Genomic DNA, 144,179 nt, shown 5'->3' with positions numbered 1-144,179 from the left:
TCAAGCAGAGAGAGTCAATTATCATATGGTTTCACTTATCTGTTGAGCATAACAAATTGCAAGGAGGACAAGGGGAGATGGAGAGGAGAAGGGAGTGGAGGGAAATTGGAAGGGGAGGAGAACCATAAGAGACTATGGACTCTGAAAAAGAAACTGAGGGCTTTGAATGAGGGGGTGGTGGGAGGTTGGTGGAATCGAGTGGTGTGTATTAGAGAGGGTATGGATTGCATGGAGCACTGGGTGTGGTGGAAAAACAATGAATACTGTTACACTGAAAAGAAATTTTTAAAAAAGTTGTATGCCAATAAGTTAAGCAACCTAGGTGAAATGGATTTTTTCCCAGAAAACTATAAAATCCCAAAATTGAACCAAGAAGCAATGTACAACTTGAATAGACCTTTATCCAATAACAAGATTGAGGCAGTGATCAAAAAACTCCCAAAACACAAGAGCACAGAACCTAACAGCTTCCCTGGGGGATGCTACAAAACTTTCAGAGAAGAAATAACACCTATTCTCCTGAAGATCTTTCCAAAAATTGAAACAGAAGGAAAACTTCCAGACTCTTTCTATGAAGCCAGCATTACCCTGATCCACAAACCAGGCAAAGACCTCACCAAAAAGGAGAATTTGAGACCAATATCACTGATGAATATGGATACTAAGATTCTCAACATAATCCTAGCTCATAGGATCCAGCAGTACATTAAAAAGATGATCCACCATGACCCCGGGGGGATCTATCCCTCTGTTGCAAGGATGGTTCAACATTTGCAAATCAATCGATGTCATAAACAAATTAATAAGCAAAGACAGAAGAACCACATGGTCCTTTCAATTGGTGAAAAAAAAAAAACGCATTTGGCAAAATCCAGCATCCATTCCTGATTAAAACACTTAAAAGTAGGGATAGAGGAAACTTTCTTCAACTTCCTAATGTGTATCTATGAAAAACCCACAGTGAATATCATCCTCAATGGGTAAAAGCTGACAGCTGTCCCTTAGAGATCAGGATCATGACAAGGATGCGTACCCTCTCCATTCTTGTTCAACATAGTATTTGAAGTCCTAGGAAAAGCAATCAGACAACAAAGAGAATTAAAAGGTATCCAAATTGCCAATGAAGTAGTCAAACTCTCTTCACAGATGACATACTTTATATGGAAAACCCAAAAGATTCCACCCCCAAACTACTAGAACTCATACAGCATTTCAATAATACGGGAGGATACAAAATCTTTGTACAGAAATCAGTGGATTTCTTATTCATTAACAATGAAAATACAGAACGGGAAATTAGAGAGTCCATTCCATTTACTAACAGCTCCAAAACCATAAGATACCTGGGAATAAACCAAACCAAAGAGGTAATGATCTGTACTCGAGGAACTACAGAACACTCATGAAAGAAATGGAAGAAAACAACAAAGACGGAAGACCATTCCATGCTCATGGATCAGAAGAATAAGCAGTGTTAAAATGTCTATACAGCCTAGAGCAATCTATCCTTTTAATGCCATTCTGATCAAAATTCCACCAGTATCGTTCAAAGAGCTGGAGCAAACACAAGCCTAAAATTGGTGTGGAATCAGAAGAGACCCTGTATTGCTAAGGAAATGTCGAAAAGAAAAACAAAACTGGGAGCATCATGTTGCCTGATTTCAAGGGTTACTTCAAAGCTGTGATCACCAAGACAGCATGGGACTGGCCTAAAAAGAGACCCATAGGCCAGTGGAACAGAGTAGAGAGCTCAGATATGGACCATCAACTCTACAGTCAAATAGTTTTCAACAAAGCAGGAAAAAATATACAGAGGAAAAAAGACAGTCTCTTCAATAAATTGTGCTGGGAAATTTGGGACAGCTCTGTGTAGATGAATGAAACTTGACCATTCTCTGACACCATACACAAAGAGAAACTCAAAATGGATAAAAGTCCTCAATGTGAGGCAGGAATCCATCAGAATCTTGGAGGAGAATATAGGCAGTAACCTCTTCAACATTGGCCATAGCAATTTCATTCAAGATATGTCTCCAAAGGCAAAGGAAACAAAATCAAAGATGAACTTTGGGGACTTCATCAAGATCCAAAGCTTCTGCACAGCAAAGGAAACAGTCAACAAAACAAAGAGGCAACCCATGGAATTCAAGTAGATATTTGCAAATGACAGGACAGACAAAAGGTTGATATCCAGGATCTATGAAGAACTCCTCAAACTCAACACACACAAAACAGACAGTCATATAAAAACTGTGCAGAAGATATGAGCAGACCCTTCTCCAATGAAGACATACAAATTGCTATCAGACACATGAAAAAATTTTCATCATCACTATCCATTAGGGAGATGAAATTAAAACTACATTGAGATACCACCTTACAGCAGTTAGAATTGCCAAAATTAGCAAGAGAGGAAAGAACATGTGTTGGAGAGGATGTGGAGAAAGGGAAACCCATCTCTCAACTCTGCTCCTGGAATGCTCCTCTGCATGGTGCCCCCAGGTGAGTCGTGTCATCTCTCACATTTTCCGGGTGTCCACGACATGCATCGAACAAGAAAGGGCCCATGGCCACGGGGAGTAGGGCGATCTGCAGGGCTGCCCAATGCCGGCCAATTCTCAGGAGCATTGTGCCTAAACCAATCTCAGTTTGGGCAGAACGATCCTGAGAATTGGCCATACAATGCCCAGTGAAATTGCTTCTGGTGCCTCAGGTCTGCATGACCGTCTCCTGGGCATGGCCCAGTATTGTGATCGATCATGTCCGAACCCTACCAGAATGCCCTCCGGGAGTCAGGTCCCATCGAATCCAAGGCCTCCTGCCCCTCGGCCTCTGGTGGTCCCTTCCCTGGCGCTGTCCCATGCAGCCGGTAGTGCCCCGAGGCCCGGGCACAAACCCTCATCTTCTTCCTCAACTCAGGACCTGGTAACGGGTCCTCAATTCTTCTTCCTCAACTTCCTTCCTCAAGGGTCCTGTCCCTTAGGGCCTCCAACTGGGGAACAGAGTCCTCCCACCCCGGAGCACACAGTGACTTTCGTTGTTTCGGACAAGCCTCCGGGCGACAGAAACCTTTGTGCCCCTACTGAAGTCAGCCCCACCCTTGGGCGCTCAGACGCCCGAAAAGTTGGAGGCAGACACATGACCACAACCCATCCCTCAACTCTGCTCTGGGAACACTCCTCTGTGCCCGTGCCCCCGGGTGGGTTGCTTCATCTCTCGCATTTTCTGGGTGGCCACGACATGCCCCGGGTGAGAAAGGGCCCTGGGCCACGGGGAGCAGGGCGGTCCGCAGGGCTGCCCAAACCCAGCCAATTCTCACGAGCATTCTGCCCAAACTGATTCCAGTTTGGGCAGAATGCCCACGAGAATTAGCTGGAAAATGCCCAGCGAAATCGCTCTGGGTGTCCCATGTCTGCAGGGCCGCCCTCTAGGCATGGCAACGCGAGCAGTTGCCTCCGAACCCTGCCAGAAAGCCCACCAGGAGACAGGCTCCAGCGAGGCCTATGCCTCCTCCTCCTCAGCCTCTGAGGGTCCCCTCCCTGGTACTGTCCGATGGGGCCAGGGATGCACCGAGGCCCAGGCATGAACCCTCACCTGCTTCCCCAGCCTTCCGCTTCCAGAGTCCTGTCCTTCAGGGCCTCTAACTGCGAAAACCTGAGTCCCGTGCCACTCCTCCCCCTCCAACCCCAGCGCCAACAGTGCCAATGGTCAGCCCCATTCTTGGGCACCCCAGCCGCCCGAAAAGTCGGAGGCGGCCACCCGGCCTCCACCTGTCCCTCAACTCTGCTCCGGGAATGCCCGGGACACCCGGGTGAGAAACGTCATATCCGCGTGTTTTCCAGGTGGCCCCGACATGCCCCCAGCGAGAAAGGGCCCTGGGACAAGGGGTCCCCTCCCTGGTGCTGTCCAATGGGGCCGGGCGTGACCCGAGGCCCAGGCACGAACCCTAGCCTGCTTCCACAGCTATCTGCTTCCCGGGTCTTGTCCCTTGGGGCCTCCAACTGGGGAACCCTGAGTCCCGCGCCAGGCTCCCCCTCCCACCCCGGCGCCAGCAGTGCCTTACGGTGCTTAGGACAAGCCTAGGAGTGAGAGAAACCTGTGTGCCCCCACTGAGATCAGCCCCAACATTGGATGCCCCAGCCACCCGAAAAGTTGGAGGCGACCGCCGGGCCGCCCCCGTCCCTCAACTCTGATCCCAGAACGCCCCCATGCGCCAGGGCCCCCAGGTGGGCCGCGTCGTCCAGGCGCTTTATCCAGATGGCCGCGATATGCCTGGGCGAGAAAGGGCCCTGGGCCACGGGGAGCAGGGCTGTCTGCAGGGCTGTCCAATGCCGGCTAATTCTCACGAGCGTTCTGCCCCAACTGAACCTGGTTTGGGAAGAACGCTCGTGAGAATTGGCCGCAAAACGCCGGCCGAACTCGCTTCGGGCTCTGCACATCTGCAGGGCTGCCCCCTGGGCCTGGTCAGGAATCATGAGCGCTCGCATCCGAACCCCACCAGAAAGCCCTCCGTGAGGCAGACTGCGGCAAGGCCGACCCCTCCTGCTCCTCAGCCTCCGTGGGTCCCCTTCCTGGTGCTGGCCCATGGGGCCGGGCCTGCCCGGAGGCCCGGGCTCGAACCCTCGCCTGCTTCCCCAGCCTTCCGCTTCCAGGGTCCTGTCCTTTGGGGGCCTCCAACTGGGGATCTCTGAGTCCGCACCTCTAATTCCGCTTCCAACCAGGTGGAATTGGTTCCTTTGGGCACTGAGGAAAAGCCTCGGATCGCGAGGACCTTTCCTGACTACACTGAGGGCAACCTATTCTCGTGTACCCCAGCGACCCGTACAGTCTGTGTTAGATGCCTGGCCACAACCCCTCCTTCAAATGTGCTCCTGCCCCTTCATATTGGCGCGTTTTCCTTGTGGACGCCACATGCCCGGATTTTGTAAGCGACCTCGGCCATGAGGGACAGGGCCGTCCTCAGAGCCACCCAATTCAGGCCAATTCCTACCAGCGTCCTCTCCATGTTGATCCTGATTTTGGCGCGGAAGCAGCCTGGTCTTTCTTGTAAACCACCCCCACCCTCATTGTTCTCCCTGCCCAGAAACCCAGAGTCTGCCGCATTGCAGGACCCATTTCCTGAAGTCAATCCGGACAGGAGCCCTCCCGGAGCTGGCAGATCGGAGCAGCCATTCCCCAAGTCCATCACCCTAACCCTAAGTTGTGTTTTTAGGCTTCTTTCTACAGGGGCCTGTCCCGCAAACTCTCTGGCTTGGGAACCCTGAAGTCACACCTCCTCGCGGATCCAACCTCCAGATCATCAGTTCGGGCATGCCACACCCCTACCTCAGCTCTCTTCAGGGACCCAGGTCAGCTCTAAGCAGACCTGGAGCTCCCCTGCCTGCCAAAAAGCTCTACGATCCCTTCTCCTTCTTCTCGATGGACATCGGCCCAAGGCTTCCTTGACAAAGGGGGAAGGCTACCTCTTGACTGCTTCACACCTCCTTTCCTCTTCTTCCTTATTTCTCTCCACTTACCTTTGTACCTGGGCAAACTGCAAGGAACAATTCCATGGAACATGGACATGCTCTGACAGCTGAATCTTCCTGGCAGCTTTCTGAGGGCACCTTATGCAAACAGAATCTAGTGGATCGTAACACAGTATGTTTGTTAATGATCATCAAGACAACAAGAGAACGAAAATCACTCCATTTTTACCTCCGTCTTCATGAAGTAGAACACGGTCTTCTTCTTTCCTTCCTTCACTTCCATTCCAATTCCTTTCCATGCAGTGTTCATTCCGACGCTTCAGGGGTAGGAGTTCAGGATTCCTCGCCTGCACAGAACACCCAGAGCTCATCACAATGAGTGCCCTCCCTAAGAGCCATCGCCCATTGAATCCTTCCCCTTCACACCCCTGCTCTCTAGCGACCTTTGGTTGCTGCTCTATGTTGGGGTCTCTTTCCTCACTGACCTCTCTTTCTCCCCCCACTATGTTCATCTTTTCTTTCTGAAATTCCATAGATGGCAAATGATAGGCTATTGGTCATTTCTTACTGATATGGCTTAGCTAAATCCACTCTACATCCATCTACATCCTCGCAAATGGTAAGATTTCATTCTTTTTGAACCTGGCTCCTATTCCAGTGAGAATATGTGGGAGATTAGATGTCTACATTCATATATATATATATATATATATATATATATATATATATACCGCGCATCAGTGAATGGACATTGGGACCCCCTCCTTCATTTCGCTATGGTTGATAATGCTGGTGTCCATATCACGGTGCTTATACCCCACTGAATGTGCATTTTTGTGCCCTTGAGGGCAATTCTTAGGAGGGCAGCTGCTGTTTCCTAGGGTTGTTCTGTTTTTAGCATTCAGAGGAACCACCGTGCTCTTTTCCAGAGGGGCTGCAAGAACCCGCATGCCCACCGACAGTGCAGGAGCGTTCCTCCTGATGCAGAACCTTCCCTGCCAGCAATTTCCTAAGGAGGAAACAGAAAACCTAGGGGATAACGTGACTCAGACAGTGTCTGGCAAGCAGCCTCAGAAATTCACCCCAGGGTTCCTGATGCCATGCCCTGGGAAGACATCAGAACGCCTCTATCCAGGGGAATTCCCAAAGACTCTCCTCTGACTTCACCACCCATGTTACTACAGAGAAAGGATGCCATGGCCAACTCTCTAGAGGGTCCACTGAGTGAAAGTAGAAAGTCAAGCTTCCCTTTTCAATCGTCCAAGGCTCCTTGGAAACCTTTGGAATGTTCCCTCTGCCCTCATCAGAACTCTTTGGATAAAAAAGATAAATCCATTAGGATACATCCCCTTGGACAAAGGAGAAGCCATCCTCCAAGCCATCATCCAAGCCTCCATCTGACCACAAACAGCCACCTCACTCTAGATGCCAGCCATTCCACCACAGCCTGGGATCAATGGAATAAACACTGTTTGGTAAGGAACACATTCTAGGTTTCAAACACACACTGAGTCCATCTCATCTTCCCTTTCAAATCCAAGGGATTGCCTAGGAAAGAGATGTTCCAAATACCTCTGTGAGCCAGGAATAAGCAGAGAAAATGAGATCCCCTGCCAGGTGCTCCCTGCAAGGAAACTCAGGAACCCCAGAACCCATGTTCCATGGCTGACAGCTGCATTCATGGGACTTTTGGGCTCCACTGGAAATGACAGAAAACCCAGGATGTTTGGGGTGAAAGAGAAGTTTTACCTCCCATGCTGGCGTGGATGTGCCATTGTTCCCCACAGGCCTTCTGTTTTCTCTGAATGCTGATGTCTGGAGACGAGTGGCATGACAGATTCAGACGCTGATTTCCAAACTTCAGGTCTCGTGGAGTCAGAGCGAAGAAGGGTTTTCAGGTGCGGATATGGAGGCACCTCCCACCTAAAGCCTACACACCTACTCCGATTCCTGGAGAAGGAGAGACACATGCTTGTTTCTTAAGTGGTCTTTCACTTCCTTCTCAAGCCGGCCAATGCCCTTGTCCTTTTTGGAGAAGCAAATAATCTCTTCCAAACAGACACTCAACTCCTCAGTTCCAAAGGCACCATGGGTTGGGTTTGGTTCCCCCCATCTCCAGACCCCCACCGGAAGGACCCTCCTGAACCATCCTGACAGCACATTGCCAGGAAACCTGGGGCAACGGTTCACAATGCTGAGTGGGGGCCCAGCTTCAGCGCTTGTTACCACCACTCTTGAACCTGGGGAAACAGAGTCTTCAGCTCAACACTTGCTGTAAAAACAAGCTGCAGTGCCTCGCGTTTCAGGGTCTCTCACCCAGCACCTCCCCGCTGCCCTCGGAGCCAGCAGACTGCACGGATGCCTCTTCTGGTGTGTTTCCCAAGGCAGCTCGCCACTGCCTCCAGTGGTGGCAAGCAGCATTGCCACGCTTTCAAGCGTCTCACGCCCCACAGCTCACCACGCCCTCCAGTGGCGTGAGTCGGCACTGCTGTGCCTTCCACAGACAATGCAGCTCCCAAACCCTCCACAGGTCTAAAGTCACACTGGCACTGTCCCTCGAGATTGGGACCTCTAGGCCACACCCCACGAGTCCGCCTGCCACCCAGGAGGAAACCTTGCCATTCAAAGCTATGCAGAACCCTAGGAATAGAACAACCCGCATGCCTCCCTGAGGACACCCCCAACCTCAACGCCTGCCCCCCGTCACAACTCACCGCCTGACGTGCTTCCTGACCCCTGTACTCGACTCAGTCCCCCGGGTTCTCGCCTCAGTAGCAGGAGATAGGGCTTGGATACCCCTAAGCCCTAACCCAAACCCTAGTTTGTGTTATCAGGCTTCTGTGTCCAGAGACCTGGCCCACAAGCCCTCCACATTGGGAAGCCCTGAGCCACACCTAAGGACTCTGCCTGCCATCCAAGAGGAAACCCTTCAGTTCAGAGCTGCCCAGAATGCTCAGACTGCAAGAGACCCGCATGCATTCCTGAGGCCACCCTCACTGCAGATGGCCCACACGACAAAAAAAACCCAGAGCTTGAAGTGTCGCTTGACCCCCATTTTTTACTCAGCCCATCAGGAACCCACCTCAGCGCTGGGATATTGTGTCTGCCAAGCCCCTAGGTCCTAACACTAACCCTATGTTGGCTTTCTGGCTTCCATACCCAGAGAACTGGCCCCCCAAATCCTCCAGTTTGGGGACACCTGAGTCATACCCCAGGACTCTGGCTGCCACCCAGAAGGAAACTGTGCCCATCAGAGCTGCGCAAAACCCTCAGAGCATGAGAAACCTGCATGCCCCCCTAAAGCCACCCCAACCATCAGCAGCCCCCAGCCATAAAGCTGGATTCTGCCACAGTGCTGGAGAAATGCCCTCAACTCATCCCTGAGGGGATCCAGCCTCAGCACTGGCAGATTGGGCCTGTAATGTCCCTAGGCCCTAACCCTCACCCTAGGTCAGTTGTACAGGCTTTTGTGCCCAGAGGGCAGGCTCCCAAGCTCACCAGATTGTGGATGCCTGAGACTCACACAGGCACTCCACTGTCCACCTAGGGAGAAATGGTGCCATTTGGAGCTGCACAGAAAGCTCAGAACAGGAGAAACATGCATACCCCTGGAGGGCAATCCCAGCATCTGTGCCCCCACGGACCTAAACCCCCAAGACTCTGACCTGCCGCCTGATGCCAGTCCTCAACTCAGCCCTCAGGGAGCCCTCCTCAGCTCTGAGAGATCAGGCCTGCCATGTCCTAGGCCCTAACCCTTACCCTACCTTGGGTTTTCAGACTTCCATTACCAGAGTCCTGGCTGACAAACCCTCGACATTGGGGACTCTGTAGCGACACCACAGGACTTCTGCCTGCCCTCTTGAAGGAAAAGAAGTCCTAAGAAGCTGCACAAAACCCACAGATTATGAGAAACCTGCACAAACCCTGAGACCACCCTCACCTCTGGAGGCCATCCCTGGATAGTGATACACATTCCTACACTCAGCATGAGACCTCCAGTCAGCCACCCAGGTAGCTGGCCCCAGAGCCAGCAGATCAGACCTGCCATACCCCTATGCCCTAATCCTAACCCTACCTTGGGTTATCATGTAGCTGTCCCTAGAGGCCTGGTCTCAAATCCCTCCATATCGGGGACCCATGAGCCACAAAACAGAACTCCTCCTGCCCCCACAGAAGGAAACCTTTCTATCTGGAGCCGTGTAAAATCCTCAGAGTAGAGGAAACCCACATGGCCCCTGAGGCAACCTTCACATTCAGAGGTCGGCCTGGACACATAACCGCATTGTGACCCTCAGCCTGAGCCCCATTTTCAACTCAGGCCCCTGAACCCTGATTAGCTCGCTACAGAGCCAACAGATCAGGCCTGCATGACCCTAAGCCCTAATCCTAACCCTAGGTTGGATTTTCTGGCATCCATATCCAGAGCCCCGCTCTCAAAACCCACCATATGTGGAATCCATGCCATAAAAGAGCCTGTCACCCAGAATGAAACCTTGCAATTTGGAGCTGTGCAACATCCATAGAGCAGGAGAAACCTCCATGGCCCAGTGAGGCCACCCTCACATTCAACAGCCCTCAGAGACACAACCTGAGCAACCACATGACACTCGCCCTAACTGCACATCCCAGGGAGTTCACATCTTCAGATCATACCTGCCATGCCCTAGGCCCTAACCCTAACCCTAGCTTGGGTTTTCAGACTTCCTTCCCTAGCATCCCGGCCCAAAAGCCCTCTAGACTGGTGACTCCGAAGCTACAACACAGGATTCTGCCTGCCCTCCAGAATGAAACCGTGCCCTATGGATCTGCACTAAATGCCCAGATTAGGAGAGACCTGCATGGCCCCTGAGGCAGCTCTGGACACTAATGCGCAGTCTGACACAGCCTGAGCCCCACCCATGAAATCAATCCCTTTGGAAGCTCACCCCAGAGTCAGCAGATTAGGTCTGCAATGCCCCAAGCCCCAATCCTAAGCCTCAGTTGGGTTTCAGGCATCGATACCCAGAGCCCTGCTCTTAAATCCCTTCATACAGGGGAACCCTGAGCCATAAAACAGGACTCTTCCTGTCCCTAGAAGGAAAGCTTGCTATTTGGAGCTGCGCAGAACCCCCAGAGCAAGAGAGACACCCATGAGGCCAGCCCCACATTCCCTCATGGACCCAAACTCTAGCCTGAGCAACTCCCTGACAATCATCCTAACTTAAGATCCTGGGGAGCTTGCCAAATGTCTGCAGAATGGGCGTGCCATGCCCTAGGCCCTATCCCTCACCCTAGCTTGGATTTTCAGACTTCCGTCCCCAGAGTCCTGGCCCACAAGCCCTCCAAACTGGGGATTCTGGAGCCACACCACAGGACTCTGCCTACCCTCTAGAAGGAAACTGTGCCCTATGGAGCTTCACAAAACCCTAGATTAGAAGAAACCTGCATGACCTCTGAGGCCACGCCCATTTACAGAGGTCGTCACTGGACAGTAAAACACATTCTGACACTCAGCTTGAGACCAGACCTCCAGTCAGCCTCCCAGATAGCTGGCAACAAAGCCAGAAGAAGGGACCTGCCAAGCCCCTAGGCCCTAAACCTAACCCTAATTTGGGTTTTCAGGCCCCTGTCCCTAAAGGCCTTATCTCAAATCCCTCCATATAGGGGACCCCTGAACCACAAAACAGAACTCCTCCTGCCCCCAGAAGGAAAAGTTGTTCTTTACAGCTGTGTAAAAACATCAGAGTAGGAGAAACATCCATGGCCCTTAAGGCCACCCCACTTTCATAGGACGCCGTGGACACAACCCTTCATTATGAACCTCAGCCTGAGCCATTTTTTCAACCTAGCACCTTGAGTAGCTCGCCTCAGAGCCAGAAGATCAGGCCTGCCATGCCCAAGGCCCTAATCCTAAGCCTATGCTGGGTTTTCTGGCATCCATACCCAGAACCCTGCTCTAGAATCCCTCCATATGGGGGACCCCTGAGCCTAAAACAGGACTATTCCTGTCCCCTGAAGGAAACCTTGCTATTTGGAACTGCACAAAACCCCTAGAGGGGGTAAAACATCCATGGCCTCATGAGCCCACTCTCACATTTCATGACCCTATGGACACAAACTCAAGCCTGAGCAACCTCCTAATGTTCACCCTAACTGCAGATCCCAGGGGACTCACCCCAGCATCTGCAGATCGGGCCTGCCATGGCTAGGCCCTATAACTCACCATAGGTTGGGTTTTCAGACTTCCTTCGCCAGAGTCCTGGCCCACCAGCCCTCCAGACTGGGGCCTCTTGAGCCTCATCACAGAACTTGGCCAATCCTCCAGAAGGAAACTGTGCCCTATAGAGCTGCCCAAAACACCCAGATTAAGAGAACCCTGCAGGCTCCCAAAGGACACCCCCATTTACTGAGGCCATCCCTGGACAGTGATACACATTCTGACACTCAGCTTGAGCCCTCACCTCCACTCAGCCTCCCGGGTAGCTGGCCCCAGAGCCAGAAGATCAGACCTGCCATACCCCTAGGCCCTAATCTTAACCCTAGCGTTGGTTTTCAGACATCTATCCATAGAGGCCTGGTCTTGAATCCCTCCATATGGTGGACCCCTGAGCCACAAAACAGAACTTGTCCTGTCTCTTGAAAAGAAAACCTTGCTATTTAGAGCTCTGAAAAACCTCAGAGTAGGAGAACCTGCAAGGCCCCTGAGGCCTCCCCTACTTTCAGAGGTCGCCCTGGACACACACATGCATTGTGACCCTCAGCCTAAACCTGTTTTCAACTCGGGCCCTTGGGGAGCTCACCCCAGAGTCAGCAGCCTGTCAAGTCCCTGCACCCTATTCCTAATCCTAGGTTGGGTTTTCTGGCATCCATACCCAGAGCCCTGTTCTCAAATCCCTCCATATGGGGGACCCCTGAGCCATAAAGTAGGACTCCTCCTGTCCCCCAGAATGAAATCTTGCTATTTGGAGCTGCGCAAATCCCCCAGAGTGGGAGAAACATCCATGGTGCCATGAGGCCAGCCCCACATTTGGCAGACCTAATGGACACGAACTCTAGCCTGAGCAACCGCCAGACACTCACCCTAACTGCAGATCCCAGGGAGTTCATCTCAGAGTCTGCAGATTGGGTCTGTCAGGCCCTAGGCTCTCAACCTAACCCTAGCTTGGGTTTCAGGCTTCTGTCCCCACAGGCCTGGCCCACAAGCCCTCCAGATTGGGGATCTGAAGCCACACCACAGAACTCTACCTGCCCCCCAGAAGGAAACCATGTTCTTTGGACCTGTAAAAAAAAAAAAAAATTAAGGGAAACCTGAAAGCTTCCGATGCCACCCCCATTTAAGAAGGCCATCCCTGGCAGTGATACACATTCTGGTGCTCAGCTTAAGCCCCGATCTCCAGTCAGCCACCCAGGTAACTGGCCCCAGAGCCAGCAGATTAGACCTGCCATGCCACTAGGCCCTAAACCTAACCCAAATTTGGGATCTCAGGCATTTTTCCCTAGAGGCCTAGTCTCAAATCCCTCCATATTGGGGACCCTGACCACAAAATGGAACTCTTCCTGCCCCCCAGAAGGAAACCATGCTATTTTGAGCTGTGTAAAAACCTCAGAGTAGGAGAAACCTGCATGGCCCCTGAGGCCACCCCCACTCCCATAGGCCACCCTGGACACAACCCCACATTTTGGCAGTCAGCCTGATCCCCATTTTCAACTCAGCCCCCTGGGTAGCTCGTCCCAGAGCCAGGAGATCGGGCCTGCCATGCCCCTAGGCCCTAAGCCTAACCCTCAGTTGGGTCTTCAGACATCCATATCCAGAGCCCTGCTCTCAAATCCCTCCATATACGGGACCCGTGAGCCTTAAAACAGGAGTCCTCCTGTCCCCCCAGAAGGAGCGCTTGCTATTTGCAGCTGCGCAAAACCCTCAGAGTGGGAGAAAGCCTCCATGGCCCAATGAGGCCACCTTCACATTCGGCAGTCCTCACAGAAACAAATTTCAGCCTGAGCGACTGCTTGACGCTTGCCCTATTTGAGATCCTGGGACCTCGCCTCAGCTTCTGCAGATTGGTCCAGCAATGCCCTAGGCCCTAATTATAACCCTAGCTTGGGTTTCAGTCTTCCATCCCCAGAGTCCTGACCCACAAACCCTCTAGATGGGGATCTCCAGAGCCACACCACAGGACTCTGCCTGCCCTCCAGAAGGAAACTGCCCTATGGAACTGCAAAAAATCCCCAGATTAGAAGAAACCTGCACAGCTCCCGAGGCCACCCCCATTTAAGGAGGTCATCCCTGGACAGTGATACACACTCTGACACTCACCTTGCACCCCAACCTCCAGTCAGCCACCCAGGTAGCTGGCCCCAGAGCCAGCAGATCAGACCTGCCATGCCCCTATGTGGTAATCCTAACCCTAGCTTGTGTTTTCAGGCATCTGTCCCCAAGGCCTGGTTTCAAACCCCTCCATATGGGTGACCTCTGAGCCACATAAAGAACTAATCAACCCCTCAGAAGTAACCGTTGCTATTTGGAGCTATGTCAAACCCTCAGAGTAGGAGAAACCTGCATGGTCCCTGAGGCCACCCCCACTTTCGGAGGCTGCCTTGGACACAAACCCACATTGTGACCCTCAGCATAAAATCCACTTTCAACTCATCCCCCAGGGTAGCTCACCCCAGAGACAGCAGATCGGGACTGCCATGACCCTAGGCCCTAATGCTACCCCAGGTTGCATTTTCCAGCATCCATACATAGACACTTCCTCTCAAATCCCTCCATATGGGTGACCCCAGAGCCATAAGAGAGTCCCCAGAGACAGGACTCCTCCTGTCCCCCTAAGGAAAGCTTGCTATTTGGAGCTGAGCAAAACCACCAGAGTGGGAGAAACATCCATGGCCCCATGAGGCCAGCAACACATTCAGCGGCCCTCGTGGACACAAACTCCAGCCTGAGCGGCCACCTGACACTTGCCATATCTGCCGATCTCGTGGGGCTCGCTCAGCATCTGCAGATCAGGCTTGCCATCTCCAAGGCCATAATCCTAACCCTTGCTTGGGTGTTCAGACTTCCATCCCCAGAGTCCTAGGCTACAAGCCCTGCAGGTTGGGACTCCATTGCCACATCACAGGATCCTGCCTGCCCTCCAGAAGGAAACTGTACCCTATGGAGCTGAATAAATCCCCAGTTTAGGAGAAACTGCACTACCCTCGATGCCACACCACTTTCATAGGCTGCCCTTAATGCACAGTCTGTCACACAGCCTGAGTCCCAACCTCCAGCCAGCCACCCATGTAGCTGGCCCCAGAGCCAGCAGATATGGCCTGCAATGCCCCTAGGCCTTAATCCTAAACCTAGGTTGGGTATTCAGGCATCCAGACCCAGAGCCCTCCTCTTGAATCCCTCCATATGGGAGACACCTGAACCATAAAACAGGACTCCTCCTGTACATCAGAAGGAATCCTTGCTTTTTGCAGCTGAGCATAAAACCCAGAGTGGGAGAAACCTCCATGGCCCCATGAGGCCACCCACATTCGACACACCTCATAGACACAAACTCCAGCCTAAGCGACCATCTGAAACTCTCCCCTATATCAGATTCCAGGGAGCTCGCCTCAGCATCTGCAGATCAGGCCAGCCATGCCCTAGGCCCTAACTCAAACCCTAGCTTGGGTTTTCAGACTTCCTTCTCCAAAGTCCTGGCCCATAAGCCCTTAAGAATGGAGACTCTGGAGCCACACCACTAGACTCTGCCTGCCCTCCAGAAGGAAACCGTGTCCTTTGGAGCTGCACAAAACCCCCACATTAGGAGAAACCTGCATGGCCCCTCAGGTCGCCCCCAAGTTAGGAGGCCACATTGGACACAAACCCATATTGTGACCCTGAGCCTGAGCCCCATTTTCAACTCAGCCCCCTGGATAGCTTGCAGCAGAGCCAGCGTATCAGGCCTGCCATGCCCCTAGGCCCTAATCCTGCCCCCCAGAAGGATACCTTGCTATTTGCCCCTGCACAAAACCCCCAGAGCAGGAGAAACATCCATGGCCCCATGAGGCCAGCCCCACATTTGGCAACCCTCACGGATACAGATTCCAGCCTGATCGACTGCCTGACATGCTCTCTATCTTCAGATCCAAGGGAGCTCACATCAGAGTCTGCCATGCTCTAGGCCCTAACCCTAACCTTAGCTTGCATTTTCCAACTTCCATCCCCAGAGTCCTGGCCCACAAGCCTTCCAGATTGGGGACACTGGAGCCACACTACAGGAGTCTGCCTGGCCTCCAGAGGAAACCGTGCCCTATGGAGCTGCACAGGTGCACAGATTAGGAGAAACCTACAAGGCTTCTGAGGCCACCCCTATTTATGGAAGCCGGCATTGGATTTAATACTCATTCTGGCACACAGTCTGAGCCCCAACCAATAGTCATCCACCCAGGCAGCTGGCCCCAGAGCCGGCAGATCAGACCTGGCATGTCCCTGGGTCCTAATCCTAATCCAAGTTTAGGTTTTCAGATATCTGTCCCCAGAGGCCTGGTCTAGAATCCCTCCATGTGGGGGACCCATGAGCCACAAAACAGAACTCATCCTTCCCCCGCAGAAGGAAACCTTGCTACTTGGAGCTGTGTAAAACCCTCAGAGTAGGAGAAACCTGTATGACCCCTGAGGTCACCCCCACTTCGGAGTCTGACCTGGACCCGTATTGTGACCCTCAGCCTGAGCCCCATTTTCAACTCTGTATCGTGGGGACTCACCCCAGAGCTTGCAGATCAGGTTTGCATGCCCCTAGGCCCTAATCTTAACCCAAGTTGGGGTTTTCAGTCATCCATACCCAGAGCCCTGCTCTTGAATCCCTCCATATGGGGGACCCCTGCCATAAAATAGGAGTCCTCCAGACCCCAAGAATGAAACTTGCTATTTTGACCTCTGCAAAAACCCTACAGTGGGGGAAAAAACTCCATGGCCCCATGAGGCTACCCCCACATTACTGGCCCCCATGGACATAAACTACAGCCTGAGTGACCATATGACACTCCCCCTAACTTTAGGTACTGGGGAGATCATCTCAACATCTATAGATCAGGCCGGCCATACCCTAGGCCCTAACCCTACCTGGGGTTTTAAGACTTTCGCCCCCAGTGTCCTGTCCCACAAGCCTTCCAGATTGGGGACTCCAATGCCCCACCTCAAGACTCTGCCTGCCCTCCAAAAGAAAACCATGCCCTAAGGATCTGTACAGAAACCCCAGATTAGGAGAAAACTGCACAGCCTCTGAGGCCACCCTCACTTACATGGACCTGCTCTGGAAACTAATACATATTCTGAAACTCAGCCTGAGCTGCGACCTCAATCAGCCACCCACGTAGCAGCCCCAGAGCCAGAAGATCGGGCTTGCCATGTCCCTAGGCCCTAATCCTAACCCTACCTTGGGTTTTCAGGCATCTGTCCCCAGAGGCCTAGTCTTGAATTTCTTCATATATGTATATGGGAGCCCTAAGCCAGAAAACAGAGAACTCCTCTTTCCCCCCAGTTAGAAACCTTGCTATATGGAGCTATATAAAACCGTCAGAGTAGGAGAAACATGCATGGACCCTGAGGCAACCCCCATGTTCGGAGTCCACCCTGAACACAAACCCACATTGTGACTCTCAGCCTGAGCCCTGTTTTCAACTCAGCCTACTGCGCAGCTTGCCCCAGGGACAGTAGATTGGGCCTTCCTTGCACCTAGACCCTAACCCTAAACCTAGGATGGCTTTTCAGTCATCCATACCCAGAGCCCTGGTCTCGAATCCTTCCATATAGGAGATCCCTGAGCCATAGAACAGGATTTCTTCTGTCCCCAGAATGAAACCTTGCTATTTGGAGCTGCACAAAGCCCCCAGAGCTACAGAAACCTTCATGGCCCCATGAGACCACCTGCATATTCAGTGACCCTAATAGACACGAGCTGTAGTCTGAGCAACCGCCTGGCACTTGCCCTAATTTTATATCCCAGGGAGCTCGTCTCAGCATTTGCAGATCAGGCCTACCTGTTCTAGAACCTAACCCTAACCCAACCTTGGGTTTTCCAACTTCTGTCCCCAGTGTCCTGGCCCACAAGCCCAGACTCCGGAGTCACACCACTGGACTCTGCCTGCCCTCCACAAGGAAACCATGCCTTATGGAGCTGTACAAAACCCCCTGATTAGGAGAAACGACCCCAGAGGTCTCTCCACAAACATAGGGCTCCCTGGACACTAATGCTCAGGCTGACACTCAGCTTCAGCCTCAGCCATCAAAAGAAACCCTTGGGTAGCTGGCCCCTGAGGCAAGAGATCCAACCTACCATGCCCCTAGGTCCTAATGCTAACCTAGCGTGGGTTTTCAGGCATCTGTCTCCAGAGGCCTGGTCTCAAATCCATCCATATGAAGGGAGCCCTGAGTCACAAATCAGAACTCCTATGCCCCAGAAGGAAATCTTGCTATTTGGAGCTGTGTAAACCCTCAGAGTAAGAGAAACATGCATGACCCCGAGGCCACCCCCACATTCGGAGGCCACCCTGGACACAAGCCCACACTGTGACCCTCAGCCTGAGCTGAGCGTCCTTGGTAGCTCGCCCCAGAGACAACAGATATGCGTGCCAATCCGTAGGCCCTAATACTAACCCTATGTTGGGTTTTCAGGCAACCATACCCATAGGCCTGGCCTTGAATCCCTCCATACCGGGGACCCCTGATCCATAAAACAAGACTCCTTCTGTCCCCCAGAAGAAAACATTGCTATTTGGAGCTGCGCAAAAACCCCAGAGAGGCAGAAACCTCCATGGACCCTTGAAGTTAACCCCACAATCACTGGCCCTCATGGACACAAACTCAAGACTGAGTGAGCGCCTAACACTTGCCCTAACTTCAGATCCCGGGGAGCTCGCCTCACCATCTGCAGATCAGGTATGCCATGCCCTAGGCCCTAACCCTCACACTAGCTTGGGTTTTCAGACTTCCTTCCCCAGATTCCTGACCCACAAGGCCTCCAGATTGGGGACTCTGGAACCACACCACAGGACTCTGCCTGCCTTCCCAAGGAAACTGTGCCCTATAGAGCTGCACAAAACCCACAGATTAGGAGAAACCTGCAGTCTCCTGAGGACAACCCGACTTCAGAGGCTTGTCCTGGGCTCTAATATGTGTTCTGACCTTCAGCATGAGCTCAGCTCTAAACTCAGCCCACTGGGTACCTTTCCCCAGAGTCACCAGGTTGGGACTGCCATGCCCTATGCCCTAACCATAAGCCTAACTTGGGTTTTCAGACTTCCATACAACTGTTTGGAATCCTGGCCCAAAAACCCTCCAGACTGGGACTCCAGAGGCACACCACAGGACTCTGCCACCCCTTCAGAAGTAAACTGTGCCCTATGGAGCACACAAAACCCCTGGAATAGAAGAAACCTGCATGGCCCCCAATGCCACCCCGTTTCAGAGTTCCACCCTGGGCACTAACCCAATCAGACACAGCCTGAGACCCGCCCTCCACCCAGCAAACCCTGGTACCTTACCCCACAGCGACCAGATCTGGCCGGCAATCTAGGCTCCATTCAAGACTAGCTTGAGTTCTCAGACATCCATCCTCAGAGGCCTGGTCTCATATCCCTCCATATGGGGGACCCCTGAGCCACAAAACAGAACTACTCCAACTCCCCAAGAAGGAAATCTTGCTATTTGGGGCAGTGTAAAACCTTCAGTGTAGGAGAAACCTGAATGGTCCATGCATCCACCACCACATTCGGAGGCCGTCCTGCACACAAACCCGCATCGTGACCCTCAGCTGAGCCCTGTTTTCAACTCGGCCCCACGGGTAGCTCACCCCAGAGCCATCAGATCAGGCCTGCCATACCCCTAGGCCCTATTCCTAACCCTAACTGGGCTTTCAGGCATCCATACACAAAGGCTTACTCTCGAATCCCTCCACATAGGGGACCCCTGAACCATAAAATAGGACTCATCTTGTCCCCCAGAATGAAACCTTGCTATTTGGAGCTGTACAAAAGCCTCAGAGCTGTAGAAATGTTGATGTCCCCCTGACGCCACACCCACATTCAGCGGCCCCCATGCACACAAACTCCAGCCTGAGGCACAGACTGACACTTCCCTAATTTTGTAACCCTGGGAGCTTGCCTCAGTGGCTGCAGATCAGGCCGGCCAGGCCCTAGGCCCTAACCCTAACCCTAGCTTGGGTTTTCAGACTTCCGTCCCCAGAGTCCTGACCCACAAGCCCTCTAGATTGGGGACTCTGGAGCTACATCACAGGACTCTGCCTGCCCTCCATAGAAGGACCATGCCCTATGGAGCTGCACAAAATCCCCATAGTAGGAGAAATCTGCACGGCCATCGATACCACACCTCTTTCGTAGGGCACCCTGGACACTAATGTGCAACCTGACACTGACCTTGAGCCCTCCCTCAACTCAGGCCCCTGGGTAGCTCGCCCCACAGCCAGCAGATTTGGCCTGCCAAGCCCCAAGGCGCTAATCCTAAACTTAGATTGGGTTTTCAGGCATCCGTCCCAGGAAGCCTAGTCTCAAATCCCTAACGGAGGGATTTGAGACCTCTGAGCCACAAAACAGAACTCTTCCTGCCCCAGAAGGAAACTTCCTATTTGTAGCTGTGTAAAACCCTCAGAGTAGGATAAACGTGCATGGCCCCTTAGGCCACTCCCACTTCCAGAGGCTGCCGGGGACAAGAAACTGTATTGTGACCCTCAGCCTGAATCCCGCCTTCCACTCAGCCCACTGGGTAGCTTGCCCCAGAGCCAGCAGATGAGGCCTGCCATGACCCTAGGCCCTGATCCTAACCCTAGCTTGGGTTTTCAGGAATCTATTCCCTACTTGGGGAATATTCCCAAGATAGGGAATAGATTCCCTGGTCTCGAATCCCTCCATATAGGGGCCTCTGAGGAAAAAAAAAAATTTCCTGTGCCCCCAGAAGGAAACCTTGCTGTTTGGAGCTGTGTAGAACCCTCAGAGTGAGAGAAAACTGCATGGCACCTAAGGCCACCACCACTTTTGGAGGCCACCCTAGACACACACCCACATTGTGACCCTCAGACTGAGCCCTGTTCTCAATGCAGCTCCCTGGGCAGATCGCCCCAGAGCCAGCAGGTTGGGCCTAATCTTAGCCCTAGGCTGGGTTTTAAGGCATCCATACCCAGACTGGTCTTGAATCCCTCCATATGGGGGACTCCTGAGCCACAAACAGAAGTCCTGTCCCCCAGAACGAAACCTTGCAATTTAGAGCTGCGTATAACCACCAGAGTGGGAGAAACCTTCATAGAACCTGAGGCCACCGCCACATTCGGCGGCCCCCATGGACACAGTCTCCAGCCTGAACCACAGCCTGACACCTGTCCTAACTTCAGATCCCAGGGAGCTCACATCACCTTCTGCAAGTTGGGCCTGCCATGCCCTAGGCCCTAACCCTAACCCTAACCCTAGCTTGGGTTTTCAGGCTTCCGTCCCCAGAGTCCTGGCCCACAAGCCCTGGAGTTTGGGGACTCTGGAGCCACACCACAAGACTCTGCTTGCCTTCCAGAAGGCTGCGCCATATGGAGTTGCACAAAAGCCACAGATTAAGAGAAACCTGCATGGCCCCCGAGGCCGCCACCACTTTCAGAGGCCCGCCCTGGACACTAATGAGCATTCTGACCCTCAGCATGAGCCCGGCCCTCAACTCAGCCTCCCCAGGTAGCTCACCAGCGGGCCAGCAGGTTTCACCAGCCGTACAACGAGGCCCTAATCCTAACCTTAGCTTGGGTTTTCCGACTTCTGCCCCATGAGTCCATTGGCCACAAGCCCTCCAGATTGGGGACTCCAGAACCACACCACAGGACACTACCTGCCCTCCAGAAGGAAACTGTGCCCTATGGAGTTGCATAAAACCCCAGAGTAGGTGACACCTGCATGGCCCCCAAGGCCACCCCCACTTTCAGAGGCCCGCACTGGACGCTAATGCGTATTCTGACATTCAGCCTGAGCACCGCCCTCCACTCAGCCACGGCCCCACAGCCAGAAGGTCCAGTCTTCCATGCCCCTAGGCCATAATCTTATAACCCTAGCTTGGGTTCTCAGGCATGCATCATCAGAGGCCTGGTCTCGAATCCCTCCATATGGGGACCCCTGAGCTAAAAAACAGGAATTTTCCTGTCTCCCCGAATGAAATCTATTTTGGTTTATGCAAAACCCCTAGACTGGAGAAACCTCCATGGTCCCCTGATGCCACCCCACATTCGGCGGCCCTCATGGACACAAACTCCAGCCTGAGGTACAGCCTAGCACCCGACCTAACTTCAGATCCAAGGGAGCTCAACTCAGCCTCTGCAGATCGGGCCTACTGTTGCCTAGTCCTATCCCTATCCCTATCCCTAGCTTGAGTTTTCACACTTCCGTCCCCAGACTCCCAACCCAAAAGCCCTCCTGATGGGGAACTTAGGAGCTACACCACAGGACTCTGTCTGCCCTCCAGAAGGAAAACGTCCTATGAAGCTGCACGAAACTCCAATATTAGGAGAAACCTGCAAGGCCCCCAAAGCCTCCCCATTGTTATAGGCTCCCCTGGACACTGATGCACAGTCTGACACTCATCCTGAGCCCCGCCCATCAAACAACCCCTTGGGTAGCTTGCCCCAGAGCCACCAGCTCAGGCCTACCATGCCCCTCGATGTATTCCTAACTCTACCTTAGGTTTTCTGGCATCTGTTCCCAGAGACCTGGTCTCAAATCCCTCCATATGGGGGACCCCCCACATAATGGAAATCATCCTGACCCCCATAAGGTAACATTGTTATTTAGAGCTCTGTGAAACCCTCAGAGTAGGAGAAACCTGCACGGCCCCAGAGTGGCCTCCCCACTTTCGGAGGTCTGCCATGGTTACAAACTCGAGCCTGAGCCACAGACTGATAGCCGCCATAAACTCAGACCCCAGGGAGCTTGAATCAGCATTTGAATATCTGGCCTGCCATGCTGTAGGCCCAAACCACAGACCTCCATTCCCAGAGTTTTGGCCTCAAAGTTCTCCATATCAGGGACCTAGGGCCACACAGATTACACGGGTCACTGCATTCTTCCAACACTCCATCCTCAGAACAAAACTGTGAACTGTCTTTGTCAGTCCTATGTGCAGGCTCACAGTGGGTCCTGCAAAAGCTGGACACCTTCTTGAGAGCACTCAGCCTCTCAACCGTCTCCTAGCAGATGGAGGGCGCTGCTCTCCCTGACCGCTGCACCAGCTAGAGAAGACTTGGAACGAGTCTTGCCATACTCCATGCAAATGCATGTTCTTCATCTACAAAATGATGGAAGGTGAAACACCACGCATTCCCTGTACCTTCTGGAACCTAGGTAAGCTGAAGATACAGTTTGGCCAGAGCTATTATCCCCAATGCCCTACACACACACACACCTTTGCCTTGTGTACACCAGACCCATTTCCATCCACTTTGCTCATTCTCAGCCATTGTCTCTGCAGAGAAGTACAGTATCCCCAAGGTGCTGGGACTAAGCTGCTAGGTGCTAAGCCAGCACCTTGGACCCAGTTACTATCAGAAATTAATATTTGCTTTTTTAACAGTTGCTTTCCAGGAGATCTTGCCACCACAGCCAATGGAAAATTCATTACAACAGAGGTCCTAACAACGTGTGTCAATCTCCACGGCTCCACTCCCTGGTCCTGGGGATTGGCTCATCCACAGGCATGTAACCTGGTCCCAGCCGAAGAGGTGGGAGGAGCCTGCAGAGCCAAGCATGGGCTGGGCAACCCAGGCCAGGGGCTTTTCCACTGTGACTGCAGAAGTGGTCTAGGCTATCCCGTGCCAGTGCCAGAGAGGGCCCAGAAAGGCACGTGCTCCACAACATTGCCGAGGGCTGAATCAGACTCATCCTCAGGCCCACACATGCTAGATCCTCTGCTAAGTCAGGAGAACCCTAAATGTGCTCATGGTCTTGGCCTGAACAAGATGACCATCTATGTGGTATATAACCCACCAGATATACCCACCCAGCAATGGGGACTTACTCAGCCAAAGAATACCTACATGAATTCAACCACAGATAAATGTGTTGGGGGAAGCCAGAGGCCTACAGAGTGTTGGGGGGGGGTTCTGAAAGCTTCATTGTTGGCCAATCTCACTATCATCTTTTTGTCCTTTCAAGTGGAGGGGCCGGTGTCAGGCAGGGTAGATCTGAGTGTAATCCCACCCAGCCACTGGAAAGGTGTACTCCCACTCTGCCACTGGAAAAGAAGAGCTCTCTCCCCCATCATCCATCATTGTGCAAATCTGGGGTGTGGGAAGCTACCACCCATGGGTCAAAGGAACCTCCCCCTGTACTCTGTCAATCAAGTGTGACTGGAACATTAGCTATGGATAGTCTGTGGCTGCTCTCAAGCCACAGTGCAAAAGTGGGGTCATTGCCAGAGATACCAGGTGGACTGCAACACCTAACAGAAAATCTTTACAGATGATTCTATACAAAAGTCTGTGCAGATCCCTAGTCCCAAAGACCCTAGGATCATGTCCTTCTTTGAGTAGAACATAGTGCGTTCTGGGTAAAATCTAATTTCTTCATCCCCAGAGGCAAGGACTTCCATCCTTTTAGCCAGAACTCCATCTCCATCCTCCTCTATTTACACCTTGAATGGCACATCTACAAGTCTGCAGCCCAACGGGAATTCCCTGTTGTTTCCATGGTAGTGATGCTTAGAAACGGAGGTGTAAGTGTGAACTTCTGCGGGTGAGCATGTGTTTCCTCCTTAGCCACGGTGTGCAAGGAGAAGACAATACAGCAGCATGCTTTCTGTCCCCCCAGAATGGCCAGCCATGCCATGCGGTTCCATAATGATCTCGGAAGGAAGTCACCTTCACAGAACAAACTTCATCTGGGAGGAGTCCCAAATCCCTTGTCCTGGATACTAGATCCCTCTGAGGCTGGGGGCACACAGAGGAACAGACTCCCCCTGCCCATCTGGGTTTTGAAGGACGCCGGCTGTTCCAGGACAAAAGATCCCGAAACGATTCCTGGGCCTGTCACCCAATCAGGCATCTGGAAGAGAGATCTGCTCCAAGGAGGAGAGACAGACCGAGAGACAACAATCGACAGCCTTGAGTGACATGTGCCATGACAGAGGACACTCAGGAGGACTGGGGGTGTGCAGGATTGGCCAGACCTGGGGTTAGGGAGACCAAAAATGCTCCAGGAGGGGGATCACAGCAAGGTCACGACAGGGAATGCTCGGGAGGACTGGGGGTGTGCAGGGTTGGCCAGAACGGGGGGCAGGGGGACCGGAAGTGCTCCGGGAGGATGTGGTAGCTGTGCCCTTGAGTGGCTACACGTGTCAGTGTGACTGGGCATTGGCCAGACCAGAAATGAGAGTGCAGGCGAGGGGCGGTGTCCCTAAACTGTCTTCTGCAAGGCAAAAGTTCAGGAACGAGATTTTTTTCACTACGATTTCATGTCACATGCATCCGGGAGACCCTAAAGCTGATAGTGTAGAACGTGAAGTATGTAGTTGGCTGTGGCTTTCAAGCCTGAGGTGTGGGGGGCAGGGTGACTGGATATTTCATACTCTGCTTTCAGAATAGGATGACTTTTCCTGCCTTCATCTCCAACACAAGCACAGGGAACAAAGGCAACACAGATCTACACTTCGAATGTCAACAGAACTCTGAAAACCCAAGTTCTCCCAGGAGCTAAAGCTTTAGGACCAGCATGTTGGGCAGGGGAGGCAGAGAGCAAGGAACCAAAGGAACACATCTTGTGCATGTGAGCTGGCCCAATTCCCTACCTGTCGGAAGTAAGTCATGCCTGCCCAGAGGGAGTACCTACCACCTGCGCCCGGTCCCTCTGTTTGCTGCTCCTGAGCAGAGCAGAGGTTGGGCTGAGCTGGGTGTGGGTGTTGGCCAGTTGACCACAGATGCTACCTGCCGAGGACCTGTATAGCACCAGCTCCTGGTCCTCAGCTAAGATGAAACAATATTTATGTTTAGTGACCTACTTCCGGGGACAGGGAAAGTGCTCAGTGCTTTGGTGACTCTATCCTCTCCCAGTGTATTTTTTAAAAACCCCTTAGGCAGCTAAGATTGACCCACAGAAATCTGTCCACACTTAATGTATGCAACTTGACCCTGATCCTAACCCTCATCTCTAGTTAAGATCTACTCACTTTGGAATATTGCTCACAAATTAGAGGATGGTTCTCAGGAGCGAAGGAATTCAGGGACCAACCCTCTTCTGTCTTCTCCCTGGAAGCTGGTACATCGGAATCCATTCGGCCGCGTGCTATCTGGAGAGTGGCCACACGGGGGCAACAGGGAGTCAACAGTGCCCCAAACCCCACTGCCAAGGCCAAGCTTCCTTCCTCCTGTCAAACCTGGTCCATTCAATGTTTACAGATCATGGCAGAGATTAAGAAAAGTGTGACTAGGCTGAAGTTTTTAAAACCAAACGAATTCTTTCAACCTGTTCAGAATAGAAGATGTTTTCTAAAATCTCAGAGTTGGTGAGCAGAGGAAGGCCCAGGGACCTGGGAAAAGGCTATTACTGTAGAATCTCTTCAGGTCTACCTAGGAGACAAGCATGACTTCTACTCCACTTCGTTGCAGGAAGAATGGGTCCACTCACAGCACTGAATCCACACAGAATAGTGCAGCTCAGAGGAAAATAAAGGAGAATCCACAGCCTCCAGAAGCAGAGAAAGAGCCACACCCAGGAACAAAGAAGGCAGACTAGGAAGGCTCTGCACAGGCCAATTTGCATTTCTGGAGAGCCTCTGGAGCTAGACTGCCCCCAGTGCCCCCGGGGGTCATGGGTCAGGGCCAGTGCACACCTGACGCTGCACTGTTGAAACCTTGACAAGCCTCCTGGTCCCTTCCTCCACGAGACACCCCTACCCCTGGACGACCCCAGCCTGCTTCCTGGACCTCCCATTCCCTTTCTGACCCCATTGTTCACTTTTTCCATCGTGGCCATAATACAGAGTACGTTGAACTACCTTCTATTCTGTCATTTAAATGTTTTTTTTGTCATGTTTGTTCTAAAACTAAACCTTGCATCATCTACCCTGATGTAGAATCACTTGTTGCTTTGTATGACATAACTGTGGACTCCAAGTGCCCTCACAGTGTCACGGGGCTAGTGTCCGGGGTGAGGTCCTCACCAAGCCGAACCAGTGGTTGCAGTGAAGGCCTGACCCAGGCACTGCTGTTTTTGTGCAAGTAAGGCAGCACAGCCAAAACCTAGGTTTGGGTTCAGAACGGCTCATGGCCCCTCAGCCACATCGGATGGCATGGGGCATACCCTGAAAACACTTGCTAGACCAGTGTCACTCTGGGGAACTTCCACAGAGTAGCCATTGTGTCAAAAGGGGGAACTCAGTAGAAGTGGGGGCGATGGGAGTCGGAACTCCTGAGATAGAATCTGCCTTGGAGACCGCCCAGAAGTTCCTACAAGTTCATTCCATCGTCTTGCATGAATCGATTCATCTAAAAACACTTCCTTGTTTTAGAAAGCATGAGCCTCAAACTCCGATTAAATGACTCTCCTAGGTCATACTGGACATCAGCGAAACAGCCAGACTGAGCTTGGAGAAGGCCTCCAGCAGGGTCGCCATTGATCTCTCCTGGACTCCCCGACTCTCATGGGACTCTTCATGGGGCCTATTCTGGGAACAAGGGCCATGTCAGGGCCACAGACATGGTTGTAACGAGACTCTGGGATGCCGATGGAGTCCCAAGCCATGGGCCACCTCAGAGTTTGTCTGCCAAGATACGGTTGGTGGGAGACCCACATGCTGACAGAGGGCAGAGGAAGGTGGAAAAGGCTAGGGAAAGGGGGGGTCACGTCACATCTGGCCCACAGTGACACAGTGGTGTCCGGCAAGACAAGCCCTTCGAATGCCTCCACTCTCCACATCCCTGGGGCTCCGCTGATCTCAGACCGCACAAACACCTCTGGGCTGCAAGCCTTCCCTCCAAACACATCTGAGGTGATAGTCAGTCCCTTCTGTGACTGGCTGCCCACCCGACAGGGTCTTGGGCTCGCCCAGAATCCAGGCTCCTGGATTCTCTTAGGGCAGGACCCTGCAGTCTTACTGGCCCCAGCTGGCCAGAGCTACCCACACTCCTCCAGCTTTATCTGTGAGTGTCAAATGGGCACACATGTGTCATCTCAGGCGGGGATAAGGCCGAGGTCTTGAAGCACTATCACGGGGTTTCTCACCCCGCACCCCGGTCCTCTTCAAGGTCCCAGGTTCCACAACCCCAGGGGGCTCACCGATGTGCAGCAGGCACCCCTCTACCCGTTTCTGAGAAGCTCTCGCCATGGAGTCCCAGCCCTCGGGAACCACCTGAATAGGCATCTGTGTCCACTAGGACTGTGAACAATGTGGACTCCAGGTGCCAACAAAGAGCCTCCTCCCACCACCTGGCCTCCTCCTACCACTGTCCTGTTCTTACCCTGAGCTATCCTGCCCTGGGTGGCCTGTGGATGTCCCTCTGGCACCTTGCCAGCCCACGTTGGGCTCCAGGAGACACTCCAGTGTCAACCCCAGTGCCCCTGAAGGCCTCAGGGCGGAGGGAACACGTGCTTGAAGGTCCTTCCGGGCGGGCATCCTGAACATGGTGCACAGCTCCTGATCAGCCTGGAGGCCTCTCCGGCAGAGGCGGCTCGCAGGGGCCCCTCTCTGCAAGGGAAGTGGTGCCGGCACCAGCTCTGCGTCCTGGAGGCATCACCCCGGTGCACGTCCCCTTTCAAGTCGTGGGGGGCGGACGCCACGGCCCTAGCGCTCCACATCCACTACTGTGCGCTGTCACCCAGCATTTCCCCCAGGCCCGCCGGCTTATGGCCCGCTCCCGACAGCCCTGCAAAAGCCCGCGCCCTCCAGACCTCACAGGAGAAGCCAGCCCGTGATGAAGGTTTTCGTTTACTCCATTGCCGGCAGGAGGGAGCCGGCACTGCGCTCGTGAGCGCAGCAGAAGCCGCCCGTCCAGGAGACCAGGTGGAAACTGGCCAGGAGCCGGCCAGGGCCTGGACAACGCCAGCACCGCAGGCCCGTGAGGCAGCGGCAAGAGCGAGGCGGGAGCGCGCGGCAGGTGCGGCAGGTGCGGCAGGTGCGGCAGGTGCAGCAGGAGCGGCAGGAGCGGCAGGTGCGCTCCAGCAGACACAGAGGGGTCCCAGCTTCACGGTTCTACCTTGTGGTTGTTGGAGTGCATTTCTCTTTGTGGGCGGTTCTTCCCAGGTTGGCAACACCCACCAGAATGATTAAAGCAGGCCTCCTGGAATGAGCGTGTATTAATTATATTAATTAGATCTGTTCCTTTTTTTTTTTTTTTTTTAAGATTTTAGAAAGAGCGAGAGTGTGTGTGCACGAGCAGGGGCAGCGGCAGAGGGAGAAGCATGCGGGACCCCATGGTCCAGGGCGGGGCTCCGCCAGGGACTCGGTTTCAGGATCCTGGGGTCATGTCCTGAGCCGCAGGTGGACGCTTCACGACCGGGCCTCCCAGGCGCCCCAGATCTGTTGTTTCCAAGTCAACAACTCGTCTTCTTTTCTGCTACTACTGCTGATAATAGTGCCCGGTATGTTGCAACGAATACAATAGATTTTAAAGATTTTATTCATTTATTTGACAGAGAGAGATCACAAGTAGGCAGAGAGGCAGGCAGAGAGAAAGGAGGAAGCAGGCTCCCTGCTGAGCAGAGAGCCCGATGTGGGGCTCGATCCCAGGACCCTGAGATCATGACCTGAGCCGAAGGCAGAGACTTAACCCACTGAGCCACCCAGGCGCCCCTACAATAGATTTTAAATAAATATATTGGATATGCATTTTTATATCTATCATATATTGTGACAAACCATAAAGATGACTGTGTGAATATAAACGTTCCTCTGCATATTAACAAATCCTGACATGAATACGACATGTTAGTGATTCCTGAAATATAAGGAAACACTAAATTTGACCTTTCCCAATAATTCCGCAGGCTAGGCCATGTTCTGAAGAAGGGAAGGGTAAGTGTCTGGTGGGGAGTCGCCGCCTACCGGAAAGGCTAAGGTAGGCCTCAGTCTGAGGCATGATACTAAGTAAACTGACCTTATTCTGAAATTGTTCTTGAGATGGTATGACAGTGTTTTGATGGACAGTGATTAGGACAAAAATGCGGCCAGTGGAGTTCAAGACTCACTACCGAAGGCCATCCTCAAAGTTTTTTCTAATGACTTAGAAAAACATCGACAAGGTTCCGTTCATGTCCTTGAAGACATGCTGGTCTGTCTGCTTCTACACTCTGTTCCTACTGTGTGTCGGTCTCTGTTCCTACTGTGCGTCGGTGGACAGCGACAAAAGCTGCCGCCTGCAGAGTAGGCGTTATGAACAGAAGAAAGATGAAAACTTTATAGACTGTCTCGTGGTTTTTACTTCGGTATTCTAGATAGCATCATACTTAGGGTATAACTATTAGGAACTGTGGTCTCCTTAGCAGGTGTTAAGTCCCCTTCACATTGAATAAGGTGGCTTTTCGATACATCATTTTCATAAGAGTCTGAAAAAACATGAATCCCTATGATTCACTTACACTGGATACATTGATTATCCATCAAATGGCATAAAACTATCATATAGTCGGTCAGTGTCTCTAGTAATTTTCCTAAATGTACAGTTAAATAACAAGAAGTCAAGTGAGTAAATCTTAAAGACCTAATTGGCTTTGTGAATCAATTCATGCCTCCAGCAGCCTCCCATCTAGCAAGTGGGGGGGGGCTCTAAATGGCTCCCAAGACGAAAGGCTTTTAAAGGTAGAATGGGAGTGGGAAAAAGGAAATCATGAGCAAAGCATCCATGGTTTTAAGCAAGGTTGCCCTGGAAAGGGGAGCAGGAGGAGACCATCAGGTAGTGTCCTAGGCCTGACCGAGGAATTCCCTTGCTGAACCATTCAAGATCACACTCCCGGGACGCCAAACTGCAGATTTGCTGGTGTGAAGTCTCGGTGGCCGATGTGGGGTCTCAGCTAAGTGACACCATTCAGGGCCTCTCATTTTCTTTTTTAACAGTGCAAAAATCCTCTACAAAAACTGGTTCCAAAATAAGAGCTTTTTATAACTTGTGACTCAGTGTGACCATCAAATTCATGCTGGGAAGATGTTTGAAAAAATGTCCCCGGTAACTTTCATGGCTATAACCATAATATATATGGAGTGAAAAAGAAAATTCGAGGAATCATTATAACGATTCAAGGAAACAAATATTTTGTCTTCGTTCCAGCCTTTTCCGAGGGCTCCTGGTGTCCTTCTCACCTCTGCTAGTCCACACAGAGATAAAGACTTTGACTGTGAGCCAAGATTTGGTGCCAGAACAGATGCTCGGATGCATTTTCCGCTTCCCTCTGTTTTAGGGTACCGGGCAGTCCTCCTACCCAAACTGTAAGCTGCTCAGGGAGAAGACTCATGAGACAGGCTCCTGGAGAACAACGCAGAGGCCTGGGCTGAGAATCCATATTCCTTTCTGCTTCTCCAGGGGCTCAGTCTACTCACCCTCCATCCAAGAGTGGAGACTCAGCATACAGAGCCCACCTCCAGCCCCATCAGCAGAGCTGCAGGGACGGCAGGTGTGACTCACAGACCCCACCTGCCCAAGACAATGATGAAGGAAGAGGTCAGGTTGAAGGAGGAGGTTCCCACCTGCTTTTTAGAGTCAGAAAAGGTGCAGTTCATACTTCACCATGGCCCTCGGAGAAACAGCCTTCCCCCACTTTGATGCTGGCAGACTGGGTCCAGGGACCCAGAGGGGGTCCCACAGGATCAGCCAAGAGAGTCCGTGGCTCTGTGAAGGACAGAAATCACACATGAGCCAGCAGGATGTGAAAGCTGAGTTTGTGGAAGATATATACATACAGATGGACTGTCTGGGAGACCCGACAAGGAAAGGAGAGAGTCTCGTCTTGCTCAGGGTCTGGGGTCATCACCGAGGACGGTGACCTGGCAGACCCGTCCTCTCAGGCATCCAGGGACCCGTCGGAACAAAGGCAAGAGCCCAGGTGTCCCTCCCGAGCCGCTCGTTCCCTGAAGCCGGGGTCTTGGCGTGGAGATGTCTAGCTCTGGATGTCTCGCGCTGGCGGTCTGGGCGAGGGTGTGAGAGCTTCGGCGGGTCCTCCTCCCCGGGTCCTTCCTCAGATACTGGCTGTTCCAGAGACTCATTCACTGCGGATCCCTTACAAGGAGGACGAGCTCTGTTAGCTTCCTGAGGCCTGCGGCGGGGCGGGGGGTGCAGGTCCTTGCACGAGCAGAAGCCGGAGAAGGGGCAAAAGTCAGGTTTGCATGGAATCTTTCAGTTTCCCTCAGCCTGACTGGCAGTCCGTCTGGACTGTGCTTCTGTTGACGTTGGTCTGTCTGGTTGGCAAACACCGCCACATGGTCTTTCCAGTTTAAATGTTTGGTCTGATTCCCCCATTTGCATGGTAATGGGAATGACTGCCCGGCTCCCTCCTGGAGCAGTCCCGGGTGGGTAGGGTGGACAGCCAAGCCTGTTCTCACCACATCACAGCCACGGACTTGAGCGTTTCCTTCTGAAGGACTCCGGGCCCCGTATTCACACCCAGCCCCCGGCCGTGCTCACACCGCCTCCACCCTTCACACTCAGCCCGTCTGCTGTCTCTGGGTTTGCTGTGCGGCCTCTCACGCCGCATCTTCTCCGCGCCCACAGCCTCCACCGCTGTCTGTCTCTGCGTTGGGAAGGTGACAGAATGTAGGGTTTTCAGGTATGGCCCGTTTTTCCTCACCTAGTGCGGTTTTCCATCGAGAAAACCGCACTCCAGCCCCGTCTGGGGAGACCACAGGTAAGTGTGAAACCTCTGTTGTGCGGCAGGCCTGGGTTCTGGTTCCGGCTCTGACACGCTCTGTGCAAGTCACGTAGCTTCTGAAGGCTCCAAGTTTTATGGACGGAGCCGAGATCCTGCCGACAGATGAACGGGTAAAGAAGATGTGGTCCATATCCTCAAGGGAACATTCCTCAGCCATCGGAAAGGACGAACACCAACTTTTGCACCAACATGGATGGAACTGGAGGGGATTATGTGGAGTGAAATAAGTCGAGCAGAGAAAGACACTTATCGTATGGTCTCACTTACGTGTGGAAAACAGGAAACAGTGTGGAGAACCACAGGGGAAGGAGGGAAGATCGAAGGGGGAGAAATCAGGGAGGGAGACAAACCGTGAGAGACTCTGGACTCCGGGAACCAAACTGGGGGTCACAGAAGGGAGGGTGTGAGGGCAGGGGTCACCGGGTGACGGGCGGAAGGAGCCGCGTGAAGTGACGAGCACTGGGCGTTACATGCGGCTGATGAATCACTGACCTCTACATCAAAAACTAGTGATGTACTATATTAATTATACTAGTTAATTGCACTTAATTTCAAAAATAAAAAGGCTCCAGTTTTCCCACTTCTAAACTAAGGGTCATAACGGTGGGACCTCAGACCGTTGTCGTTAGCAGAAAGCTAGCTCAAACTTGGTACTTCATGGAACACACCTACCGTGTGCCCCGCACACAGGAGAGGCTCCGTAAACGTTTCTTACAGCTCTGTCCAGTCCCGTTTCTTTCTTCGGTTGCAAGCTCCTCGGGGTCAGACATGCACTTTCCATTCTGTCAGTCCATGGCAAGGTTTCAAGCAGACGGTGGGTTCTAGTGAGTCATCAGCTTTGCCTAGTAAGATCGTCCTGAATCCGTGTTACATCTCGGCTTCTGCACAGAGTAAAGCCGGGCCTGGACGTACAGACACAGGGACTTGGTTTTGTCCAGTGGGAGTCAGTGTGCCGGGAAGCGTGAAGGCGGCTCAGCCCCAACGCAGGACCCGCTGGGTCACAGACATCCCCAGGCTGTCCTCCTTACGGTGCCCCGACCTCCAGAAAGCCCCAGATCCGAGAAGGGAAACGTGACAGAGAGAACAGGTTGTGTCAACACATTTCAACAGAGGAAGCGCTTTATTTTTAAAGGTTACGCAGCCTGCGACTCGATGTGGGACGTACTGCCGAGGTCTTGAGGCTGCGAAGGCTCACGCTTGTGGTGGCGGCTCCGACTGACGCCTTTGACTGAGCTCTTCCTGCAGTTTTTTAAACCTTTCTTAACATGAGGTTGGTCTCTCTTTTCATGTTCCAGTTGAAAGGAAATTGGAAGCAGGACCCACTCGGCGGCACTTTGGGGAGACTCTGACTGCACGTGAGGACCTCATGTTGAAGTCACAGGGCAGCACCCGATGGCGTGTTTTACCCGGAGAGCCGGAGACATGACTGTTCACTTCCCCAAACCTGTATCTCGTCAAGTCAACCCCACCTAAAGACACTGGAGAATCTCGGGATGTTTTCTCGATTCTCTGCCGTCAAACCCACCTGTGGCCCGAGCGCCCCCAGGCACAGAGGCCAGCCCCTTGCTTGGCACAATGCACAAGCTTTGTGTGGACGACGGACTGTTTAATGTGTGGGTAGTGCCTTGGTACTAGACTGGTTTTTAGAACTTCTGATTCCAAAATTGTCATAAAATATCTGAAAGTTCACCTTTTCTCTATTACCAAATAGCTTCTCTATAAACAATACCCGCAAGTACAAAATCACTGAATGTAAAATTTCAAATGTATTCTTGGATCTGGTTACATAAAGCTTTTCTGATTTAAATTAAGCCAAAGTTGGGGTTAACAGACTTTTGCGACCATTTTCTCTCCAGAATGAAGTTAAAAATTTGCATTCAAAGCCTCCTTTACTGATTCTAAAGCAACACTCCCCGTAATGCCCAGCATCCTTTAATGTTGGCGAGTCGGACGTTCATTTGTCTTTCCACTGTGGTAGACGCCGCCTCCCGTCTTCGGTAAGAACAAACCCACCGATGCGGAGTCCCGTGTGGTGTACTTCGGCGGAACGGGAGAATGCACTGAGAGCAACAGGAAGTACTGCTGAGTTGCCTCAATACTTTTTTCCCTTTATACTCGATGCCAAAGGTGGGAATCCCCCTGCAAATAACCTGGATAGAGATGTCTAGCTCTGGATGGCACCGGACTCTGCTATCACTGGGCCGAATCACTGCAGTCATCTGTGACTTTGCTACGTCTCTAATAAAGGGTGCTTATGGGGCCAAAATCTTTCCATCACAGTAAAAACCTAAGATAAAGAGGTTCCAAGGGTCTGTATTAGCCGCAAAAGAAAATGGGACAAGGATTTCATATGCACTAGTGCGTGCACACACGGGCACACGCATGTGCCCCAGACATGCACACACGTGTATGCACACACGTACACACTGGCACACGTACACACATGCACACAGGGACACGCACACTGGCACGCACACACACTGGCGCACGCACACACGCACACTAAACCATGCTCCCAGGCTCAGTAAAGGAAGCACTTTTTCACTGTTAAGTGTAATGTTTCCAGTGAGATGAATCCAAAAGCTCAGGAAGGATTTAATCGCATTTTGCACAGATATTACCAGTCACATTCTGTGGGGGACAAGCAGAGTAGACGATTCAACAGCATTCTCCAAATACCCACAGATCATCCTTCCCCAGGCTTCAGGGCTGGAAGTCACCATCAGGGGACCCATAAAGCAGGCAAGAAGTTACCTGAAGTCACCTTCAGGAGAAATGCTGTACAGGAAGTGTCCCCAAGCAGGCACAACACGGAATCACATCATCACAACAGTTATACCACAGAAAGCAGTTAATATAAACAAACATCAAACACCGGGCACAATTTTCATCATAATCTGCAAACTTCAGCCTGAACAATGAAATTCAATCACCAAAAATATTAAATATTGGGGTTTTAGATAATTGGATGATCCAAGTTATCTTTGGACATTTTCTTGTTTAAAAGGTGTTCACACTGGTACTTAAAAAAATAAATTGGAAAATAATATGGCTTCAAGTGGACAAATAAATATGATTTTTAAAAGGATGCCTTTGCATTATCTATTGCTTTCCTCTTGATTTGGTTCCATTGACAATTTCTCCTCAAGTTTTCTAATAAGTTCTGCTAGGTCTTCTGAATTCTGAGTCTTTTCTTCAAGGAGTTCATAGCGGAGGCTTGAGATGTCCTGCTTAATTTCCTTCAGTTCCCCTTTGAAAAACAAAATGACAGTGGGTTAACTCTAAGTGCTGATACGAAGAAACAAGGTCACTGGGAGAGAAGGAGAGCGGTCCTTCTTCCACAGACATCTGTCGTCCGAATCTTTGCAAAGGGAAAAACTTCCTAATGGGGCAGGTTTCTGTTTTCTCACCTAAGCTTTTGGTTAATGAAAAGACTATCATATGGTTTCACTTCCTTGTGGAGCATAAGGAGTAACACAGAGGACAGGGGGAGATGGAGAGGAGAAGGGAGCTGAGGGAAATCAGAGCGGGAGATGAACCATGAGACACTGTGGACTCTGAGAAACGATCTGAGGGTTTGTGAGGGGAAGGGAGTGAGGGGTTGGGGGAGCCTGGTGGTGGGTATTAAGGAGGGCACATATTGCATGGAGCACTGGGTGTGGTGCATAAACAATGAATCTTGGAACACGGAAAAAATAAAATTAAATTAAACAAAAAAAGACGATAGAGAAAGAATTGTAACAAATGTCCTAAAATAAAAAGGAGGCATTGGTGGCAGGTGTTAGCAGGAGTTGGGGGCAACAGCCTTCTGCTTTTCCCAACCCCTTCCTCCTCCCTCCCAGCACCCCCAGAAGCAGGACTTACTCACGCAGCAAGGGCCATCTGCCCCGACTGCGGAGAACGAGCCCACGCCCCTGTAGTCCGTGCACGGATGATCCGGGGGAGCCATCCTCCTTCCCCCGGAGGCCCTGCCCCCTGCCCAGCCCTTCCCTGCGGCTCCCCTGCGGCTCGGCCTCGGGCCCCGCACCACCACTGGTCCCCGTTCCACTCACCTTCGTTCACTTCGTCACTCTCCTTATCGACCTGGGCTTGTAGCACGTATCTTTTAATGAGCCTCTTCATAATTTTCTAGACCAAGAGAGGAGAAATCCACCTCAGTTTCCTGTTGTGCCACGTCTCTCACTTGGAAGACGTGTCTGAGTCTGTCCTTCCTAAGGACTTCGGGAGGGACGGCCAGCGGAGGCTCAGGTGATCTGTCTGCAGAGAACACACACTGCCACCAGATTGTAAGGGTCTGCCCCTCCCAGAGGAACTTGCTTGTGGACCCTGAATGTAATTGGATGTCTCCACTCAGTCTGCCCCACCCTTACATTCAGGGTCCACAAGCAAGTTCCTCTGGGAGGAGCAGACCCTTACACAGATCACCAGAGCGACTGCCACGTCCCCAGAGGGAGCGACTCCGGTCCCTTCTCGAGGAAACCAGCGCTTCCAAGCACACCTGCTCCTGCACGGGGCTCATCGTGCTTCGGTCGCAAAGCGTCACAGAAACACACGGCCGTTCCGCGGGCGAGGCTCAAGGTGCGGTGAAGGTTGCATGTGGGAACCGGAGATGAAGCAAACACATGCTTGTTCACGTTTTTTGACCTCCCTTACCAAGAAATAGACTCTGTACTTGCTGGTAATCCACGAATGGCTCGTTTCACCGGAACAAGCCTCTCGAGGACGTGGCATGTAGGCTACACGGCTCAGGAAGAGGACCAGGCTCAGGGCTGGGCACACGAGTCCCGGGCGGACACGTGGTAAAGGCAAATCTTACTCTCTAAACCCCAGATTAAATGCTGGGCAGTAAAATACACTTCCAAAAACCCATTCTAGCAGGGTTCTGTTGGCTGGGCCTCTGCCTTCAGCGCGGGTCCTGATCCCGGGGTTCTGGGATCGAGTCCCGCATCGGGCTCCCTGCTCAGTGGGACGCCTGCTTCCTCCTCTCCCTCTGCCCCTCCCCCTGCTCATGATCTCTCTCTCTCTATCTCTCAACTAAATAAAATCTTAAAAGAGAAAAACTTATTCTAAGGATATAATTAGGTGCATGGACAAGAATGTTCATAGTAGTAACACTTTTTTTTTAATCCACTAAAATTAATATGTTTTGTTAAGTGAAAAACTGTCGTTCATTAAGTATTCACTCATTTACATAACGTTACATATACACGTAAATAATACTGAAGTATACGTAAAATTATGCACATACATATAAATCATTTAAGTCAACCGGCAGAAAATCACCAAAAGGCAGTAGCACCCCAGAGTCAGCGGTGGGGTCTGAGCTCCATCCCGCTCTCTTCTGTTTCGTGGGAGCAGACTGTCCGCAGTGGACACGCAGGCTCGGAGCTCTGCAAGCCAAGGCCTCGTCCGTGTTACTTACTTTCGTCTCTCCAGCGCCTGGCGCATATGCGTTAAATTCATGCATTATTTTGATATTGAGAAAAACAACCTAATAGGTCATTTTCACGTAAAGAATCCCATAGCTTGGGATTTCAAATATTACAAATGACTAGTCGTCGTTCTTCAAAAACCATCTTGCTTACCTGATACTGCCTGGGAGGGCTGCTGAAACTGTTCAGCTGGAAATCTTCCGAGCTCCGCACACTTGATTGCTTACTATGCCCAAGCTGCAATTTGAAAAGAATAAGAAATTCCTCTTTTTCTTTTAAACAGATGTGATGGTGTTTATTATATTCGTTACATATGTACATTGTCATTTATTTGGCTTGACAGTCTGTCTTCTGAGACAGGCACGTCTCTGACAGAGGAGAGACCGGGAGGGAAAGTCATGGCAGTGACCTCAGGAGCCCACAGGTCAGGAAGCATCAGACCAGCACAAACCGGCAGAGCACCCACACCCGCAGTGGGCAGGATGGGTGTTCCGGGCTAACACCAGGCTAAGACTTTGTTCAGGTGCCAAGACATAACTAATGAATTTGAATTTGAACTTGAGGATCTGCATAGTATCGCCTGTGGCAGTCCTTTTCAAAAAAAATCCTTTTGCTTCAACAGATAAATAACAAAGATCTAAAGGAATCTGTAATAAAGGCCATGAAGGGCCATATTACCACACGAAAAGACTGATTAAAGAAACTCTTCGTGGCATTTTCTAAAAAGAAAAACTGGTTTTAAAAAGAAATACGTAGGGGAATTGAGCAAAACACAGCAGATCCAAATTGCTTTTTTTGTTTGTTTCCGGGTGCACAACTGTTTTCCAGGAGACAAGAAACTCCAAGACCATCTTCCAAGACAGCCATGATGGACATTCCCAACGACCTCTGAGTTGCACTACGTAACTGAGTTGCCTTACGCGGCCACAGTGAACTCCAACGGCTCACACACATCCACCCACGGAACAAGCGCGCCCTGAGTGTCTGCGTGTAGGTCCTGGGATAGACTCTGGGCATCCATGAAGAACAAAACGGTTATGATCTAGCCGGGTTACAACAAGTGGAAAATGCAATATGCAATTCTGAAAACACTCTGCGGACAGCACGCCTCTCCACGGAGCTGTTCATGCTTCTCTTTCAACCTCTCTGAAAGTGTCAGCAAAACATCCCTATTCTTTTACTTTATAAAACATGAGGATAAAATTATACCATTGGCCAAATTAAGCAAACAGAGGCAGCATGTGTTCTCTGAGAGGTCTCTGGGCACAAAGCTGAAGAGTGCCCTCTGGCTCTGTCCCAGGCTGCTGCGCACTGGCAGGAGATATTCTGGAGCTTTCTGCACTTGCTCTGACAAGGAAGGGAATGGTCCAGGGGACACCCCTGTTCCTCCAAGTCCTACTGGTTGAGGAATTTGGGAAATGAATGCAAACTTCAATTCTATTTTTAGTAATGTTTTCATTTTTAATATTTTATTTATTTTAATATTTTATTTTTAAAATATTTTATTTATTTATTAAAAGATTCTATTTATTTATTTGACAGGGAGAGATCACAAGTAGGCAGAGAGGCAGACAGAGAGAGAGCGGGAAGCAGGCTCCCTGCTGAGCAGAGAGACTAATGTAGGGCTCGATCCCAGGACCCTGAGATCATGACCTGAGCCGAAGGCAGTGGCTCAACCCACTGAGCCACCCAGATGCCCCTAATTTTATTTTTTTAAATGTAGTTGCTCCTTTATTTTTACAATGATACAACTCTTCTGGCCTTCACTATGACTTACGTCGTCAGGGCATCATCACGAGATGTGATGACTAGATTCAAGCCCACTTCCCACCCCCCCCACCCCCCAGTTGTGAGGATGAGGACAGGTTCCTAGAGGAACAGCATCCAGACGGGGCAGTCTTTGTGCATGATGCCTCCGATTTATTTATTTACCATCTATTCATGAACACACAGCTTTATGATTACAAATCATTCCCTCTTTCATTGGAGCCCACTACTACAACCAAAAGGCATTTGCGGAAATAGGAAAGTAAAAAATCATGTTTCTTCGGGATTTTTCCAAAGATGAATGTGTGGACCTTCATACTCAATATGCCCACCATCCCCAGTGCCCGCAGCTCACAGCACTGCAGGCCTGTGGAGATCATCTTTTCTCTGATCGGGCTGGGGGGACGGGGTGGGGGCAGGGATATTTACTTTGTGTTACCGTCACTGAGGCCCTGGGTGTTTGCTGTTCCCAGTTCCTGAAACCCCCTTTGCCCGGCCGGCTGGTTTGTGCTGCCCCACGCGTTGTATTTTAGCTTCAAACATAAGCTACTCGGAGAGGCTTTTCCCGCCCACCCCGAGAAAGAATTCCTGAGCTGCTTCACTCACTGGCTTGTGTACAGCCTGCTCGGCTCTAATGGAAGGAGGGATTTTTGTCTACAGCATCCCAGGGTCCCCAGAGCCGGCACTGCCCGGCAGAGGACAAGGGCTCAGACCAGTGGCTGGTGAAGTGAAGGAAAAGAGCTCCTGGGTCCCCGACGGGTTCACCCACTTTCCGGACCCTTTGCTGTACAAGACGTGTACAATGCAGGTTCACACATCAGGACGGGGCCACTCAGCTACACGTAAGGACACATCGGAAACATGAAGAAGGAATGGAGGGCAGGAGGCAGGGGCCCTGCACCGGCCGCTGTAAGAGGTAACCGGGCCGGCAAGGCCAGAAGGTGGTCTTCTGTCCTCGGGGTACGTGCATGATTATGGACGATCCCGAGCAAAGATGCTGACGTGTCCATAACCACAGGCACGGCACGTTCACGTGGCCCCGGCACAACACAGAACAACCCCCACCCCGCCCCAGAGCATGCACCCCACCGGCCGAGTCCGGACCATCCCACCTGCAACCTTTCTGACCCTCTGGGCTGCATAATTCTTTATTGCAGGGTTTGCTGTGACCTGTAGAACTCTGAGTGGTGTCCCCAGACTCTACCTACTAGATGCCAGGAACAGCTCCCCTGCCTGGCTGCGACAGCCACGTGTCCCCAGCGATTATGAATGCACCCTGAGGCGCTGGTCACAGGGCGTCAGACCACCCCGGCCAGGAGCCTCCAGTGTTGTTCAGACGTCTACCACTGAACGGTTGCAGATGCACGTGGATCGCTTTATGTACTGGCTCTTCTCTAAACCTGAAGTATGAAACTGGACGCAAATACGAAGGAGAGTCTAGTCAGTGTCTAATACAGAGTGGTGTTGAATGAACACACGTGCAGCAATTCTAGGAAAGAAACCGTGCCCCGGAGAGACGCCCTGGAGGTGTGAGGGAGCCGCGGTTCCCCTGCTGGCGAGACGCGGTAATGCGGGCCGGCGTGCACAGCCCAGGGACAGGTGCCAACTCCGCGGGCTCCGGAGGCCACGAGAATGGTCAGAACCCTTAGGGATCTGGGTGTCTGCGGCCAGTCCTCACAGGAACGACGCAGCAGGAGTGGGGACGGAGAGCTCGTGGGTGGAAGCCCTGCTCCCAATACACACGCACACTCCCTCGCTTTTATACCACATTCCCGCCTTCCTCGGGCTTCCTCTCATTCACCTCCCAGTAACTAGCTTGAGGTTAGCATTTAGTCTATGGCCTGGGGCCAGGGAGGAGCCCAGACGGTTTGGACACGCTGTGCCATCAGCAGGGGCACAGAAAGGGCACAGCACCGCGGTCCCTGCTTTCTCAAGCCTCCACACTGGAGTCGGCAGATCTGACCTCGAACCCTGCCTCTGTTGTTGGTCTGAAATGAGACTCTGGGCCAGTCCCTTCAGCCCTATAACTTCACCTTGCTAATGTATAATTAGCATAATTAAGGAAATCATAAACCCTCCCTCCTTGAGGTCATTAAAGACAGAGGCTGTGTAGCATTCAGAGCCTGGTATGTAGTCCGCGCTCTACGAGAATACCAGTCGTCTCTGTCGTACAGAAGGAGAACCATCTCGTGTCCAATACGTGGACTCAGAACTGGATCATGTGCATGTCAATCTAGTCGATCTCTTCTGGGGATGGTCTGCGGACCACTGCTGCCCACAGACGTGTCCCTCACTCAGGATGAAAGGTTCTGTGATTCCCAACCCCGATGGGAGCTTTAATTTTAATTAAAATAAATTTTAATCAGAATATCCACTTCCAAGCTTCACTGCCAGAGATTTTAGATCAATGTACGCAGAAGAGGATTGGGAATTTATATAAAGTCAATGGGAAATGCTGCCCAGGGACAGCAAAGAACCAGAACCACTGTGTCACATAATTATTTCATCCGATGATGGACAAGACACAATCTGACCTAATGAAAAGCCCAAGGACACAGTTCCTGGATATATAACGAACAAACAAGGCCCACATCTCACGCAACCCAGAGCCAAGCGGACGGAAGATGCAGCAGCAACGTCTGTGCCCTGCGTCGGTCCACCACATCAGGCGTGCGAGCCATGCTCACACCGACCAGCTGAGCGAGATCTTTCCTGGAGCTTGCAGAGAGCCCTTGTTTGGGAAGTAATTTGGCACTTTCGCTTTATGCAAGGCATGCTGAACGGCAGAGAACTGACCTTAACTATGCTACCCTTCCAGACTGAATCTGAGACCCTAATGCTCGCAAGGACCCCACTCAGTGCCTCCAGAGCTGCCCTCAGCAAAGATGCAGTGTTGTCACGTGGCTCTTCCTACTGATTCCATGGAGCGTCTGCACGGCTGCAAAGACAGTGTTGGTGCAGCCTGACCTCTTTAATGCTCAAGGGGTCAGAGAGAAGATCCCGGTGGAATGGAAGCCTGACTGTTCTAGATGTAGACTTTAGTGGGAAAGAAAGCAAAGCCACACACACTGAGTAAGGGAGAATGAACCACGAGAGTTTTGCTTAGTACCTACCAGGGCCAAGCCTGTCCCAGCGATCCGTCTCAGCAACAACAGGCAAAAACAGTTAGAAACACAAATGGCTGCTGTAAAAATCGCTCCCCCAGGAGTACAGTTAACGAATCAAGCAAAAGGAGGTGTGCCCAATTTCTGTTCATCGCAAGCTTACACACCCGGGGAAAGTAAAGTACATAGTTGTGTTACTTCAGGCCTCCAGGAATCAAACACCAAGACCAAGTTAGAAGGATGACATGGATCCGGAATACCGCCTCCAAGAGACCACGGGGAGGAGGGGCAGGAGAGGCAGAAACAGCTTCCGAAACCTGAGGCTTAGCTCACCCGTGAAAGGGCGGAGGGCAAGACGACAGAGAAGGGCAGCCAAGCCGACACAGTGCCGAGTGCGGCGACGGCCCCAGGACGGTCCTGCACCCGCTGCAAATGCTGGGCCTGAGAGCGTGGCCCCGGGGGAAGGCACAGGGGCTGTCTGCCGCTCACAGTTTGAAAGAAGGTACGAGCAGCCCATCTCCACGACTGCACAGGGGCCTCTGGACGGTGAAGCTGAATGAGAACGGACACTCTGCTGATTCACACTTAGGATCGGATACCACAGGCTCAGTGTGGCTCGGAGTCTATTCTCATCCAGGGTTAACATAGGTGCTATTGGTAAGTGTGAGGTCATCCAACCCTTCTTGAAAAGATGTAAAATCCGGGGCGCCTGGGTGGCTCCGTCGGTTGGGTGTCCAACTCTTGGTTTTGGCTTGGGTTGTGATCTCGGGATTGTGGGATCGAGCCCTGTGTCTGGCTCCGTGCTCAGCCTGGGATCTGCTTGAATTCTCTCTCTCTCTCCCTCTTCCCACACCCACCCCACCCCTATGTTCGTGCTCTCTCTCTCTCTCTCCCAAATAAATAAATCTTTTTACAAAATGATATAAAGTGCATTTTTAGATGATTAAAATGATTAAAATAAATTTTAATTTCCTACATTTTTGGAGAGATTACAAAGAAATAGTTATTTGATTTCCAAGATACTATGGTTTCTGTCATAAAGGAAAATGGGCATTGTGATTCCATTGACGTTGCCCGTGTTTGTGCGATGACCTGTTCTCACGCAAGCATCACCACTCAGCACAAGTGGGTCTGCTCTCCACAAAGCATTGCCGACTCCTCCCAACAGGCCGGTGAGATGTGTTCAGCCTTGGCCTCCCTGGTTGACAGATGGGGAAACCGAGGCTCGGGGAAGCACCAGGAGCTACTGTGAGGGGCGGGGGTGCGGGGAGGTCCCAATATTCCAGTATTTAGACCGAAGCCAGATCGATACTTTCGGCGTCCCCGCCTTGTCTGGGGAGGTCACAGATTTAGCTTGAAAACAAAGCAATGGCCTTGGTTCTGGGCATTTGTCCCCACGGGGTGGCTCGTGGCACCCTCCTGAGCGCAGGCAGGGGAGCTGTGGCCTGGTCTGCTCCGTGATGCGGACACACGAAGCTGTCACCCTCGCAGGACTGCAGCAAGCCCCGGAGAACCACGCAGCCTCCACCGGACCAGCCCCACAGCCCCTAGGCCTGAGGGGTCTGGAGGGGAAGGGACACGCAGCCGTCTGCTGCCATTCACTACGTACCCTGCCCTTCTCCCAGTGACATCGTCGGCAATGCCCCTCAGTGACAGGCGTGCGTGTGCCCTACTACACAGACGCCAGAAGGAGGAAGCCCGTGTGCTCACGGTCAGGATCTGAGCCACATTAGAGCTCATGCCCCGGCAAGGCACACTGCTCCCCACCAACCGCGTGGAGGACCGCAGGCCCTGAATTCCCCGACCAGCCACGACAGGTGCGTCCTGGACACCTGCGCTGCTTCGGGACCCTCGTGTCCCCCTCGGTCCCCAGTGAGGTCCTCCACCCTCTCCGTCTGCCTCCTTTCCATCACTGCTGCTGTATTTCACTGCCTGCAAGTACTGGAAGTCTACGTCTAATGTCTGCCTTCAATACACCCCGACCACGTTCAGCTCTCGGTAACAGGTTCTTGGAGGCATAATTAAAATAGTTAACTTCTTTCATGACGGCTACCTGTTTCTTGAAACTGCTTCTAAACATGGGTCCTTTTCTCTGAAAATATAAGCCTGAGATGCAGGACTTTGTATTTTCCAATGTGATCTTACCTGTTTTTTGTCCAGTGGTAATTTTGAAAGGTCTTCGTGACTTCCCAAAATCCCAAATTTCTTTTCTTCATTCCTCTTTCAAAAACAGACAGAAAAAAGTAATGAAACTAAGAATAGATAGTAAAATGAACACAACTGCAAATTCTACACGAAGAATTACAGAACCAACTACAGTCTTTATTCCATATTTTCAAAGCCGCCCGGTCTAACTCGACAGCAAAGTTCAGGAAGAGAAACAAGAGAAGCAGAAGATGGGGAGCCCTCGGAGGCTTCGCCTGCACAACAGGTTCACTCGGGCTGCCGTTCTTTTTCTTTTCCTTTTCTTTTCTTTTTTTTTTTTAATTTATACATTTATGGGGGGAGCAGGGGGAGAGAGAGGGAAAGAACCTCAAGCAAGAGTCAGACACCCAGCTGGCCGAGCCCCCAGCGCCCCTCAGGTTGCAGTTCTAATTACGCCTGTGAAGGCCACACTTGAAAGTGAAGCGAGAGACGCTCCTTGCACCGGCTCACTGGGCTCTAGACATTCGACGCTGGAAGATACAGTAAACGGGGTAGTCTTCCAAAAGTTTCACAATAGCATAATAATAAGGACTCTTAAACATGGCTTTAAAATACTCAAAGCCCTTTCATATATTTATTCGATTTTATCTTTATGATGGATATGAATTCCCATAGGACAGATGGAGAAACTGAAGCTCAGAGAGCCTACTGTTTACTTGAGAGCCCCAAGTGGTGAGTAGCAAAACAGAGCAGAAATTAGAATGTTTCTCTTTTCTCAATCATTTGGCTCAACTGCCCACTCACTGTAGGCAGATCTAAAAACTCCTATTAGTGGTCACCCAGCATTTCCTTGCAGCATTGCTTGCAATGACGGGGAACTCACTACCTCACAAGGCAGCCCCCTCTGTTGGATAGATCTTGTTAGGACAAGTTTGTTTTTACATAGAACTAAAATTGAACTATTTGCAAATTTGCCCATTGCCTCTCTTCCTGTTTTTGAAGAGACAAAAAACAAACAAACGACAAAAAAGAAAATATTTGACTAGGTATACAGCCTAGTCAAAATGGGAGACCTTTCGGGAGACCCAAAGACCTTTACCTTGTTCCCCTTCAGTCCTCCTTCTGGGGATGGAACAGCCAGTTCCTTCCATTCCCCATCCTACAACACCTTAGGCACACCTGTCCCCATGTAGGCCCTTCTCCTCTGAACAAATCTCTCTCTCAGTGCTCCTCCTGGGTGTAGACGACTGTCCCCACCCCGTACACACGTCTGTACAACATCCTGCCTGTGCTCAAAACACTTCAACACGCTGTATGTCTTTCACGGCTCCTTGAGATCGCACTGCCCCACAGGACGGCTGCTCCAACGACTACCCTGCGTCTTTCTCTCTTGAACCACTCAGTGCCAAGCCTAGTCTCCCAGACTGCATGCGAGCAGGTGGTGAGCAGGTGGTCTCTGTTCTTCAGTGTAGAAGCTAAGAGTCTGTCAGATTCCCCCAGGTCGTAACGGGCGGCTGCCACTTCCCCATCCTGTGTGAACTGAAGGTGAGGTAGGGCTGAGGTCAGAGCCACGACGCACACCACAGACGACTCATTATTACGGTTACACTTCACGAATTTCTCCCACATTCTTGTAAGTAGGAAATGAGTGCCTGCTGAACAGACACAAGCCAAAAGACCATGCCAGTTGGGGAATGACTGGACGTGCCCTCATGGACCACTTCCTTTTAAAGGAATGGAATACAGCGGTTTGAATGATCACTGCATTTAAAAATGTAATTTTAAATGATCAAATCAAATTACCTTGTTCATCTCCGCATCCTCCTGGAAACCTTTCTTACGGCCCTGGAACCTCTCAGAAATCCATTTTTTAAGTCTCAGTAAGAGATAAAACAGGGACTTTGGACTTGGCACCAGGTTGAAAGGAACAGGTAGAGTTCTTCCCTCCTCAAAGTAGGAAAACCAAAGCTTGGCCCTTGCAAACTTCCATTCCACATCAGCATCGTCCTACACAAACACACACGACAGCTCAGCAACGAGAGGCATAAACAGAATTACCCAGATTCTTCTAACAGCCTGGAGCTCAATGCCTGTACACACTCCCAAACCCCAAAGACCAGTCCAAGACTTGTCTTCAAGGCTAAAGTTCTACTCAGACACTCTTTCCAAAACCTGTCTGAAATTTTACCAGACTTACAGAACAAAGGATCTCAAAATGTGCATGTGTTTATAAGTACCCTGAAAGATATAAATGTATTATTCTACATTCTAAAAGAAGCCATGAAAAATCATTCACTCTTCTGTTCTGCAGTAGCTCATAAATTTGATGAATTTATTCTGCAGGAGATCACAGATTTGACCAAAATTTCTAGAATCAAAATTTATTCTGTCACTCTAAATCCAAGAAGAGGTCAATTTTGAACATCACTATAAAAAAGATTTGGAGACTAGCGGTGTTTGTAAGCAATAATTTTTTTAAATAATTTATTTTTTTTAAATATATAATGTAAGTAATATTTTTTAAAATAAAATATAAATTCAAGCTGACATAGTATTTCTAAGGTGTTTTTTTTTAAAATAGTGAATCACACATTTCTCCATGCAGAGTTAAAATTTTCTAGCTTACTGACAAGTACATAAAACAGGCAAGAAAAAATGAGGAAAAGGAACACGTGCTTCATCACCATTGCTGAGGCAACACCTGGAATAAGTCAAAACAGGTAGTCGCAGAGCGTACAGATGTACAGAAATTATACCTCAATTTCCTGGAATGAACTGTTGATCATTGCAATTAGCATATTGAGCAAAACAATGACCATCGTGACATTATAGACTCCATAGAGAACATAACCGATGTTTTCAATAAACTTGTGATTGTAGTTGATGACCACCGACTTCACTTCAGAAAGTCCAAAGATCGCCCAGAACAGGGTCTTAAAGCTCTCCTCCACTCTGGGGAAAATAAGGAGAGAAAGCAGTACAGTGTGTGAATGACGGTAATCCCATAATAAGAGTGAGTTGATGTAGCGTCTTTGCGAATCTGCAGATATTCATGAGAAAATCCTTTCCTTTTCTGAACCTGTTTTCTGTACAATGGGTACAGTAACTTTCATTTCCCACAGGGCTGCAGGAATGAAGCTCTCAGCTCAAAACCTGGCATATAATAAGCCCTTAAAAATGCTATTAACGTAACCTCATAACCACAGAGAGCAACACTGAAGCAACCCGGAGCCTTGGCAATGGAAGCGTTAAATGTATTATTTGATAAATATCATACAATTTGTTGGAGTCCTATTACATTTCCTGCTTATCTATACTTCTGCTCGTTTCCAATAAATAGGTAATCATAGTGTTTATGTCTTAAGGAAAATATGACAGTATAAACAAAGACACTATTACCAACATCACTGACGAGTCTTGGGGAGGAATGTCAACACTTTATGGGTAAGTATTGGCCACGGTGAAGCCCCTCGGCTTAGCCAAGCTGCTTTCGTTCTCTGGTAAACTGGACTGGAGAAGATTACGACTAACACTGGACTCTGTTTCAGTCAGCGCTTCTCACTGCAACACGGACGACCTAACAGCTCAGTAATCGACTGTAAGCGTGCTTTAGGAAAACACACTTGCGGCCGTGGTAAATCTAAGTCAAAACCCCCGTCATGGGGTGCCTGGGTGGCTCAGTCGGTTAAGCCTCTGCCTTCAGCTCAGGTCATGATCTCAGGATCCTGGGATCGAGCCCCGCATCAGGCTCTCTGCTCAGCGGGGAGCCTGCTTCCCTCTCTCTCTCTCTGCCTGCCTCTCTGCCTGCTTGTGACCTCTGTCTGTCAAATAAATAAATAAAATCTTAAAAAAAAAAAAATGCTCCCGTCACTACGACAAGCTGGATCTCCTCAGTGATAAGGTGGGTGAGGAAGGTGACCGTCTTCCCAGTCCCCAGGCGTCTCTGACCAGTCAGAGCACAGGGTCCATGCACCGGGGCTGGAGGCCAGGACAAGTGCTCAGGTCCCAGCTTTTCTGCAGGCTTGCGGCTCTGCAAGGTGCAGAGAGTTACTAACTTGTCTGAGCTGCCATTTCTTCTTGTTGTGAAGCAGATCCTAAAATGACGTGAGCGAGGTATTTACCACAGTAACTGGGGCTAACAACACTTGCTAATACCACTACGTACTAGGCAGGTACCTATGTTTTCGAATTCTTCCAATTTATTTAAAAATCCTCTTGTTCTGCTAAAGAGAATGAGATGAGATCTCTTCCAGAACATCAGGGACCACCCCGGGGACACCTATGTGCCCTGCCGAGCTAACAGTTAGTTAATCTACAGTCCCCACCACCCGCGCTCCTGAGATCACCTACGTGGTGAAAGCCTCGTTTTGCTTTGCCCCAATGTAGTAGGAGTAGAGGTTGAACATCCCGATCATGAAGGCCACAAACACCATGATGAAGATGACCATGAACTTGAAGATGTCCTTCACTGTTCGCCCCAGCGATATCTGCAGAGGTCCGAAGCTCTCGTTGGCTGGTAAAATATAAGCTATTCTTGAGAAACTCAGAACTACGGCAATTGCATAAAGACCTTCAGATATGATTTGAGGATCAGAAGGGTCCCACTTGATCCTGGCTAGGAAAGAGGAAAGACAAGAGTTATCCTGAGTTTCCGTAAGTTGTTGACTTAGGGAACTTCTTTTCTGTTAAAGAAACAGACCTACATCAGCAATCAAATATCTGATGGAAAGGTGATCTTTAAGGGTCAAGCATATTGAAGCTTCTGAATTATAAGAAGACAATTCTCCTGATTTGCTGGCAATTTTCCATTAAAATATAGCATTGCAGCTGAGAGCTTGAACTAGGGACTTGGTACCTGCAGAAATTCCTGTGTGTGTGTCTGTCTTTGTGTAAAACTGGTCCAGGTTCTTTAACTTCTCTTACTTTCATTTTCCCACCTTTAAAAATGAGATACTCCCACCTTTAAAAATGAGATACTCCCACTTCCCTCTCTCATCTATTTGAAAATTCAATAAACCAACATATATTTGGCGTTCAGAACACACTTGGCACTACAAGGGGTAGTGTTAATTATTTGACTTTAAACTAAAATCCCACTGTAATGTAATCCAGGGCTTGCAAACTACTGGCAGGTACTCAGCCTACTAGAAACAATCTTTATTGGTTGCTCAAATAACTCTATTTTCCCATAAAAATGTAGCCAGTATTCATTTTTTTTCATTTTTCTGGCATTATTATATTAGGTCATTAAACCCAATGAAACCGTTATGAAGAAAACTGCAAAACAACGTGTTAGAAAGAGGAAAAACAGGATGATATTTGCTTATTTGCTGGGAAATGAAATCAAGAAGGGATACAAGAAAATTAGTGAAAGCACTTTCTTGTTTTATAGTAAGTCTATAAGTACAATGTATAAAGAGACAGCTGTCACATTTAAAAATTCTTCATATTGAAAAAGTGTTGACTGTTAAAATAAACATTAGAAAATACGGATAAAGAGATTTCTACATGATACAGCCAAGAAACTCACAGAGATGCCAGCTGAATGTTAACTGATTTCTTACTGGGCATTAGAAATAAGCATTCAAAAGGGATCTATCGTCCCTACCCCAGGGTTCTTCAAGCAGGGACTTCCCCTAAGCACCCCCCAAATCTGTTTCCATCCCTGTCTCCCCTTCCTCCTGGGGGGGAGGGGGAATACTTCCCGTGGTTGCTACCCAGGGAGGTGGTAACTGAGCATACTGAGCTCAGCTCTGTCCTCCTTTCCCGGAGATTCTCGTCCGCTCCTCTGTGAAGGCATCTCACACCATCTCACACCTGCTGCTCTGTCCACCGCTATCTAGAGACCCAAAGATGCATCGGCCTCATTCTGGGGGCTCAGTACTAGCTTGTCCACCCTGAACTTGATCAGCACTAGAGGTTGGGATCTGGCCTTCTAGCTTTCTGTTTGTTTCCCCTCGAGTTGAAAGCCTGGTTGGGGAACAGCCGTGTGACTTACAAGGAGCCATCTGGGGATCCCACTGGTCCCTCGTGGCTGCATAGTTTAGTGCCTTAAATGGAAGGGATACTCACACGTGTGCTGCCTTGGAAAGACACAAAAAAAAACAATCAAAGACATAAGACAGGCATTCGCAATGGCAGTGCACCAACTGGTCCGCGAGAGAACGCGACAGGGTTCTCGGGATCCAGAGGTCTCCAGCCAGGAGGAAGACCACAGGCAGGAGAGAGCACGCTCCTTCAGACACAGACACTTCCGAAGAAGCCAGGAACTCTGTGAGAACTGAGTAGTGACCGAACTCCGACTGACTCGCTTTCATCAGAAATCTGTGCATTTTTATTAACTGACATTGACTGTGCACTCCAAACTCACCCAAATTGTAATATTTCACATTTTCTCCCAATGTGACTTTGGTCAAGTCCTTCAGAGTATCATTTGCATCAATGATGCGCTGGGCTTTAGAAGCATGCCAAAATGCCATGAATCTTGCAATGAACGATGCCGCAAAGATGGCCAACATACCAAAGTCAAGCATGTTCCACAACTCAAACAAGTACTCCTTGGGGCCTTCTGTCCAAATCTCTTTACATTCGGCCCATATCATGCCTGCATTGGAAAGGGTTGAAAATAGATCCAATTCAATTTCAGTCCAGGCTTCGCTCTTCCATAAAACAAAATAAGTTTGAAAGGTCTCAGCCTCCCATTCGAAACCCTCCAAGCCAGGCCACAGGCCACCCATCCAAGCCTGCCTCCCGTGTCCCCACAGGTGTCAGTCCAGCCATCGCAGCGGATGGCTAGAAGACAAGCGGACAGAGCCCGAGAGTGCTCTAACCACAATCTTCACTCCTTTACGACTTGAGTAGCCCCACACCCAGCATGGAGCCCAACTCGGGTGTGAACTCATAACCTTGAGATCAAGACCTAAGCTGACGTCAGCGACGGAGTCACCCAGGCCCCATCAAACGACGATCTTTAATCCATTGATTCTACACATATAAGCGTATTTAAAGATGTTCGGGGGCACCTGCAGGGGAGATACGCTGACTGCCTGCTCAGTGGGAGTCTGCCTCTCCCTCTGCTCCTCCCCCAGCTTGAGCCCACTCAGGCTCTCTCCCTCTCAAATAAATAAATAAAATCTTAAATAAATAAATAAATAAATAAATGAAAATTTAAAACATCTAAGCTGGACACTTTGAGCCACTCAGGCATCCCTGAAAGTAATGTATGACTCTTAAGGAAAAGCTTAATAATCATAATTATCAGGAATGTATTAAACATACATTTCTAGGTGCCAAGCACTGTTAGGGGCCGCGTTTATACCAACACACACACCAAAGCCGGCACGTGGGCCGTTAGCTTGATGACAAACAGGCCGCATCCGAGGGACCGTTCTTATTTTACATAAACGCTCAGTGAAATGTCACACTTGTCCTAGTTGGGTGGTATCCGGTCACTGCCAGGCATATCTCATATCTCAAAAGAACTCGCAGCAGATCAGGCTCTGCTTCCTTCCCTCAGGCGATGTGGTGCCGGGCCTCCCAGTACTTCGTGGCCATCTTCTCCGGAAAACCCCACCCGCGCTCCAAGGGCCCCACAACCGGACCTGCTCCTCAGCTCCCCCCCTCCCGTCCCGCCCCTGGAGCGCAGCCGCCCCCCAGCACTCCCAGGTGCGGTCCACGCAGCCCCTCTGTGCGCAGTGAAGCCCGCGCAGGACCCGAGTCCCCGCCCTCAGCCCACTCGGTGCGGAGGTGGCCGCGGTGCTCTCTCACCTCCGGACTCACCCGCCTCTCAGCTGCTGTGACCTCGCTAAGACGCGCTGGCGTCCCGTCCCCGGCGCTGAAAGCCACGCGGGCCACCTCACCACCCCACCTACCGCCCCCCACTTCCGAGGCACCTGCGCTCCGCTCCACGGAGGCTCCGCCGGACACGCACCTGCGCTCCAGCAGGGGGAGGGGCCGGGGTAGGCACGGAGCTCCGCGGGGAGGGAGGGCACCGCTCTAGACACGCACCTGCGCTCCGGGACTTGGGGGTGCTAGCGCGGGGAGGGTGGGCTGTGAGGGTGGGAGGGCGCCTCCGGGACACACATCTGAGCTCCAGCGGGGCCGCCACCTGACCTTTCAGCTGTGCCAGGGGCCGTCCTAGCTCCACAGCTTCCCATGCAACCTTTCGAGGACTTGTAGTGCCTTTAGTCCCCCAACACTCAGTCTGGTGACACTGCCGTATCTCCAAAGTCTTAGATGGAAGGTACTGTCCAGGGAGGCCTGCTCTGCCCTGCCTACACCCTCCTCACTCAGACCTAGATGCTCCGTCTGTGTATGCTCATGTTCCCCTAACACCACCTCAGGTAGTGGTCACGTGGGTTTCAGCGATAAATTTACATGTCGACCTGACCCCCGTTAACTTCCGTCCTGCAAGGGCGCTCTCTAGTCACCTGGGGACCCTCCTCACCTAACAAAGGAGCCACCTAACTACTGAATTGTTTCATTCACAAACATACGATTGAAATACCTTCTCCTTTGCATTATATTTAACAACAAGTACGATTGATTCCAATAACAAGCAGCACAGGACCTAAGCCTTCTCTCTGCTTCAGTGACCGGGTGGGGGGTCTCAGACAAACACTAGGACACAGACGTCAGTGTCATGTTACAGACTGCAGAACTGTGGGATCTGATGTATGGAAAGTGCTTCCAGCAGGTCTGTACATAATAGCTGTTCAATAAATCCAATTACTGGAGCACCTGGGTGGCTCAGTGGGTTAAGGCCTCTGCCTTCGGCTCAGGTCATGATCCCAGGGTCCTGGGATGGAGCCCCGTATCGGGCTCTCTACTCAGCAGGGAGCCTGCTTCCTCCTCTCTCTCTGCCTGCCTCTCTGTCTACTTGTGATCTCTGTCAAATAAATAAATAAAATCTTAAAATAAATAAATAAATCCTATTACTAAATCTCAACATAAAATCATGTGGCTGTTTTTAAATGCGAAGTCCCAGCTCTCCCAAAATACCAACAGCATTACTTCTTCCCTGGCCAGATTTCTATCCTACTGTTTTCTTCCGGGTTTTTCTTGGAAACTTAAGGAGCCTGTGGTGTGTGAGAAGACTGTGCCCCTGGTAATGACCGCAGGATAACCGCACGCAAACAACACACAGGAAATCCTGGTGTGTGGTGGCCTGTGTCACACGGGGTGCATCTGCGCACCTGACGTGCGAAGGGCTCAGCCTCTGCCAAGGCCACACGCCCACACAGACGATGACCCGTCTTTACCTACGACCCAGGAGATAATAAGCATCTCCATCCACGAGAAGCAGGAGGTCTTCATCCTGAACAGCTGTTTCGCATTATCCGTGCTGGTCTCATTGGGACGGAGTGTGGTGCCTTCGAATCTGTCAGCCGCGTTCATGACGAGCAATCCCAGGAAGATGGTGAAGGAGGCAGCGTGTGCCACGAACTTCATGAACGGTCCCCGCATAATCTTCCCCATCTGCCACAACGCACAGCGAAAGAGAATCTTAGCTTTGTTCCCTTCACTTGGCAAAACACACACGCATACACCTGAGAATCTGTATCTGTGCATCCCAGCGCTCTCCTAAGACAATCGTGTGTATTTATAGAACCGGTGAACGGATAAAAATCCTTTATGCTGTTTGAAAATGTTGGTCCCATCCCTCATCTACGTAGGCTGATGCTTTGGATTTATAATTCAGTGAGTTCACTTTCCTCTTAATGGATACTTAAGTTCTTAAAATACTACCTAACTCTGACAGTATATTTTACAACCAAGGACAGCATAGTGTCATCACTGCTCACGAACACCAGACTCATTCCATGGGCCTGGGGTGTCGAGGAGCAGCAGTGATGGTCAGGAGTGGAATCGGCTCAGCGCTGGCCCATGTCTGTCCTGCCTGCTGTCCTCACGGGCAGCTGTCAGCAGCCCGGGCAGGCGCTGGGGAGGCTGCGGGGCTGGTGTCCTGCTAACCGGAGAAGCAGCCTGAGCACCAGGACCCCAAAGACAGGCAGCTCCCATGAGGTACTCGGAACAAGGTCCCGGAACGAGGCTGGATTTAAAGCCCAACAAGGGAACTTTAGGTCCAGGTTCACTCCCTCATGAGCTAAGTGGCAGCAAGTGAAAGTCCTAAATGATGTGAAAATCAGGCTCTTTGTGGGAAGCACGGAGGCAGCTGGAGCTCCTGGGGTCCCAGCACAGGATGAGTCTGTGTGTGCAATGCACAAATCCTTGGGGCCAGGGGGACGGTTTGGGTCCGGGATGAGTCTCCAGGGCTCTGCATCTCCCCCCCCAATGCTGAACAACTCAGTATGTATGTGTGGTTTTCTGAGGAGACGGCTTATGGTTTTCCACAGATTTTCAATTGAATGTGTTACAACAGAAAAGTGTGTAATTTATAGCACCGCCAACACCTGGTTAGCACGCTTCTGTGCCAGGTATGATCCCAGTGTTGTACTCTGTCCACTCACGTCACCGTGACCACAGTCTGAGGGCAGGTGCCACTAAAACGTGTGTAGACGATGAAGAACCAGAGGATGGGCAGTCCAGAAACCGGCCGAGATGTCACACCGCTCCTGAGCAGTGGGGCTGGAATCCGAAAGCAGGCATTGCTGCTCACAGTTAATGCTTCTATGTGGTTCACAAACAATTGCCTGTTTTTTTCATTAAAGTAGACAGAGGGGCGCCTGGGTGGCTCAGTGGGTTTAAGCCGCTGCCTTATGCTCCGGTCACGATCTCAGGTCCTGAATCAAGTCCCGCATCGGGCTCTCCACCCAGCAGGGAGCCTGCTTCCCCCTCTCTCTCTGCCTGCCTCTCTGCCTGCTTGTGATCTCTGTCAGATAAATAAATAAAATCTTTTTAAAAAATAAATGAAGTTTCTTTGAGGGAAAAAAAGAAAGTGCTTCTCCTATGGGAAAAAAGCTAAATGCTGTGGCAATGTTCTCTGTTCCTACAGACCTTACTTGTCCATGTTTTCCAAAATCATAAATGTTAAAGCTGAAATACATCATAGTTGAGTCTCTTCTCTCTTTTTTAACAAATATTTTATTTATTTGTTTGAGAGAAAGAGCACGAGAGAGCATGTGAGTGAGGATGAACGGGGGGTGGGGCAGAGGGGGAAGCAGGCTCCCCGTGAGCAGGGATCCTGACATGGGGCTCGATCCCAGGACCCTGAGGTCATGACCTGAGCCCAAGGCAGAGGCTTCACTGACTGAACCACCAGGCACCCTAGTCTCTTCTCTCTTGACACTGAGAATCTTACTCCAGGCAGAGTGTGAGGGTGGGTGTGAGTTTCAAGTATTATCTCCGTCTGTCTGTCCAGACCTGGCTCGGTAGCTTTAGGCCAACGGATCCACAGAATTAGGTACACCTAGACAGAGGCAAAGCCAATGCAAAGTTCCTTGTAAAACTCTGCCACACAAGTGTCTAAAAATCATACTTCCGTAGAAGGCTCATTAGCTTGAATCAAAGAGTATTTTTTTGGGGCGCCTGGGTGGCTCAGTGGGTTAAGCCGCTGCCTTTGGCTCAGGTCATGATCCCAGGGTCCTGGAATCGAGTCCCGCATCGGGCTCTCTGCTCAGCCGGGAGCCTGCTTCCTTCTCTCTCTCTCTGCCTGCCTCTTTGCCTGCTTGTGATCTCTCTCTGCCAAATAAGTAAATAAAATCTTTAAAAAAAAAAAAGAGTATTTTTTTTGGGGGGGTGTTTTTAGAGATCCTGTTCAGATGGAGCCTCATAAGGGTGAAGCGAGAACACGTGCATGACAAGGTAGGTTTGATGTTCTTTTGCCTCTGGTCCTGAACCACGTTTCTGTAAAAATGTGAACTCTTTAAAGGTTGGGGATAAAAATAGGGCTGAGAACAAAGCTGCCTACGGGGGGGGGGGGCGGCGCAGGGCGCAGGGCTCTGGGACGAGAGCTGGACTGTCCTGTCCCTCAGGGCGGAACGTGAGACTCCTGCCCGGCTGCTCCGGCCGGTGGGGCCCCTCTTGGTTGGACTCAGGAAAGGGAGAGGAGACTCAAACCAGGCACCTTTGCTGCCTATGAAACGTGCTAGTTTAAAGGCAAAAAAAAGCAAACAAATACAAAACAAATAAGAATTTGATTGGCAGGAAACTGACATGGTGTGTTTGGATGTTCATAACCCTCTATTTCTTTTCTTTCTTTTTAAGATTTGTTTAATTAGAGACAGAGAAAGAGTGCAAGTGGGGAGGGGAGCAGAGGGAGAGAATGTCCAGCGACTCGCGGCTGAGCCCATGGGGCTCGATCTCACCACCCCGAGATCGCAACCTGAGTGCAAGCAAGAGTCTGACGCCCAGCCGACTGCGCCACCCCGCTCCCCATGCCCTCTGTTTCTTACTACAGATCATTGAGAGCCGTGTGTCTCTTTAAACTAAGGGAGATTTTGGCACCATTCAGTGGATTTTAGGAATTGAAATGAGTTACCCATTTTAGTAAAATCTGTCATCTATACATGCTCAGCTGTAAACAGATTTCTAAAAATAAGAAACTGTAAAGAAGGTAACTGACACACCTGACCCTTTCCTGAGGGTAACTGCTGGAAGAGATACTTGGCTTTGGATATTGTATATTATATTTTCTCCAGTATCTACAGATGACGAAACACCTAACGGCCAGGCGCCCACAGGAACAGAAAAGGTTGAAGCAATGGCTGAGTGACCTGCATCGCCCAGCATGATACCCTCTAGCTCCGGCCACGTCGCTGCGAATGGCAAGGCTCTTCCTGATGGCTGCACGGTACCTATCCCACCGTAAGCAGGACAAGTCAGCCAGAGGACGACAAATACCATGTGATCTCACCCAGACGTGGAATTTAAGAAACAAAACAGATGAAAAGAGGGGAAGGGAGGGAAAATAAAATAGGATGAAATCAGAGAGGGAGACAAACCATAAAAGACCCTTAATTGTAGGAAACAAACTGAGGGTTGCTGGGAGGGAAGAGGTGGGGGAGGGGGTGGCTGGGGGACGGGTATTAAGAAGGGCACACGGTGTGATGACCCCGGGGGTCGTATCCAAGTGATGAATCACTGACTTCTACCTCTGAAACCAATAATAAGCTCTATGTTAATTAATTACATTTAAATAAAACATATTTTTAAAAGGTTGACGCTAGCTTAAGCTAAAATAACTTGAGGTCATGACATGACCTCTTTTTATTGTAATGAGCATAAAACTATTTGGGTTATGGTGGAAAAAGAAAACAAGTAAAGAAAAAACTTTCTGCAAGAAGAAATCAGACTTGAGGAAAGAAAACCAACCTTACACGGACACAGGGACACTGTCAAGGTGCACAGCCTGTGGGCTGATCTGGCTTGATTCTCATGGGTGTGCTGGAAACTGCTTAGTATTGAAAGTGGTATTTTTTTTTTCCTAAAGGAGCTCCACGCCCAGTACAGGGTTTGAACTCACACCCCTAAGATCATGACCTGAGCTGAAATCCAGAGTTGGATACTTAACCCACTGAGCCACCCTGGTGCCCCTAGTATTTAAAACAGTATTTTAAATAAAAGCATTAATACAGCTTAAGCAAATATTCCCCCATAACCTGTAAATGTTTATATTCATTGTTAAGGGGAAGACTGTGAAAACCATCTTGTTCATCATGCTTCAAAGGCTAAATAATGGGCGGGAAAACAGACTTCAGTTTAAAAAAACACCTCAACCGTGTCCTTTAATTTGATTATTTGCCTCGGGGCTCATAAATGAGGATGGAGAGCAGATGCCAAAGAAGAAACATGACCAGGGAAGAAGAAATAGTAAAGGAAATCGGGTTAATGAGGATTCAGTCAAAAATCTAAGAAACTGTAAGAACTGACAACAGATGCCTTCTGGAAGGCATCAGGTGCTGGACCCCCTGGGATGCACATGGAGAAGGACAGTCATTCCGTTTGGAAAGATACTACAATTGAGCTGACCACAGAGTCATCGGGGAATGAGGGTGATTCCGGGCACCCCCGCCCGGGGGCCACAAGGATGATTCAGAATCTCTGTTTCAGACTGAAATCTGTCATCTCTATGACAAAGGGAAGAACAGAAAAATTACAGCTTTCTAGAAAATCTGTGTTACTAATTTCTCATTCTAGTAAATCTCTTTCTTTTCATCATTTATGTTTTACTTATAAAAGCTCAACTTGGGGGCCTTCTATGTTTTAAGGGAAATGACAGATTTTGCCCCCAGGAAGAATCTGTTCCCAGCAGTTCCCATCGTGGCACTAGAAGGAACCTGGTCACTCCCCCTGTGCAGGAAGCTGGCACCAGCGGTCACCAGGACCCACTTGGAAAGGTCCCTGCAAGCTAACGCAGCGATTGTGTGACTAAGTAACAAGAAGACATCACGCTGGCCATGGAGACACAGGTGTTTGGATCCACCTGCTGCAGGTGTTTGAAAACGAGCTCGCCATGTCAAGAACAGCGAGGATCCGAATGACATTTCTACACGGCACATGGACGGCCCGAGAGACGTCTTAGCCACAGAGCCGTAGAATTATTAGTCTGACTCTCAGAGCTGAGACTTAGCCATTCCAGAAATGTGGCTTCAAAAACACGAGTATGACTGTTGTTAACGCAGGACAGAATCCTGTGCCTGTTCCCGCAACGATGACAGGGCAATTGTGTTCCAGACCGAACTGTCACACTCAGGAAAGGGGGTCCACTCCAACATGGGCTTTCCACCAAAGTCTGGGCAGATGGATTTTGCTGTCCTGTTAGAGTGTATTCTGTCCCTAAAATAAATATTCTTCGCTGCCACAAGCGTCACATTAGTGTTTGTCTGATTGTTCTTTATTTAAAATAAGATTTATCTGGTCATGGTAACCAAAATAAATACAAGAAAAAGAACTTTCATCTCAAACTTTGCCAGCAGATGAATAAAAGACAAGAAAAGTATCTTTTAGGATTGTATTTGAGATAGCTGTGCATGCATACTATGACCCCATTAAATTTAATAGCAATGTATGAACCGACGCGCCTCCAGAGGAGATGGAAAGGAAATGCACTCAACAGTGACTCCGTCTTCTTTCTCGACCCAGCTGTGGTGGGATTACGGGTTAATTTTCCATCACTTTCCCCCTCTATCTCCTATAGCAAATAGATGTTATTTTTGTAATATTAAAAACATTAATATTATTTCAGCCCAGCTGTGGCTTCCATGAGATTTTCTTGTAGGAGAGAAAATTTCCCCTGCCAGGCTGGCCCGGACCTGCACAGAGGGACAGATCTGCGGGGGACGGCGCACGGGCAGGCTTCGCAGACATACCTTGCTGCACGGGGCAAACCAGTAGATAAGGGCCAGGAAGGGCAATCCCACGGCCACCGCGAGGACCACCAGAAACTTCACCGCCATCGTCTGCTGCCGTAGACCGGACAGGTTCTCGTACCAGATGGACAGAAGCTGCTGCTGACAGTTTGGATGAGCTACAAACTAGCAAGGGAGACAGCGTGGTTAGAGAAAAGTTCAGGAACCCCTTTCCTGGGTTCTAGTATCACGTTCTGTGATCTCCCGTGAAAAATACCATTGGAGAAAGAATAAACGTGAAGCACCCAGTTAACAGACATCAAGCAAGGCAGCAGGAGGTTCTAATAGGTATTACGTCAATTTGAGGATTCCAATTTATCAAACTCTTTCTTTATGACTAACGGGCTTTCTTTGGAAGCACAGAAAAAACTCTGAAATTTAATATTATAAAAAGAGTCATCGACGCTGAGCACAAGGACCCTTACATGTCTTTTCCCGTCTTGAAAGAGTGATGCCAAGATCTTACTGGCCCAGATGTTTAGATACTGTTATTTATTTGTTTAAATACTTTTTTTAAAAAAGCACACCACAGGGCACCTGGGCGGCTGGCTTCAGCTCAGGTGATGATCGCTGGGTCCCGGCTTCCAGTCCGGCTCAGCGGGGAGCCTGCTTATCCCTCTGCCTCTGCGGCTGCCCCTGCTCGTGCTCTCTCTTTCTCTCTCTCTCTCTTAAATACATAAATAAAATCTTTTAAAAAGTAAAAATAAGAAAGCAGGCCACCTTTTCCACACTGACCTACAGGGCTACACCTGTTTACCCCCATTGGTATATGGGTCTGTTTCTGGACTACGTATTCTATACCATTGATGTATTTTTATTCCTGTGCCATAAACTCTTTCAATTGAGAAAACTTTATAATTAAATTCTACTTGTTATCTTTCAGAATTTTTTTCTCACATATTTATTTTTATAAATGAATGCCACATGTGACAGAAGGCAACATTATGTGATAGACAAAAAACAATAATGTGAAATAAAAATTGATTTAAAAAAATTGAAAAGTTAGATAAAGGAACTACTGACACTTAAGGATGACTAACCTTGAAGGTAATTAAAACATGATACAATGTTTATCTTCTCAGAATGGTAAGATTTAACAACACACATCTTGAGTATAAAAAAAATAAGCCTTCTGATACACCACCGGCATGTATATAAACTGGCACACTTTCTGTGAAGGGAAACTTAGCAAATATTTTGAATTAACAAAAACCTGAAAGAAAAAAATAAACTCTCTGATAGTAAGCTGATTAAATGGAACCATAATATATCAACACAGCCTTTGAAAAGATGAGATGGAGGTTTATTGACTGAGATGTGCAGATGTCCAAGATACAAATTTGTGGAGAGAAATATAATAGGGATTAACTACTCTCCATTAAGAATTGGGAATATAGAGTGGTACCTGGTGGATTCAGTCCCTGCAACACGTGACTCTTGATCTTGGGGCCATTAGTTCAAGTACTATAGTAGGTATAGAAATTACTTAAAAGTAAAATCCTAAAAAAAAAAGTTGTGAAGGGAAAAAGGAAAAAGCATGTCTATACTGCTTTACCATAAGCATGTATGATTTTTATTAGACTACTTTATTATGTAATAAAAAATCCATACAGACTTTTTTTATAGAATTTATCCTTAAAAACTGATTTTTTCAAGATATTTAACTTAAGAAAGCAATCATGAATGTGGGCACTCCATTAAGACCAAGACTGAAAGTACCCCACAAATAACATTGGAAGGATGGAGGGCTTAGGTCCTGGAACACATCAACAGATGGGAAATGGAACTGGGTCTTAAACACTGATGTTCCTCCCCTATAACCAATACCTTATAATCTGGACACAAGCAATCATTTTTATTTCATTGGTTAAGTAAAAGGAAAGCAGCAATCATGACATAAATAAGTAGATTTCAAAGACGGGCAAGTACAGTAGGTTCAATGACTCACAGCTAGGCTCTTTGGATTACAGAGGACTTCCCCTGTGCACCTATAGATTAGAAAAACTCAGCCCAAGGTAATCATGGCGGCCCTTCATCCTGACGCAGCACCAAGGAAAATGGAAATGATGTAAATGTGGCATCAGGCCTGGTCTTACTTTTTTTACTTCATATTTAATGGCAAGTTTTAAGCGGCTGAGATTTGGACGAGCGTGATCTCCCCCACTGTGGCGCACATCAGCATCCCCGTTCAGGATGGCCTCTACTTCTTCCGTATTTCTGCACAGATCAAGGAGTCCAACAACAAAGTCTTTGCACTGCATTGACAGCTTTTTGTAGTCATTCTAGGACAGACAAAGCAGAACAAATATCAGTAAGGGAGAAGTAGCACATGTGCTGTGCTACCGACTGGAATTTATCAGGGACTTGACTGTGTGTAGAGAAAACAAATGGGAAAATTCTATCTTTAGGTTTACTATTCTTTTAATGTGCATTAATTGCTGTGCTGCTGAGTAATTTCTGAACTATCTTAGCATCATAAAGATCTTCTTCGTATCCAAAGAAAGGAGATTTTTAAAACATAATCCAAGCTATGGAAAAGTCATGTACTCTGCCAAACTCTGTGGGGGGGTTCAGGAAAGATACAAAGTAAGCAACTTCCCACCAGCCTGATCATACTACTTTGCATACATAGTATCTCTTATGTTCACGACCTCATCAGCAAGGACATAACCCACATCTGAAAGATCTTTGGAAGATCTTGTAAACCCGGTTGGTAAACTTGAGAAACACAGGACATTTGGACAGGCTCCAGAGAAAAACAAATATATGTCATTTATCTATTTAATACATTGTTACTGAGGAACTAAACCAAAATCAGGGTCAAAAGACAAGATCTAATACAAACTCTGAAAATCAAGATTCTTTTCTTTGGAGAAAAGGAAATTTAAGAATATTTTTTGTTTTAATTTATTACTGATGGCCTAATATTATGTTGGGAAGATTTAAAAAGTTTAGATAATATTCAAACGTCAAAAATTCATATCTTGAAAACATACTCAACATTACTATTCATCAGAAAAATGCAAGTCAAAACCACAATGAGACACCACCTTACATCTGTGAGAATGGCTAAAACCGCAAAACCAAGAAACAATGTGTTGCCAAGAATGTAGAAAAAAGGGAACTTGCATGCACTGTTGGCAATGTTGGGAATACAAATTGGTACAGATGCTATGGAAAACAGTCTGCAGGCTTCTCAAAAAAGTAAGGGACTCCTGGGGGGCTCAGTGGGTTAAGGGAGCGATTCTTGGTTTTAGCTCAGGTCATGATCTCAGGGTCATGGGATCGAGCCCCTTGTCAGGCTCTGAGCTCAGAGGGAGTCTGCTTGAAATTCTCTCCCTCTGCTCTTCCCCCTGCTCTAACATGTGTGTGCATGCCCCCCTCAACATAAAGAAATAATTCTTTAAAAAAAAATTAAAAATAGAAATACCATAGGATCTAGTAATGCCACTACTGGATGTTTACCCAGAGAAAAGCAAATACAGTAATTTGAAAAGACACATGCACCCCTTGATTTTAGCGGTGTTATTTACAGTAGTTATTTACAGTGTGTAAGTGGGGTAAGTGCCCGCGAGTGGTGAATGGATGAAGAAGGGGTGTATACACCCCCATGGAATATTACTCTGCCATGAAAAAGAATGAGATTTCGCCGTTTAGGGTATTCCGCTAAATGAAATAAGTCCAACAGTGAAAGACAAACACTCCTATGTTAAATCTAAGAGTCAAAACAAGCAGAAACAGACCCATCAACAGAGAACAGACTGGCAATCGCCAGAGGAGAGAGGGAGAGGCTGGGCAAAATGGGGGGAGGGGACTGGAGGTCAGGCTTCCAGTTCCGGAACGAACAGTTCACAGGAGGAAGAGCACAGCACAGGGAGCACAGTCAGTGTCGTGCAATAACGTTGTGCGGTGACAGATGGCAGTACGAGGAGCGGACTTGCCCAACCACTGTGTGGCATGCCTGAAACTAATGGGACACTGTCTGTCAACGACGCCTCAATTAAAAAAAACCTCAAATTTATATACACTGACATCTGCATTCAGGTCTTTCTAATACGTCCTCCCTATTTTTTCTCTTCCTTGAAAAGAGACCATTTATAGCCCCATGTTCCTCAAGAAAACCTATTAACCAGGCTTGTTGCCCTGCAAAAGGATTCCATTTTCTCCCGTCATCTTCACAGTCGCCTCATTTACTTTGGTTAGATAATGTGTCCAAGATCCTGCAGACACTTAGTATCAAAATCGGGCTTTAATTCCTGCTCTGTTTGGCCCCCAAATTCCCTGCCTTGAAGAATTCTGTCACTTTGTCTCTTGTTTGTAGAAGGCATTTCTGTTTTGATCTTTGAAGATGTGGGAAGCAAGGAATACAACTCCCATCTTGCACCTCAAAGCTCTGAGGTCCCCTGACGTCCCACAGCCTGAGTGGCAGAGTTCACTGTTGGAGCCACAGCTTTGCCGCTTGTCTCCTTCATCCTGAAACCACTGGTGTGCTTGGGACGGGCAGACCCCTAAGAACCAGGAGAGGAAGACGCTGGACTACAAGTGGCGCCAGATGTTAGTCAGCAGGTAATATTTGGGGGAAGTCTGCATGTGCGAGGCAGCTCCTCGGGCTCCTGTCTGGGAACCCTGCCAAGCAGCTTCCTTTCCAGGTTAGTGACATCTACACATGACACGTTGCTAACCGCAGGTGCAGACGGGCTCTCTAAGGGCAGCTTGATACAATGAACTATGCTTAACTGAGAATGGCTTGTGCTACTTCCAGACTGTCTGACTACCAGGTCAGAGAGTCTACGAAGTCACAAGGAAACAGCTTTACCCCTTTCATGCAATAGTCAGTCAGGGCCCTGGGGACAGATTAGGAAGGACGCAAGCGCTTATGTTTCCCAGACCCATACCAAGTAGAGTGGCTAGGGGCTGGGACTTTTATACTTGAATAAACCTGTAATCAAACCACAGATCCTCCTTTGTTAGCTGGTGACCTCGGATAGGGTAGAACCATTCTACGAAGTACATGTTACTGTTATTCCCGTTTTGCTAGTGAGAAAACCGAGGTTTGGTGAGATTAAACAAGTGTTCAACTACATGTGCAAAGTGCTTAGCTTGGTGTTCAGCATTGAGCAAGCATTCAGGAAAACACAGTTATTTTATTTCATTTCATCAAAGGAAAGATATGGGGCACCTGCGTGGCTCTGTTGGTTAAGAATCCAGCTCTTGGTTTTGGGTCCTTGGATCGAGTCCCACATTCAGGCTCCCTGCTCAGCAGGGAGTCTGCTTCTCACTCTCCCTCTGTCCCTGTTTCTGCTTGTGCGCTCCCTCTCTCTCTCTCTCTCAAATAAGTAAATATTTTTTTAAAAAGAAGGCACTATGCAGGCATCAAAAAAATAAAATGAAATCTTGCCATTTATGAAAATGTGGATGGAACTAAGGGTATCATGCTAAGCAAAATAAGTCAATCAGAGAAAGACAATTATCATAGGTTCTCTCTGATAAGAGGAAATTGAGAGGCAGGGTCGGGGGTCGTGGGAGGAAGGGAGGGAAAAATAAAACAAGATGAAACCAGAGAGGGAGACAAACCATAAGAGACTCTTAATCTCATGAAACAAACTGAGGGTTGCTGGGGAGGGGGGGTTAGGGAGAGGGTGGCCGGGTGATGGACACTGGGGGGGCATGTGCTACGGTGAGTGCTGTGAAGTGTGTAAGCCTGATGATTCACAGACCCGTACCCCTGGGGCAAATAATACACTCTATGTTAATAAAAATTTTTTTTTTAATTAAAAAAGACAAGATCTGAAAAGAGCCTTCCCTGACATTTGCAAATACCCATGCGGCTGCAGGTAAACGTCAGTGCATCTAGTGTATCTCACAGGTAGCCCTCAGGTCCTGGATGAACCCCTCGACCTCTTAAAGACAAACATGTAAGGCTCAAAATCGATGCTGCCTAGAATTTCAAGCACCGCGGGTACAATCAGACATTAAAAGCAGAGTGTGGGGCAGCGCTGCTCAGCAGGAAGCGCGTCCGCTGGAAAGCTGCATGTGAGAGCTCCGTGCTCTTTGTTCATGATCAGCTCTAAAGGGTTTCCGGGTCACTGCTAATTCTCAATCACACGAACAAAGCATTTTTTTTTTTTTTAAGAGAGAGTAAGACCACATGAATCCATTGACACGTGTTCTCATATTTTAAGTTCTCTCAGACTGACAGGTAAGGTCACGCACGGGCCGCTGACCATTAGCTGGACGCAGCTGTGACTGTGGTCCCTCAAAAGGGACAGTGAAGCCGGCAGCTGCGTTAACGCTGGGTCACCCCACACATTAGCAAATTAGAACTGAGCGTCTGCCGGATGACCTCCGAGCTGGGAAGAGGTGACCGGCGGGAGCTGGGCTGGACACTGGGCTCTCACCCTCTCTGAACGCGGCACAAGCAGGTAGACCGAGCGGCCTCCGGCAGCTCCCGCCACACACATTTTCTGACAAGACTCCTCCATGTTCCTTCTGCGTGAGGACTACTTTCACAGAAACAGGCTTCTGTTTTTGCTCTGATCTTGCCCTGACGTAGCTGTTCCCTGCCCGGCATCCCCGAACCCCATGCATTCTGCCCGAAACAGCTGAAATGCCATGGGACCCACTGCCCTGGGAACCCGTCTGAGCTAAACGCTGCTCTCCCCGGCTTGCGGAGCTCATCCCGGCCTCCCACTTCTCTCTGTACCGTACCTATTTCTCCGCCCCGCAGGTCACGCCATGACTTCCTCCCCCTCACTTGTCTCAGCAGCACCTCCCACAGACGCGTCCCCCGGGAGACAGAGCCCGGCTGGAGCACAGCGTGCCTGTGCCCGGAGCCCAGCTCCGCCAATCCCCCGTCGTTGGTCAGGAGCCTCCACCCCCTTTCTATGCCCCCATCCCTTCCTCTGAGAAGCAGCCAGTATCCTGTTGAGGCTGTGATGAGAATTAGAGCAAACAAAGTGTGTACAGTGGAACATCTCTAAAAATTTTACCATATCTCATTCTGACAAAGAGCTTGTTCAAAGAACACATGCAGTTACTTCCTGCCCACAGTGCCTACCACAATGCTGAGTGCCCAGCGGAAGCTTAAAAATACCCTGGACTCTGGCTTCTGCAGGGTCAAGTCCTCAGCGAGGACCACCCACCTTGAACTCCTTCTCAATGTTGGCCAACACCGCCAGCTCATTGCTCAGCTCCAAAGCGGTCATGACCGGGTCCTCGCTGGACAGCGACAGGTAAGCTGGGCTCGCCAGGCCCCTGTAGGCGTTGATCCTGGACCTGGAGTGGCTGAAGGAGTCGTGCTTCTGTTTCTGGCTGCACTCGCCGCACTTGCAGAAGTAGTCGTGAGGCCGTTCGATCCGAGCCCCCTTCCGCAGGAGCGTGTGCACGATTTCGTACTCCTGGCAGTGGGCGGCCAGGATGATGGGCGTGACGTCGTGGGAGAACCGCGTCCCGTCCTCATCGTAGGCGTAGAAGTCGTCTTGCTGGAGTTCGGACTGGCTGGGGCTCGTGGCTAGCCGTCTGCCCTCCGCGAAAGCCGGGTGGCTGAGAATGGCCTCCACGATCCGAACGTAGCCTTTACTGATGGCGAGGAGCAAGGCGTCCCCGACACGCGCCAGGTTTTCCTTCTTGAGAAGCAGCTCCGTGATCTCCAGGTGCTCATTGGCCACGGCCAGCTGCAGGGCGTTCTGGCCCATGTAGTCCACGCAGTTGACGTTCAGCGACACACACTCTTCCAGCATCTTCCTCACCACGGGGATGTTGCCGTACTCCGCCGCATCTAAGAACCGTTCCTCCTCAGCCGACAAGCTTGTGGAGCGGTCATTAAACATGTAGGCAGGTCCCCGGTTGGCTAACCTTCTCCCCTTCTCCCGGAGAATCGTCTGCCGCCGGTGGGTCAGCCTGCTGTCAGCGTCCCAGCTGTAATAAAGCAGAAAGATTGGGAACAAATCCTATTAGGAGAATTTCACTGTGCCAGACGGCCTCCCGTTCATCTAATGCAACCCTCAAGGATATCGGATGCTGCCGCGGCGTCTCTAGACCACTGCAACGCACATGAAGATGCATTTATCTGTTATTGGATTCCAAGAGCTTGCTTCTCCTTTAAGAAAGCCAGGCACTTCGCGAATTTTGAGGTTTCCGCTTGGGTGCAGACTGGCAATTCCCATAATCTCTCTGGGCCGTTTGCATGGGGATTAACAGGTGTATTTCAGTCACAGAGCGTATAAGGCCCAGAAAAACCAATGGTGAGAAAAGTAGGAACTTTTCTGTCCTTATAAACCTTACAGTCTCGGGGGAAATGGGGGATCAGTCCAGTGCCTTGTTTTCTGCTGTTTGTCATGATTAGCCCCGAGCCAGGTCACCTACGATGCTTCCAGGAGAAAGTTACAGGCTCAACACGGGAGAATGAGGACTCAGGCACAGGTGTGTGTGGGCAGTGCAGGACAGAGGTCGGGGGCAGGTGGAGATCTTCTCCAGGGTAGGCATCGAGGAGATGCTACAGCACAGGTTTCATTGGCAGGAATTGGACTCTGCGAGCTGTTCTAAAAATCACTGGAAATGAGAACATGGTGATTAAGGCATAGGGGGAAAAGAACATTTCCATGATGGAGACACTGGTCCAGGAGGGGCTTGGCCTTCAACGTAAGCCCTCCGTCTGGGCGACAAGAAGTGATCCCTTCTCTAATCAAATGATACTTTTTTTTTCTTATTGATTTATAAATTTATGACAAAGTTTAAGGCTCAATCCTTATCACTGTCACCAACTGGCCTGAAATGAGTGACTCCCTGCAGAACAGGAAAGGGCCACAGGGGCCAGGATAGGAGTCGGGGTCGGGGGCTGAGAAGAAGGAGAAAGGTCTGACTGATGACAGAAGTGACGGCTGCTTCCTGTCTTTGTCAATGTTTCTAGAGCCGTCCCTCTGAAGACTTGTCACGCACTTCCCAGCAGGAAGAGAGCTTAAATCAGTCCAAAGAACCCATAATGATGCTCCCTTCCAATGCGGACTAATTATCTTTCTCTAGGAGTCCTTATCCATCTCGATACCAAATCTCTAGTCTATGGTAGTGTGACGGCCAAAGAAGTAGCAAGAGGTCAGCAGCACAGAAACGGATCACGGTTCTCTGAGCAGCTCCAAGAGCACGCTGCCGCTTTCACCAATGTTTTCCACAGACTGATTCGACCCGGAGCCCTTCAGCCATCCACGGTCTCTCTTCAAAATTAACCAGGCTGATGTTTTATTTAAGAGATAACTTTGTAAATTCAAACACTGATGTCCAGGGAGGCGCCCGATGGCTCAGTTGGTTAAGTGTCTGTCTTTTGATTTCAGCTCAGGAGGTGGTCTCAGGGTCATGGGATCAGGCCCTACAACCCCTCTCCCTCTGCTCCCCTCCCTCTGCTCTCTCTCTCTCTAAAATAAATAAATAAAATCTTTAGAAATAAAAACATAATCAACCAATCATGTCAAGGGCCAATGGCCAAACATACGCCACAATTCCAGTAATTTTTAAAGCAGATCTTTATGTTAAAAATAGAGTTACCGGGGGCGCCTGGGTGGCTCAGTGAGTTAAGCCTCTGCCTTCAGCTCACGTCAAGGTCTCAGGGTCCTGGATCAAGTCCTGCATCGGGCTCTCTGTTCAGTGGAAAGCCTGCCTCCCCACCCCCTGCCTCTGCCTGCCTCTCTGCCTGCTTGTGATCTCAGAGATCACAAGCAGGCAGAGATCACAAGCAGGCAAAAATAGAGCTACCTTACAACCCAGTAGTTGCACAATGGGGTATTTACCCCAAAGACACAGATGTAGTGAAAAGAAAGGGCATGTGCACCCCAATGTTCATAGCAGCAATGCCTAAAATAGCCAAACTGTGGAAGGAGCCGAGATGACCTTCAGCAGATGAATGGATAAAGATGTGGTCCATATACACAATGGAATGTTACTCAACCATCAGAAAGGATGATACCCAACTTTTGTACCAACATGGATGGAACTGGGTGGGGGGGATTATGTTGAGTGAAGAAAGGCAGGCAGAGAAAGTCACTTATCACATGGTTTCACTCATACATGGAACATAAAGAATAGTGCGGAGGACCACAGGGGAAGGGGGGAAACTGCGTGGGAAGAAACCAGAGAGGGAGACAAACCATGAGAGACCCTGGACTCCAGGAAACAGACTGTTTGCTGGAGCGGGGGAGAGTCAAGGGCTGGGGTAACCGGGTGACGGGCATGAAGGAGGGCATGTGATGTGATGAGCACTGGGTGTTACACACAACTGAGGAATCACTGAACATTACCCTAAAAACTGTAGTTTGGCTAACTGAACATAAGAAAAATAAATAAACATAAATTAAAAATAAAACTACACTAGTGTAAGACTGAGATCTGGCTTTTCTCTCTGTTAGAGACAAAGTTTTCTTGGATGGTTGGTCTGTTTTTGGTAAGAAATAATAAACAAAGTTTCTTCTTTCTTTTATCTACCCAGAAAGCCAAAGTCTCTATGTTTCGCCTTTATCAGGTCTTTGTTCACTTAAGAAAGTTAAAACTTCTCAATGTTAAAGGTGCTCAATTTTGCCAACAACTAAATTGCCTTCTAAAGACTCTCTCATTGCCACCGTGGGTAAAGAGGTAATTAAATATCAAGTTGTGTAACGATCTATAACCCTACTTAGGCATGCACTGTAAACCCTTCTGAGCTGTTGTTTTGTTGTTGTTTTTAAGATTTTATTTATTTATTTGTCAGAGAGAGAGAGAGAGAGTACAGACAGGCAGAGAGGCAGGCAGAGGGAGAGGGAGAAGCAGGCTCTGTGCGGAGCAAGGAGCCCGATGCAGGGCTGAATCCCATGACGCTGGGATCATGACCTGAGCTGAAGGCAGATGCTTAACAACTGAGCACCCAGGCGCCCTCATTTTTAATTTTATCAAAGTCACGCATGCGCACAACGTAAGGACTCTACAAACATGTTATAGGAACCCAGCAAGTCTCTGCTCTTCATTGCCCCTCTTCCTGATCCCAGGCAGTAATGTCAACTGTTTTAGCTGATTATTGAATAATTTCAATCCTTGTATCCATATAACTTAGTAACATTGTGATTTCTAATTTTCCAGGTTTGCCATTATCTGCGGACTACCCACGGAAGCTGAGCATTTAGCTCACTTTCACAGTCTCCCTCCCTCCCACACACACCCACAGGCACACACACAAACACACCCACGGCCCCATCACTCCACAGGCACAGCACACGGCTCGCCCATAACTATGGTGTTCGAGTAACGTGGGGCTGGTCCGGTCGCGACACACAGCGCATGTGGTGCCTGTCCTTGCTTCCCTGTGCCCTGACCCCCGTGGTTAAAAATTCTCTTTCTGTATTCTTACCCTTCATGTTCTGTGTACCTATGACCGGATCAACAAAACTCAACTCTCCTTCGATCTGAATCTTCTTGTAATTCATCCAGCACACTACGTATTTGTTTAACTTGAGCTTCACGAAGGGGGTCTGCTAGCTGGACCCGGACGCAGTCTAGACTTGAATGGGTGTTGTCTTTGGAGCTTGCTTTTGGCTTCCTCCCAGGGATTCTCTGCACTTTGTGTTTGCTTTGGGTCCCCCGTGTAGGGTACCCCAGGACACCCCCCCCAGTCATGCCTGTGTTCCAGCACGGCACAGCCTCCAGGAGCTGCCTGAGGAAGGACGCGTGGAAGGCAGATCTCTTCAGATGCTGCACGTCTAGAGGCGACCTTGTATAATCAACAGCCTTATTGCTATCTTGGTTGCATAGAGACTTCTAGGTTGACGTAATTTTAGAAGAATTATCCTACTAGATTCTAGTGCTTTTTTTTTTTTTAATTTTATTTACTTATTTGAGAGAGAGACAGTGAGAGAGAGCATGAAAGGGGAGAAGGTCAGAGGGAGAAGCAGACTCCCTGTGGAGCTGGGAGCCTGATGTGGGACTCGATCCTGTGACTCCTGGGTCATGACCTGAGCTGAAGGCAGCGGCCCAACCGACTGAGCCACCCAGGCACCCTAGATTCTGTTTTTTATGGTGCTATTGGGAAATAACATTCTGGATATTCTCTTTGCCTCTGATGCCATAAATTACATAGTTTTTTACTGGAGGGAATCTGTTTTCCTCCACGGTTTTGTGCACCCAGTAAATCTTTTCATCTGGAAAAGAATTCTTCTAAGAATTTTTTTTAATTTTTTTTAAATTTTCTGAGAAATATTGTTGACTGATGTCTCTGGTAATTTTGTTTCTGAAGGTCATGGTTATTTCTGGGACTCCTTTTGGATGCTGGACATTCTGGGATTACTATTTAGTTTTCTTATCTTTTCTCTCTGATTTTCCAGTTAATTCATGTGTTTGTTTGGTTGGATTTGTGGGTTTTTCATTTTTTGTATTTTGTTTTGTTTTCTTTTTGGTGGCTTTTTGTTTTAGAATCTGGACATTTCTTTAACTTTATCTTCTAATAAATTTTTTGAAAGTTTTTCTCTGATCTTGTGTTTTTAATTCTCATCTTTTTGTCGTTTATAACACTTTTGCTGGTTTCACAGACACATTATCTTCTCTTACCTAAATCCAGAGACATTAGTGATCAAGACTACACAGATCCGAATGATTCAGAGAATTTACTCCCACACTGCTTTGTAATGAATATTTTGTACTCTATATTTCATGTCAGAGTTTTTCCTCAAAAAGCTAGTGGACCTTAGTAGATATTCTTTTCCATTAAAAAATAAGTATTAATTCCAATGTCTTTTCTAAAAGAGTGGAATTCCTCCCCAAAAGAATTTGCTAATGTCGGTTTTGGCAAAAAGTGATTCTCAGAGGTGAGCTCCTGGAAGAGCAGCGTTATCTCTGCGTTAACAGAATGCGTGAGGGAGACCCTCGAAGACGTCACCCAGACCCCACCGTCGTCGTCCCTCGGAGATTCTGAGCCCCCTTCCCTTCTCTCTGCCGCTTCTCTGGCTTCCAGGAACCCGCCCAGTCCTGCCTCCTTGCGCCACCCGCTTAGCTGCTGTGGACCAGAGGAGCCTCGACCCTGAGGCGGGGGAAGTGTCTGCGGAACACACATAACGCGCTGGGAAAGAAAAACTAAAATCAAAGGAGAAAAGAGCTACAATGAGGGGTTTGTGGAAGTGCGAGGAGTGGGCACGTGGGGGAAAGTTCTCGGGCTACTAGGACAAAACCAGCAAAGCACAAATGGACGCAAAATGGTACCAACTACCAAGAACTCAAGAGCCACGTCTCTGTATTGTTCTTTCTCTTCGGTAAGGATGGGTGAACGGTCGCTCCGGCCTCTGTCCCGGGACCCCGCACGGTCGCTCCGGCCTATGTCCCGGGACCTTCCAGGGCAACCAAAGTGACAAATGTGGGCGGCGCCTCAGCTGGGCCATGGGCGTCTGCGTTTCTGTGAACAAGAAGCCCCCAGCGTTGGCACCTTGCAGCCTAGTCGGCTGGAAAGGCCAGGACAGCCATGGCGACGAGCGGCTTTTGTCCGTTTAGAGGAAGAAAGATTATCATCGGTAACTTCACTCATAGCCCGGTCTCCAGGGTTTTATTCTTGCACACAACACCTCTAAACAGACACTGAGGTAGAGTTGTGACGTCTTTAATTCTAATCCTGACTTATGACTTGAATCCCTGCTTGTCTGGACAAGGGAAGGTTCAACGCTGACAGGCCACCATTCCTAAGGCTCTGTCCGTCTCCTTCCGGACGGCTACGGCTTTCATATCTACCGCCTCCATCCTTTAGAGGAGACAGCAAACACATTTCCAGAGAATGCTTCCTTCCGTTTCAAAGCATCTTCTGGCTCCTCGCGTCAAGCACTAACATTAACCCACCGGAGAGGCGTACATTTCAGATACGATTTATTTAGCATCACCATGTTGCCAGCACCCTGTGGATGGACAGGGAGCCCAAGGCAGAGTGTTGGCCGGGGCACATGAGATGCTCTGAGGAAGACGGCCGCGGCAGGCACAAGGAGGGCAGTCCTCGCAGGGGCCGGGCGGTCAAGGGAGACCTGCCAGCAAGGCGACCCAACAAAACGCACCCTTGGCTGTCTCCCAGGTCCTGAGCTGCAGTCTGAAAACCCTCCACGCGTCGCATCTGGTCACACGTGCTCTGGCTCCATCCCTACCTTCCAAATGCAAAAGCAGAACGTGTAGAACGACTCAAGGAATTCGCAAGTTAACACCTTCAAGGCGATCCTCGGTGCCGCCGGATTACAAGTGCCTCCTGCCCCAAGAACGGAGTCTATAAGGCTATGTTGTAGGACTGTACCTTAACCCCAAGAAACCGAGTCGAACCATCTACCAGGAGGAGGAACAGCCACCCAAAGCCACACATCAGTCAACAGAAGAGATATTTTCACTCCAGCTGAAGGGCACACTTTGACCAAATCAGTTCTTCTGTTTAAGAAAAATATGTATTAAGAATTTTTCTCCATCCACTTAGCCATATGCAGCATGACTGGGTCTTGAGTGACCTACATTTTCATGTCTGTATTTTAAAAAGTTGCTTTATCAAAAGACGGAAACACCAGTTCTAGGAAGGAGGGTCACTCACTAGCCATGCCCCTTGGTACACAAATATTGACCAGGCCACGAAAATCAACAGTTTTCACATGCCTCGTTTTCCTGATTCTTTCTGCTGGCAAAACAGTGCCTGATGCCCCGGAGAGGAGGGGATGGAACAGTCCATTGGTACTGAAAATGCCGGCAGCGCAAAGTGGCTGCGGAGCCGAGTGGACTGTGTGCTCGGAGCCGAGAGCGAGCGCCTTCATTCCTCCATTTCCTGGTCAAGCGTGATGTGCTCCTGCCGGACGGAGCGGCTCTTAGCAAACCAAGCTTTATGTTAAGTACGTGGCTTAACGATTGGCTCTTCGCTTCAAAAACCCTTGACACTGTCAAGTGAAAGCACACGTGGACTGAAGCAAACACGTGAAAAATATGGCTGTGCCCGCAGCCCGGGAAGAGCCATGTCCACGGCCAGATGTGCGCCGGGAGGTGAGGACGGAGGGGATTCCAATTAGCAATACTCGCTAATTACTCGTGCCTCGAGCAAACCTCATTGGCTACGATACGGCCACTGCGCAGAGCTAGAATGGAGGGGATTCCAGAGTATGGTTTCTGTTTCCGGCACGGTGACCCGTGTGGAAAATCAGACACAAGTCTCTGGACAGTAAGAGTCAACACGGCCAGCAAATGCGCGGACCACCTTAGGGGGACGAATGGTAAAAGCACTTTTCTTCTAACTTTATAAGAATGAGGTGGTTTTTACCTCGCTTCCTCCCTGGCCACACACATCCCTGGCCTTCCCTTCAGGGCGGAGGGAGCGGTAAACATTGAGAGTGGTTTTCTGTGTCCCAGGACAACAAGGACGGCTTTGCCGTATTCACCAGGAGATCCCCCTGTGCTTAGTGGAAAGGCACAGTACAGACCGTAAGAGGAAGAACATTCTAACATTATTGAGCCCACTGCGTCCCGTTAAGGCAAACACAACCCCATAAACACACACCAGGTTGACGGAGGTAGCAGAGGAAACAGAGAGCCGTATCTTTTTAATGGCATCCCTGTGACTTGCCTGGATCCAGAAGTGGATCCAGGCAAAGGATCCTGTCCTTTAACAAGATCCAAGAAAGGATCTTGTCCTTTCCTATAACCTTTCCTGCTCTCTCCCCGTGTCCTTCACACCCCACGCAGCATACCCACATGTTCACAATGTATTCCCAAATCCAGGGACTCCCATTGGGCTCTCAAGAGAGCGGATCTCAAGAGAGCAAGACTTGATTTTAACTCGGTCAGCTTCAGCTCCCGCCCCCCCGGGAGGTGTCCCATCCCCTCCAACACCGTCTTCCTGTGTGCTCAGTCACGCGAATCACGCCGCTCCTGTGTTCAACGAGGGACAGTACACCCCAACCGCACGTCACTGTTGTTGGGAGCCAGCATGTCTTGTGTATGTTACACATTTTTGTTTATTTTTATCACCAGTTGACATTTTGCTTTTATAAAGTAGAATCCTGGGGCGCCTGGGTGGCTCAGTAGGTTAAGCCTCTGCCTTCAGCTCAGGTCATGATCTCAGGGTCCTGGGATCGAGCCCCACATCAGGCTTTCTGCTCAGTGGGAAGTGTGCCTTGTCTCCCTCTTCCTCTGCTGCTCCCCCCGCTTGTGCTGTCTCTCTGTTAAATAAATAAATAAAATCCTTAAAAGAAAGAAAGAAACAAACAAACAAGCAAACAAACCTGACCCTGTGAGAGAATGGAAACAAGAGTAAACAAGGAAACGGGTACAGATTGTTCATAAAATAACGAAGTCGGAAAGGTCAGTTTCCCGGGAGCCCCCTCTGTTCGGGGACCAATCACTTGCGAACGTTCATAGGTAGCTCTCTGGGCACATGCGTCTACTTTGAGTGATCTTAATAGAGAACCCTCAAGAAAACGAAAAAGCTTAGGTGTAACACAAGCAAAATTTATCCCAATTATCTCATCAAAGAAAGAGGTTTACACGGTTTGCATCTATTAAAAGAAACCTGGTCTCTCTCCACCCGGACGCTCTGTGTACGACGGAGTCCAGGCAGGAGAGAAGCGGCCCACTTCTCCTGGGGGGTCCGCGAAGCTGGACGGGACGACGCTGGGAACGGTGGCAGGAATCACGGAAATCCAACATGGCGCCATGCTCAGTCCAGAAGTCACTGGACGAGACGGTCACTGAAGTTAGACAGGGTAACTGTAAGACAAGGGCCAGTCCCAGAGTCTCTGGCCTTCAGTAAGGGCAACAGCCAGCCCTCAAAGAGAGAGCCGGCGATCTGGTCTGCTGACCTCCTTCTCCTGCCCTCTTGCCCCACAGGGGCCTTGGATGGCTGCACCTGGCTCAGCCCGGGGTCAAAGGAGCCCACGGCTGCCGCCCATGCCGTGGGCACTGATGCCCACCCCCACAGGCAGAGGACGGTGAGCGTGGTGGAGAGCGGACCCGGGGGCCAAGCCAGCATCCCCCAGCGCACGCTCTGAGAGTGACCCTGACCTCGCCACGGTTCACGCCTGCAGAAACCGCTGCTGAAACGTGTGCACAGAGACAACGGCGAGTGCACAAATGTCTGCCGTGAATCACAGGTGTATCGGTTTTCATCTCTCTCAGCTTGTCTTCCCATCTGTTCGCTCTCGGGAAAACACCTGCATCCGACTCCAGGCAGCATCTTTAAAAATGAGCCTGTAACGAGGGTTCGTCCACCTGAGTTAAGTTACTCCCCACATGAGGCTCAGCACGAGCCACTCTGACTAAGCTGAGGGTCCAAAGGGAAGGACTGTGACGTCACGGGAACACTGGCATTGTTGGAATTGTGTGTCCGGCACACGCTGAAGCCGCCGACCGAAGCACTAACAGAGCTAGGACACGGGCTTCAGCAAGCGGAGAGGACACCCTCCCAGCCTCTCCCACAGGCGCCACGTCGCCCCAAGCCCGCACCCATGGGACAGTGCACACACAGGAAAGAGGGCCGGATGACACAGCCCACGGGTCACCTTGTCTGGAAGTCACACTTCCGGAATGCCTGTCCTGCTGATGGGGAAGGGGCTTCGACACAGCCCTCAAACTGCCAACCACCAGCACGGGCCCAACAGTTCGATCGTTCATTCATCAGCTCAAATCCTTAGCATTCCGGGCACTGTGCTGGGTACAGGGGGCATGTGACAGGAGAGACAGCAGGGAAAGACACACGAGGGAGCACAGAAAAGAGAGCAGTCCACAGAACACTACAGGACAGTGACTCTTATTAAAGGAACGGGGCCGTGGAGTACAGAACTTAGCAAGTAGTTCCCAACGCAGTCTGAGCATCGGCGAGAGCCTTCTGAAGACAGAAGCAGGAGGGAGAAGTCAGCCTAGGGAGGGCGGAGAGGAAGAAGCCGCCGGGCACACAGAACCGTACTTGTCTCCAGGCCAGCAGTCCAGGGTAAGAGAACAGTGTCCATTATAGCTGCAAACCCCGGGGTTCCCTGCCCCAAAGACTTTCTGATTCCTGGCTCAGCTGACCTGAAGGTGCAGAGGCTCAGGGCTCAAGGCCGGGCTGTGGATTCCACTGGGGTTCTCAGGTCAGCATTTTGGACTTGTACCTCAGGGAGGAAGAAACATTTAAGAAACCCCCCAGGAGCTAAGGAGTCCAGTCTAGAAGATTCAAGCTTCGGAACCCAACGGTTTGGTCTCCAGCTCAGGGAGTTCTGTTCTGACAGGAGCCCAGACGCTGCGCCCTGCTCCGGGGTCGTCCCTCTGAGCCTCAGATGCCGGGGCTGGAACGTGGGTGGGCGAGGTGTGGTCATGGACCAGGTCGGACCTTGCAGGGCTGCTGTGCCATGCGTGACTTGTGGACTCCAGCTGGAGCTGATGGGTGATCATCTAGGACAGACTTTGAATACCCTTCTCCGTCGTCCCTGCTGAGCGCGTTCCGGCCCGAATGAACAAGACGGCAGCTAAGTGTCCCCGAGCCACCTCGTCCGATCTCCACCGTGGCCCAGAACACACGGACTGCTTTCTCTGCACCCCAACGTGCATTTTCACTGCCTAACTACAGTCCTCATCGTCTACGTGCCCTGTGCTCCAGCCTCGCTGGCCCGGCGTGCACTCTGGGCTTCCTGCCCCGCTCCCGGATCCTGTGCTTCCCCTGCCTTTCCCGCGGACGCGTGTTCCTAAGGCCTGCCCTCACCCTTGTACTACGGTGCCAAAGTGCCTCATGAGTGTGCAGATGAACAAATGACGGAAAGGAAGCAGAAAAGAAAAGTGAGGGGAGAGCATCGCGTTTTTTCACATTCTTGAGTTTCTCAAACAATGTTATTCCCTAGAAGAACCTACCCTGACTCTGCATTTAGAATGACACTTAATAACCAAATGTGTGACAACCACACGACACAAAGCATCTCCGCCACCAGAGACTTAAATTCGGAGAAGTGTCTCCTTGATTTATGAAGTCAGTGACTCTTCATAAGGCTCCTGCATAGTTCGGGTGGCCGAGTGGAAAGACACGGACCACTCTGGGGACAGAGCCCGATCTGCTTTGCTTCCTGGAAAATGCCAGCCTATTCATTTAGGATTTCTCCTGCCAGAAGGAAGTAATCAAATCAATAACACACCAGTTTTCAGAAATTAACAGTCAGATGCTTACCCAACTGAGCCACCCAGGTGCCCCAGCACAAACATTTTTAGATATAACACTAACGGCATGACATATGAATTTTTAAAAATTGGTAAGTTGGGCTTCATCTTTGATGAAGAACTTCCACTTTTTGAAAGACACTGTTAAAAGAATAAAAAAATAAGCCACAGTTTGGAAAAAAATGTTTGCAAATCACCTATCTGATAAAGGATTTATATCCAGAATATATAAAGAGCATAGAACATTCAATAATAAAAATCTAATTAAAAAAGGGAAATAAAACCAATTAAAAATAAGCAAAACTTTGACAAACACGTCACCAAAACATGCATATGGGTGTCGACAACCACACAAGAGATGCAAATGATGGCTTCGATGAGACGCACAGCACTCCTGCGAGCACAGCCCAGATTAACAAGAATGACTACCCCGCTGCAGTGAGGATGCAGGACAACTAGAACTTTCTTCTGTTCCTTTTTTAAAAACGATTATTATTGTGCAAGACTTCTGGCTCAGTGGCACCGTCTTCTGTGAGTGCCCCAGAGCTCGGAGACTGCCGTGCACTGTTGGCTGCTCAGGCGGCGGGAGGTGGGGCTGTGGTTCTGGCTGCCTACCCAATTCCAAGACCAAACCTCTTCCCTCTTGCTCTCTGCTCTCTCACTGCCTAGCGGCCAGATGGCACTTCTCACTTTACTTTTGCCTTTCTCCGGAGACGGTGCACCCTTTGAAGAACACTCTTTCCAACCCTGCAATCTTCTAAGTCTTTCTCTGCAGTCTAGCTCTGACCGCCCAGGGCAGATTCATTTTTAGTGTTCTTCAGGGAGAGGGTCAGCTGAGTCCCTTCCAGCCGTAGTTTTAGATCAAGCCCGGCTTATTCAACAGTTTTCTTCTAATCTCTTTTTTGCAGTTTTTCTTGCTCTGTCCTTGCTTGTCCTTGGGTACACAGGCCAGGATGGAGGGGAGCGGGGCCAGGGGATGGGAGATCCTGCCTTAGGATCCAATAGGTTTCCTTTTTGTTCTTGTGGTCCAAGGTCAGGCTGCCCCAAGACGGGCCATTCTGTAGGACCATGATTTAGAGTAAAAGCAATCCAAACCCAACAGATTCAGGAAAATCTCTTTACCTTACCCTCAACTGCCGGCTGGTACAAGAAGACAGCTATTCACAGACATTCCTCTCCACCTAAGAAACTCATCTGCATCCCAGGGCAACATGGTTGTAGCAAACATCTCTCACCTCCCTGCTAATGGGCTTCCGCAACGCACAACCTGACCCCCTCCTGAGCTCCCTGAAGCTCCGAGTTTTCTCCTTGTCTTTCCACTCCCATGTCTGTGTGCCCTCCCCGATCATCTGTCTCCTGTCAGTTCGATTGTAAGTCCAGCTACAAGGGCCACAGGGCAGAGAGAGGCGCTTCTCCCCGACAATGTCTTCAGCTCATGCCACAGACACGGTTTCTGTGTGGTTTAGTGGCCCGTTCCTCTTTTTCTCATCCCAAGGATACACGGAAGCCTAGAAACTCCTGGCACTGTTTCCCACTGCCTCTTCCTCTTTCTCATGAAACATTTTCAATCAGTCATACCGGAACTAACACATTCTAGGAGAGACAGACTAAACCATTTCAGTGGTTGTACATTTGAGATATAAAGTACATCTGATCACAACCCAAATACTCTGTTATACTTGCAATGATCATTTAAGGCAGGTAGAAAAGAAAGTCATTTAAAATTTTTCTAACGTTGCACCAAAAGATTAAGAATGGTTACAGTGGTTCTATGTGAAAATTTCTAACCCTTCCATGTCATTGGAGTAAATATTCTTCCCTCTCTCACTTCTCCCTGTGTTCCTTTGCTATTTTAAAGTTATGAGGGCTGCTACTTTGGGAGGGATCTCACCCAGCAGACCCTCTTTGTGTTTGCCAAAGTCAACAGGAATAACTCCCTGCCAGCCAGTTCCCTCCCCTCCCTCCCCCGCCCCCGACTCATTAGCATTCCTTCCATCTAAAAGTAGCCTCTCATTCATTCTTCTGGGAGCCACCACCTTTGGGCAGATGCCTGAGGATGTGATGAGGAAGTAGGAGGCTGGCTGAGAACGGAGCAGGGGCTGGCGCCTTGCACCCCCTCTCCACCCATTCCCCTTGGTAATATCTGTGGCATTCCACAGGCATCCCTGACTGCCCTAAAAGAAGAGCAAATGGTTATCTTGCAGAGATCACAGTCCTGCAAGGCAGGAGTCTCTCTTGGTTTACAATGTCCTTGAGATTTACAACAAAGAAGTTACCTTATCAATAGCCCAATTTCCAAAGACACATAACTCAGTGCCTCAAGCCCTAACGTCACCCTCCCCTCCATAAAAAAACGAAGGAGACGGAGGTAGAAGGAAAAGTAAATAAAGTTAAATTTCTTTTAAAACCTAAATCTCACTAACAAGGATGCTTGATAGCAGGAATGTAACATTCCACCAGGAGACTCCCAATTGTCTTTATGTTAGTGCCTCATTAGAGGGAAAGTGGCCTTGGCTTGGGAGTAACCAGGCCTTCAATATCCTGACAGTCTTCTTTACCCCAATAGCTCTTCTGAACACCCCTTTGTCCTCACCTACCCAACTCCTGTGTATATAACCAGACACTCCTCACAGGCTCGGGGCAGCCGCATCTCTGCCTGCCCACGGGTCCTGTCCCCGTGCTCTAATAAACCACCTTTTTGCACCAGAGATGTCTTAAGAATTCTTTCTTAGCCGTGGGCTCCGAACCTCACCCCACCGAACCTGACTTAGGTTCTGGGACTTCATCAGTAGTACGTGTATGATCTGTCGGTACACAGTGCTGTACGTGCAACTTCCGTCTATCAAGTACAACAAACCTGACAGCCGTGGTTATCTGCAGTGGGCGGTACAATTCCCTACAAAGCTGTTTGGTTTGTTTAAATAGGAGACCCAGAATTTTAATGGCATGTTTGCCTGATAAGAATTTATTTATTGTATTTTATTATTTAATAAAGAACGCATGTATTTAGTGTATTTAAGGCATATGACGCGGTGAAAAGTTTACTATAATCAAGGTGATGAATTTAATCATCTACTGACATAGCTACATTTTTTCCTTTGAGTTGAGAGTATATGAAATCTACTCTCTTAGCAAATTTCTGGTATTGATGAGGGATAGAAGCAGAAAAATGTTCACCTGTAGCCCAGAAAGCTGACCTAGAGCCTGCCTAGTTTGGGTAAGGATCAGCTAAGTACAGATTGCTACATTCTTAAAAGCAGAAGAAAAACTATATTTCCTCACTACCTCCAGCCCACTGACAAGTCCTTGAAAGAGGCAGAGAGACCGTCCTCTAGGGACGCAGCTGTCTCCATATTAATACTCTGCTAAGGGCAAAAAGCAACCCTAGCCTGACCAGCTCCCCTCCGCACCCCCAGGATCCTGTAAGTCTACTTTATCATACAAAAATTCCTTTGGAAACTTTATCTCTAAAGCCCCCAAGATACGTGTTGGCAATCATTCCCCAAGCATACGGCCCACCGATAAGTCTGAAGGGTCTCAGGACTCAGAGTTTTACTAGAGAGTAATAAATGCTTGAGATGCAGGACCTTGAGATCATGACCCGAGCCCAAGGCAGAGGCTTTAATCCACTGAGCCACCCAGGCGCCCGTTTTCTTTTGATACAAAAAACCCCACCTAATCCATTCACGTTCCAATTATTTGTCACTTTGTAACCTTTAGAAATACATGCGCAACTACCAGTCTCATTGTCTCCGTTAAAACAGGCAACTACCTTAAGTAGAGATCTAAAAGGAACTGTTAAAAGGATGAAAATATGTAAAAATCCGAACTTCTTACATAGCACTTATGCTGGACCATGCAAAACAGAATTCTACAAATAACTCAATCCTCCAGGAATCCTAGGAGGGCCTTACTGTTACTGTGGCCATGGCACAGATGAGAAAACAGAGGGACATGGGCGGGAGAACACGCTCCCCGTCCCCCAGCTCCCCGGTGGCAGAGCAGGGATCTGACCCAGGGAGTCTGGCCCGCGGTCTACACCCTTCACCTGCTCAGGACCTGGCCCTCCGCCCAGGCAGGTGGTCAGCTTTCCTCCAGGGTGTGGGGGCTGTGACGGGGCCAGTGGGCCGCACGCAGGGCTTCTGGTCTGAGATGTACCTGGACTCGCGGTCGTGACTCTAAGGACATCTGCTTGGTCGTACCGCAGGAAGGTTATTTACCAGCTCCTTCTCCTGAGTCCCGTGCGTATGATGCTGGGGCGGACATACTTGGAGACTTTCCATGTTGAACGCACTTTGCAGCCTGCTATGTTCTCATCGCATGCAACGCCGCAGGCCCACATCGTCCTCCACGTCCCTGCCCCGCTCCCAGGCCAGGCACCCACGGTGCTGTGCTGCGCTCTTCCCGACAGGAGTCAACTCCCCGCTGCACCCCGCCAGCTCTTCCTGCACCTCACACCCCCTCACCCATGCGCCTCGGCCTGTTCAAGCCACAGAGGAGCGGGCGGGCAGGAGGGGCCCTGCAGGTCAGAGACGCCGCCTGTCTCCCAAGGCAGAGCCGAGCCCCACAGATGAGGTCCAGCATCTGACGGATGGCTCTTGATGCTGGAGCAGCAGCAAGGACAGGTCAGGTCCCTCCCAGACCCTGGGACCCGGGCACATGCCTCCAAAGCTCAGAGGCTCAACTGCAGGGCCGCTCTGGGAAGGTCCTTTCTAAGGCGTGCGGAGGGACTCCGGTAAGCTTATACTCAGAACTTTGTATTTTCTTTAAACAGAGCCCTTGGAATTATACGAGCCCCACAAAAGCCTAGGTCTCCTGGCTGAAGCTGCATTCGGCTGGGCTATTTGGAAACTAGAAACCAGACACTGTGCTGCTCATGTGCCCACAGGCTGCCTCCCACCACCTTCGAGGAACGCTTACTTTGTTCCATCAAATCCTGGGCCAACCTGAGTGCAAGGCAGAACTTCTCTCCATAAAAGATGTTCTTCCTTCCTCCTGGTTTGCTGGATTTCTGGGTGCAAGACTCAGCGGGCTAGTCTGGAAGCTTCCAGTCCATCAAGCGCAGAAGGCTGGTCTTCACGGGAAGTCCCTGCGGACAGGACATCTCCCCCCTCGCGTCTGGAGCCACACTCCGTCCCAGCCCCTTGCATTCTCCTCCTACTCCTGCTGCTGCCCACACTCAGGGTCGCTGCAAGCTTCCCCTGCAGAGCTCCTCGGGAGCTACTGAAGCCATGGCATCCTAAAACAGACAAGTCCATCTAGACTTACAGTTCCGTCATGTCCAGAAAGGTTAAAAAACAAAAAATAAATAAGCAGCCAAATAACATGACTGGGAAAAGATGAATGACTCTACACACTGTTGATCTAGTTAAAGGCAAGAGTAACTAAAAGCTGATATCTATTCAGAAATAATGGTGTGTTTAGCAAGAGAGGGCTCACGTCTCTCCAACACACCCCCTTCACGGCCAAGTGTCTTTGTCACCCAGTGTGATTTTTCCAAAGTTAAAACAATGGTTTATTAGGAAATCCTGGCTTGCACACCAGAAATCATGTATTGTTCGTGTATAGCTATAACATTTATGTGAGAAAATAAACATATATAAATCACCAGGGGTGCCGGAACAATTAAGAAATGTAGACTAACATATAAAAGAGGAGTGCAGAAGTTTCTAGAATGCTCGGAAGTATGATGTTTTGTTTACTTTTATTTTTGTGGTTAACTTCATGACCAGCCAAAGAATTTATTCGTTCTGGTTTCTGGCTTTAACCTCTGATATTGGAAGTCTTCATAAAAGATTTTATCGACTTTTGTGCCAAGGTAATTAACTCCGTTTTGGTTTTTTTGTTTTTTTGTTTTTTTTCGCAACTTGGGATTGCAGAGGAGACGAGGTCGTGATTCTGAACAACCACAAATAGAGAAAATGTAATAAGCTGGGCTGACTCTGGGATAGGACTTCATGGTTTTGTTTACATCTCAGTAAATCTGATGATCCCAGACTTCTGTTTTTCCCACGTGGTCTGCCTCGTCTGTTAAAAGCAGACCGTAAGGGGTGCCTGGGTGGCTCAGTGGGTTAAGACTCTGCCTTCAGCTCAGGTCATGATCTCAGGGTCCTGGGATCGAGCCCCACATCGGGCTCTCTGCTCAGCAGGGGGCCTGCTTCCTCCTCTCTCTCTGCTGCCTCTCTGCCTACTTGTGATCTGTCTGTCAAATAAATAAATAAAATCTTTCCAAAAAAAAGAAAAAAAAAGCAGACCATAAGAGCATTACCAACTGATGAAGGGCCCTCATCAACGAGCTCTGTTGTGGTTAGAGTTAGGGTGAGAAGAAGGAAAGACTTAGCAGGTAAACTGAATGACCTGCCTGGAAAAGTTTTTTTGTTTGTTTGTTTTTTTATTTATTCATGAGAGAGAGAGAGAGAGAGCATGAGAGCTGAGAAGGTCAGAGGGAGACGCAGACTCCCCGTGGAGCTGGGAGCCCGAATGCCTGGAAAACTTGTAATTTAAAAAGTTGAGAAAGTGGAAATATCCTATAAATAATATTCCCGTAATTACAAAATAGAGGACGTCACACTTGGTTTTAATAACTGTGAGGAACAGAACGAGGGAGGGAGCCGACGTCTCTCGCCGCGTCCCGTCCCAGACGTCGTTCGGGAAGTATTGAATCCGCATCTGCTCCGCGACTGCAATGCCGAGGGAGTGGGAGGAGGAAGGCGGGTGTCTCTCTCCGTGGAGCTTCCAGTCACAGGCTGGGGTGGCGGGGCTTACGCCGTTCCGCAGGTGTGGGACGGGGCCCAGGGTCACGGCGGGCGGTGTCGTCCACACTCACACATGGGACTCGGGGTCGTCAAGCAGTCGCAAGCACCAGTTCCTTCAAGAAGTCTCTGAGGATGATGTCGTCTTTCGACATTCACGGAGAGTCACACGGACATCCCCGTCACGTTCACTTATGTCATCCCCCTTAGAACGTAGCCGTCTCAGGGCGACGAGCATCACTCCTGCGTCTGTGAACGACGCTCTGCTCGCTGGGCCCGGGACCGGGCTCCCCGGAAGCTCCTGCACACGGACACCTGGTGAGCTGCGCCCTGACCTCTGGCGCGTCCACGGCCCTCTGTACCCCTGCCCGCAGGTGAGTTTGTGCCTGTTTCCTCCCTGGACCCCGCTTTCTGCCGCTGCGAACGCTGCTCTCAGGAAAGGCTCGCGCTGACCCGACGTCTGTCCCTTGGGAATCACTGCCTGTTTCACCCAGAGGCCACATCAGGGCTTTCTTTAAAGTGCGGTCATTTTACCAGAACACAGCTTGACGCTCACCACTCTGGGCCGAGAGTCTCGGGTGCTCACTGAGCTTCCAACATAGGGTTTCAAGTGTGCTCAGAAAGCTTTCTTGAGTTACCGCTGCGTGTGGTTCTTTCTGCTCCCTGGACCCATTCTTAGTTTCTCCAGAGGCCTCCGGTACCCATGTGCGAACTGTCTGGCCCTCACGTTCGTGTGACTTTCTCGCCCGTCCGTCACCCGACCTCCTCCCTCTTCCACTGGGCGGACTGTCCTAGTCCATATTCTGCTTCCCTTAAGGCTCGTTCTGTTGTTTATTTCTTGTGCTACATTTTTTTTTTTTTAATTTCTGAAGCCTCAGTTTTATGAACTCTTCTCATTCTGCTGAATACTGTTCTTCCACATTCTGTGTCATACTTTCACCTTTCAGTTAGTTTTTTTTGTTTGTTTGTTTTTTTCCAGTTCGTTTTTGAGAAAAGGTCACACGGTCCTTTTCTGTTGCCTGTTTTACCTGAATTTCCATTCTTGCGCTTCCAGGAGGAAGCCGAGCTCATGGAATCGTTCCTGATGTCCCACAGCAACCTCTTCTGTTGTGTTCAAATGGCAGCTTACTTCCTGATTGCCTCCCAGACCAGGGGAGGCGGAGCGGTCCCCCAAAGATGCCTGCGTCCTGGCCCCCGGAACCTGTGACTAGGCATGTGACGGAGCACAGTGGGCTCTGCAGATAGAAGAACGTTTATCAACCATGAACACACGGAGAGATCTCGGATTCTCCACATAACCCCAGTCAAGTCCCATGAGCCCGGACCAGCGGAGGGCTTCTCCAGCTGGAGGAAGGAGAGAAGGTCGGACGGAGAGAAGAGAGACAAGAGGTGTGAGGAAGACTCAGCCCACACGAGGAGGCGGAGAGGGCCACAGGCTCTAGTGGGGGAGAAAGAGCCGCAGAACAGATGGCAAGGAAATGGGACCCTTGGTCCTACAACCACAAGCCCTGAGCCCTGCCATCGACCTGAAGGGACACGGAAGCCCGTCCTTCCTCGAATCTTCCAGGAAGAGCCCAGACGGCTGATACCTGGTGTCAGACTCGGGACAGAGACCGGGCTGAGACCTTCCAGAATTCTGAACTACAAACTGGGAGGCAGCATACTCCTCTGTTTCAAGTTACTAAATCTGCGGCAGTGCTTTACAGTAGTTAATGAAAACACCCACTTCCTGGGGCGCCTGGGTGGCTCGGTGGGTTAAAGCCTCTGCCTTCGGCTCAGGTCATGATCCCAGGGTCCTGGGATCAAGTCCCGCATGGGACTCTCTGCTCAGTGGGGAGTCGGCTTCTCTCTCTCTCCCTCTCTGCCTCTCTTCCTGCTTGTGCTCTTTCTCTCAAATAAATAATTTTTAAAAATCTTTGAAAAAATAAAACAAAATGATGCGTCTTCTGTTGTCACCATTTTCCTAGAATCCTGGCCCTAACCTGGACACACTTTTGAAAAATTGCTTGTAAAATTATTCTCAAAAATTAGGCCACATTTCAATCACCAAAGAGCAGCTTCTCTTGTAACAAAATTCAGTGTTAAGTTCCTTTGTACAGAGAGGTACTTAAAATGTATTGAGTTGTGCCCCAGGACATCCTTTTTTTTTTTTTTTTTAATGAATCTGAGGTGTTTGCGAAGTGAGGCCACCTCTGTATTACAGACAAGGCACATCTACCCTGAGAAGCTGGCAGGTGGTAAAGGCAACGGTTGTTCACAGCCGATCCTGGAAGTTTCAGTGGGATCGTGTGTTTTTGTTCTGTGACTAACTATAGATTTGAAATACAAAATCATTTTTTTATTTATTTGACAGACAGAGATCACAGGTAGGCAGAGAGGCAGGCAGAGAGAGAGGAGGAAGCAGGCTCCCCGCTGAGCAGAGAGCCTGATGCGGGGCTCGATCCCAGGACCCTGGGATCATGACCTGAGCCGAAGGCAGAGGCTTTAACCCACTGAGCCACCCAGGCACCCCAAAATACAAAATCATTTTTAAAGCCCCCAGTTATGTCAAAATACAGCAAGGAATTGAGTAGGTTATAGAAGAAGATGAAGAAGTTACTCAAAATTTCTTCAGTCCCTCTTAGCAAGGAGCAATTCATCTGTGTAAAAGTCTCAATTTTCTAGGAAATGTTGAAACAATTATCTGCCCTGGAAATGAGGCAGCACCACGGACAGACGCCAGAAGACCGCCTCAGGGGCTGCGAGGGAGGGGGGGCAGCGGCAGATCGGAGCAGATAGGAAAACAGAGAACAAGGCAGGGTCTAAAGGATAATTTGGGAACTAAGCAGCTTTATGTTCTCAGGGCTGCTATCTTTTCCATTTTTCTTATTCTTAAAGACACCAAAGAAAGGTAATACATGGCATTTCTTACATATATATATAAATTTTTTAAAAGATTTTATTTATTTATTTGAGAGAGAACTAGAACACAAGCGGGGATGGGTGGGGCAGCGGAGAGGGAAGCAGGCTCCCCACTGAGCGGAAGCCTGATACGGGGCTGGATCCCAGGACCCCAAGACCATGACCTGAGCTGAAGGCAGATGTTGAACCCACGGAGCCCCCCAGGCGCTCCTATGGTACCTATAAAACTTTCTGTATCATGTACATATTTCCCCAAGACCATGTAGTGTTAAATGTCCACACTTCTCACCCATGCTCGGAGTACACTAAGACTCGTTCTTGTTCAACTGTGATGCCCTTTGTGAAGATGACAGAGGCAGGCCACAAGGATGGATAAGATGAGGGAAGTCTTCATCTCTGATGAGAGGCTCCAGGCATGCCTACCTTTACCAACGACCACAAGGCACCTTGGAGGATGCCGGGTGCAGGATGCCTCTTCCAGCTGCCCCTGAGTGCTGGAGGAGACCAGCACGGCTCGTACTCTCAACAAGCTGGGAGTGTGTTCACATCCATGCCCATTTAGCCCTGTTGACGACGATGTGTTCTCAAGTGGCCAAGAGGGAGGACCTTCACCAGAACCCCTCCAAGCAGGAACTACCCTACAGTTCCCACTATCTTAAAATACATAATGTGCCTGAAAGTCTGGAGTCTCTGGAATTATCAGGCACCTTCTGGACAATACAGATTGGGATCAGCAATGGTCTAGTCTAAAATGTTAATGGTAAAGTGGCTGGTGTTTGGTCTGTTAGAAGAAAAGACAGATCCCTAGATAATTTTACAATAACTGAAATTAGAACCATGGTTGTATTTAGTTTACTGATTGTGTCCTGTGTCTAGTGTCTCAACCACTGTAATCCAAGGACACGATCAGTGGGGATGGAGAGTCAGATAGAAGCGCCGGGTCTGTTGGGCACCATCTGTGACGCTCACAGAAATAGGTAATAAATTAACACGATAACCAGTCCTAAGTAGGGAACCAACTAAACCTCATGATTGCAAAAAATGTAACGTGGTCACTCTGTTTGGTTCCACTGATGAAGATAGCGACCTTAAATGAAAATCTAAAGATATATCCCGCTGGGACAGATCTAGCCCTGTCAGTTAGTTTTGCAAATCTGTCTTGTGCAGCTGCCTGGTTTTCACACAGGGGCCCCTCCATTTATTCATTTTGCCCGTGAACATCAGCTTGGTGCGTGCAGTGAAGAGAGCAATAAAGGACAAAGTATAGACAGATGATCTGAATTCATCCAGGAAGAAGAGTGACGGACCCAGGAGCATATTGTAGAACTCCGCACACTCGTACACTCATGCTGGGAAGATGGTGGTAACGACGGCAGAGACTTCAAGGGAATGTGGAGGCCCTCAACAACAATTTATTGCATAAATGCATGCATAAGTTAATGAATGAGCCAGAGACACTGCCCTTTGAATTCCATATTTTCAATTTAGTACCTAAAAATGTGGGCAAGACACTTAGCCTCTCCGGACCCTGTGGGTTTTTTTCTTTTACAAGATGGCAACAATATTACTCGCTCTGCAAAACTGATCTGAGGTTTAGACATGGCGTATATAAAGCATCTAACACATCATTTGTGAAGTAGTGAATTTCCAAAAAAGTCAAGAGCAGCTGCAGAAAAAAATGTTAAATAAAATTCAATTTCTATTTATGATTAAAAAAAAAAAAAGTCTCTTACCAAACCAGTAATAGATGGGACTTCATCTGACAAAACATGGCTATAAAAACCAGGAAATGCAAAGGGCCAAGCGTGACTGAGAAGCCCTTACAGAAAAAGAGCAAAGACCCTCCCTGTCAGATAAGACTTAGTACAAGGCCTTGGTAAGAAAGAAAGTGTCATATTGACAAAGTGTTGGGAAAACAGACCAGAAGAAAGAATAAATAGTATCGACACACCTGTGGAAATTTTGTACAAACAAAGTTTATGGAGAAAAAGTAAAACTTCAATAAATCATGTTGAGAAAAATTGTTTGAGTTAAAAAAAAATTACCCCTACCTCACATAGATAATCCCAGGCAGAAAAATGATCTAAATGGGAAAAACAAAACTACAAGGCTTTTAGAAGACAGTATAGGGAAAAAAAAAAAATGGTTATAACCTCAGAGTAAGGAAAGTTTCTTAATAAGACACAAAAAGTACCAGCCACAGGGCACCTGGGGGGTTCAGTCATTGGGCGTATGACTTGATTTCAGCTCAGGTCATGATCCCAGGGTCCGGGGGTCAAACCCCACATTGAGCTTCAGGCTGCGAGGGGGAGGCTGCTTCTCCCTCTCCCTCTGCTGCTCCCCTTGCTCATGCTCTCTCTTTCTCTCAAACAAATCTTCTAAAAAAAAGTACCAACCATGAAGGAAATGTTTATTAAACAATACACATTACATTTAAGAACTGATTCTTATTAAAATAAAATAAGTAAAAGGCAAACCACAGAGTAGGAGAATGCAACAGCGACATGTAACCAAAAAAGCAGCATAGTAAAGTGGACCTCTAAAGCAATTTGGAAAAAAAAACAAAAACAAAAAACGCAGGCTGATAGAAAAGAACAAGAGTAGAAACGCTGACCAGGTGCTTACTAAGAAAGAGGACTCTCAGATGGGCCGGAGACCCACGAGACGCGCGCTCCCGCATACAGCCCCGAAGGAGATCCAGTGACAAGGCCACACCTCAGAACTGCCACCACACTTGCAATACTAAGGCAGCTCCAGGGTTTGTTACGGGTCCAGTTGTGCCCCCAGCAGATCTATGCTGAAGTGTTAACCCCAGCACCTCCGAACGTGACCTTATTTGGAGACAGAGTCTTTACAAAGGTCATCCAGGTAAAATGTGGGCCTTCGGGTGGCTCTAATCATGATGACTGGTGTCCTCACAGAAAGGGGATATTTGGACCTGGAGACACACAGACGGGCACAGGGAGAAGACAACTGTCTACAAGCCAAGGAGAGAGGTCTGGGACAGGTGAGCTCTGACCCTGACCTCCAGAACTGGAGGATACCCAATCCCCCTTGTTATGCCACCCAACATGTGGTATGTCGTCCAACAGCCCTGACTGACGCCGTGTCTGAGCCAAGTGTCGGTGAGCACGTAGACGTGTAGAGAGACGCGTAGGACTGCTGCTCCTTCTCACAGTGTTGAGTGGAATGTGAACTAGTACATAAACTAGTATAACCACTCGTTCAGCGCTGTCTGGTTAAGGCTGGAGACTGATCTATCCCAGGTCCTAATAATTCCACTCGAAGGTACATACCCCAGAGAAGGGCTGTCGGAGAGAACTTTCTGGAGTGACGGAAATATCCCGTAGTGGGCGCTTCCAGTACTACAGCTACTAGTCACATGTGTCTCCTGAATGCTTGAAATGCGGCGAGCACAACTGAGGGACTGAGGTTTTCGTTAAATTTATTAACTTAAACTGAAATAGCCATTGTCTAGTTCGGCCACCATTGACAAGGCAGGCCGGCAGCAACTCAAACAGACATGCACCAAGATATGCTTATAGAAATGCTTAGAGCCCCGTGATTAGAATGGTCCCACCCTAGAAATCACACCTTCCCTGATAACTGAAGGGATAAATGCATGAGGGAGGGGTCTACACAACGGGGAACCACACAGTACCGGAAACGAAGGAGCCACACTGATGAGAGTCAGAACTATGATATCTGCAAATGAGACTAAAAATAAGAGAATACAATCCATTTACAGAAAATTCAAGCACAGTATATTGTTTACGGGTAAATATATAGGTAGTACAATAAAGAAAAACCGAGAAATGATCATCCCAAGAGTCAGACTGGAAGGAAACTCATGAAAGGGAGTCTTCTGGGTTTCAGCAATGTGTGTCTTGACCTTGGTGTTGATTACGTGGAGGTCATTCTACAGTTACTATTTAAACTGTACATGTATATTTTATTTACCTTTCTCTATGTATGACAGGTGTCTCTATAAAGCAGGAGGGCAAAGATAAACTTACTATATTTACTTTTGTGTTTTTTTAATTACCTTTCCTTTTTTCCCATAAACACATGAAATCCACATACATGAAACCATAGTCAGAGATATTCTGTTGAAATCCAAATCCTCACATTCCATAATGTATCTGAAACCTTGAATTTTTAAGGCAATCCAATGTCTCTTCACTGACCTCCTCTTCCCTAATCCTGGATCAACTGATGCCTTCCATTGGGGGAACAAATGCACGGATGCTCTCAGCACATGGAATGCTTCCCACCAGTACACGCTTCGCTCCAACGGTTCTGGTAACGACCAGCTCCATGTGTTCACTAATTGAACAGGGACGTCACGTGAGATTTGTCAGTTCTACAAATAGTCACTTGGATACTTTTGGAAGAATTGATAAGGTCGAGTCAATTAAGAAAAAATGCTCTATAATTAGATGGAGGAAAGCAACTCTAAAGAAAGAAAATCATAGAAATCTAGAAGAAGGGCATCTTGGTTCTTTCCATAGTTTGGCGACTGTGGCCATTGCTGCTATAAACATTGGGGTACAGATGGCCCTTCTTTTCACGACATCTGTATCCTTGGGGTAAATACCCAGGAGTGCAATTGCAAGGTCATGGGGAAGCTCTATTTTTAATTTCTTGAGGAATCTCCACACTGTTCTCCAAAGAGGCTGCACCAACTTGCATTCCCACCAACAGTCACCAACAGTGCGGTCGCCAAACTATGGAAAGAACCAAGATGCCCTTCAACGGACAAATGGATAAGGAAGATGTGGTCCATCTACACTATGGAGTATTATGCCTCCATCAGAAAGGATGAATACCCAACTTTTGTAGCAACATGGACGGGACTGGAAGAGATTCTGCTGAGTGAAATAAGTCAAGCAGAGAGAGTCAATTATCATATGGTTTCACTTATTTGTGGAGCATAACAAATAGCATGGAGGACATGGGGAGTTAGAGAGGAGAAGGGAGTTGGGGGAAATTGGATGGGGAGGTGAATCATGAGAGACTATGGACTCTGAAAAACAATCTGAGGGGTTTGAAGTGGCGGGGGGGGTGGGAGGTTGGGGTACCAGGTGGTGGGTATTATAGAGGGCACGGATTGCATGGAGCACTGGGTGTGGTGCAGAAACAATACTGTTATGCTGAAAATAAATAAATTGGAAAATAAAAAGAAATCTAGAAGAATTCTATACTCAGGCTGTTTTGGAGGAGTTTTTAACTTCTCACTGTACGTATTCTGTAGATACTATAAATCAGAAATGATGTATTTTAGTGTGGCTGGGAGGAGAAAGACATGAAGTACCAATTAGTGACTCTAAATCTTCATAAGCGTGTACTGGTGGGAAGCATTCCATGTGCTGAGAGCATCCGTGCATTTGTTCTCCCAATGGAGGTGCAACCTTGATGCTTAATCAAAATACTGGTGAATCAATCCTAATTTACGTTTTAACTTGAAATGTTAACTTAAAGATAAGGCACTTTTCATAAGTCTCTGCTCAATTCATTCTTCTAACTATTCATGACTGTCCCACTAGGGTCCAATAAGGGGCATTTATGGTATTTTCAACAGGTTCATGTAGGAAAAGGGGGCAAGAGAAGGGCACCAGAAGTATGGTTTTAAAAAACTACCCCCAGATAGCAGTAGCTTTCCAAAGTCCTGTATAGACCGAGTGGCTGTATAGACCGTGCCTCCACCCTCTTAACCCTATGCCCTCCCCACCAATTCTACTAGGATTGTTTACTTACTACTCCACTGAACACTTTTTAGCATGGTTGTTACTGCATCTTTTGAAAATTCAATAGGGGCACCTGGTTGGCTTGTGGGTTTGGGTTAAGAGTCCATCTTTTGATTTTGGCTCCGGTTATGATCTCAGGGTCATGAGATCAAGCCCCATGTTGGGTTCCACACTGGGTGTGGAAAGTGGGCACCCTTGTCTTGTTCCTGACCTTAAAGGAAAAGTTTTTAGCTTTTCACCATGGAGTATGATGTGACTGCAGGCTTGTCATGTATGACCCATATTATGTTGAGGTACATTCTTTCTATACCTAATTTGTTGAAAGTTTTTTTTATCATGAATGATTTTGGATTTCATCAGATACTTTTTCTTCATCTATTGAGATGATCATATGATTTTTATCCATCATTTGTTAATGTGCAGTACTACCGTTATTGATTCATCTGTATTGAACGATCTTTTCATCCCAGGGATTAATCCAAGTTGATCATAGCATATGATCTTTTCAATGTGCTGTTGAATTCAATTTGTTAATATTTTGCTGAAAATTTCTGCATCGATGTTCATCAAGGTTTTGGTCTGTAATTTTTTTTCCTTGTACTGTCCTTGTCTGGCTTTGGTATTGGGATACGGCAGCCTCAACATACAAATTTGGAAGTGTTTCTTCCTCTTAATTTTTGGAAGCACTTGAGAAAGAGTGGTATCAATTCTTTTTAAAATATTTGATAGAATCACCAAGAATTTGATAAAATTCACTAGAAACCATTTAGTCCTGGACTTTTCTTCATTAGGAGATATTTGATTACTTAAATCAGTCTCCTTACTCATTGTTGGTGTGTTCAGATTTTCTTTTTCTTCATGATTCACATGTGGTTAGTTGTGTATTTTGAGGAATTTATTCATTTATTTTAGGTTATCTAACTTGCAGGTATAATTGTTCATAGTAGTGTCTTACGATTCTCTATTTCTGTGGGATCAATTGTAATGTCTCCTCCTCCATTTCTGATATAGTTGAATCATTCTTTTCTTAAGTTAAATATGATCTTTTATATTTATGTGTGTATATATGTATTATAATACATATATATATATATATATATATATATATATATCTCCCTAAAAAATCACCAAGAAAGTCTTAGAATAAAAGAATTCAATAAAGTTTCAGGGTTCAAAAATCAGTACACAAAAATTAATTGAGCTTTTATACAGTAACAAAAATCTATCTGTAAAAGAAATTAATAAAATAAGCCCATTTACAAAGAACAAAATACCTGGGAATTAATTTAACCAAGGAGGTAAAAGAGCTACACACTGAAAACTATAAAACATTAATGAAGGGAGCTGAAGGTAACACAAAGAAGTAAAAAGATATCCTGTGTTTATAGATTAGATGAATGAATAGTATTAAAATGTCCATACTACCCAAAGTAATCTACAGATTTCAGTACAATCCCCACCAAAATTCCAACAGTATTTATATAGAAACAGAAAAAAACAATCTTAAAATTCCTACGGAACCACAAATGACCCCAAATTGTCAAAGCAATCTTAAGCAAGAAGAATAAAGCTGAATGTTTCACACTTCCTGTAATCAAAACAGTATGGTATTGGAACAAAAACCAGACACATAGATCAATGGAAAATAGAGGCCCCCAAACAAACCCGTCACATATAGTTGTCTAACTTTACAGAGGTGCCAAGAAGACCCAGTGGGGGAAAGACAGCCTCTTCCATAAACAGTGCTGGGGAAACTGGACACTGACATACAAAAGAATGGGAGTGGGCCCTGACATTACACCACATATAAAAATCAAATCAATGTGGATTAAAGAATTAAACATAAGACCTGAAACCATAAAACTCCTGGAAAAAACACAGGGGGAAATCCCCCAGGCACTGATCTTGGCAATGATTTTTTGGATCTGACACCAAACGGACAGGAAACAAAAACAAAAATACACAAGTGAGAGTACAATGAACTAACATTCTACACAGTAACGGAAACAACCAGCAAGATGAAAGGGACGCTATGGAATGGGAGAAAATATCTGCGAACCACGTATTTGATAAAGGGTTAATATCCATAATATATAAGGAACTCCTGGAACAAATAAACAAACAAAAAATGATTTAAAAAGGGGCAAAAAGCTTGAATAGAAAATTTTCCAAAGAATATATGCGAACAGCCAACCCATTCGTGAAAAATGTTCAACATCACTAACAGGAAGACGCAAATCAAAACCGTAATAAGGTGTCACCTCACACCTCAGGATGGCTATGACCAAAAGTCAAAAGTTAACAGAATTCTCAAGGACGTACAGAAAAGGGAACACTCACACCTTGTTGATAGGAATGAAACATGGTGCAGCTATTATGGACACCAGTACGGTGGTTCCTCAAAACATTAAAATTAGAATCACTAGGATCCAGCAGTACTACTTGTCCCTGTAAAGTCAACAGGAATAAAATCAGGAACTTAAATGGTATCTGCTGTACCTGGCACCTCACAGCCCTGTCCACAGTCGCCCAAAAATGACAACGACCTGAATGTCCACGGACGGACGAATGCTAAAACCTGACATATGTGCAATTTTATTCAGCCTTAAAAATAATCCTACCATTTGTGCCATGGTTAAATCCTGAGAGCTCTGCGGAGCGAAAGAAGTCAGACACAGAAAGACACAGTGCATGGCCCACTTGCACGTGAAACCTATTTTACGGAAAAAAAAAAAAAAAAAAACCTACCCTGAACTCACAGTAAAGAGAGTAGAATGGTGTTTACCAGAGGCTGCAGTATGGGGAGTGGGGGGCAGGAGGGGAGAACTTCGAAAATTGACAAAAAGGAAGTAGCAACGCGGTTGCCAGGGACTGGGGAAAGTCGCCCATGGGAGTTACTGTGCAAAGGGTACAGAGACCCGCCAAGCAGGCTGCTAAGAGTTCTGGAGGTGGACAGAGGGGAGGGTTCCACAGCAGGGCACGCACCACCACTGAACTGTACACGTGAAAGTGCTTAAAATTAAGTTATATTTTATAGGCATTTTACCACAATAAAAAGGTTAAAATATTTACAAAAGAAATTACGTGGGAGAAAAATGAGGCAAATGTCAACTATACATAGAATAATTATTTGTATAATTTATATTTCATATTATATTATGCAGCTAAAGAAACATGAATAAAATATTCATGTGTGTGTTTTAGTTAGTGAACTAAATAAAAACAGACCCAAGAAAAGAGCAGAAAAGGCATTCCATATTTATCAGACCTGTATAATAATTAAAAATCAGAGTGAGATAGAAGGGATCATAATGAAATGGCATTATGAAATAAATGCTCTAAGTGTTTATAATAAATCATTTCAATGAAAAGAAAGTAGCTGAGAGAAAAACACTACACTGCATAAGACAGCAAAGGGTTAGGGTACTATATTCTGCAAAGGACTTATATAAAATTGTGAGGAAAATATTATGGTCCTAGCAGACAAACAGTCAAAGTTCACAGAAATGTAACTCACACAATATAACACAAAATTAGTGAATTAACACATGGAAAAATGTTCAATCGATGAATAATCAAATAAATGCAAATTAAAACTAGTAAGAGGATTATTTTTCATACACTAAGTTAGCAGCAGTGTAAGGAATGATATCACCGAAAGTGTATTATACCTAAGTGAAATTTATATCTGCCCCTTTTTGCTGATGACGCAAAAACTGGAATAGTCTTTTTAGAAAGTAATTTAATAACACAGTTTAAGAATCATGCAAATATTTATATTATTTTTGCAGCATTAACCAAACGTTAAAACAATCATTTCCACTAAGAGGAGCTGCGACTATAAGTATGTAAGTATTCAGGGCAAAGTAGTCATTTTCTGCAGTCTGGTGTGCTTGGAGAAAATGCTGAAAATTGGAAAATATCTTCTCCATGTAAAGACATATTCTCAAGTCAACATTTCTATAAATAAACAATTCAGCTTCAAACTTCCTGGAAATGAGTACTCAGCTTTTAATCAGTAAAAACATTGTGGGAAACTACTGAATGAATTAAAAGGACGGAATGAACATCATGGATTGATTCTCAGCGAGCACAACATACTTGAAAGCCCTCAAGAGTAAACTGTCTTTATGGCCAATCTAAGGTCACAATCTTAATAACAAAGTAGCTATAGAAACTGTTTGCCAAAAAGAAAGGCAAAAATATCAGATTTGACCATTCAAACTATTTCTCTTTTTTGCATAATTTCTTTTCTTAAAAAAAAGTAAAAATTTCCTTTGCTACGTAGAAGCTTCTTAGTTTAGTCAAACTAAAAAGCTTCTACGTAGCAAAGGAAATCTTTTTTTTAAAATTTTTTTTATTTAATTTATTTGATAGACAGAGATTACAAGTAGACAGAGAGGCAGGCGGGGGGGGGGGGAGCAGGCTCCCTGCTGAGCAGAGAGCCCGATGCGGGACTCGATCCCAGGATGGTGGGATCATGACCTGGGCTGAAGGCAGAGGCTTAACCCACTGAGCCACCCAGGTGCCCCAGCAAAGGAAATCTTTAAAGAAATGAAAAGGCAACCTACTGAATGGGAGAAATATCTGCACATCACCTATCTGATAAGAAGTTAGTATCTAAAACATATAAAGAACCCATACAATTCAATAGCTAAAAAACCACAAACAATCCGACTAAAAATGAGCAGAACTGGATAGAAGCTTGTTGAAGACAGACAGATGGCCGACCAGTATAAGAAAAGATCGTCGTCTGGAGATGCGAACCCGAGCCACAGCGGGACGCCAGCTCACACTGCTGGAATGGCTACCACCAAAACCCAAGAAACAGCCGGGGCTGGAGAGGGTCTGGAGAAACGGGAAGCCCTCCATGTTGCTGGGCAAGTATACGGTGGCCGTCCCCGTGGAAGACGGTGGGCATGTTCCTCAAAAAATTTAAATGAGGGTTATCATTTGATCTGGGAATTCTAGCATAGGATATATATATGCAGGGGGAGATGAAAATCACGATCCTCAAGAACCAACCGCATCCCCGTGGTCACTGCAGGATTATGTTCGACAGCTGAGGAACAGAGACAACCCCCGTCCGTGGACGGATGGACGGATGAAGAAAATGCAGGACAGAGAGACATGGAGTGCGATACGATTCATCCACAAAAAGGAAGGAAATCCCATTTGCAGGAACATGGATGGACCTTGAGGGCATCGTGCTAAGTGAAATAAACCAGACACTAAAACAAATACTCCACGATCTCACTTCCATGTGGAATCCAAAAAAAGAAGGAACCGAGCTCGCTTAGAGACAGAGAACAAACTGGTGGCTGGAGGGGGAGGGTGGGCAAGGGGGTCAAAACCTACACGCCTCCGGTGAGAAGATGAGGGGCCGTGGGGTCCAGCGAGCACCGTGCTACCGGGCGCCCGTCTCTAACTGACACAGGTCACTGCGAGCAATGACACAGCATTGCGTACCGGAATGTTGCTGAAAGAAGAGAGGTTAAAGTTGTTCATCACAAGAACGATAATTTCCGTGACGTATATGGTAGTGAGTGTTGACTCGACTCGCTGTGGTGATTAGTTTCTCCACATACAAGTACTGAATCATTACACTGCACACCTGACGCTAACACGATGCGTATGTCAAGTATACCTCAGTAACAAAGTAAAAATAAAATGAGTTCAAAGGAAGACCCAGAAAAGTCATGTTATTTAAATCACTCTTCCAAGAAGTAACACTTAGAGATACCTGACTTATCACTTTCAAACCTAAGGTAAATGCTCTTATTACTTCCTCATATAGTCAGGATCTGCAATTGCTTCCCTGTAGCTATAAATAATTTTTATTTACTTATTTATTTTTTAAGATTTTATTTATTTATTTGAGAGCACCAGCACAAGCAGGGGGAGCAGCAGAGGGAGAGGGAGAAGCAGGCTCCCCGCCGAGCAGGGAGGCCGATGCGGGGCTCGATCCCAGGACCCTGGGATCATGGCCTGAGCCGAAGGCAGAGGCTTAACCCACTGAGCCACCCAGGTGACCCTATAAATAATTGTTAAATAAACTTCCCTCCAATAGATGGTCTCTACCAAATAATGGCCTCAGAAAGACCCTGAGATCCAATGGCTCATTCACGGACGGGTCCACAGGTTCTACACATCTGTGTTCAAGGCAATGGCAGTCCTCTGTTTCGAACTATCACTTCAAGGGTGTCTGTCCGGTCAAGAGCTTCGGAAGACAGACAGCATCTCTCTGCAGAGCCAGGTGCAGGCATAGCGACCGCCCACTCGTTTCCCCCAGGCCAGCACCCACCTGCAGGGCTGGTCACGGAGGCCAGCCTCGCCTGGTCCTTCCACGTCTCCCCATGGAAACGGGGGCTTGAGGCACGGATCCAAAGTCAAGAACACACAGCTCCACTGACGCTCTGACGAGAAACTGCCCTGTCCCTCCGACCCCAGGTTCATACCCTCCATCAGTATCCACGACACTGTGACAGGCTATCGTGTAAGTCTGTAAGGGAAGTAAAACCTCCAGCTCTAGGCCGTTCGGAACATCCATAAGATCATGTAATTTACTTGTGATTTCTAAATTATTTGTAGAATCTATAAAGGGATGATTTTTCTTTAAGTGAGTCCCAGACCACGGAGGGTGGGAACCCCCACCCCTCTCGCCCCGGATGTGAGAAGGACAAGGAATCGATGATGCAGAGAAATCCACTTAACCCACTTTTGAAACAATGACCTATTTTTGAAAAAATAAAAACAAAGCCACATGAGGCAGGATTTTCTAACCATCTAAAATCACTTGGTTCTAAATATTCTTACCACCTTTGGTCTCAGTAATTACACATCAAGAATTGAAATGGTCCAGGAAGCACGGGGTCCAAATAATCAAATTTGGTGGCACAAAACTAGAGAGATGAGCCGGAAGCTTCTGAGGTTTGCTTCTGAGACGTGTTTCCTGTGTCCACATTACATTTGTTCACTATCACCCCAGCCAAGAAGAGAACAGTGCCTGATACTCCAACAACAAATGCGAAAAGAAATTCAGTCTTAGCTACCAGGTTACCTAATTTAAAAAATCTAACTAGATTATAAATGTCCCAAACCGTGCATGTTTCCTCAACAAGTCCTACCTTCCTGTTTTTCTGTTAGGACTGAGTATCCACCGGTCTTACCCCGCGGACGCGGATCAGGCCTCACTCTGGGCTCCAGGCGGTGCCTAGAACAAGGGTGTGCACATACTACACATACACATACTATGGTGTGAGCAGGAATTGTAGTTACGATACAAACACTTTACCCGGGATACCTTTTTCCATCTCAAGGGCCAGAAATGAAATTAAAATATCAGAACCAGGAAATTGTTCTTTTCTTCAAAAATAGAAAAGAAACTGAGTTGTATTTGGTTAGCATGAAAAGAGAAGTTAACAGTGTGGGTTTGCGGAAATTCAGGAAGTAGGTATTAATGGGAAGTAAGATAGGAGCTCTAGGGGAGGGTGGCTGACATCCCTTCTCCCCACTTCCGCTCAGCAGCTGCTGGTCCGAACCGAGAGCCTGAACGCATTCTGTCCGGGGACTCTAGAATGGAAACAGGTCGCATGCGGAACCCTAACGTCCCGTGAGCTCCTCTGTGTCATCTGCCCACGTCTGCCCGTGCTGAGACCAGCTCTCGTCCTGCCTGACTCGGCTTTGTGACCCTCTCCCTCAATCCTAATCCTTATTAAAACTGATCTCCGATTTCAAACTGGATGAATAAAAATAACTAAGATGACACTACAAGCAGAATCCAAGTGTCTTACTACCAGTCAGCTCCTGCCTCCTCACCCACCCATCAGATCAGATCCGTCTAGATCCCAATGACAGCCGAAACCCGGGGATTCAAGCCCCGGCGTCCTAGGACTTCGTGCTTCAGAACGCAGATCGGGACTTCAGAACCCACCTCAAGTGTGTCCCCAGTAGTTTCCAGCCTCTTCCCCTCGTTGGAGGCTCAGCACACGCTGCACCGAGTCCACTGAGAACGAAGACAGAATCCGTCCAGCGGGTCTGAGAAAGCTCCTCTGGGACCCTCGCACATCCTTCAGGCTCCTCTGGGACGGTCGGTCGCAGGTCCTTCGGGCTCCGCGGTGAGCTCCACAAGAGCACCGGCACCTGGATGTCGTTCTCTCCACGCAGACCCACCCTTCACCTCGCTGCCGAGCACAAGCCCACGGCAAGAGGGCGTGCGCCCTGGGAAGCAGACACTTGGGAAAAGCAGCATTTGGGGATACCGGCTCGGTACCGGCCCTGCCATAAGCTCAGGGTCTGAGCGCGTCCATGTGTGGTTTGAACACTGTACCGACGTACACACAACGAACGCGGAGACACAGAATCACACACGCCGACCTCGGCCTGGGCTCCCACGGCATCCACGGAGAGGTCACTGTACTGCGCGAATCGGGTGCGGTGAGGGTCTGCGGCACAAAGCAAGAACCGGCGTTCCGGGTGGGCAGCGCCGACACAGCCTGAAGGATGCGCGCCACGGTACGATGCATCCTCACTTCCACAGGAGAACCGAAAGTGGAAATTCTTCCTTTTTACTTGTGTGTGTGTATTTAAGGGGTCAGTTTCAGGGGAGCTGGGGGAAAGCTGTGATTTGCTCGTACTCATAGTTTTAAACTTGCGTTTGCATGGAAGCCAGGCTCCGTCCACTTCCCAGGCGCCTGAGCCTATGGGAAGGGTGGGAACGAGGAGAATAAGCAGCGGCTGAGGGGGCTGGGATCCTCCACGTCTCCCTTGCCTGCATGACCTGACCAGTAAAACAGATGACCTGGGAAGACGGTGAACTTCCCGGCTCCAGGGCGGGGCGCCGGCCACCAGGGTCCCCTCCAGGGCCCGGCCAGGTTCAGCGGGCCGCCCCGGGCCAGCCAGGCAGTCTGAGGGGGTAAATTATCTGGCTTCCTGCCCCTGTCTCTGTTTCACCTGGTGAGGGAAAATTTAAAATATAAATGACACAGACAATCTACCAAATCCCTTACTACCTAAAAGTGAAAGGAAGTTAGACAAGCACCAGACTCAGCAGCCGGGGCAGCTCTCACAGCTGGATGCTCCCCCTGTCTCGCCCAGCCCTGCTCCCCACCGCATCGTCCCCTCCCCTTGGGTGTGGGCGCGGGGATCCCAGCCCCTCCCAGCGCCATGCTCCTCATGCTTGTATTGGTTCTGAATTTCGGACGCTCCGCGCACACCTTGCTTCTGTCCCAGAGTCAGGCTGCTCCGGGCTGGGCTTCCCCTGGGCGCTGCTGCCCCTGAGTCTCAGCGCTAAACCTGCATCGTCTGGAAGCCACGGGCCTCAGCGTGCACCGACCCCTCCAGGAGGTCACGGGCCCGCGCCCCCCGCAACACAGGAGAGCTCGGGCTTGCAGCCCTCCCGTGGCCTCGCTCAGGGCATGGAGTGTGCGCTCAGTAGGTGTCGGGCAGCTGCCTCTCCTGCTGCTGCGGTCAGCCTCCCGCAGCGGCTCTTCAAGGCAGGGTGCCCCTGGCTCAGCGCCGACAGGCCCCAGAGCGTGAGGGGGCCCATCCTATCCCTTCTGCTCCATGCACCCCTCCTTCCAACGCTGCCCCGCAGGGCCCTGCTCTTTCCCTGCGCTGAAGCGGACCTTCCTTTTGTTCCATTATTTTAAAAAGCCTCCTCTTGGCTCCCCACTACCTCTTGCTGCCTAGGAGGGGTCCTGTGTGCCCAGGTTCTTTGCCTGTGGCCTGAGCTTGGGAAGAGACGGAGTTGTTATTTTCTCATCATCATCCTTGATGGGAATCCCTGGCTTCCCCCCAGCCAAGTCGGAGCACCCCAGAGCCTATGGCAAGACCCAAGGAAATAAAAGCTATGGATAAACACAGTACATCTTCCTGGGAGGCAGGCTGATGGAAAAGCTACTTTTTCCAGGAGAACAAGGGAAGAGTATGTGACAAGATGCAAACTTAACGTAAAACAGATGTCAAAGACTGTTTGAGTATGTGGTGGGTTGTACCAGTTTTCATGAGAACCAGTCATTTCCACCCCCCCCATGGTCAGAGATACAAAATGTGAAGAACTTTGTGAAAATACAATTTTATTTATAAAACTTTGAGGGGCACGAGGTCAGCCATTCCCTAGGGAGAGTTTCTCCACAAAGTTACCCTTATAGATTTTAAGAGTTAATACCCTAATGCTTTATTTTTTTTTTCTTTAGAGATTTTATTTATTTGACAGACAGACATCACAAGCTGGCAGAGAGGCAGACAGAGAGAGGAGGAAGTGGGCTCCCAGCTGAGCAGAGAGTCTGATGTGGGGCTCGATCCCAGGACCCTGAGACCATGACCTGAGCCGAAGGCAGAGGCTTAACTCACTGAGCCACCCAGGCGCCCCAATACCTTAACCCTTTAAATCTTAACAACCAGGATAAATCCTGGACATGCCTCCAACTAAAGGGAAACTTTGGGTGATTGGTTGGTTGGTTCTGTTTTTAACAGTTAGCTGAGTTCCTTAGTAATTTGAAAGAATTTTCCTGGCAGCATTTTTTTCAGAACTTCATTTTCCATAGGCTCGAAAGCATCTACTATCCATTCAAGGTGTCTCTTTTTTATGCAACAGTTGGACATGCTGTGGACAAGTACTACCTGTCAGCTCAAGAACAGAAACGAAAATTAAAAGTTTTATGACATCTCAATGTGGTTTTAATTTGAATCTCCCTAGGGCTAATGATGATGAACATTTTTTCATGTGTCTGATAGCCATTTGTATGTCTTCATTGGAGAAGTGTCTGTTCATATCTTCTGCCCATTTTTTGATATGTTTGCCTGTTTCATGTGTGTTGAGTTTGAGGAGTTCATTATAGATCCTGGATATCCACCTTTTGTCTGTACTGTCATTTGCAAATATCTTCTCCCATTCCGTGGGTTGCCTCTTTGTTTTTTTACCTTACACCAGTTAGAATGGCCAAAATTAACAAAACAGGAAACAACATGTGTTGGAGAGGATGTGGAGAAAGGGGAACCCTCTTACACTGTTGGTGGGAATGCAGGTTGGTGCAGCCTCTTTGGAGAACAGTGTGGAGATTCCTTAAGAAATTAAAAATAGAACTTCCCTATGACCCTGCCATTGCACTCCTGGTTATTTACCCCAAGGATACAGATGTCGTGAAAAGAAGGGCCATCTGTGCCCCAATGTTTATAGCAGCAATGGCCACAGTCACCAAACTATGGAAAGAACCAAGATGCCCTTCAACGGACAAATGGATAAGGAAGATGTGGTCCATATACACTATGGAGTTTTATGCCTCCATTAGAAAGGATGAATACCCAACTTTTGTAGCAACATGGATGGGACTGGAAGAGATTCTGCTGAGTGAAATAAGTCAAGCAGAGAGAGTCAATTATCATATGGTTTCACTTATTTGTGGAGCATAAAAAATAGCATGGAGGACAAGGGGAGATGGAGAGGAGAAGGGAGTTGGGGTAAATTGGAAGGGGAGGTGAACCATGAGAGACTATGGACTCTGAAAAACAATCTGAGGGGTTTGAAGTGGCGGGGGGGTGGGAGGTTGGGGGTACCAGGTGGTGGGTATTATAGAGGGCACGGCTTGCATGGAGCACTGGGTGTGGTGAAAAAATAATGAATAGTGTTTTTCTGAAAATAAATAAATTGGAAAAAAAAAAAAAAGAGCCATATGAGAACCAAAAAAAAAAAAAAGTTTTATGATAATTTTTTAGTTTGTTTTTTGGTGGGGGTGACCGGAGCTATAGGTTTCTCCATGGTGGTGTATCATCAGGCAAAGTGGATTCCATCTTCAGTGAGTTTCTATTAGAAACTGACCTTTTGTTCACTCTGTAGCCTAAAAACTGTCAGTCTGAGCATTAGTTTTGGTCCATAGTCCTTTTGGATTTCTTCAAGTTTTAAAAATCAGAGTACTTTACAGATAAAATCTTACTTCTGGCTTCTCTTAAGAAGTCAGAGGATTTAGAAACACCGGCCCCTCTTGCCTCATGGTGGCCACTGACCAGGGCTCAGTGGGGACTGCCATCTGAAAGCAGGCATCTTCGAAAAGTCATCACACCCCTGATTTACATCAGACTAGCTAGCTTTCCTTACTCGCCCAGGAATTAGAGTCGGCAAGACTGACGCATTCGACCGTCCTTCTAAGCATCAGGCTTTTCAGATCATGTGTAGGACACAGGGCTCCACAACCAACCGCAAAGCCCAGGCAGCAGACACGGAGACACCTCTGCTCCTAACGGGAGGGGAGCCCGAAGTACCAGCGGCAGGGGGAGCAGGGGGAGCAGGAAGGAAGCATGAAGAAGGGCACAGAGTCAGAGACGTCCTCACGTTCATCACGGGAGCGGGGGTGAGGGGGTGGGGGTGGGCGGGGAGGGGCTGATGCTGGCAGGGGAGTCACCTGCGGACTCGGCTTTGCTGAGCTGCCTTGCTGCAGGGCTCGGCCTGTCCCTGAGTGTTATGGACAAACATCCAGCCACGGGACCTCCACGGTCACCCCCAGGTCTGAGAGAGAACCTTTCTGTGATCTACACTGGATTTAAAATCCAAAGTGCACTGCATATGTCAGTCCTTTTTAAAGTTATGTTCAGAATGGTCAATTTAAGTCTCTTTAAAAAAAAAAATAAAAGATTTTATTTTTAAGTCATCCCTATCCCTAGCATGAGGCTTGAGCTCACAACCCCGAGATCAAGAGTCACACACTCCCCCGACAGAGCCGGCCACGCGCCCCCAGATTAAGCCTCTTTTGATGACTGAAGGGTCCCATTATCAGTATCAATCATTACCCCATACAGCCAATAAAATGTCAGTGGGTTTCAGGGTTATGGGACTTTCCTCCTACACTAATAACTTTCTATCTGAGTGACATATGTATGTATATATATGTGTATGTATGTGTATATATATATAATGCATATATAAAACTCTTGGGCAAATTGGCAGCAACTGACATGGAGATAAGAAATTCCGAAGTGCTCCCTTATTTGTTGTTTCTGACGAGCTGAACGGGACGATCAAGCCCAGCAGAAATCTACACGGCGAGTCTTGTGTTTCACTGTATGACTGCAGGCATCCGTTTCGTGCCAACTCTTGAATTTTCCCAGAAGCCTGTCTCCCATAAACTTTTAAAATTTGTTTTAACCTTCGTGCAGACTCTTGCATATGTCCCCAGACTGTGGCTTTCATCATTATTGTCCTTCTGCTCTCCGAGGGATCGGGATGTCATAAGGGAGAGAAGCTCCCTTAGGCTGGAGGCAGATGGTCAGGCTGGGTTCCATGCCCGCGCTCGCTCTCTCGCTCTCTCTCAAAAAAACACCCGAAAGGGCACTTCAGTATCAGGATCCAGGAATTACACTCAATGTCCTACAACTTAATTTCTAAAAAAGCAATATTGGATATTTTGGACCATTGGATATTGGACCTTGGATATTTTGGTCCGTTAACACTTACTAATGAATTGCCTGGTCCATTACTCCAAAATTCATAAACTACACTGTAACATCATAAAAAAAAAAAAAAAAAAAAGGTTCCAAGCTGCCAGGATGAGTGACGTGAACCTGTGGTAAAATAAGTGTCCTGTGATGCGGAAAACCCAAACCGGCCTTGACGGCGAGCGCCTCCTCATTCTGCTTCTCTCCCTTCTCTAATCCTGCTGAGACTGGGGAGCTCGGGCACCGAAGGGAAGAGAGAAACAGATAAGGGATTAAACGGAAACACTGTAACGAAGGAAAGAAACAAGTGCAGAGAGGGAGATAAGAAGCTGGGAATCACCCAGTTTCCATGGGACGTGCAAAGATGTGAATAAGCCGTTACACATTTAGTACCTCCCCATTTGGGGCAGTCCCTACATTCGAGAAGCTTATGACTTCACCCGGAGTCCTGGCATGCTGGCAGGGTAAATCCCCCTGCAAATCACACTTTACAATTCCTTCCCTATTTTTCCTTTTTACTCCTTCTACCACATGAAAATGCTCCATTCTACATAACTTGAAATTTTAAAGCGGCTTGCGTTCTGTCCTGGATATTCCTTAGTGGGGGCAGTCAGGTGTGGGAGCAGCACAGGCAGGGAGAGGACGGGCTGGGACACGGGACACGCTGGGCATTGGGTGGCTCCGGGGGAAAAAGTAAGAACAAAAGCAAGTTGTGCCTTCTGGATATTTTACGACAAAAGACCCAGAGTCCTCCCTTTAAGTGGCTGTGAGATCACACAGACAAAAACCTAAGAAAAAAATCTATACTTTTTGTGTACACACTTTGTTTTATTATAACAAAGCAACTTGTGTCCTTCTAATATTTAAAACTGAGTACCATCTCCCCTTTCCGCTGAAAGGAAAAGAGAACTTAAAAGTAAGCGAAACAAATTAAATAGAGAATGCCAATTCCAAGTAAGATCGTACAGGTTCCGCTGAGTCTCCCATCCCATGGCGGGGCTCAAGACCTCATTAGGAGAGAATTTCATTTTTAAAGTATCTTCTTAAAAAAATAAAATAAAAGTGTCATCTTAAACTGCATGGATGTCTGTTAAACTGCACCTCAGGGTTATAATGAAGTTTAAATGAGTTAATATGTGCAAAATGCTTAGGATAGTGCCCAGCACATAATTTTATCTCCTTATTAACATTTCCTCTGTGAGGACTCCGGGAAACTAAGCATATAAAGGGTTGGACCAGCATTGACCAATATGGCAGCCTCTAGCCACAAGTAGCAGTTTAACTTTTAATTCAAATTAACTACAAGCAAATAAAGCTAAAAAGTCGGTTCCTCAGTTGCACCTATCTCAAGGGCCGGATGCCCGTGGCTCTGGACTGGGCAGGCAGACCCAGAGCGCCTCTGCCGCTGCAGGAAGCTCTACCGCTCGGTGCTCGTTAGAAACTGATCAGTGGCTCCTGGGTGGCTGCTGGTGAAGCAGCCGACTCTTGGTTTCGGCTCAGGTCATGAGATCGAGCCCCGCATCAGGCTCTGCGCTCCGGGGTGGGTCTGCCTGAGATCCTCTCCCTCTGCCCTTCCACCGTTTCCTGCTCTCTCGCTCTCTGTCTCTAAAGTAAATAAATCTTTTAAAAGCTTTCTTAAACCCTGATGGTGAAGCTGGCGATGATGATGATGGTGGTGACACAGCGACCCCAGGGGATGGAAGGACAAGAGTGTGTTGAGTCAGGCACGCGTGAAACACTGAGCGACGGTTTCCTCGGGACCAGCTGCTGTAGCAAGTGCTGAGGATCCTGTAAGTGTTCAGGCATCGGTTTGTCCCATGTGCCTCCTGGCTGGCGTGCGGCTGGTGAGTCAGGAAAATTAATTTTAAGGAGATTTAAGGGGTGAATAGATTTTAGGTAAGAAATATCTCGGATTTTTTTTTAGATTTATTTATTTACTTATTTGACAGAGATCACAAGCAGAGGGAGCAGCAGAGAGAGGGGGAAGCAGGCTCCCCGCTGAGCAGAGAGCCCGATGTGGGGCTCGATCCCAGGACCCTGAGATCATGGCCTGAGCTGAAGGCAGAGGCTTACCCCACAGAGCCCCCCAGGCGCCTGGCATCTCAGAATTTAAAGCTGTTTATTATCGGTCTCCCTGACTACAATCTAGACTCCACCAGCCAAGGACACCCGGGTGGTTCACCATTTTTATTTCTTATTCCCTGTACACGGTTTACTGCATAATACGTGCTCACCACACATTTGCTGAAGGAATGAAGCTGCAAAGTCAAATATGAATGGGTGAGGGTGGTCAGGATGAGAATTCCAGAAACGAACCTGGAGGGATGAGGAAACAGAAGGCAGGACACGGGGAGAGACCAGGGGCTCCGGCAAAACGGAGGGAGCAGAGCACAGCACGAGGCGGCGAGTGTGGAGAGGGCACAGATAGGTGAGCGCAGATCTGCCTTTACTTCCTTTCACCAAGGAATGGTCCCACTAGCTTCACAGTAAGTATTTTCCCTCTTGGTTCCATGTTCTCCTTGCACATTCATGAAGAAGGACACGAGTTGTATATTCACTGCATGGAGCACGGAAATGCATGCGCACATGGCAGGAATCCAAAGAACTTGCTCCCTGCCTCCCACAGAAATCTAATGTGAAGGAAATTAAGTGGTTCAAGCTATGCTAATATCCTCTGCTGTTAATTTGTTTTCTGACCTGCCCACACCTGCAGGCAGCCTACGGTGTTTTCTTAGGACTGTTGCATAATTATTTGACATTAGAAACGACGATGCTTTGAACATTCCTCTATATATATCCGGAGACACAATGGTTAGAACTTCTCGTGGGTGGTGGCTCTCAAATTTTAGCACATATTAGAAAAGAATCACCTGGAGAGCTTGTGAAACACAGGTTACAGGTTGCTATATTTATAAATGGAATCTTCAAAAAAAAGTACCCAAACTCATAGATACAGAGAACAGATGAGTGGTGGCCGGAGGCGGGGTGTGGGGAAGATGGGTGCAGGTGGTGAAAAGCGCCAGCTTGCAGTTACACGCTCCTAAGTCCTGGGCATGAGGCGTACAGCAAGGTGACTGCAGCCGGTAACACTGCTGTGGATCGGAGAGCTGTGAGGAGAGTCGATTTCTTTTCTTTTTTTTTTTTTTACGGAGAGTAGATCTTAAATGTTCTCAGAAAGAAAATTTGTAATGATATGTGGCCCTGGATGTTAAGTAGAATTACTGCAGTGATCATTTTTTAATATGCACATATATTGAATCATTATGTTATAGTTGAAACGAATATAATGTCAATTATTACTCAATAAAAATGTTTTAAACAAAAGCTTGAGAAACACTAGGATTTACATTTTGCAACCCAATGTAAGTAAATAAAATTAAAACATGAGTTATTGTAAATAATTTTTCCACACACAAAAACTCCTCTCGAGGGGCGCCTGGGGGGCTCAGTGGGTTAAGCCTCTGCCTTCAACTCAGGTCATGATCTCAGGGTCCTGGGACTGAGCCCCGCATCCGGCTCCCTGCTCAGTGGGGAGCCTGCTTCCCTTCCTCTCTCTCTGCTGCTCTGCCTACTTGTGATCTCTGTCTCCGCCAAATAAATAAATAAAATCTTAAAAAAAAAAAAAAAAACCCTCCTCTCAAGCATTGGTAAACTCGGGCAACACTTATTCAGTGCTTTATTCAAAACATGTTTATGGATCGTCTGCTATGAGACAGGGGCTACTGTAGCCTCTAGGAATAGAGTGGAAAGTGACTCCAAGCCCACCCTTTGCTGAGCTTACACACTAGCAGGGATACGAGGGGAAAAGGCTCGTAAACAAACACCGTGATTTCAGATAACAGAGAGATGCGTACTTTTCCGCCAGACGCTATTTCCTGCTCTGTGCTCCCTAACCCCGTCTTGCTCACAGCAAAGGACACTCTTTCCCCTTGCTCTCGGTCCAAGAGCAGAAGCAGGGCCTCTTTCCCTTAGTTACCACCAAGCTCTCCCATTTCTGATCCCAGCCGACCTCTCCTTTTAAAACCAGGCAAGGAATCCACAAATGTTTACTGTGCAGTTGCTATTTCCTCAGGATGAATTTCTGTCCAGGCAGAGAAGAGGGGAAAAGAACAAACGCAGAGAACACACAACAGACAATGCAGGCCGGTGCTGCCGTGCCCTCACACGCACCTGCTCAACAGCTCTACACAGCCAAGTGCTGGAGGGCCAGAGGCACACAGAGGGAGGAAGACAGGAGCCCACCCCCAGGAGGACCAAGCTCATAGGCAAGCCGAAACCATGCCTGTTCATCATAAACGACTCCATATTTTTTGCATTTTATAATCTTTAAAATTAGATTTTATCTTATGATGGTGATGCCTTCAATTCGGTGAAATATAGTAATGACAGAGCAAAGGAGCATCTGAGAACAGTGGAGAACTTACAGCACAAAAGTGATGGTCCGAAGTCAGGCTGTGCATTTACACACACACACACACACACACACACAAACACACACACACGTGCACGCACAGCCGGACGCTACCCTCGTGATTGCTGAGGCAGTTGTCCTGGATGCCTAGGACACTCCCCGGGGGTCATGGGCTCATGCTCGGGGGAAGTCAGGCTGCAGGGCCTGACCCATACCCTTGGAGCCCTCGACAACTTGGCCAGGTACAATGACGGGAAGAGTTTTACTAAAACCTATTTTCAAATTGTCCATATCCATATGCACCTTCCTAAAACTTCCCCTAGACTTCCCTTAGAACACATTGCAGTCTGGCAGTCCAACAGTCATGCTGATTCTCCCCTCCGGCCTTCGTTTCAGTGTCCTGCCTTCTTCGCAGAGGGAAAAGAGCCCGCACGTGGCCAGCGCTGCCTTCAACATTAAACAAATGTCCCAGGGGTGCCAGGTGGCTCAGTGGATTAAGCCGCTGCCTTCGGCTCAGGTCATGATCTCAGGGTCCTGGGACTGAGATCCACATTGGGTTCTCTGCTCAGCGGGGATCCTGCTTCCTCCTCTCTCTCTCTCTCTGCCTGCCTCTCTGCTTACTTGTGATCTCTCTCTGTCAAATAAATAAATAAAATCTTTAAATTAAAAAAAAATGTCCCAGAGTTCAAATGAAGCCTCCTTTCACCAGGGCCCCCAAAGTTTCCCCATGCACCTTTTTAAGGGATACATTTCTGATCATTAGTAAACAAAAAACCAAAGGATTACTGAGCAGTGTGTGAGCTTTTGATTAAAAAAAAAAATCTGAAATCTGGAGCCACAATATCTAGGATCCAATCCTGAACACACTACCAGTTATAAAAACCTGAGAAAGTGATTGAATCTCCCTGTGCTTCAAACTCATCAAGTGTAAACTGCGGACAAAGACAAGTTCTGCTGAAGAACATGGGGAACGTGAAATGGGTTAATACATGTACAGTAATTACAATTGTACCTGGCACATAGGAAATGCTCTACGGTTCACCTGGTGTGATTAGTAACTATAATAATAACTCAGAAGAAATTTTTAATCTTAAAATTTTATATAGGTTTTTCTCTTGCTTCAGAAAACTTTCATAAGGTCATCAATAAAACGCTTCCAGGAAATATACATGTGACACGACAGGTATTTGAAAACATGATTTCGAGTGAAAGGGAGAAAGTAAGTATGTTAAAAAAAGAGCTTGTGAATTTTTTAAAAATATTTTATTTATTTATTTGACAGACCGAGATCACAAGTAGGCAGAGAGGCAGGCAGAGAGAGAGAGAGGAAGGGAAGAAGGCTCCCTGCTGAGCAGAGAACCCAATGTGGGGTCGATCCCAGGACCCTGAGATCATCACCTGAGCTGAAGGCAGAGGCTTTAACCCACTGAACCAGCCAGGTACCCCAAGAGCTTGTGAATTTTTAAATTAATGGTGATGAGTCTCACATTGCTAGCGTTTAGCTTTAATGAAATACAGTTTTAAAAGGGATGATCCATCCTATTTACAAATGTTAATTTTCACTATGGATTGGCAATTACTTCCTTTGCAACTTTTTAACCCTACGATGAAAAATTTCAGATGGTACCTTAAATATGCATGGTGGCGTACATTTCTTAACATTCTTTTAGAGAAACCAACATGACTATCATTGAGACCACTGTCTTAGGAGTAAAACTGTCAGGTTTTAAGGTATTCTCATCATCACCTTTACCAAGTTTTACCCAGTTTTTTTCTAACCAGACTGTACACCTGTGATATGTATCCCCAACAGTGGGGATAGGGTTTCGTTGGTCAACATCATGCTAGATGCCCAATAGGACATAGCTCATTTATGTTTTGGCCAATTTAGTGGATGTCAAATGATACCTCTTTGTGACTATTTTGGTATTTTCCAGATTACTAACAAGACTGAGAATGATTATTCCTCATTTGTGTTTCTGGTGTTGTGAGAAAGTCATGTATTTTTGCCCACCTTTCAGGGAACTTATACATTGTCAGTATTTTATAAGTGGTCAGCATCGTTTTCCAGTCTGTAGTCTGCCTTCCCTTTCTTGTTATGATATGTTCTGAGAAACAGAGTTTCTTATTTTTCATGAAGTAATCAATTTTATAATTTATGCGTTGTGATTTGTGTGTGTATATGTGTCTGTCATGAGAATCCTTTCCTACTCCAAAGTCATTAAAAGTTTTAAAGAAACTACACATGCTTTGCCCCCTTAAAATTCAGCTGGAGCAGATTTTTGTGTAGGATTTGAGGTACAGATCCAATATTGGAGTTTTTTGCATGTGTGGATATACAATTTCCTTAACACCATTTAATAAAAATTTTTTTTCTCATTGATTTGCCCAGATACCTCTTTCTTATAAATTTGATTCAATTATTCTATTACAGCAATATCACACTGGCTTAATTTTATAATGTTATAATATATTCTGATATTTGGTAAGGCATGTCCCTCCAGATGATTCTTCTTCACAAGTGCACGGACTATAATTTGGTTGTCTGCATGTCTGTGTAAATCCCAGGATCAAGGCTGGCCAGATAGCTCAGCTGGTTAGAGCATAGTGCTAATGAACCTCAAAATCAACTTGCCAATCTTCCACAGAGGAAACACAGAAGTTTGTCCCAAATGAAAGAACAGGACAGGTCACAGCCAGAGATCTGAGTGAAACAGATATGAATAATATGACTGATAGAGAATTTACAGTAATAATCATAAGGTTACTCTCTGGACTTGAGAAAAGAGTAAAAGGCATGAGTGAGACCCTTAACACAGAGATAAGGAATAACATAGCAGAGACAAAGACCTCAGTAAATGAAATGAGAAATATGTATGATAAAATGAACATCAGGCTGGAAGAAGCAGAGGAACAAATTAATGACCTAGAAGACAGAGTAATAGAAAGTAATTAAGCTGAACAAAAAAAAGAAAAAAGAATTACACAAAATTAAAATAGACTTGGGAACTCAGTGATTCCATCAAGTGTAATAAGAATCATATTACAGGAGTCCCAGAAGAAGAAGAGAGATAAGGGGGCAGAAAATTATTTGAAGAAATAATAGCTGAAAACCTCCCTAATCTGTGGAAGGAAACAGATGTACAGATGCAGGAGGCACAAAGAACTCCCATCGAAATCAACAAAAGTAGACCCACGCCAAGATATATTTTGATTAAATCAGCAAAATACAGGGGCACCTGGGTGGCTCAGTCATAAAGTGGCTGCCTTCAACTCCAGCAGTCATGATCCTGGGGTCCTGGGATCAAGCCCCTCGTCGGGCTGCCTGCTCGGCGGGAGACCGGCTTCTCCCTCTTGCCCTCTCCCCACTTGTCTTCCCTGTCTCACTGTGTCTCTCTCTGTCAAATAAATAAATAAAATCCTTTAAAAAAATAAATTGGCAAAATACAGTGATAAGTAAAAAAAAATTTAAAGCAGCAAGATAAAGGAAGACAGTAACTTATAAGGGAAAACCCGTAATGCTATCAGCAGATTTTCTCAGCAGAAAATTTCCAGATATATTCTACCTGATGAAAGGGAAAAGTCTGCAACCAATAATACTGCATACAGGAAGGCTATTATTCAGAACAGAAGAAAAGATAAAGAGGTTCTCAGACAAATAAAAACTAAAGGAGTTCATGATCATTAACCAGCCTTGAAAGAAATACTAAAGAGGACTCTTGAGTGGAAAGAAAAGACCAAAAGTGAAAGTATAAAGTTAGGAAGTTAAAAAGCAGTAAAAGTGAACCTCTCTGTAAGAAATCAGTCAAGGGACTCCCAAAATGAAATGATGTGATATGTTTAACAACATATACCTGAAATGTGGGGAGGGGAGGAGTAAAAAATGGGTTCAAACGTAAGTCACCATTAACTTAATACAGACTGCTATAGGAGGAACAGGTTCTATACAAACTTAATAGTAACCATACATTAAAACCCACTAGTAAATGTGCAATAAATAAGAGAAAGAAATCCCAATTTATCACTAAAGAAAATCAGCAAACCATGAAAGAGAGAAAAACAAGAAAGGATCAGAGAAAATCTCCAGAAACAACTACAAATAATAAAATGACAATACATATCTATCAATCACTACTTTGAATGTAGATGGACTAAATTCTCCAATCAAAAGACAGACGGTGGCAGAATGGATTAAAAAAATAATAATAATAACAAGTCCCATCTATGTGCTGCCAGCAAGGGACTCATTTCAGACCTAAACACACCTGCAGATTAAAAGTGAGGGGATGGAGAAACAACTCTCATGGAAATGGAAGTCAGGAGAATGCCAGAACAGCTATACTTACATTGGACAGAATAGACTTTAAAACAAAGACTGTCACAAGATACAAAGATGTACATTACATGATAATAAAGGGGATAATCCTTCAAGAAGATGTAATGATTATTAAGATTTACACACCCAACATAGGAACACTCACATACATAAAACCGTTCATAAACAAAAAGGAACTAATTGATAATAATACAATAAAAGTAAGAGACCTTGATACCCTCCCTTATAGCAATGTACAGATCATCTAAACAGAAAATCAACAAGAAAACCATGGCTTTGAAAGACACATTAAACCAGATGGATTTAACAGATATGTTCACAACATTCCACCCTAAAAGAGCAAAATACACATTCTTTTTCACATGGAACATTTTCCAGAATAGATCGCATATTAGCTCACAACAAGCTTCAGTAAAGAAGATTAAAGTCATAGCAAGCATCTTTTCTGACTACAACAATATGAAACTGGAAGTCAACCACAAGAAAAAAATCTGGAAAGACCACAAACATGGAGATTAAATAACATGCTACTGAACAATGAAAAGGTTGGCAAGGAAATAAAGGAAGAAATAAAAAAATTACATGGTAACAAATGAAAATCAAAAATGACAGTCTAAAACCTTTGAGGTGCAGCAAAAGCAGTTCCAGGAGGGAAGTTTATAGCAATAAAAATCTAATTTAAGAAGCAAGAAAAATCTCAAAGAAACAACCTGAACTTATACCAAAAGGAGCTAGAAAAAAGAACAACAAATAAAGCCAGCAGAAGGAAAGATAAAATGAAAATCAAGGCAGAATAAATGATATAGAAACTAAAAAAAAAAGAACATATCAATAAAACCAGGAGCTGGTTCTTCAAAAAAATCAATAAAATTGATAATCCTCTAGCTAGTCTCATCAAGAAAAAAGAGAAAGGATTCAAATAAATATAAGCACAAAGGAGAGAGGAAAGATAAGAATCAACACCACAAAAATACAAATAATTATAAGAGAATATTATAAAAAACTATATGCCAAAAATTGGACAACCTGGCAGAAATGGATAAATTCCTACAAACATATAAACTAAAAAAACTGAAACAGAAAGAAAGAGAAAATTTGAACAGACTAATAATTATCGAAGAAATTGATTCAGTAATCAAAAAACTCCCCTCCCAATAAACAAAAGTCCAGGGCCAAATGTTTTCACAGGTAACCTTTACTAAGCATTTAAAGAAGAGTTAATACCTCTTCTTCTCAAATGATTCCAAAACATAGAAAAGGAAGGAAAACTTACAAATGCATTTTATAAGGCAAGCATTAAACTGATACCAAAACAAAGACCCCACTAAAAAAGAGAACTACAGGCCAATATCCCTGCGGAACATAGATGCAAAAACTCTCAACAAAATAGCAGCAAACTGAATTAAACAATACATTAAAAACATCATTCACCATAATCAAGGGGTATTTATTCCTAGGATGCAAGTGTGGTTCAGTATTCACAAATCAATCAATGTGATACATCATATCAATAAGACAAAGGATAAGAATCATAAAATCATTTCTTTTCACAAAAAGAATTTGACAAAATACAACATCCATTCATGATAAAATTATCAATAAAGTAGGTTTAGAGGTAACATATCTCAGCACTATAAAGGGCCATCTATGAAAAAACCACTGCTGACATCATCCTTAAGGGTCAAAAACTGAGAGCTCTTCCCCAAAGGCAAGGAATAAGACAGAGATGTCCTCTCTCGCCACTCTTATTCAACAGAGTTCTGGAGGTCCTAGCCACAGCAATCAGACAATTAAAATAAAAAAAATCAAAGGCATCCCAGATCAGTAAGGAAGAAGTCAAAATTTCATTATTTACAGAAGACATGATTCTATCCATAGAAAACCCTAAAGACTCCACCAAAAACCTGCTAGAACTGATAAATGAATTCAGTAAAGTCACAGGATACAAAATCAGTGCACAGAAATCTCTTGTATTTCTATACACCAATAAAGAAGGAGCAAAAGTAGAAATTAAGAAAACAACCCCATTTACAGTTGCACCAAAAAGAATAAGATACCTAGGAATAAACCTAACCAAAGAGGGGAAGGACCTGTAATCTGAAAACTATAAAACACTGATGGAAGAAACTGAAGATGACACAAAGAATCCATGCTCATGGATTGAAAGAACAAATATTGTTAAAATGTCTATAGTCCCCAAAGCAATCTACAGATTTAATGCAAAATGCCAAAGCAGTTTTCACAGAACTAGAACAAACAATTCTACAATTTGTAAGGAAACAAAAAACCCCAAAAGACCATGATCAGCCAAAGCAACCTTGAAAAAGAAAAACAAAGCTGGGGGTATCACAATACCAGACTTCAAGTTACATTACAAAGATGCAGAAACCAAAACAGTATGGTACTGGCACAAAAAGAGATACACAGATCAATAGTATGGAATAGAAAACCCAAAAATAAAACCACAACTATATGGCCAACTAATCTTCAAAAAAGCAGGCAAGAAGAATGAATGGAAAAAACAGTCTCTCCAACAAGTTGTGTTGGGAAAACAGAAAATCCACATGCGAAAGAATGAAACGGGACCACTTTCTTGTATGAAACACAGAATAAAATTCAAAATAGATTAAAGACCTAAATATGAAACATGAAACTATAAAAATCCGAGAAGAAAACACAAGCACTAACCTCTTTAACGTTGGCCATAGTAACTTTTTTCTAGATATGTCTCCTAAGGCAAGGAAAACAAAATGAAAAACTATTGGGACAACAGCAAAATAAAAAGCTTCTGCACAGCAGAGGAAACAATCAACAAAATTGAAAGACAGCTTACAGAATAAGAATAGATATTTGCAAATGACACAGCCTGTAAAAGGTTGATATCCAAAATATGTAAAGAACTTAGATAATAATCCAACTTCAGAAAATGGAAGAAGACATGAACAGGTATTTCTCCAAAGAAGACATCCAGGTGGCCAACAGGCACATGAGAAGATGCTTGACATCACTGATCATCAGGGAAATGCAAATCAAAACTACAATGAGAGATCCCTCACAACTGCCAGAATGGCTAGTCAACCATGAGCAACCACAAGTGTGAGCAGGAGTGTGGAGAGAGGGGAATCCTCTTGCACTGTTGGTGGGAAAGCAAACTGGTGCCACCACTGCAGAAAACAGTGTGGAGCTTCCTCAAAAAGTTAAAAACAGAACTACCCTCTCATTTAGCAATTGCACTACTGGATATTTACCCAAAGAATACAAGAACACTACTTCAGAGGGATACATGCACCCCAATGTTTATAGCAGCATTATTTATAACAATCAAGATAGGGAAGCAGCCCAAGTGTCCATCAACTGATGAATGGAGGAAGAAGTGACATACACATACAATGGAAAATTACTCAGCCAGTAAAAAGAATCGAATCTTGCCATTTGCAACATGGATGGATCTACAGAATATAATGCCAAGTGAAATCAGTCAGAGAAAGACAAATACGATACAATTTCACTAACGTGAACTTTAAGAAACAAAACAAACAACCAAATTGGGAAAAGAAACAGAGAGACAAACCAAGAAACAGACTCTTGAATCTAGAGAACACACTGCTGGTCACCAGAGGGGATGTGGGTAAAGGATGGGGAAGCAGATGATGGGGTTGAAGGAGGGCTCCTGTGACGAGCACTAGGTGGTGTTGAATCACTATAGGGTATACCTGAAAGTAATAGAACACCATCTGTTAACTAACTGGCATTGAAATAAAAATTTAAAAGGAAAAAAAGAAATTTATTAAAACTTACTTTGAAAACTCTGAGTATGTCTTTTCTTTATAAGAACATTTTTAATTTACTGATTCAATACCTTTATTTGTTATAGAACTATTTAGGACTTCTATATCTTCAAGAGTCAATTTTCATATATTCTAGTATTCTAAAAATTGGCCACTGTGTCTTAAATTTTCAAATTTGGGGCATATGTAATATTTTCATTGTAATTCATTTTAACATTTTAAAATTTTAAAATTTCTCTTATGATTTCTTCCCTATCCATGGGACATATATATAAATGCATCATTTTTAAATTTCTGAAAGCTATTTATTTTTGCTGTATGAACATCCTCACCAGCACTTGCTGTTTCCTGTGTTTTGATGATTTTAGCCATGCTGGCAGCTGAAGTGGCATCTTACGGTTTTGATCTGCATTTCACTTATCATGAGTGATGCTGAACATCTTTTCATGTGACTGTTGGCCATCTGTAGGTCTTCTTTGGGAAATGTCTGTTCATGTCTTCTGCCATCTTTTAATTGGATTATTTGGTTTTTTGGTTTTGAGTTGTAAGTTATTTCCACATCTTGGATACTAACCCTTTATTGGCTACATCATTTGCAAATCTCTTCTCCTATTCTGTACGTTGTCTTTCAGCTGTGTTGGTGGTTTTCTTTCCTGTGCAGAAGCTTTTTATTTTGGTGAAGTCCTAATAGTTCACTTTTGCTTTTGTTTCTCTGGCCTCAGGAGACCTATCTAATTCCTTCGTGTTGTGATCAGGTAGTTTTTCTAGGAGATACATATTCCTTTAGTAAAATTTGTGTGCTAGGTGATACAGCAAAACTCAACAAAATTCAATGTTTCACACATGCTTGGAAAAAAATGAACACTCTTTAAATAGTCAGATTCTATATATGCCTAATAAATTATTCTGGATAATTTAACTTTCAAGTGTTCTTATTTATAATTTTTTATTCAACCTAACAAAAAATTGAGATTCCTACTATAAGACTAGGTTTTCAATATGGCCTTTAGAGTTCCTTCAATATTTGCTTTTATTTCTAAAGCTACTTTATTGTAGGAATGCAGGTTTTTAACTTTTATACTTGCAAGATGAATTATACACTCCATAATCTTGTAGTGCTCCTGTATCTCCCTACTAATGGCTTTTCCTTTAAATCATTTTTCTCTTTTGGTTTAGCGTGCCTACCCCTATTTCTCTTTGTGTTTGCCCAATACATCTTCTTTCCTCTCTTGATGTTCAGTTTTTCCATGTCCTTATGTTTTAAATATGTCTTGTAGTTAAATGAAAAACAGCCAGATTAAGAAAAATCTATTCTGTAAATCTGCTCTCCCCCCCCCTTGGTGAATTCTGTCAGTTAAATTTATTATCTTAACTGGCATATATGGATGAGATACACATATATATATATATCCTACTTTTTACTTTGAATTTATCTTGCTTCTTTTTCCCTGCTTGCTTTCTTCCCAGTGTTTATTTTCCTCTTTCTCTTTATTTTCCCTCCGCTGGGTGGTGGAGTGACGCACTCTGTTTCTATCTTGTGCGTTCTCACACAGGCCACCTTTGAAAATGTGCGACATACAGTTAAAGCATCGCCCTTCCCAGCAGCATCACTTCAGGATTTCCGTCTGGTAACTCCCTCCCCGCTTACAGGACATCGCAGAGTATTTCAGCTCTGGCCTTTGTCTACACCCACACCCAGAAGGACCGTTACAGGAGAGTGGGTACTTTGGGCTACTCCAAAGGTATCCGTGTGCTCGCCGTCACTTCTGTGCTCCCTCAGATACCCTCCAAGGGAAGTTTCCAGGTGAGGACAGACTGTCCCTGACTCAGGATGGTTCCACGGACGCTTTTCAGACGTTGCGACAGTGTGAGAACAACACGCATTCAGTAGAAATCATACATTGAAGGTGGAGTTCAGGGATTTTCCCAGGACTAGCAGCATCTCTCATGCACTGATCTCTTCATCTCAACCATTAAGTTACGGGCGCTGTACTGATGGTCATATTTTCACGATGCCCGCTCGTCTCGGACAGTTTCTTTTGCTTGTTCACGTCAGGATTCCATCTGTATTCTTGGCATAATTCCTACAGTCATCGTATGTTCTTGTCATTAACCCTTATGCGAGTTCCTTGAGCGAGTCCTACCTCATCTGTGGTTTCTGCTGACTCCACCTCAGGAGGGCTGTTTTTTTGTGTGAATTAGATAAATGCACACTCACGTCCGGGACCTCCCATTTGCAGAGAACCTAGCGGACCTGTTTGAACTGAGCAGTCTCAAGTCCAGGGTGGTTTCCTGAAACTGATTTCAGGAATCCTGCCTTTCAAGAGAACTCACTGTGCCATGCTGCTCCCTAGCACGGTCCCACGTGCGTGAAAAGACAGAGTCCGGTTCTTACTCTCCTCGTTGTGTGCGAGCACAGAAATATAGAGTTTTATGCAGAATCTCTTCGTTTTGTCATAGGCTGACTGCCAAGATAATCTATTGTACTACACCGTTGGAGGCAGAATTTCAAAAAAGCTTTTCAAAACCTCATGATGTTCCAAAAAATCCAGCTAAGGGACAGTAAGCTTATTTAATAAGAAAATTTTTACCCTTTGGGAAATTTTATCCCGTAAAGTCTTGGGTGATCTGAAGAAGAACAAATTTACTTCATGTTTTCTGAAATTATGGATAATCCAAATCAGGAAGAAGGTCAATATTAAGATAGAAATAAAATTCTTTTGTTCTCTAGTTTAAATATAAAACTACTGCATCATATTTTAAGAAATAAACTAGAAAGGTCATTTTTCTCATATACTTTCTCACAAAATACTACATTACTTTCCTGACACTGTATCAAGCATGACATACAGACACATTATTTATTCTCCTCAAATATATCAATAGAACCTGGTATATAGTAGCATTTGAGGAGGATTTAACTGATTCAAAATATAATATTTCCCAACTTATCTGATAATATCTGCTCATTGGATCCCAGGTAGAAAAATGAATGTTTAAATCTCGTAGCTTTGTTCCTGGATTAATATGCAGCAATGGTTTTCTTGATTTTAGGTTCAGTTCTACCTCTGGTTTCCAGAGAGAATCTAAAGTACCTGAAACAATAGAATTACAAAATTCTGAGGAATTTTTTTATGTTATTCCTGGGCAATCCTCCTAGTAACTCTGATTTAGTGGGACTTTCATCGTTCTTAGGGACTCTATATTTTAAAAGAACAATCCAGGGGATTCTGAGATACAGCCAGGTTTGCAGACCACGTCCTCACCCTCTGCTACATGAGTTCAGACAAGAGGCTGCTAATACATTCTCTGTGTTTACCTCACATAATGTGCATCAGTCTTCCTTTAGTAAGCAGCTCTCTCTGTAATGTTCCAGTGAGTGCGTCTCTGACTCTTGCAAGAGAAGGGGCTGAAGATAACTGCTCAGCCCCTCTGGGTGCAGGAGGGATTGTAAAGCAATTTGAAAATAATTGATCCAATTTTTAGAAGACAGATTGTAATGAAAATCAACTAGATGACTTTGACTACTGTAAGGTCTGTCCATGGCACGACCTAGCCCAAACAAAGTTATCAGTGGCTCAGTGGGTTGGGCCGCTGCCTTCGGCTCGGGTCGTGGTCTCAGGGTCCTGGGATCGAGCCCCGCATCGGGCTCTCTGCTCAGCGGGAAGCCTGCTTCCCTCTCTCTCTCTCTCTCTCTGCCTGCCTCTCTGCCTGCTTGTGATCTCTGTCAAATAAATAAATAAAAATCTTTAAAAAAAATGTTATCAATAATACGCAAATTTCAGACCATTTTCACTTAGCCATGCCTTTCTCACTTTCTTGATTTTAAGCTGGATTATTTCATTCAAGGACTTAAGACTTTCCTAAATACAAAGTGTTTTGGTCTTGGGAAGTTCAGTTTTTTAAAAACTGTTTCCATTTAACTTGCATAAAAATTCAAGTACCTTTCCTCGCAGAAGTTTAGTAAAAACAAAAAAGAAAAATCCCCCTGGGTGTTTAGTCAGCACAATGAAAAAAAAAAAAGAAATAGTTTATATCAATCTTTTCTTGATTGTAGGATTATTAAAAATATGTAATAAACACTACTTTAGAGCTCAAGCATATGCCACCACACTCTTAGAATTCATCAGCTGACCTGAACTGTAAGACCATAAAACTCCAGTATTGCAGTGTTTCCGAAAAAGCAAACACCAAAAACGGTACCTTCGCAGCAAAGGCAACACCCTGAGAGGCCCAGAGAGAGAACATCGGAGGCAAGGCCAACCCAGTGACATCACTTTGCGTGAAAGAAACAGCCATTCATTCATTCAACAAACATCCCAGGAGTCCCCCGTGACTGTTCACAGGCTTGGCCCCTGTCCTCAGGGAGGTGTCCTTCCGGCACGGAAAGAAGGACAGACGAGGAGGGCCAAAAAGAAACAAGCAAGCGAGCAAACAGCGGCTCACAGAACCCGGCAGCTGTGAGCTCAAGTCCTGGTGCACATGCTTGACGGGCATAAAATGGGACGTTCCCTTACATTTTTGAAATCTCGGCTTCCTCCATAACAGTTGGAAATCCCAGAACCTACCACACGGGTTTGCTGGGAGGATCAAGGTCGCTAACACAAATAAAGCAAAAGACGGTCACGGTCCTGTCCGTGTTTTAACACCTGCTAGAGAATAAAGTTCAAACCCTGTAAATTCTGGACAGACCAGAACGAATGTCCTTGACCTTGTAATCTTTCCTGCCCCGTCGTCTCTCTCCCTGACCCCAACTCTAGCACACAGAACACCGGGAGCTGTTAATAAAACCGTCTTGCTCCCGTGATTGCAAAGTCGTGTGAACGCCTCGCACCCACGGCTTCTGCTCTCCACAGGCTCTTTGAGTTCTTCAAGGAAATGCTGGATCACTGTCGTTCTTTTTGGCACCGAGGACAAGTCTGTGTGGGAAAACATGGGCACTGAAGATTCTGTGTTGGAAAGTGACTCAGAAAGCCCTTTTCTGGATATGAAGGAACTTGGGGAGTTCTTTTTTTTTCCTTAAGATTTTATTTATTTATTTCACAGACAGAGATCACAAGTAGACAGAGAGGCAGATAGAGAGAAGAGGAAGCAGGCTCCCCACTGAGCAGAGAGCCCGATGCGGGACTCGATCCCAGGACCCTGAGATCATGACTTGAGCCGAAGTCAGAGGCTCAACCCACTGAGCCACCCAGGTGCCCCTGAACTTGGGGAATTCTTTAAGCAAATTTATTTTGTTTAGATTTCTTTATTTTATATGTGCATAAGAGTGACATATGACCCAAATCTGTATCTAAATGAAGTATAAAGAGCATTTCAATAGATAGAAAACAAAACTCTATAGTATAGTTTAATCAAAAGTGTTTTTTTGCTTGTGTTTTGAAAACATATAAAATATCAGGGCAGGCTACACAACTGACAGAACTCGAGAGTCAAGGAAATATGGTGTCTGTGGGACCCACATATGATGCCTGGCACATTAAAGGAGCTTAAACAAGTATTTGTTGAAAGCAATGAATGCATTCTGCAAAATGGAATACAGTGTCTGGCCCTGAATGTCCTTCCAAGAAAAGGTGTCTGCACAAAACATTCTCCCAGATCTCACAGTGCCCGGGGATCAGCATCTCACCACTGCTGACCAGCCTACTCATGGCAAAATTCTTGTCCAAAAGAACTTAACATAGTAACAATAAAAACTAGTTTCATCTGTTACAGCATATCTGCCTAAAAGAATTTCACAAAGAACTTTAGAAACATGTCACTTCCGGTTCGTACTATAACTGCCAAGAGGCTTCTCGTGGGAATTCCCACGAAGGGATCTCTTCCCAATTTTGTGCAAGGGTTTCATGCTACAAGCCAGAGCTACTGGAATTGAAAGACGAAACCTGTCTGGGGGAGACAGTGAGTCTTCATGTGGCTGTCCACACTGCAATTGCTTCTGACAATATATACTTTCCGAGGAATACCACGTACGATGCTTTTAAAACCGACGCAGATCGCGCTGTGGCTTGGCATCCCCCCGCCCCGCGTATCACTGCACAGATGCAGCCTCACCCCCATGACGGACAGAAATGGAATAAAAGCAAGCTTCCTCTCTTGTAACCTCTGAGGAGTCATCCTTAGCTTGTGGGCCGTTTGGTAAAATTAGTAAGTCATCTACAGATTAGCTAGGTTTGGGACATTCATGATTTTCCTTTGGTGACAAAGACTGACAGTTTCTCAAAACCTAGCTTCCCTGTTTATCTGGATAAGCGATAACCGGAGTCTTTGCCTCCTTCCTGTCTTCCGTCCTCTCTCAGTCAGCTTCTAAGCATGTCATCTTCAGCAAGTCCCTTAACCTCTCTACTGTGGTATTTTTGTGTTCTTGTCAGTAAAATGGGAATTATGAAAGTGTGCATGTCATGGGCCTGTTGAGTCAGGACGGAGTCGGCTACTACCTCCGAGGCCCTTACAAGAGGCTCCCACACAGAGGCTGCTAAAGCCCGGAGCACACCAGCCACTGCTTCCGTTACTGCTGTCCAGGGTCGGGGGCCAGCGGAGATGAATGCTCCAGCAGACTAGTAAGCGAGCGAACGGAGAAATAGGATATGACGCTCAGGCCTCAGAGAGGGTGATTTCAGTGGAAAGAGAATGAGCACAGGACGGCCCCCTCGCTTCAGGAGATCGGAGCCCACCTGTGCCGTCTCAAGTCCCTGTGAAAAGGCCGAAGAAAGGATGCGTGTGCTCTCCAAGGGCATGTGCCACCACGTCCCCAGGGGCTCAGGATGCGGAGTAGGGGCTGTGCGCCGCCCCCCAGCCCAGCAACTTAGTAACCATATCCCAGCCGGAGCATGGCTTAATTCCAGCCCTGCCACTTATTAAGTGGACGTTACGAGAACCACAGTTTGCTCCACAGAGCAAACTACTACATCGGAACGACAGGCAGGGGAGGACCTGCTACAAGGTAGGTATTCAAAGTTTTGAACAGTCCCTCAAACACATGGAAATATTTTTGAGAAAATCACAGTAAACTGTGAATAGCTCTAGTTAACATCACTTCTCCTCTTGGTCTTGGCTGAGTGACCCGAATTAGGTAGAGAACAGTTATGCCGCAATCACATATGCTGTTTGCGAATCTGTAACATTCATTTCTACCAGCTTGCTGCAGACATTCTGTAAGAAATGTGGTTCAATCCATTCCAATGGCTTACGAGTCTTGAACAGCATACCAATTTTAGACACCAAAGTTTAACTGAAATTGGGCATATAGATGAGCCCTTCTCCCTGTACGGAAAGTCCCAGAAGATTCCTAAACAAAGAGCAATCACAAATGGTAATTTTATCCAACTGGATCCAATTATATTTAGCATATTTCATAAAAGGGGGGAAAAACAAGGACGGACTCAAGAAAATGTTTTCCTTTTATGATTTACTCTGTAGGAGGCGAGGATGAATTGCCTTATGACGTTACTTCTTATAACACATGGAACATAACTGTCTAGAAAAAAACACAATGTCTTCTAGAGGTAAATAAACATTCTGCTACAGAATAAATGTGGGCCTTTCAGCACATCTGGCAGTAACTGCACAACCTGCAAAGATCACCCCCTTAAAAAAGTGCCCATGGTAATAATTTGTTATCAGCAGATGTTGAATACGTCAAACCAGGGGAGGTTTGGAAACAAAATGGGTGGTTTCTGTCAAGCACACAAACCCACCTTAAATGGGGCCTCTCGGGGGAAGCAACATGCGAAGGGGAGTTTTACATTGGCTTTTACCTACTTGCAGCTTCTAACCTGCAGACCCTTCACCAAAGTCTAGGCCTTTGCTTTGTGGTTCTAGATTCCATTTTTTCAAAGGTCGTAATGAATACTAGCCTTCTCTCCGACATCAAAGTCGCTGCATACGTACCCCTTTTTGTCCATATTATAAAGAGATCCTGCCAGCAACAGAACACCAAAGTTGTGTAAAACATTACACAAACAATTTCTTCTATGTAAAAAAAAAAAAATCACAGTGCTTACAAGCCACACATTGTAGAGCAGGTACCAAGATACACGGCCAGTACATTCCCACAATATATCTTTATTTTATAACTTACTCCAAGTCACTTGTATCTTGGTTCATTTTAAATATCTCCCCTTGTCTTTCATGTTCTGTAATTTCGACATGATGTGTTCATATGGTTTTAGTTTTCTGGTTTGAACTACTGATGTACTTGATCAACATGAGAATTCACCATTTCTGGAAAATCATTACCCATGATCTATTCAAATGCTGCCTCTCCCTTGCTGTTTGTGTTCTCTCCTGGGACTGCTATTTTCTTGTTCCATAACTCAATGATGTTCATATTTTCATTCTTATATGTCTCTGCATTCTGGGTATTGTCATCAATTATGCTATCCTTAATCTGCATTTTAACCCTCCCCTTCAGTTATTTCAAAATTTTATTTTTCATTTATAGATATTTCTATTTGCCTGTCTTTAAACAACTGGTCTTTTATTTTCTTCAGGTTTAATTTCTTGCTATATGTTGTCAACACTTTATTCACGCCCGTTTTACATTCTTGTTCATGTTGTTACATTATGTCAAGGGTTTTAGCTTACAAACTGCTGTTTTGTCTCCTGCTGATTCTCCCCAGGGATCACATCCTCTGCCCACTCTCCTTCGTTGAGAACGTCTGATCGTTTCCTTGTGCGTCTGGTCACGTATTACAGTGAGCATTTCTTCAGTAGGCTTGCTGTTTCCTTGAAAACCCTGGGCAGTCCAGATGATTGGTACCACTGCCTGGGGACAGCTTTGCGCTTTACTCCTCAAGGGTTCTCAGGGGTATTTTTCGACATGAAGATTTCTAGGTCAGCAGGTGGTGTAAAAAACAACGCGGAGAAAGGGGAATGCTCCTACACTGTTGGTGGGGATGCCAGCTGGTGCAGCCACTCTGGAAAACAGCATGGAGATTCCTTGAAAAGTTGAAACAGAGCTACCTTTGACCTAGAAATCTCCCGACTGGGTATTTACCCTGAAGATACAAATGTAGTGATCCGAAGGGGCACGTGCACCTGCATGTTCACAGCAGCAACGTCCACAATAGCCAAACCATGGAAAGAACCTAGATGTCCATCAACAATGGATAAAGAAGATGTGGTGTATATACACAATGGACTACTATGCAGCCATAAAAAGAAATGAAATCTTGCCATTTGTGATGACATGGATGGAACTAGAGGGTATTACGCTGAGCGAAATAAGTCAATCAGAGAAAGATGAGTATCATAAGATCTCTCTGATATGAGGAATTTGAGAGGCCGGGTGGAGGGTTGTGGGGGGCAAAGAGGAAAAAATGAAGCAAGATGGGACCAGGAGGGAGACAAACCATATAAGACTCTTAATCTCAGGAAAAAAACTGAGGGTTGCTGGGGGGTGAGAGAGAAGAACAGGGTGGCTGGGTGATGGACATTGCGGAGGGCATGTGCTACGTGCTGTGAAATGTGTAAGACTGATGATTCACAGATCTGTACCCATGAAGCAAATAATACATTATATGTTAATTTTTTTAAAAAAGCAAAAACAGAAACTGGCATGACATAGGCACAAAGAATCCAATTCTTAGCAGATCTCTTTCTCTCTTACTAACCAGGGTTCTCGTTCTCACTCATTGCTGGTGGCATTTTTCCAGCCCAACGTTTCCTTAAGGAAAGGGCTTGGTTTTAGGCAAGAGGCAGGCCTGTCTCGGTCCTAGCTCCAGCCCTCAGCTGGTAGCAAGGCCTCAGCGCCATCTCTGTCCCATGCAGGCATGGGACAACCTCCGTGTTCATGCAGATGCTTAATCCATAAGGCAGCTACGACTCAGTTCAACACAGACTATACTCTCCCTTTTAACTGCTTTTCTTCAGGCACATGCTCATAATCCTTTCTCACTGACTGACTGACTGCAAAATTAGTTACTGTTCTGAAATCCTTTTAAACATTTTACCCAGTGTTACGAGGTATTTGTGGCCATAAAAATTTTTTAGATTATCTCAGTCTACTGCATTGCAAGAGGGTTTTTTTTTTTTGCAAGAGCTTTTATCAACACTCTACTGTTTCATTATTCATAATCATTTAATCAATTAGTCCTTTCCAAGCTGAAGGTTAGTGGAACTGTATTTCAGTCAGATCTTGAGGAGTTAGAAACCTTTCACGTTACTTTTTATGCCCAGGATTCTTCCCATGTTCAGTAGTAACAGATGGGAGGCAAACTTTCACCTTGGAAGTGAATTAAGTCTCCTGGCTCCTGGGAAGGACTAAGACCCTGTTTTGCTAGTCACCATCTCCAATTGATTAATTGAGAGAGTACTAACTGATTTCTGACTAAATGTAGGGAAGAGAGAGAAAGGGAATCTCTTTTCACTGACCAGTATTTCGGAAGTTACCACTTAAACACTATTAACGCCTGAAAATGTGCAACTTCTCTCAAGACAATTGGCCCTAATTTTCAGTAGTAATAACCCCATGACATAAATAATATGGCCCAAAAATCTTTCCACATAAGGAAACTATGAAACAGAATTTTTTACCAAAAGTCATAGAATTTATCCCACAGAAATGGCAACTTGCAATAATCTGAGCTCTTCTAAGGGAAAAATCTCAATGATTTGAGAAAATGGTGATGCCCTCATCTCCAGTGCACTAATGATTGCCACTTTCACAAGTAACACACCTCCCACTCTGGCAACATAGAGGACAGTTTACATCACAAGTCTGACTGTGAGGAAGGGCTTTTTTGTACTCTCTATCAGAAGGAAGTGACTTCCCTTAGCTCCTCTCCTACATCGTAGGTGTGAAATGCTGCGCTGTTGACTGGTCTAAAGTTTGTACTTGCTTGATTATTCAGCTGGAAAAAAAACAGAAAACCTTACCAGAGCACACAGTGATGAAGAGTAACCATAGAATCTTTTGGAAATAACAGATTTAGACAAAACAAACAGTCTGGAATACGGTTTACTCTATAATTAATGATCGTTTCTTTGCCATGATAGGGGTGTTCATTAAGAATAGAAACACATTAAAAAGGTCATCTCTGCTGCTCTGGTCTACATATTTGAAAAGCTCTGACTCCTCAAGTGAGAGAGGAGAATGCTTATTCTCTGGAGAGGAGGTGATGTTAAAGGGCTACATCAATAAGGCGGTGGTGGGTCACGTTCGAAGAAAGCCGTGGGAGACGATCTGGAATTACTACTCTTAGCCTCTCTCACTCCTCATTTACAACTGCAAGTGTCAAAAATCAGATTATTTTTCTCAACACAATAACAAATGATTACAGTACAATCAGGTGAAAAAAAAATAAAATTTTCTCTACAGGACAGCCTGAATGTTAAAAAGCAACATAGCTCTTAAATGCTGCTTAATTAGCTACAGGTGACATGACCAACTACCTGGACCTCAGGCTTAGTAGGTCTCAAGTCTAAGCCAATACGAAAACTTCACTTATGTTTTAAACATATACCCTCAGAGCATGTTTGAAAATAGCAGTATTCAGAATACCCAGGATTGATTTATTTTTCTTCCTCTCTGTTTTTCTTGGCATGTATCTCCTTGCTCCCCAGAGTGTGGTCCACGCACTAGTGGCATCTCAGAGGTAGTCAGATACACAGAATCTTGGGCAGCACCTAAGTCCTACTGAATCAGAATCTGCATTTTAACAAGATTTGGGGGAGGGGGGAGTTATTTCATCTGCCCATTAACGTTTGAGCACTATGCTGTAAGACATAGAAATATTCCCTAATTCAATGTCTAGTACAAGATTTCTTTTGTGGATGATGAAAATGTCATGGAATTAGATAGTGATTTTTTTTCACACCTTTGTGGATTTATTAACCACTGATCTGTACAATGTAAACGGGTGAACTCTATGGTATGTGAAAAAGATCTTAATTTTTGAAAAAGGAAGAAAAAATAATAGTAAATGCTTTCAAATCGTACAGCAGATAGATGGGTGGTACGAGTTCCAACTTTTTTCTTCTATCTTGGGAAAAAATTAGATGCATCATTTCTTGGGGCTCACCTCTTTCTGAGAAAGGGAACACACCAGGTCTTCACTCTGGGCAGACCTGACCAAGGGTTTGCAGGAGCCTGGCAGTGGGGGGTGGAATGGGGAGGGGAGCGCTCCCCCACCCACGCCTACCACACACGCTGGAGCTGCTTACCGAACTGGGGCTGAACGCTGCTTTCCTCGGGAAACCGCGTGCGAGAAGAACGTCAGGGACCCACACTACCCAATCGAGGGACGTGACAAAGAGGCAGAAATGCTATCTGCCAGCTGCCTGTTCGCTCCCCGGAGCGTGGGGGGAGGGAAGGCTTCTCCCTCATTCCACCCTCTGCCCGCCCCTGCCAACCCCCAATTCCCCCCCCCCCGCCAAAAGAAAAACCAAAAAACCTCCAGGTTCTTAAATAAAATCCCGTATTTGCTACTAGTTCCCCGCAAACGACCTCGACACCCTCGCCTCCACAGCTGGCAAGTCTCCCGCACCCCCTGGGCGCCCCTGGTGAACGCGCCTGGCTCTCAGGGTGAGAAAGCCTCCCGCACTTCCCTGTCCCCGACCTAACCCGGTGACCGGGGGCCGGGTGTGCCGGGCCAGGTCGCCCCTCCACTGTCACCCGCCAACTTGTGCGGGGTCTGGCCGCGGGAGGGCCCGAACGCGCCCCGCGAGGGCAGGGGCAGGCCCCGCGGCGCGCGCCAGGCAGCGCCGGGGACCCTGAGCCGGGTGGCACTCTCTCCCCCAGACCCCGAGTCTCGCGGCCCAGCCCGTGCCAGTGCCCGTGGCGCAGGGACAAGGGATCTGAGCGGACGGACAGCCGCTGGGGGTCAGTACCCCGAGGACACGCTGTACGGGGCCAACAGATCCGGGTGCGCTCACCAGCAACAAAACCTCGACGCGCGCGCCCTCCGCTTGTTCGGGGCCCAGCCCAGGCTCGCACCGCCCGGGGAGGGACACGCGTGTCCGGACGCGCGCGGCCCCGCCGGCGCCCCCCGCCCGCCCGCCCGCGCCCCCTTCCCCCCGCTCGCGGCGCCCGCACTCACAGGCAGGGGTAGTAGCCGTAGGCCGGCCGCGGGGGCTGAGGGCAGCCGTCGTCTCCTGGCTCCGAGTCCAAGAGCAGGTAGTCCTGGCTCTCGTTGCGCCGCGCGCCGGCCCCGGCCGCACGCCGGGGAGAGCCGCCCCTGCGGGGCGCGAACACCGGGCTCTGGTTCATGGCGCGAGCGCCCGGCCGGTGGACAACCGGCTCCCGCGGAAGGCACGTCGGCGAGCCGGGCGGGCGGGTGCGCGGAGAGCCCGCGCGCAGGGGTCAGACTGGCCGCCGGCAGACCCTTGCGCCCCGCACCACGCTGGGGCGGGGGTCGCGGACGTCTGCGGTTCCGAGCTCTGCGAGCGGCTCCCCGGCCGGCCGGGGGAGAAGTCACCACTCAGGGGCCACCGGGGGACCTAGCTTGAGCGCGTCCGGCGAGGGGACCCCGCGGGGAGGGGGCCGGGGCTCTGGGGCGGAGCGAGCTCGGGCGGGGCGGCGGGCGCAGCGGCGCGGCCGAGCGCAGAGCCGGGCACCCGGCTGAGGAGATGCCGCGTCCCCCGAGGCTCAGGCCTCGCTCCCGCCGGCCTCTCCCCGCGTCCAACTGGGGGTCTCCGCCTTTAAAGGGATCTGAACCGGCCTCCAGAAGTCAGCCGGTCTGGCCGCCAGCACTTTCGGGGCCGGGATAACCCAGAACTAGGCGGAGCCACAAGCGCGCGCTCCTTCCTTCTTTCCTTTCTTTGCTTTTCCCTTTTCTTTTTCCTCTTTTTTTTTTTCCCCTTACTTTTTCCTTCCTTCCTTCTTTCTTCTTTTTGATTCTTTGATCCTTCCTTCCTCTCCCCCCTCCTCCTTCCTTGCCTCCCTGCCTCCTTCCCTCCTCTCTCTCTCTTTCTCCCCTCCTAAGTCTGCTTATTTGCTAATCATGCAAATTGAAAACTTTCTAGGAAGGTTCCTTTAAGATTAGAACCAAATAAACTTGTTTTGGTTTTGTTTGTGTTTGTTTTAAAGGACAAGAGACTGTTTCTCCAGACTGTCTTCATTTTCTTTGGGCATTTTCTCTTCCATTTCCAACCCCTTAAGTTATTGTAACTCTTTGCTTTAAAATGAGCAACGTTCTGTGTTCCCAACACCAGATGTTCCCAGTTCCCCCAGCAAACCAACAAAAACAGGCAGGCATTTTCTGATGATGCGATAAAGGGGCTGGCAACCTGCTTACTTCAGAGGAAACCATTCCTTCCATCACTGCAAATGCTGAAATTATTTTTCTGCCAGATGTTTTCTACATTTCTAAACTGTTTTTAATTTTAAGATTTCATCTTAAATTCTGATTTAATCTTCACAGATGTGAGAACTTAAAACTTCTCAGAAAAGATGAATCATTATCTCTAGTAGTTTAAGAAGTAGTCAATTAGGAATCCACTGATTCATTTATTCAACAAATATTTAATCAATGCCAACTGTGTACCAAGCACCATTTTGGGATTCAGAGGCAAATTAGCCTGATAAAGGCCCTTTCTGCCGTCACAGGGCTTTCATGGAGGAAAGGGAGACAGAATAAACAAGCAAATGGAAAGTATCAGACACAAGGGCACAATGAAAAGAACACGAATGTGATAGTAACTGGGGACCATTTCAGGTTAGGTGGTTAAAACAGGCCTCTCCATGGATGGGCTGGTTAAGTGAAGAGAGAAGGTGAGGGGCCAGCCATGGGAAAGGATCAGAAGTCCATGAGGGCTGGAGCGAAGGCAGCCAGACTGTCTGAGATTCTGAAGTAAAGGTACCTTTGCTTCCCATGAACAGGTGAGCAATGACATGGATGTTGAAGCGTGAGCACAAGGTGAAAACACATCACAGATTTAGACTTTCTGAGTCGGCCGGCACACCAGAAACTAAAGCTTGAGGGGTGAGAACCACTGCACCCTGAGGGCCTCGTTCTCTATGTCCCAGGTATGTGGAATGGGTGGCTGAGTGGGTGGATAGATGGATGGATGATGGGTAATGGGTAGATGGGTGGATGGTTGGAGTGGGTGGATGGAGTATAGACCAAAAAAATACAAAAACACTCTGGACTACCTAAAGGACGTTTACCCTGAAAATCCTGAGTCATTTTGAAGTACGTTGGTCCTGATTTAGGAATCTCCTTTTTCAATCTCTCAACATCTAGAGCCATGATTTAAAGTTTTTATTATTTTCTGGTAATTATACATAGCAATAAGATACTCTGCTTGAAATGTGTTTGTTCATGGCAAATGCTATCTGTGAGAATACAACAGCTTTGATGCTTGAATGAATTAGTTAATAAATGTTTAATTTAAATAGCACCAAAGCATTCTGTTTAGAAACATCAGTGCAGGAAACAATTTAGTGGGGGAAGTAATATTAAAATGTTTTCGACCTAACTCAGATTCTGTGAGTCAAAGCAAACTTGGAAAAGACTGATGGTGTTAGCTGAAGTGTTAGTCTTTAATGTAAAAACGAAAAATTGAGATAGAATTACTTTGTTTTCCAGTTAGTTGAGCTGTTTGTGCCTTTCTTCATCACACGGTTTTTCATACTCAGGCATCAACATTCACACTGAAAAAGTTATTACAGTAAACTGAAGATGTGACATCAGTTTATCGTTTTACAACACAAGACATGTTTTTCTCTTGTTTCCTGACATACAGCTGGTACTAGATCAGTAAACCCCGTCTCTCCCCGAAAGCAGGAGGCTCTGAAGGACTTCACGAGGAAGCACGAAGAGTGTCGGGTTGGAGTCTGAAAGCCTAGGCTCTTTTTTTCACCATTCCCCAAACGGAAACTTTGTGATTTCAGACAGCACGTTTAATCTCCTGCTTCCTTTATTAATTGGCGAGTGATAGATAATTACTGAGGACCGGTCTGTCTCTTTCTGCATCCTATGCTTATCTGAGAAGTTCCGTGTCTTCAACTACGTTTAAAAATACGGTAGAACGAGAAGACAACTTCTCAAACTAGTAACGTGTCCTGATCAAGTCCAGCCATGTTGAGTGGATGTGGACCAAAGATGGCTGAATGAAAAAATGACCGTTCTCAAGGTGAAAACTGTTGGACAAGTGAGAAGTGGAGTGTTACACAATCTCACATCTCATGAGCTCGTCCTGTGTCTGCGGTATGGAGATGACACAGAACACTCCCTTGTAACCCCAAGACTTGGGGATGACGGTGGGCTTTGTCCTCTCTGGGGTGGGAGGAACACCTCACTACACTCATCTGAGCTGTCTGATTATTGGTGAATTCCACAAGAACTGATATAATTATTATAACAGTATTTTGAAAAGTCAAGTGCAGCAAACTGAATAAGAAAAAAGGGTTGCCCTCTAGAAGATCTCAGGCTAGGAGCCCAAAGGCAGAGATAACAAAGTTACCTCCGGCCTCAGGGACGGAGGTTGGGGAACCCTTGTGAGAGCTCACTGACTCAGGAAGACACTAAGAAGACACCACGTGGAAGCCCAGGGCAGCTGCTCTTCCTGCTGGGAAACCATGGACACAAGAGCTTTTCTGGGAAACGCAGTTTGGGGCTAGTTGGCTGACAGCTACAGATAATAGTGGAGCTAGGAAACCATCTGGATAATTTAAAGCACAGGGCCCCTGAATCCTGAATCCTGACTCCTGTAGAAACCACGGGGGAAAACCGAAAATACCCCACAAGCTGCGGAAGGCCTGAGTGTCTCAGGGAAGGTCTGTGGAGACTAAGGCTCGAGGCAGACGGTGGCGGGTGCTGCATCTCTGAACTTCCGTATCAGAATTTTTTTCAAGTTTGGGGTTGTAATACGTACATTTACTATCTCTGTTGCAGCTAATACGTTACTGTATTAAACATGAGAAACATTATGTGAATCATCAGCAACCTGTTTTAATTTCTGCTGTAACTTGAGCTCAGATAGCTGTCCTGCCTGCTGGGTATTTCGCGTGAGCACCGGGACTGCGCACTTAGGACAGGGCAGGTTGGACTAAACTGACTTCCGTTTTGGTGGGGTGATCAGAGTGCTCCCACTAACCTGCTGACCAAGGGCATCGTGTAACAGATTTGGTAACAAGACTGACAAGTACGTACTGGGTAACAGAGGAGCAGTTCCTCAAGCCGGGGGCAGCTGAGAACACTGCGGCGCTAGGGCGTGCTCAGCCGGGCTCCATAACTGCAGACACGAGGAGGATGGAAGGGCTGCCTTTATATGCCCTTATTTTCCTACCGCTGGAAGGATTCGGAAACAGCCTGGACCTCAGTTTTCTACATAGGCCGTAAAGTGAAGGAATGTTAACGTGGTCAATTCAATGAACGCCAAGATCTTTTAAGAAAAAGCACAGAATTTAAAAACTAACCATCCCCAGGGATCCAAAATGCATAGTAGACAAAAATCAATATCTATTCCTAATGTATGTGGTTCAAAAAACTCAGTAAGCTAAGAATAATAGACACATCTTTACCATGATGAAGAGTACCTGTTTCAAATAAAACCAACCTGGAGAAATACCACAGACGATTCCACTGATACAGGGAATAAGGTAAAGGTGTCCCTATACATTGCTCTGACTCATGAACTAAGAATTTCTATAATAAGCTAAATAAAACATGACAAATAAGAGGGAAAGTTTGAAAAAGGATCTAAATCTATTAGTTGACCGATGACTTAATTGTCTACTATTTAAAAAATTAAGATTTTTAACTGAAAATTATGAAAACCAAGGAGTAAGAAATGTGTTTGGAACAATGTTAGAGTATAAAGGAAAACAGAAAATTCAGTAGTTTTCCACATGCTATCAATAGCCAGTTAAAATATAGTAAATCCTACGAAATATAAAACAAATAAATTTGATCAAGAACTGTAAAACCCATATAAAGAAAATTATAAACTTAAAATGAGTCAAAGTCGACCCAAATTATTAATTGATAGTTTGATGGGACCACCGTTACATATATAGATTAATTTAGGTATACTATGGTATTTTCCTTTTTAAAAGACTTTGTCAGAGGGTTAGAGAGCAAGCAGGGAAGAAGGAGAAGCAGAGTCCCCGCTGAGCAAGGAGCAGGATGCGGGACTCAATCCCAGGACCCCGGGCAGAAACTTCACTGACTGAGCCAGGCATCCCTAGAATGTAGTATTTTCAGTATTGTCTTTCTCTATAGGGACAGGTTTTCTCTATTATTTATTTTTTCCAAGAATAAATATGACAAAAGCAAATAAATTCATTTTTAGAAAGCAGTGAAAGGAAGACGCTCTATAAAACAAATGATTTAGTAAAACCACAGTAAATAGATGGATATTCACAAAATAGATTCAAAGAATATAACAGAAAGTTCAGTCAAAGACTCAAGAATATAAAAGACTTTATGTCAGGATAAAGGACATGTCCTAACTCACTGGGGGAAATGAAGCCATACAACAAAGGGAAGAAGGTAAGAGATTTCTGTCTCCACCTCTGCCTTAAAATAAATGGGGTGCATTAGGAAACAATGTAATCTTTAAAACCATAAAACCTCTAGAGAAAGGTTCAGGTGAACTTTCTTTTCTTTAATGTGTAATCTTCAGGTGGATAACGACATTCTAAGCACTCACCCAAGGCTGAAACAAAAAAGAAAAAGACTTAAAGGATTGAGTAATAAAAACAAAAACGTCCATCTGTGTGTGTGTTAAATTTTGTATAGATACACACGCAAGACCTTTGAGAGTTGAGCTAGTGCCATCCACCCAGACCGCTATGCCTGGACGCGTGCACAGAAGACGCTGCCAAGTTCCAGCTTTCCTGTGGGCTCACGGTTCCTCTGGCAGAATGCGTCTCTCCAAATCTAGAACATTTCTTTCCATTTGATTCCAGTCAGCTTCTTGTGTCAATGATGACACACATGGGGGGGGGGTGTTCAGCTACCTTCTGACACCTCTCTCCCTCCCTCACCTCTCCCAGGTGCAGTCCTTGAGGGCTGCCCCCGCCCCCCGGGCTGCAGGGGAGCCCCTCTTGCCTCAGGTCTCCTCCACCTGGAAGGGTGCGGCCCGAGCCCCGTCTGCTCGGGATTCTCCCCGCGAGCCTCGCAGCCGCAGAGCGCACGGGACACGGGACGACGGAGGACACATTCCCGGCCCCTGAGGCGCCAGGACCTTCCCGACGTCGTGCGTTCCCGCCCGCGGTGACAGCCGTGGCCCTGGCGTCCCGCGCCAGCCCTGCCCCGGCGACCCCCGCCCGCCTCCGGGCCGCTCGCAGACTCGCCCGCGCTGAGCCCCGGCAGCCCCCTCCCCGCGGCCCGGGCTCCCACTCTTCACCGCTGCCTGGTGCGCCGGGGGTGGGGGTGGGGCCCGGACGGGGCGGGCGCGCACCTTGTCACTCTGCGCCCCGCAAACGTGGACTCGGGTTTGCGTGGACACCGGCGCGCCGCGGTGGGCGCGGATTTCCGTGACCGCCCTGCAGAGGGTCCGTGCGAAAGGCACGCAGAGGGCGTGACCCCGGCGACCCCGCGCTCCATCCGGGCACCCGGCGGCCGCTCCCGACGCACACCCAGGCCCGACCTGGGGGTGTGCGGCCGCCTGCGGACTGCCGAGGATCGAGGATCTAGACCGCCGAGGACAGAGCCCGCCCAGGCCTGGCGGCGACCCTGCCCGTCCCCGCGGCAGGTGCAGCTGCGGACGCGTGCGGGGCGCCCGGGACAAGCGGTGATTTCTGCGGAAAGACCCTTAGTCTGGGTATGTCTGACACGTCCTCATCATTACGTGGACTTACGCGTGCCGGTTAGGAGAACCACAAACAGGGTGACCTGCCCTCCTCCGTGGGTGGTGTCCAGAGGCCAGTGCTGTGACCGCGTCGTCGTCACGAGTCCTGGTTAAGGTGCTCTGCTCTTGGTTTCTCCTGCCAAGTTATGGCTCACTCTGTGATTCGTAAGTCATCTGCAGACTGACTCCTTGAGTCTGTGTGAATAAACACCTTGGTCCTTGCCAGGCTTACACCCACGAGTCTGAACACACACAGGTGACTCCTGCTTGCAGCAGTTACTGCCTCGTGGTCACCCAACAATGGTGTTTCTAACATCATCATCCTTCTTTAGTCATGTGCTGGCGTTTGGCTATTAGAAGGACCACTTTCTTCTTTCCTTTCCAGCCGCTCACTTGTGTTTCATGAACTCATGTACTTTATTCAAAGTGTTATTATCCATTATTGTCATTATTTATTTTGATGTTGAAATGGCCCTAGATTTGGCCCTTTTGGGTGGGTCTTTTTAAAGTCATTACTCCAGGGATGCCTGGGTGGCTCAGTCGGTTGAGCGTCTGCCTTTGGCTCAGGTGGTGATCCGGGAGTCCCTGGATCCAGTCACACCTCGGGCTCCCTGCTCACTGGGGAGCCTGCTCCTGCTTCTGCCCTTCACCCTGCTTGTGCTCTCTCTCACTCTCTCTGTCTCTCTTTCAAATAAATAAATAAATAAAATCTTTTAAAAAATAAAATAAAATCATTAGTTCATATCAGTTTATAAAGATTCTCTTCAGTCTTATTTTTCCTGAGTAGATGGGCAGGACCATTGTCAAATCGGGAGCTGGCAAACCACGCATGACCCCTGGCAAAATCTGACTACTGTGTGTTTTTGTAAATGACATTTTCTCTGGCACACAGCATATGTGCCTTTGCTTACCCCTTGCTGATGACTCTGAAGTCGTTCAGGTAAGCACAGAGCAACAGAGACAGGATGGACCCCAAACTACAGTCCGGCCCTTCAAGAAAAATTGGCCGTCCCATGGTAAAAATGAATTGTCTTTTGTTCGAACAATATACAATGCGTTGTAGACATTATACATTCAATATATAATGAATAACCTTATGCAGGTGTGTTTTCCTGCTTCAGGGTAATTCCTAGAAGCAAATCTGATAGACCAAAAGCAAACCCAGAGTTGCTGTTTCTCGAATTTAAAAACCTGGGCCTCAGTACACTTGGATAAAACTTAGGAGATTACGTGTTCAAATTCTTTTTTCTGACCCGTCCGCTCCTCACCTTCCCAGACTCCAGATGTGTGTACATTATTCTGAGCTGTCTCGTCCCACAGATGCCTAAAGCTTTGCTTATTTTCTTCCAGTCTTGTTTCTTCTTCTTCAGGTGAGATGTTCTCTATTGGTCTGTCTTTACGTTCTCTGTTCTCTTCCTCTGGCGCCTGGATCCTGCTGTTAAATCCGTGCAGTGACTTGAGAACCTCAGATGCTCTGTCCTCTCCATCAGCACTTCCCATACCATGTGGCTGGGGCAGCCGCTTCGAAACCCTTGTCTGCATCATTCCTGTGCGTCCACTTTCCCTTAGTGATGGGTCACGCTTTCGTGGTTCTTTACTTACGAATTTTGGATTGTATCCTGGGAAGACTCTAGAATATTATGTTTTGGAGACTCCGGAAAAGCCTGATATTTTTTCTTTTAAAAGCAATTTATTTGACTGAAATTATCTTGTAGACTTTCCGGTTTGCAGCTCAAATCTCAGGTCTATTCTTGTCAGTCTCTTTATGCACAGTTCAAGGGTCAGCCAAAGTCTTGGTCACCGTTAACTCATGTAATTTGAGAATCTCCCCACTCTGGCTCTCTTTCCGGGAATTTCCCTTGACTTCCTGAAGTTGCCCCTACTTCTGTCTTCAGCTCCACTGGCCATAAAAGTTATAGGACACTGGGGGCTTGCCCACTCTACTGCCAGCTGCTGTGGTCCGTCCACAGTTAAAAGCCATGAAAGGGAAAACCTTAGCCCATGTGGGCCTCTTCTTTCAAGTTTTCTCTCTGACTGAAGTATTCATTCCCTCTCAGTGCCTTTGTGTATGTGTTATATTTTGCCCAGAGTTAATCATCATTACACAGAGCTAACTGGAAGCGTACGAAATTCAGTGTGTTACATAGAAGGAGGCATATCATGTTTGAACTGGGAAAAAACAAAGCAAGGAGGTGACCTTGAGAGAAGCCAATGGAAAATGGCACATTATTTGTAAGGAAATAGTGGTTCAGTGAAGGAAGGAGTCTTCCCTGTTTGGGGTGGGGGGGCAGAGGACAGTGGCATGGTTGAATCTTATCAGATCTGGATTTTGAGTCATAGTTAGACGATGTCCGACGTCGTGTAGGGAGAGTTAACTCTTCTTAGTGCCTGTATGATTTGATCTTGATGTCTATAGATCTGGTCCATTTTGAGGTTTTTTCTAGCACATGGCCTGAGAGACGGACTCCCCTCTGTCTTCCTCCCCATGGCAGTCCACTCACCCCAGCAACATCTATTAAAAAGTTCACTCTGGGGGCGCCTGGGTGGCTCAGTGGGTTAAGCCACTGCCTTCGGCTCAGGTCATGATCTCAGGATCCTGGGATTGAGCCCCGCATCGGGCTCTCTGCTCAGCAGGGAGCCTGCTTCCTCCTCTCTCTCTCTGCCTGCCTCTCTGCCTACTTGTGATCTCTGTCAAATAAATAAATAAAATCTTAAAAAAAAAAAAAAGTTCACTCTGTCCCAGGCTTCCTACCACCTTCCTCACAGAGTCACTCTCCGTGTGCATTTGGCCCATGTCCAGATTTGCTCTTCTCTTCCATTAGTCTATTCATTCATTCATATATGAGTTCCAAACTTTTAATCATAGAGGATTTATAATATATTTTAATATATTGTCCAGCTAGTCCCTTTTCTTAGCTTTTCTTTTCTGTATGTTCCTAGCTATTCTTGTGTGCTCATTTTCCTATATGAACTTTGGTATCAACTTTTCTAACTCCATAAAAAAAAAGACTTGCTTGTATTTTTATTGAGATCACATTAAATTCATAACCTATTTGCAACTCTGAGGTATCCAAATGCAAGGGTTGTCTTTTTTTATTTATTCCAATGCCATTTGTCTGGCAGAATTGTTTTAAGGTTTTTTTCTGGCTAAGCACATTCCTACGTTTAAACATTTTTATCTTCTTATTTTAAATACGATTAATGTTCTGTTAGATTATCTAAATAGTTATTTTACTTACAAGAACTCCATTAATTTCTATGTTCTTTTGTCTGGATACCTTACCAAACTCTTTTATTATTTTATTTATTAATTTTTAAAGATTTTTATTTATTTATTTGACAGAGAGAGAGATCACAAGGAGGCAGAGAGAGAGGAGGAAACAGGCTCCCCACTGAGCAGAGAGCCCGATGCGGGACTCGATCCCAGGACCCTGAGACCATGACCTGAGCCGAAGACAGCGGCTTAACCCACTGAGCCACCCAGGCGCCCCTCTTTTCTTGTTTTAGTTTATCATACGTGATTTAGAGTTTTCTGGGAATACCATATCATTTGAAGTAGAGATAGCTGTTCTATTTTTTTTCAAATTCCTCTGAAATTGTAGGAATTTGATTAGTTGATTCCTATTGTCTCATCGCATTGCCACCAGCGCACGGTGAAATGTAGATTAAATGTGCATGTAGGTACGTACATACACGTGTGTGTGTTCATGGGTGCATTCGTGTGTGCTTAAGAAAATATCTATCAGTTCCTGTTTCCTGAAGGTTCTCAGTTTTTTTACAAAAACAGAGGGTTTCCAAGCAACTACAGAGATAATATATGCTCTTTCTTCTTGGGTTTATTACTGCCTTTAACGGACATCAGGGACATCTGGCCATTGGACTGTTTCTGCAG

The 144,179-nt window shown here is 47.4% G+C and overlaps 1 protein-coding gene across 1 annotated transcript; it reads right to left on the bottom strand.

The window, feature by feature from the left end:
• Positions 1-34,880: 34,880 nt before the first annotated feature.
• On the bottom strand, positions 34,881-133,757 carry TRPC6 (transient receptor potential cation channel subfamily C member 6). Its single transcript, XM_044260167.1, has 13 exons — positions 133,588-133,757; positions 67,202-67,976; positions 62,156-62,341; positions 60,021-60,185; positions 54,012-54,228; positions 51,122-51,355; positions 49,102-49,366; positions 47,508-47,703; positions 46,555-46,758; positions 44,752-44,826; positions 37,889-37,972; positions 36,356-36,431; positions 34,881-35,553 (listed from the first exon to the last, which is right to left on the bottom strand). Exons 1-13 carry the CDS (start codon positions 133,755-133,757, stop codon positions 35,402-35,404), a joined length of 2,799 nt encoding a protein of 932 aa, XP_044116102.1. The 3' UTR covers positions 34,881-35,401.
• Positions 133,758-144,179: the final 10,422 nt, after the last annotated feature.

Source organism: Neovison vison, chromosome 7 (assembly GCF_020171115.1).
Source record: "Neovison vison isolate M4711 chromosome 7, ASM_NN_V1, whole genome shotgun sequence".
Taxonomy (NCBI): domain Eukaryota; kingdom Metazoa; phylum Chordata; class Mammalia; order Carnivora; family Mustelidae; genus Neogale; species Neogale vison.
Note: the sequence above shows the minus strand (reverse complement) of the source record. Positions and strands in the feature narration are given on the sequence as shown.

What these genes read in the sequence shown, in the direction of transcription:
- TRPC6 (XM_044260167.1), bottom strand. Translation starts at nt 133,757, where the DNA reads ATGAACCAGAGCCCGGTGTTCGCGCCCCGCAGGGGCGGCTCTCCCCGG. An exon ending in TACGGCTACTACCCCTGCCT is followed by an intron (nt 67,977 to 133,587) that starts GTGAGTGCGGGC and finishes GCTTTATTACAG; the next exon opens with CTGGGACGCTGACAGCAGGC. An exon ending in AGGATGCGGAGATGAACAAG is followed by an intron (nt 44,827 to 46,554) that starts GTAATTTGATTT and finishes TGTTTTTGAAAG; the next exon opens with AGGAATGAAGAAAAGAAATT.